At 47.2% G+C, this 110,383-nt stretch overlaps 2 protein-coding genes across 2 annotated transcripts; one reads left to right on the forward strand and one right to left on the reverse strand.

Moving 5' to 3' along the window:
• Window positions 1–2,586: 2,586 nt before the first annotated feature.
• Window positions 2,587–106,804, reverse strand: SLC5A10 (solute carrier family 5 member 10). Its single transcript, XM_073558465.1, has 17 exons — window positions 106,468–106,804; window positions 102,370–102,441; window positions 99,188–99,292; window positions 98,156–98,215; window positions 96,968–97,072; window positions 91,707–91,812; window positions 91,292–91,372; window positions 81,792–81,997; window positions 78,773–78,926; window positions 71,545–71,555; window positions 66,905–66,926; window positions 35,550–35,657; window positions 35,281–35,431; window positions 9,233–9,401; window positions 4,675–4,890; window positions 3,230–3,335; window positions 2,587–3,117 (listed from the first exon to the last, which is right to left on the reverse strand). The coding sequence occupies exons 1-17, from the start codon at window positions 106,681–106,683 to the stop codon at window positions 2,924–2,926; spliced, it is 2,082 nt and encodes a 693-aa protein (XP_073414566.1). The 5' UTR covers window positions 106,684–106,804; the 3' UTR covers window positions 2,587–2,923.
• On the forward strand, window positions 49,181–82,801 carry FAM83G (family with sequence similarity 83 member G). The gene is made up of 5 exons (XM_073558464.1): window positions 49,181–50,085; window positions 60,717–60,884; window positions 72,247–72,371; window positions 72,538–74,050; window positions 79,096–82,801. Exons 1-5 carry the CDS (start codon window positions 49,597–49,599, stop codon window positions 79,465–79,467), a joined length of 2,667 nt encoding a protein of 888 aa, XP_073414565.1. The 5' UTR covers window positions 49,181–49,596; the 3' UTR covers window positions 79,468–82,801.
• Window positions 106,805–110,383: the final 3,579 nt, after the last annotated feature.

Genomic DNA, 110,383 nt, shown 5'->3' on the forward strand with positions numbered 1-110,383 from the left:
TAGGGGTTACCTGCGTAACACAGAGTCCTGCCTCCGCCTGCACTGTGTATAGGGGGTTACCTGCGTAATACAGAGTCCTGCCTCCGCCTGCACTGTGTATAGGGGGTTACCTGCGTAATACAGAGTCCCGCCTCCGCCTGCACTGTGTATAGGGGGTTACCTGCGTAATACAGAGTCCCGCCTCCGCCTGCACTGTGTATAGGGGGTTACCTGCGTAATACAGAGTCCCGCCTCCGCCTGCACTGTGTATAGGGGGTTACCTGCGTAATACAGAGTCCTGCCTCCGCCTGCACTGTATATAGGGGGGTTACCTGCGTAACACAAAGTCCTGCCTCCGCCTGCACTGTATTTAGGGGGGTTACCTGCGTAACACAAAGTCCTGCCTCCGCCTGCACTGTATTTAGGGGGGTTACCTGCGTAATACAGAGTCCTGCCTCCGCCTGCACTGTGTATAGAGGGTTACCTGCGTAATACAGAGTCCTGCCTCCGCCTGCACAGTGTATAGAGGGTTACCTGCGTATTACAGAGTCCTGCCTCCGCCTGCACTTTGTATAGGGGGTTACCTGCGTAATACAGAGTCCTGCCTCCGCCTGCACTGTGTATAGGGGGTTACCTACGTAATACAGAGTCCTGCCTCCGCCTGCACTGTGTATAGGGGGTTACCTGCGTATTACAGAGTCCTGCCTCCGCCTGCACTGTGTATAGGGGGTTACCTGCATAATACAGAGTCCTGCCTCCGCCTGCACTGTATATAGGGGGTTACCTGCGTAATACAGAGTCCTGCCTCCGCCTGCACTGTGTATAGGGGGTTACCTACGTAATACAGAGTCCTGCCTCCGCCTGCACTGTGTATAGAGGGTTACCTGCATATTACAGAGTCCTGCCTCCGCCTGCACTTTGTATAGGGGGGTTACCTGCATAATACAGAGTCCTGCCTCCGCCTGCACTGTATATAGGGGGTTACCTGCGTAATACAGAGTCCTGCCTCCGCCTGCACTGTGTATAGGGGGTTACCTACGTAATACAGAGTCCTGCCTCCACCTGCACTGTGTATAGGGGGGTTACCTGCATAATACAGAGTCCTGCCTCTGCCTGCACTGTATATAGGGGTTACCTGCATAATACAGAGTCCTGCCTCCGCCTGCACTGTATATAGGGGGTTACCTGCATAATACAGGGTCCTGCCTCCGCCTGCACTGTATTTAGGGGACAAACTGTGTAATACGGAGTCTTGCCTTCTCCTCCACTGTATATAGGCGGTTACCTGCAGAACACAGCGTATTGCCTCCACCTGTACTGTATATAGGGGGTTACCTGCATTATACAAAGTCCTGCCTTCACTTGTACTGTATAGAGGGTGATTACTTCCCCAATCGCCATATGCCTCCTTATGAAATCTGTCAATAGTTGTACAATATGGCTCCATAGATTTCTGACTATTCCTGAGAAACGGGTTACCAAGTCCCCACAGTCAGAGCCCCCACAATATCTAACTAATATATCACCGATCACGTCTGTCATGGAGAAATTAGGGAATGTGTCCTGATCTGCTACTACAGGAAATCGCAGTAACAGCCACCTGTAAAAACCACCGTAGTGCAACACTGACCACATCTGCTACAGTGCGACACTGACCGCATCTGCTACAGTGCGACACTGACCGCAACTGCTACAGTGCGACACTGACCGCAACTGCTACAGTGCGACACTGACCGCAACAGCTACAGTTCGACACTGACCGCAACAGCTACACAGTGCGACACTGACCGCAACAGCTACAGTGCGACACTGACCGCAACAGCTACAGTGCGACACTGGCCGCAACAGCTACAGTGCACTATGGGGGGAAGCTGTGGTTATCACTTATGGGGGGACCCTGCGGTTATCGTTGTTATGGGGGATGCTGTGGTTATCTCTGTTACGGGAGACGCTGTGGCCATCACTGTTATGGAGGGGAAACCATGGTTGTTGCTGTCATGGGTGAATGGTGCGGTCTGTTATGGGGGGGAACACTGCAGTCATCACTATTATGGGGGGGTCACTGTGGTCATTGTTATGGGGGGACACCGCAGTCCTTTTCTATTATGGCGGAAGCTGCAACTATTGCTGATGCAGGGGGACACTGTGGTCATTGCTGTTATCAGGAGGCACAAAGGTTATCCCTGTTATGTGGGGATGCTACGGTTTTTCTCACTGTTACGGGGGGGACGCCGTGGTCATCACTGTTATGGGGGATGCCGGGTCATCGCTGTTATGGGGGGATGCAGAGCCATCATAGTTATGGGGGGACACCATGGTAATCACAGTTATGGGGGCAAGCTTCGGTCATCTCTATTTCAGGGGGACGCTTCGGTCATCGCTGTTACAGGCAGCACTGGCCTGTTCCCCTCCCCCGGGTCAGACATCTTTGTAGACTAATAGGATCTGATGACTTTTCCCTTTAATTGTCCGTCTTTGCGGCTTTCGGTCAGTGATTCATTATTTGGAGAGTGGGAATTATTTGTGACTGTCATGATTTTCTGAGAGTCATCGCAGTAAAAAGCCGTCAGTATGAGCCCCCGCTGTCAGTGACGGGCAGGCGGCAGCTCCACTAATAACACCTTTTATTCGATAATTGTACTTTACGAGGGCACATTGTCAGGAATGTCACGTGCCGCTGGTGGGCCGCCATCTTGGCTCCTGTATAAAAAGCATGCGTCATGTGAGGTTAAAAGGGCAGGAAACTCAATCTGCTGACTTCTACACATGTGTGCGGTGCCGTCCTTCATTGGGCATGTGATTCACCCTGGCACACGCTGGCAATGGAGGCCGCTCTGTGACCTTATGTACTGATGGCTGGCAATGAAGTGGTTAATATAAAGGGCACTCGTGGGTAATGCTTTTGCAGTGTTTTTGGTTTTTTTTTCCCTGTTCCTCTTGGTCTTCAAGCAAAATAGGCATAGAAGAAAACGTTGACGCACATGAGAATGATGGCATTAATGCAGCACACCCGCGCCCAGAATGGTTCCTCCTGAATGCTTCTTTGTTGAATGGGGGAGGAAGATTCCACTGGTTCTGTGGGGGGTTTACACAACATTGTGCTCCAGGTCCGGCCGCGGGGGGGACAGTTGGCTGGGCCTGTACAAATAAATGAAAAAAAATATATATATCGAATGGTATCCAGAATGCCCTACCAACCCACCCATACACAAATTACCCTACGGTACCAAATGGGCACAACTGAACCCACCATCAATTTCTCCAGGGGCTGAGTGGCTACGAGTGGACACTTTCCTGAGTGTGATCTCGGGTGGGCTTCTTCCGCGGGGTATTGTCCACCAGGTGAGGTTTTTTACCTGTGGAGCAGAGATATATACAGATCATTGCTCTTCTTTAAGGGGTTATATAATGATGACCCTTTCTTGAGATGAGTGGGGGTCCGACCCCCATCCGTCCTCAGTGCACAGTGTAGAGGACATTCTGGGGTACTGCGACTCCGCTCCTATTAAAGTGAATGTGATCTGAGCTGCAGTACCGAGTACGGCCACTACACGGTGTATGCAGCTGTGCTTTCTCGCCTCTATATGTCCGGTCGCAGCTGACCGTGGGGTGCTGGGTGTTGGACCACCACCGACACTAATGCCCTAAGGATAGCCCATTAATATCTAAGTCCTGTACAACCCCTTTAAATGACCCTTACAGTTCTTAGACCCGAGATGCTGGGTGGCAGCCATGATGGTAGATTGAGGACTTCCTTTATACCTTTACCCCTTGAGCGCCAGGTGATCATAAAGAAATTGGTTAGTTGTGCAGCAGGGCACATCTGCTTACCCACTGAGCCAGGACAAACAGAAAAACTGGCTAAAAACAGAAAATATTTCTGTCGCACAAAACAAGATTAGCGTTTGGCTTTGGCACCGTTTTTCGGCATTAAATATTGCGCTGTTTTCCCTGGCGCCAGCTCTTGTACACTTGGCATCAGATCAGGCAGCAATAAATAAAAAAAAAAAAAGAAAAGAAAGGCAGCTTTCAACTTGTCTCACTGGAGAAATAAAGCAAAACACAATACAACCCCCTTAAAAATACAGATTGTAGGGTGAGCAAAAGATGCAATGGCCCCACCAGCTGCAGGAGATGGATAAGCCGAGGGGAGCTGGATTGTACTTTTATTATTGAGCATTGTATGGCGGTATTATGTCGGCAATGGATGATAAGGTGGAGGAGAGAGAGGGCGCTATTTGTGATCACATCCTCTGCTCTAATCTGAGAGCAGAAGAAAACCCATCGTGTCCACGAGGACTGATATATTCCAAACACTTGGGTCAGTCAGCAAAACTATGTGAACCCATACATTGGAGGAGGAGGAGAGTTCTTAGTGGTAGAGTGTCAGATTCTGCAACTATACGCAAAGAGCCAACGCTGCCGCGTCATTACACCCCCATCCTAACCCGGAAACACGCTAATTTCCTCTGCACATGGTGTCACCGCTGGTGCAGGATATGGCGACACATTCTGTATCTCACCAGCGATGGTGGAGACTGATGCATGCCCAATATGTCTTCTTACTTATTTTTTCCCCCTTAAAATAGCTGTAAGACATCTGTAACGCAGGCGCGGTACGGTTTTTACAGGACGCCATCCCCCCCCCCCCGATCTCTTGGTGTCTTGTATAATGTCACGCGGCTTTACACCTACCTGAGCGTGCAGCGGCGGCTCCGATAATAGGCTTATCCCGACCACTACTCCCACTGTCAATGCACATAAAATGATGGCGAAGTGCAGGTAATGAATGTCCTTCAGGATGGACGGACGCTCGTCGGGAACGCCGCAGCGGGGGATGGGATACACAAACTCCATAGTCATCCGTACCAGTCCGACCACCAGGCCGACCATAAGACCCCAGAACGCTCCCTGTGAGGAGAGAGGAGACGAGACGTGACGTGTGCAGGAGCTAGTAGACTTCATGCTGATTATACCACCATCAGGTCGTAGTATTATACCGTATATTGTACCGTTACGTTATCCATCATCATACGTCTGTACAGAATAAGTTGCTTCTGGATTCCGAGACACAAAGTAACTGCCTGTCTGGTGGGCATGGGAAGTTCTATGTGCTATACAGTGGACTGCCTCTCTCTGCCGCACAGACTTGTTTCATGCTCCTCCTACTAAGGGAGCAGAAACAAAGGAGGAGCCTCATTTATTCACTCAGTGACCCACCACAGATCTGTTCTTATTTGTTCTACACATTATAGCGAAAAGGATCAAAGGATGATGAGAAGTTCGCTGCTTCCACCCTCACTTTTGTCACCAGTGGAGGACACGTCCCAGCATTCCTTGTTTCCAATGTGTCTTAAAGACCCCTAGGAGATTATATATGAAGCCTCTGGTCTGATGGACGTATACAGTGGGGAAAAAAGTATTTAGTCAGTCAGCAATAGTGCAAGTTCCACCACTTAAAAAGATGAGAGGCGTCTGTAATTTACATCATAGGTAGACCTCAACTATGGGAGACAAACTGAGAAAAAAAAATCCAGAAAATCACATTGTCTGTTTTTTTTTCATTTTATTTGCATATTATGGTGGAAAATAAGTATTTGGTCAGAAACAAGCAATCAAGATTTCTGGCTCTCACAGACCTGTAACTTCTTCTTTAAGAGTCTCCTCTTTCCTCCACTCATTACCTGTAGTAATGGCACCTGTTTAAACTTGTTATCAGTATAAAAAGACACCTGTGCACACCCTCAAACAGTCTGACTCCAAACTCCACTATGGTGAAGACCAAAGAGCTGTCAAAGGACACCAGAAACAAAATTGTAGCCCTGCACCAGGCTGGGAAGACTGAATCTGCAATAGCAAACCAGCTTGGAGTGAAGAAATCAACTGTGGGAGCAATAATTAGAAAATGGAAGACATACAAGACCACTGATAATCTCCCTCGATCTGGTGCTCCACGCAAAATCCCACCCCGTGGGGTCAGAATGATCACAAGAACGGTGAGCAAAAATCCCAGAACCACGCGGGGGGACCTAGTGAATGAACTGCAGAGAGCTGGGACCAATGTAACAAGGCCTACCATAAGTAACACACTACGCCACCATGGACTCAGATCCTGCAGTGCCAGACGTGTCCCACTGCTTAAGCCTGTACATGTCCGGGCCCGTCTGAAGTTTGCTAGAGAGCATTTGGATGATCCAGAGGAGTTTTGGGAGAACGTCCTATGGTCTGATGAAACCAAACTGGAACTGTTTGGTAGAAACACAACTTGTCGTGTTTGGAGGAAAAAGAATACTGAGTTGCATCCATCAAACACCATACCTACTGTAAAGCATGGTGGTGGAAACATCATGCTTTGGGGCTGTTTCTCTGCAAAGGGGCCAGGACGACTGATCCGGGTACATGAAAGAATGAATGGGGCCATGTATCGTGAGATTTTGAGTGCAAACCTCCTTCCATCAGCAAGGGCATTGAAGATGAAACGTGGCTGGGTCTTTCAACATGACAATGATCCAAAGCACACCGCCAGGGCAACGAAGGAGTGGCTTCGTAAGAAGCATTTCAAGGTCCTGGAGTGGCCTAGCCAGTCTCCAGATCTCAACCCTATAGAAAACCTTTGGAGGGAGTTGAAAGTCCGTGTTGCCAAGCGAAAAGCCAAAAACATCACTGCTCTAGAGGAGATCTGCATGGAGGAATGGGCCAACATACCAACAACAGTGTGTGGCAACCTTGTGAAGACTTACAGAAAACGTTTGACCTCTGTCATTGCCAACAAAGGATATATCACAAAGTATTGAGATGAAATTTTGTTTCTGACCAAATACTTATTTTCCACCATAATATGCAAATAAAATGAAAAAAAAAAACAGACAATGTGATTTTCTGGATTTTTTTTTCTCAGTTTGTCTCCCATAGTTGAGGTCTACCTATGATGTAAATTACAGACGCCTCTCATCTTTTTAAGTGGTGGAACTTGCACTATTGCTGACTGACTAAATACTTTTTTTCCCCACTGTACATATTCGGCTGCTGAATCTGATCCTGTATGTCCCTTTCAACATCAGCATTTTTTTTTGCAGGAACTGATGCACAAAGGCAAAAATGTTGAACTTTCTCGGAAGTTTTATGGCCAGGGTCCTAGAAATTAGGCTTGAACATGTTGAAAAGTATCTGTCATATTCTACAGGTAAAGAGCCAATCAAGCATGTATTGGCAAAGGGAGGGGGATGGGAAAAAGAGGAATCTCTTACATGATAGATTGCCTGGAAGAACAGAACGAGAGAGAACTGTCTCAGTTACCAGTATATAGAGAAATAGTTTACATGGTTGATGATAAAAAAAAAAGTTGCTCCCCCTCTGTAGGCTCAGACTACGCAGGGTTTGTTTGTAGTCTGTTACCATGGAGACAATTGTTGCAGGAATGTGAAGGTTTACAAACATTAACACTGATACTCAGTGCCTCAGAACAGCAGAACAAGCCGGAATGAATTTTACCAGATACGACTCCCCCCCCCCCACAAGACGCGGTTATAAATGGGTTTTTATCAGGGGAGGGGGGATTAATAGGAGGATTGGGATTTATTTTGAACCCAGGAATCTGCACACACCTGTTTTCACAATGCAGCAATTATCCCAAATGAAGATGACGACTCTCTCTCACTCCACACTCCTGGATCCTGCCTGTCGCATTAACGCCGGATTATTGAGCTTTTTGCCTCTGGCTTTTAACGCCTGTTAAATGCCGACAATCTGCAGGACAGACACATCCCGGGAAGCTACGTATGATATAGCATGCACTGAACTGCTGACTAAACTATCCTTTGTAGTCACTCTCTGCTCCATAAGGAAACTAAAAGGGGCGAACCACCTGTATTAGGGTTGAAGCGCCCAATACGGTATTCAAATGTGGGTTTTCTAAACTAGGAGTCAACATATGGTCCTCATGGAACCAAGTAAGTCCTAAAGGACCAGCTGTTTTCTCCATCATCATCAGAAATGGAAGGACCATAGGGTTCTCCATAAAGGACCAGTGGTCAGAATGGGGACTCTAGAAGCCTTTTTCGGTTTAGCAGTGGCTAGATCGGAGTCAGGGAGGGGTTCCTTGTTTTTCCACTTGTAACCCAGTGGAAAAGGGTATGGACGTTGCGGAAGAAGGATTCTTCTAAAAAAGTCAAAATATTAGTGATGGTGGAAGCAGAACCTAGGTCAATAATGGAGCCGGGATTTCTTACCATGTGATCAGACAGGATTCGACAAGCCAATGGAAGTCAGGAACATAGTCAGAAACATCTAGGAGTGGCACTACAAGTGCCAGATGTAGTAGCCAAGGGGCTTGGCTGAAGTGTAGTCAAGAAACAAGGATTAGGTTAGGAATGGATTAGGAGACCTGCTGATCACTTGATACTGAAAAAAGGCTTTCTTCATCAGATAACCTCCTCTAATCAGTGATACCAATCTGTTAGTGCCACCACTGACTTGAGGATTCCCATTAAACAACATGGCTGTCCTCCAGTTGAGCCACCACAGTTGTCCTGTCATCTGAACTTTGGTGAACCCCTTAGGCTTCATATAGACGAAAGGTATCCAACGTGCCATCCGTAATGTGTAAATCAGTGTTTTCCAACTCCGGTCCTCAAGAGCCACCAACAGGTCAGGTTTTAAGGATTTCCTTAGTATCGCCCAGGTGGTAGAATTATTGCCTGTGCAGGTGAGCAGATCTCACCTGTGCAATTTTAAGGGAAATCCTGAAAACATGACCTGTTGGTGGCTCTTGAGGTCTGGAGTTGGGGAACACTGGTGTAAACCCTTCTCAGCCGGTGCAAACACAAGCTCAATATGAAGCAAGTGGAATGAGAAGTTCCATGACTTCATTGCTTAGTAAGCCGTCTGACTTGTCGTACTGCGCTATTTTGTCTACTTATTCTTAAATCCTGTGTTTTTAGGGTAATTAAGCATTGCTAATATATGACAAATGACATCCACGTCCAGAAAACAGAGAAAACTCTCGACTAAAAGCGAAGAACAATGACACAACCGTGATCCACTCCCCAATCATCCCCATTTAAGTCATTAGAGTGATTTTTCTGACAGGAGACTCCACGTTCTCGTTCATTGTGATCAGTGACCTTATTTACTTTACAGAAAGTGACTCCATACATTGTGTGAGGAGGATACATTGTGTTGGTTGGGTGCGCCCTATTGTGGTATGACTATTGTTCAGTATGGTGTGTACGGGATCGGCACAGATGGGGTTTACCTGCTCGTTGGCTCTCTTCCAGAAGACTGCCAAGCCAAACACGGCTGTGACCGGGGGAGCCAGGTAGCTGGTGACGGACTGGATGTAGACGTAGAGCTGTCCGCTGTTGGCGTTCTGCAGGATGGGAATCCAGACCACGCTGATTATCACAAGGACCACGGTCACAATCCTGCAAATAATGACAAAAAAAACATGTAAACTTGTGAAAGAAAATCTCAGCAGTTCAACGCTAGATTTCTGCTGAAGAAATATTATTTTATTCTGACTGATAAAACCATGGGTTTTCTTGTTCTTCCATTGGCTTTGTCTATCATTGTCTATTCTCAGGCTTTGTCCTATCATTGGCTATGCTCAGTCTTTGGCTTTGTCTTGCCATTGGCTATGTTTAGTGTTTGAATTTGTCCTGCCATTAGCTATGCTCACACTTTGGCTTTATCCTACCACTGGTTATGTTCATTTTTTGGCTTTATCCTATCATTGGTTATGTTCACTCTGCGGCTTTGTCCTACCATTGGCTATGCTCAGTCTTTGGCTTTGTCCTATCATTGGCTATAATCAGTCTATGGCTTTCTTCTGCCATTGGCTATGTTTAGTCTTTGGTTTTATCCTGCCATTTCCCCCGGCAACATGTTTTAACCGTCTTCAATAAAAATATGGATAACTGAGACCGGTGAGTGCCATCTCTTTTTTCTCAAGAATCATTCATTTCACTGCTATATCTGATTGACCACCCGAGAGTCCAGGTTGAATGCCCAGATTTCCATGCAGATGGCTGTCGTGACATTGCATACTATATTCCTGGCAGGGCCGCATTGGTTTGTGTGGTGCGGATCGTCTTGTTTCTTTATTTGGATCATTAACTTCCATTGGTTAAGTTCACTCTTTGGCTTTATCCTTCCATTGGCCACACTCAGTCTTTGGCTTTGTCTTATAATTGGTTATGATCAGTCTATGGCTTTGTCCTGCCATTGGCTATGTTCTACAATTGGCTATGTTCGGTCTTTGGCTTTCTTCTGCCATTGGCTATGTTCGGTCTTTGGTTTTGTCCTGCCATTGGCTATGTTCGGTCTTTGGCTATGTTCAGTCTTTGGTTTTGTCCTGCCATTGGCTATGTTCTACAATTGGCTATGATCGGTCTTTGGCTTTCTTCTGCCATTGGCTATGTTCGGTCTTTGGTTTTGTCCTGCCATTGGCTATGTTCGGTCTTTGGCTATGTTCAGTCTTTGGTTTTGTCCTGCCATTGGCCATGTTCGGTCTTTGGCTATGTTCAGTCTTTGGTTTTGTCCTGACATTGGCTATGTTCGGTCTTTGGCTATGTTCAGTCTTTGGTTTTGTCCTGCCATTGGCTATGCTCAGTCTTTGGCTATGTTCAGTCTTTGGTTTTGTCCTGCCATTGGCTATGCTCGGTCTTTGGCTATGTTCAGTCTTTGGTTTTGTCCTGCCATTGGCTATGCTCGGTCTTTGGCTATGTTCAGTCTTTGGTTTTGTCCTGCCATTGGCTATGTTCGGTCTTTGGCTATGTTCAGTCTTTGGTTTTGTCCTGCCATTGGCTATGTTCGGTCTTTGGCTATGTTCAGTCTTTGGTTTTGTCCTGCCATTGGCCATGTTCGGTCTTTGGCTATGTTCAGTCTTTGGTTTTGTCCTGCCATTGGCTATGTTCAGTCTTTGGTTTTGTCCTGCCATCGGCTATGCTCAGTCTTTGGTTTTGTCCTGCCATTGGCTATGCTCAGTCTTTGGTTTTGTCCTGCCATTGGCTATGCTCGGTCTTTGGCTATGTTCAGTCTTTGGTTTTGTCCTGCTATTGGCTATGTTCGGTCTTTGGCTATGTTCAGTCTTTGGTTTTGTCCTGACATTGGCTATGTTTGGTTTTTGGCTATGTTCAGTCTTTGGTTTTGTCCTGCCATTGGATTTGCTCGGTCTTTGGCTATGTTCAGTCTTTGGTTTTGTCCTGCCGTTGGATTTGCTCGGTCTTTGGCTATGTTCAGTCTTTCGTTTTGTCCTGCCATTGGCTATGTTCGGTATTTGGCTATGTTCAGTCTTTGGTTTTGTTCAGCCGTTGGCTATGTTCTATCTTTGGCATTGAGTCAGATCCTTTCTTTGGCTGTGCCATTTTTTTGGTCAGGTTCACTTTCTACCAGTCTTTGAGTTTTTACTTCATCCTATCATTCCTTCAATGGCTAGGCTCCATCTTCAGCTACTTCTTTGTAGAGATTCTTCCCATTCTTCAGCTAAATTCCATCTTTAGAGGTCCCACTCACGACAGCTCAATTTGACAGATGAGGATAGTTGTCTGTTATAATCACAATGCCACATATTTCAGCGGTGATGTACCTATGTCACATTCTTTGTGTCGGGTGACTTAATATTTTGACTATTATTCCTTTCGTTGCAGCGCCGGCAGGCTCCGCATATCATTCATTCCAAAGATAGATATTCCTAGTGGAGTTCTTACGCAATGCTCCAAAAGGAAAACGGCAAGAGTGAGCCGCATACCCATCTTATCATGCCTTCCAAGGGTTTCGCCGGACTTCATTTTCTACTACTTGTTCAATATTTGAGCCCTTCATCAGAAGAATAAGTTAGGAAAGGAAGAGGAAGACTGATGTAGAATGCCACTGTATATGCATATGATATCATCCAACCTCCACTGGTTAACATGTTACAAACCCTCATACCACGTGGCACACTTAGTTCGGTGACGAGACCTGTTGGTACACCAAGATGGATGAAAAAAATATCGCTGCTACCTGTTCCCCAAAAAAAGGACGTTATGTATGCGTTTGTCCTTTTTTCTATGCACCTTCCAATCGTAGGGCTCAAATGAAGTCATCTTCATACGTGATGAAACTTCTATGGATTTCCAGAACGGATTCTTTACCAGTACAATAATACAATGTTACATCGATGATGTGACCTCGGGGTGGATGGAGAGACACTTGGTTCTCAAACCACAGAATGGAAAAAACAGCCATTAATTACAACGGTCTGAGCAAGAGGTTGAAGGACCTGTCATGTTGTAATCGCGTCCCATCCCCGAGACAAGAGCCCTTGATCCAGACAAGCTTGGCTCTAGGCATTTTATATCTCAATAGTAACCTGACGCCTATACATTAACACTATGTCTATACATGAAAATCAGAACTCCGAGCGCCACAGATTTGGAAGTAATTTTGAAAAAGGCATTTTTTTTTTACTAGCTCCATAGACAAAGGATCTATATGGTTTATGCCAGGGAACAAAGGAGATGTATCAAGGAACGCTTCCAAAAAAAAAAAAAAAGCGTTAAGCCTTCGTTTTTTGTTTTTTTTTGCGAGTTCTGACGGCTTTCGAGTTTTCAGTTGAGGATGTGGCTTCATTTATGGATCACGCGCCACATTATTTCCTAGCTGAAGCCATTATTGCATATCCAGCAAAAAAAGTAAGACTGATAACAATGCCAACTCCATCATCACGTGACTTATTTTTTTTTTCTATTAAATCCGACTAAAGCTTTGCGCAACATATGCAGCTGCTGGCAGAATTCGGAGGGTACGACGGGAGATACAGAAGTGAAATCCTCATTGTACGCTTCCCGAATCCGATGAGATAAGGAACCCTGCAGCCATCAGGAGTCTTCAGCCGCTTCTTGTATCTCGCCTTTGTGCCGGCGCCAAGATTCCTTCATTTACAGCTGGGTCGTCCTGGGTCTGCTCCCTCACGGGGGAAGTTTAATTGAAAGCTCTGCGCGTGAGACAAAAGCTGAAAACAATTACCGAGGTGTGGCATTTTAGTGGCTTCCTTGGCGTTGGGTGGAATTAAAACGCTGTTGCTTGCCGGGGTGTGCCGGTGCTGACGATGCTTGGTGGGGAGTCTGAGTGATATGATCGTCTGCAGGATCTAGAGGTGTTTTTTTTTTCAGAGCCAAGATCCAGTCTACATGACAGTGAAGAGGAAAGAAAGCCACGTTGAGCGGCCGAACCGCAGCATCAGATTGCCATATCTATCAAGTCTTCTGATCCCCGTCCACTTTTTCTGCAAAAGTCTGGAAATGGGGCACGGCTTAGACCAAAACAATGGAGCGGAGTCATTGGGATCGTTCTTTCCTCATCCTAAACCAACTCTCCCAGGATGTCCAGGAGGCCAGCAGAAAAACTGAAGACCTTCCAGACTCCTGACATGGGCGGCAAATCTTCTGGACATGGTAGACGTCTTCCATGGAGCAGTTCAAACCCTTTGCATTGCCATGAAGACAAACCCTGACAATCAGAAGCAGATTTAGGAGGCAGAAATAAGGCTTGCACGGGAAGCAGCTTATCCCTGATTCCCGGTAGACAAATTTTGAAAATTTGGCATGCATACCCCAAAAAAGAGGCACGGACCAAAACAATGGGAAAGTTAAGGTCCTACCCTCAAAACAGAAAAAAAATGAAAATCATAACCGTAAAAATAATATCACATCAAAGTTGGAGCGGCACAGGATAATGTAATGTTAGGAAGGGTCTTAATAAAACCTGGCGCAACAGAGCTAAAGTTAGAATGCACTGGCCCTTTAAGAGGCCAAGCAAAACACATGTAGACGCCGCTCTCGTGTTCCTTGAACTGCTGATTGGGCAAGAGGGATCATGTGATTCCACACGACCAGGAAGTCTTTTCTTTGCCCCTCCCACAGCTTAGTGCAATTACCCTCTCTAATTACTCTGAGTGAGCCCCATAGACAAAGACATTTAAAGGGACTCGCTTTACTCTCCATCTTAGTTGTTCTCAGTCATCTATGCAACATTTTGCGATGACAGAAACTTTCCTTTAAATAAATGCTTATCATTATAAGTAATGAATCTGTTACTTCCACTTTAAGATAATATATAGCCACTTGTATCCCCGCCCTCCTCGCCACTCGCCATGAGTCATCATATTGTTTTTTCCCAACCTCAACAACACTCATTAAATTCAATAAAAAAATAATCCAGGTCACTTGGTACAATTGTCGTTCTCCGTCACCTGAATGCACGATAAGCGGGCGTCACTGGGCTGCTCAATCCAGACAGACTGCGAACAATCGCGACAGGTAAGGATTGTGGGTGATGACACACGGAGATAAGTGCAGACTACTCCCCACTTATGCCTCTTCCAATCTACCATCATAGAGAGTCTCTACAGTCACAGGATGTGTCCTCACAAATCACTGACTCTCTACGAGAAAGCAAGATGGCGAGGTGAACAGAGGAAGGACATCTGACGACCCTGGTGCAGTGTAAGAGTTCACACGTGATGAACAACAATGTTTTCACTGCGTTACATCATGGTACATTTTCCCACCAAATTTGTCCGAGTCTGTCATGGGGTAAAATCAAACATGGCCAAACCGATCTGTGATGGGCCATGTCAAATATGGATGAACCGATCTGTGATGGGCCAAGTCAAATATGGATGAACCGATCTGTGATGGGCCAAGTCAAATATGGATGAACCGATCTGTGATGGTGTAGGGTCGGTGCTGGGGGGGTGGTCCCACTTCTTACCGCGCAGAGACGAAACAGAGACAAGATGGAGGCAGGTTCTGGGTGCAACAAGTCCAAGTTTATTTCTCACTTGCCGTCCGCCTGACGGCCTCAGAGCACACCGCACTTCCTTCACCTCACGGCCCTCCGTTTCCAGGGCCGCTTTCCACACACCGTACGTTACACTAGGGACGTGTATGCATACACCGTCCCCTCTTTGCTTGTCGACGCTCCTGACAGGTCCATCACTGTGGCCCCCTTAGGCCCGTAAACCAACAGCGCTTCCACTGATCAGTCGTCGTGTCAAATACGGTGTCTCACACCCAGTGCCTCGTCCCTTCTGCGGTTCTTCCTGTCAGGACCACCCCCCTGACGTTCTCTCTCCTCAGTCCCCCTGGTTTAGATTCTCCTCACAGCGCACAGACTGTCACAGTCCTCCTGTCACTGGAGCTCCCCCTAGGGACTGGAACCTTTTGGAACCCTCCCTCAGTATTTATAGCTCTCCCAGTCCCCTGTCACTGTAACCCTGCCCCCCATGACCTACGGTTTCTAAAGCCCTAAGCTGATGTCAAGTCCTTTGCTCACACTCCTCCGTGCCATCTAATGGTCAACCCAAGGTACTGCACGTCCACTACACTTTCCTAGCTGTTTCCCCACTGTAATAACTGACACCTACCTACACTGTGCAAACCTTTCCTTCTTCACTCTGACTAGTCCGTCCGTCAGGTCACCTTCCCTACACTCGCCCTTCCTTTGTCCATTGTCGTCCTCGACAATCGTCATCCCTGCCTTCGTCGTTCTGAAGCTACACCTACATTCTGTTGTCGGACCAGCTGTTGAGCCAAACCCACTATCTGCGGGGGCCAAACCATACTGGGAGCACCTACTGCTACTCACCAGAGCGCACGCCACATGACAACGTCTTTCAAATTGGGCTAGGTACACCCATATTCTCTCTATGGCGTGTACCTTCCCCTACTCTCCCCTACTGTCACCTTCCACTATTCGGTACGCCATGATCAAGGTCTCTTACCTTCCAGATCATTACCAGCGCCCGCCTTCCTCCTTCAGGGGTGTCCGTGGTGTTGGGGACCTGACCTAGGACGGCTGTCTCTCACGTCTTCCAACTCATCTACCCTTCTTTCAATTACATGTCATGGTCGGCGTCCCGGTCTCCCAGACCTCCTCAACTCTTAGACCCCTACCGGATCTCACACTTTCCTTTGGTCCCGCAGACCTTCCCTTACCCGGACCTGTTGCATTTTACTTTGGCATATTATACATTAAACAACTTTATAATAGCACAAGTACCCATTTTTATATATTTTTTTTCATTTTCTTTTGCTCATTTTAAAACCAACATATAACAACATAAACATCACATGTTTTTTTCTTCTCCCCCCCTTCCATGGACATATGCACTCCCTCGCTTCTTAACACCCCGCTTTGCCAGGCTTACTACAACCAACAACTTTAACTTCTTATATCAAATTTTCATTAACATATACATCAACTGTCCTTATGCTTTGGCACAACGGTGCAACGAAATTTCGAGAGTTCAAACCACTCCCAGATGGCTGGCAGCGAGGGGCCCCACAGCCGTGGAGCACCCGGGGTATAGGGAGTGTCCTAAGAGTTCTTACTACGTGGGTTCACGGCCCTCTGGCTCAGCAACCACAGCTATCGCGTAGTAGCCACGGGGGCAGTACTCCTTGTAGTACGACACCCAGTTCCCCTCATGTAGAGCCCGGCCGTGACGAATAGAGGCCACATTAAGATAGACCTTTTGTCCAGTCTCATCCCGGATAAAACCGTATCCTCTATCGATGTTGGTGTATACCAGCCGTCCCCGTGATCTCTTTACCACCATGCCAGCCTCCCCCTTTTCATGCAGCTGTTTCCAAATCGTTTGCTCCCGAGCCTTCTTCCCCTTAATAACCTCCGCAACTCAAACGGAGGGTGTCGCGCCAGTCTCAGAGTCCGGTGGGCGGGACTTTGCCAAAAGAGCGCGTGGGGCAGAGGCGGCCGATGATACCTGCGGCCCAGCAGCCGCTGGAGCCGGATGATGAACGGGGGTAGCCGTGCTTTCAGGGGTCTGCTTATCCAGGCCGGTTACATAGGTCGCTACCGATTCTAGCACCGGCATTCCCACGGCCACAGAACAGGCCTCTTTCAGAACTTTTAACGGGGCCGGAGTGACTGCCAGTTCCACTGAAACCGCTGTTGCCGGTAAGGAGAGCACAGCAGCGTCGTCTGTAATCGAGCTCCGCACTGGTGGCTCCGGGCAGGGTAGCTCGGGAACGTGGGCGGGGGCCTCGCTCAACTTCGCGTACGACACAGGGCCCGGTGTAGTTAGGCCTTCCGGGGCGCAGAGGACGGCGCGCTGTGGCAGAAAAGTGGGGGCCGCTTGTGAGGTCGCTGGTGGGGCTGGAGGTACTCTCACCTTCCCCGGCACCGTGACCTCCACCATGTCCTCATGCGGCTCCTTCCGTGGTCTACGCTCCGCGATCCGCTGCTCAGCGTAGTCAGCCTCCAGGATCAGGGACTCCACAGAGAGGCCTTCCGTTGGTATTGGCGGCCGTTCTCGCTGGCTCCGCACAGGCTCCGCTTCCCAGCTCAGCACCCCGCTGCCTGTCCGGGGCCCTGGGGGTGACATTTTCTGGCGCAACTCAGTCTCCCGCCGCCACTGCCACTCTAGGTGGCCGATGCCCCGACACCCGCAGCGTCTCATACCGTCCGTTGGGCAGCAATCGAATGGCGCCAGACAGCCGCAGCCAAGCTTTTCTTCTGTGCCACTCCTCCTGCTGGGTGGGGCATTGGCAGACCTTTCCACCCATCTGCCAGGGTCCAGTACATGGGAGCGTCGGCCTCCGGGCACATACTGCTGTCCACGGGGGTACCTTGGAGGGGGCCCCAGTCCATTCAACACGACTGGAAACACTCGGACCTCTCCCCTGCGTTGTAGCAATGCCGCCATCTTGCGCAGCAGCTGGTACCGCCCCGGATCTTCTGTCAGCACCACTGAGTCACCACAGCGCTCCCAATTTGTAATCCACAGGTAAGCCAATTGTAATCCACAGATGATTAAAATCCAAAATAGAGCAGCCCAAGTTTTTCTCAGTCCTTCAGACGCAGGCCTGCCGCGGAAGATAGCGTATTAGCGGCGGCAATCCTGCCGACTACGCCAAATGTAGGGTCGGTGCTGGGGGGGTGGTCCCAATTCTTACCGCGCAGAGAAGAAACAGAGACAAGATGAAGGCAGGTTCTGGGTGCAACAAGTCCAAGTTTATTTCTCACTTGCCGTCCGTCTGACGGCCTCAGAGCACACCGCTCTTTCTTTACCTCACGGCCCTCCGTTTCCAGGGCCGCTTCTTACACACCGTACGTTACACTGGGGACGTGTATGCATACACCGTCCCCTCTTCGATCATCGACGCTCCTGACAGGTCAGGAGTCCTCCTGTCACTGGAGCTCCCCCTAGGGACTGGAACCTTCTGGAACCCTCCCTCAGTATTTATAGCTCTCCCGGTCCCCTGTCACTGTGACCCTGCCCCCCATGACCTACGGTTTCTAAAGCCCTAAGCTGATGTCAAGTCCTTTGCTCACACTCCTCCCTGCCATCTAATGGTCAACCCAAGGTACTGCACGTCCACTACACTTTCCTAGCTGTTTCCCCACTGTAATAACTGACACCTACCTACACTGTGCAAACCTTTCCTTCTTCACTCTGACTAGTCCGTCCGTCCGGTCACCTTCCCTACAATGGGACCAAGTCAAATATGGCCGAATCGATCTGTAATGGGCCAAATAAATATGGCAGAACTGATCTGTGATGAGGCCAAGTCAAATATGGCCAAATCGATTTGTGATGGGGCCAAGTCAAATATATCCGAATCGATCTGTGATGGGGCCAAGTCAAATATGGATGAACCGATCTGTGATGGGGCCAAGTCAAATATGACCAAATCGATCTGTGATGGGACCAAGTCAAATATGGCTGAACCGATCTGTGATGGGGCCAAGTCAAATATGACCAAATCGATCTGTGATGGGACCAAGTCAAATATGGCCGAATTGATCTGTAATGGGCCAAATAAATATGGCAGAACTGATCTGTGATGATGAGGCCAAGTCAAATATGGCCGAATCGATCTGTGATTGGACCAAGTCAAATATGGCCGAAGCGATCTGTGATGCGGTCAAGTCAAACATGGCAAAATTGATCTGTGATGGGACCAAGTCAAATATGGATGAACCGATCTGTGATGGGGCCAAGTCAAATATGACCAAATCAATCTGTGATGGGACCAAGTCAAATATGGCCGAAGCGATCTGTGATGGGACCAAGTCAAATATGGCCGAATTGATCTGTAATGGGCCAAATAAATATGGCAGAACTGATCTGTGATGATGAGGCCAAGTCAAATATGGCCGAATCGATCTGTGATGGGACCAAGTCAAATATGGCCGAATTGATCTGTGATGGGGTCAAGTCAAATATGGCCGAATAGATCTGTGATGGGACCAAGTCAAATATGGCCGAAGCGATCTGTGATGCGGTCAAGTCAAACATGGCAAAATTGATCTGTGATGGGACCAAGTCAAATATGGATGAACCGATCTGTGATGGGACCAAGTCAAATATGGCCGAAGCGATCTGTGATGCGGTCAAGTCAAACATGGCAAAATTGATCTGTGATGGGGTAAAGTCAAATTTGTCCGAATCGATCTGTGATGAGACCAAGTCAAGTTTGGCCACCTCATTATCCTTAACCCAGACAAGAAGGGCTGGAAGTAGTGACCGTGGCAGCAAAACTATTGAGTGAAACTAGGATTTCCTTGTGTTTTTCCTTGAACCCTCACAACTCAAATGTGACAAATGTGAATTATGAACATAGCCAAGACGGGAACCAAGTTTGAACCAGTTACAGAAAGAAGCCAGAAATTAAGCCAGGAAAGAACCATACCAAAGTGCCGACCAACAGCTATATTTAACAAAACTCCATTGCAGGAATTTGAACACATCTTTGTAATCCGGTTTTGATGAGAAAGTAAATAATTATTGACACCTCCCATAATTAGAGCCGTTAATGAGACAGATATGTTAATTGTTAATTAATATCCATTGTCCCAGCCTTTAGAATGTAAAATTGGTCACATCCGATAATGATCTGCTGAATTCAAAGAAAGATTTTATACTTTGGTGCAATTTCTCTATTTCTAAGTATTAGAGGGTTATTCCGGTCCTCCTAAATGGCCATTATCAGATGGAGCTTGTAAATAGCAGCATTATTGCAATTTACTGCTTATTACAATTTGCAGCCGTTTTTTGAGATATTAACACTTTTCTTTTGTTTACTTTTCTGCTTGTTGTTTAGGAGACCGACCACCGCTGCTGTCTACCTTGTAACGCTGAGCTATAGCTGTCCAGGATTAGGAGGTAACAGTGCATTCAAGCTTCAAAACAGCGCTTACAAACTCTATAGAAATTATCTTGTAAGCTCTGTGATTGTTCTGTTGTCTAGGTGTGGTGGTCGGTCTCCAAGGCAACCAGCTGTAAACAAAAGTAATGTGTTAATATCTCAAGGACGGCTGAAAATGTTAATAAGCACTAAATTGCAAAATAGCTTGCATTTACAAGCACAATCCGACAATATCCCAATTGTGAAGAAGGTATATAACCCTTTAAGTAAACATTCAGCGCTGGGAACTTGGTGAGCAACGTAAGCACACATCTGTGCTGACATTATAAAATCCATACTAAAAAAAAACTGCGCTCTGATAACAGAGTACTACTGACTGCAATCTGTTGTGATCTGTAGGGAAAGTGTTCAAATCCATAACAGTGCCCCCACAGGAGAACTGAAGCATTACACAGCACACATTGAACTCCTGGACGATCGATTGACATCAGGGTCCTCCAGACCAAGAGAAGACCTTAGTGGACTCCCTGCTCCACGTCTCTGACCCCAGATCATCTCCCATAGTCCTGGGGTGATAGACGGTGCAGTTCCTCCTGACAGTAATTTTTAGGCTGAAGGTGAACAATGCACTTTCAGGTAGCAGACTCCGTCATGCAGCGACTTGTCTGCATTTTTACCGTGTCTCACGTCTTGATAGATATCTCACGCAGGTTCGGCACTTACGGTATAATCGCTGACCTAGATGTGTGATCTCCAGACAGATGGAATCAACTTTACATCTCTTCATTAATCCTGAATAACGAGCTTAAGAGAAAATGTCTTTTTAATAATGAAAGTAGTCACCATCATCTTCTCTTATGAGGGCTGATGATTTTATATAGCGCAAAACAAATACCGCCAGGGGTGGAACGACGGCCATTACTGTCATGGGTAACTGGAAGCTGAGGATCGGTCATGGCAATGTGCAAAGACGAAGCTTGTGAGGCCCCGGAGGGAAGTGAAATCAGAGAACTTTATACCCAAAGTTATGTCTCCAGCCCCCAAAAATTCTAGTAGGAGTCTCCCTTCTGTGTAAGCTGCTGTCTACAGGAAGTGGGGGCAGGGCTCTCTCTCGCTACAGGAAGTGGGCTAGGGCTCTCTCTCGCTACAGGAAGTGGGGGCAGGGCTCTCTCTCGCTACAGGAAGTGGGGGCAGGGCTCTCTCTCGCTACAGGAAGTGGGGGCAGGGCTCTCTCTCGCTACAGGAAGTGGGGGCAGGGCTCTCTCTCGCTACAGGAAGTGGGGGCAGGGCTCTCTCTCGCTACAGGAAGTGGGGCAGGGCTCTCTCTCGCTACAGGAAGTGGGGGCGGGGCTCTCTCTCGCTACAGGAAGTGGGGCAGGGCTCTCTCTCGCTACAGGAAGTGGGGCAGGGCTCTCTCTCGCTACAGGAAGTGGGGCAGGGCTCTCTCTCGCTACAGGAAGTGGGGGTGGGGCTCTCTCTCGCTACAGGAAGTGGGGCAGGGCTCTCTCTCGCTACAGGAAGTGGGGGCAGGGCTCTCTCTCGCTACAGGAAGTGGGGGCGGGGCTCTCTCTCGCTACAGGAAGTGGGGCAGGGCTCTCTCTCGCTACAGGAAGTGGGGCAGGGCTCTCTCTCACTACAGGAAGTGGGGGCGGGGCTCTCTCTCGCTACAGGAAGTGGGGGCAGGGCTCTCTCTCGCTACAGGAAGTGGGGCAGGGCTCTCTCTCGCTACAGGAAGTGGGGGCGGGGCTCTCTCTCGCTACAGGAAGTGGGGCAGGGCTCTCTCTCACTACAGGAAGTGGGGGCGGGGCTCTCTCTCGCTACAGGAAGTGGGGGCAGGGCTCTCTCTCGCTACAGGAAGTGGGGCAGGGCTCTCTCTCGCTACAGGAAGTGGGGGCGGGGCTCTCTCTCGCTACAGGAAGTGGGGCAGGGCTCTCTCTCGCTACAGGAAGTGGGGCAGGGCTCTCTCTCGCTACAGGAAGTGGGGGCGGGGCTCTCTCTCGCTACAGGAAGTGGGGGCGGGGCTTTATCTCTCTACAGGAAGTGGGAGCGAGGCGTTATCTCTCTGCAGGAAATGGGGGTGGGGCTTTATAGCTCTACAGGAAGTGGGGTGGGTATTTACATTTTTACATTAAGTGGGGGCGGGGCTTTATATCTCTACAGGAAATGAGGGCGGGCTTTTATCTCTCTACAGGAAGTGAGGGCGGGCCTTTATCGCTCTACAAGAAGTAGGGGCGGGCCTCTCTCTCTCTACAGGAAGTGGGGGCGAGCCTTTATCTCTACAGGAAGTGGGGGCGGGCCTTATTCGCTACAGGAAGTGGGGATGGGCCTTTATCTCTACAGGAAGAGAGGGCAGGTCTTTATCTCTACAGGAAGTGGGGCGAGGTTATCTCGACAGGAAATGGGGGTGGGGCTTCCTCTCTACAGGAAGTGGGGTGGGCTGTCTACTTTAAGTGGGGCAGGGATTTCTCTCTCCACAGGAAGTGAGGGCATGGCTTTGTGTACAGGAAGTGGTGGCGCTTTGTCTCTCTACAGCGAGTGGGGGGCGGGGATTTACCTCTCTACAGGAAGCCATGTTGGGTCTTTGTCTCTCTAAAGAAGTAGAAGCAGGCCAGTATCTCTCTATAGGAAGTGGGGATAGATTTTTGTGGTGATGAGTATTGCTCTACAGAAAGTGTGTGTGGGGGGGTGTCTTGGACTCTCTACAGGAAGTGGGGCAGGTCTTTCTTTCTGCAGGAAGTGGGGGGCAGGTATCTCTCTACAAGAGATAGAAGTGGGGGCGGCTGTCTCCCTAGAGGAAGTCGAAGTGGGCCTTTATCTTTCTGCTTCTGCCCTACTATCTGTCAAACTGCATACAGGCGCAACAAAGTCTCTCAGTTTAGGGTAAGCAAGTCATTGAAAACTGGCAGAAGCAATGCATGAAGTGATGGAAAAAAAAAGTTCCAGCTCCTATAGTGCTGGCAGAATGGAGAGAAAATATAAACCTAAAAAGAGTGGGTGGCAAGTTAGAAAACATAATAATTAGTACATTGACTGGACAAATTAGCCTGCCATGTGCACTAAGGCTGGTTTCACATTTGCATTTTTTTGCGCTGGAAAAAAACACATATGTGCGCATGCGTTTTTTCCCCTATATTTAACATGGGTGCGCATACCTGCGCGCTGGCAAGCGCACGTATGCGATTTTCATGCGCTGCGTTTTTTTGGGGTGTGCGTTTGTATTTTACAGACGCAGCATGTTGCATTTTTTGGCCCTGCAAAAAAGCGCATGCGCACGTATGCGCACGTTTTGCGCTAAAAATGGCCATTATAGCCTATGGATGCGCATACGTGCGCACTGGCATGCTCATGTATGCGTTTTTTTAGCGCTGCGTTTTTTTGGTGGTGTCCACTTGTTGTACTAGTTATAATCTTCTAAAGTCAAAAAAAAAAAGTCTATATAAAAGGAGGTGCCTGCCAAAACTCTGCCACTACTACACTGACAGATTGGAGAGCAGACAGTCAACCAAGAACCCATTATATCAGCGAAGAATGTGAGTATATTACATTATATGCCTGTCCTTTTAAATTATGTACAGTGCCTACAAGTAGTATTCAACCCCCTGCAGGTTTACACATTCGGAATTAACTTGGCATTGTGACATTTGGACTGTAGATCAGCCTGGAAGTGTGAAATGCACTGCAGCAAAAAAGAATGTTATTTCTTTGTTTAATTTTTTTTTTAAATTGTGAAAAGTTTATTCAGAGGGTCATTTATTATTCAACCCCTCAAACCACCAGAATTCTGTTTGGTTCCCCTAAAGTATTAAGAAGTATTTCAGGCACAAAGAACAATGAGCTTCACATGTTTGGATTAATTATCTCTTTTTCCAGCCTTTTCTGACTATTTAAGACCCTCCCCAAACTTGTGAACAGCACTCATACATGGTCAACATGGGAAAGACAAAGGAGCATTCCAAGGCCATCAGAGACAAGATCGTGGAGGGTCACAAGGCTGGCAAGGGGTACAAAACCCTTTCCAAGGAGTTGGGCCTACCTGTCTCCACTGTTGGGAGCATTATCCGGAAGTGGAAGGCTTATAGAACTACTGTTAGCCTTCCACGGCCTGGACAGCCTTTGAAAGTTTCCTCCCATGCCAAGGCCAGGCTTGTCCGAAGAGTCAAGGCTAACCCAAGGACAACAAGGAAGGAGCTCCGGGAAGATCTCATGGCAGTGGGGACATTGGTTTCAGTCAATACCATAAGTAACGTACTCCACCGCAATGGTCTCCGTTCCAGACGAGCCCGTAAGGTACCTTTACTTTCAAAGCGTCATGTCAAGGCTCGTCTACAGTTTGCTCATGATCACTTGGAGGACTCTGAGACAGACTGGTTCAAGGTTCTCTGGTCTGATGAGACCAAGATCGAGATCTTTGGTGCCAACCACACACGTGACGTTTGGATACTGGATGGCACTGCATACGACCCCAAGAATACCATCCCTACAGTCAAGCATGGTGGTGGCAGCATCATGCTGTGGGGCTGTTTCTCAGCCAAGGGGCCTGGCCATCTGGTCCGCATCCATGGGAAGATGGATAGCACGGCCTACCTGGAGATTTTGGACAAGAACCTCCGCTCCTCCATCAAGGATCTTAAGATGGGTCGTCATTTCATCTTCCAACAAGACAATGACCCAAAGCACACAGCCAAGAAAACCAAGGCCTGGTTCAAGAGGCAAAAAATCAAGGTGTTGGAGTGGCCTAGTCAGTCTCCTGACCTTAACCCAATTGAAAACTTGTGGAAGGAGCTCAAGATTAAAGTCCACATGAGACACCCAAAGAACCTAGATAACTTGGAGAAGATCTGCATGGAGGAGTGGGCCAAGATAACTCCAGAGACCTGTGCCGGCCTGATCAGGTCTTATAAAAGACGATTATTAGCTGTAATTGCAAACAAGGGTTATTCCACAAAATATTAAACCTAGGGGTTGAATAATAATTGACCCACACTTGTATGTTTAAAATTTATTAAAATTTAACTGAGCAACATAACTTTTTGGTTTGTAAGATTTATGCATCTGTAAATAAATCCTGCTCTTGTGTGAAGTTTGAAGGCTCTAACTTATTTGCATCTTATCAAACCTGCTAAATCTGCAGGGGGTTGAATACTACTTGTAGGCACTGTATGTACTAATGATTTTTATTATTTTTACATGCAGTATGTCTTCAGAATCCGAGTATTCCCCATCGCGGCAGGAATTGGCGCAAGCAGACCGTGAGGTGATTATTTTCGTGCATCTGGTAAGTATATCTGCTGCTTCTCCAAATCTCTTACGTTTTTTTCAACTTTTTTAAGACATCGTCATCATCATCTTCTTCTGCGGACGGGACTAGTGAGGGCGAAGAGCAGGAGCAGCGAAGCCAAGTCCCGGTGGTGATACGGAATGTATGTATCAAATGATTTGTAATGTTCTTTATTTTTTATCTTCTATTTTTACTCTTTTTTATGTTTCTTTTTTTGTAACTTTTTATTCAATTTAAATTTGATTATTCTAATGAATGTGTTTTGTCTAGGTTCCACAACGGGATGAAGACGTCTACCTGGATAATGAGCAGCTCATCAGCCTGGTCCAGGAGCGTTCGCCGTTGTGGGACAGCCGTGACCGGCTGCACAAGGACATTGTGGTGACCCGGCGGCTATGGAATGAGGTGGCCGCAGCGTTGATGGATGGCTGGGACAGCGCCACAGCATCCTCCAAAAAGGCGTTTAGTGAGTATTTCCCTGCTCTGTATTGTGCCGCAGTGACTGTTGTCCTTGACGGCACTGTTGGGTTTCGTGCTAGGCATATTCTAGCAGGAAACCCAACAGTGTCATCGGGGTCTACAGTGACTGCTTTGAGTATTGTATTGCTACATTGTGCCGCAGTGACTGTTGTCCTTGACGGCACTGTTGGGTTTCGTGCTAGGTGTATTCTAGCAGGAAACCCAACAGTGTCATCGGGGTCTACAGTGACTGCTTTGAGTATTGTATTGCTACATTGTGCCGCAGTGACTGTTGTCCTTGACGGCACTGTTGGGTTTCGTGCTAGGTGTATTCTAGCAGGAAACCCAACAGTGTCATCGGGGTCTACAGTGACTGCTTTGAGTATTGTATTGCTACATTGTGCCGCAGTGACTGTTGTCCTTGACGGCACTGTTGGGTTTCGTGCTAGGTGTATTCTAGCAGGAAACCCAACAGTGTCATCGGGGTCTACAGTGACTGCTTTGAGTATTGTATTGCTACATTGTGCCGCAGTGACTGTTGTCCTTGACGGCACTGTTGGGTTTCGTGCTAGGTGTATTCTAGCAGGAAACCCAACAGTGTCATCGGGGTCTACAGTGACTGCTTTGAGTATTGTATTGCTATATTGTGCCGCAGTGACTGTTGTCCTTGACGGCACTGTTTTTTTTTTAACAACAGTGGACAAAGTCCGAACACGTTGGCGTTCGATCAAGGACCGCTTCAACAGTGATGTTCGTGCTGAGGGCCAGGTTCGCAGTGGATCTGCGTCAAGGACCAGAACTAGATACCGTCACTATCACGCGTTGCAGTTCCTAAGACCGGTCCTTGCCACGAGATCGTAAGTATTATAAATTTTTGGTTTTTATTTTTATTAATCTGTGTTTTTCTAATCCACAGTTGATGCTTCTTGTAAAGGCATGGTAGTAATGATTTTCCTTTCTTCCACAGCACCTGGAGCAGCACCCTGCAACCTGGCCCTGGAGCGGTCCTTCCTCGGACGTCCTCTGACCCGTCCCAGCCATCCGACAGCCAGGAAGCACCTTGCAGGTCAGCCACACACACAGCTGGTGACCAGGAAGCTGGGCCATCAGGTGTTCCCCTGTCCCAGGTCTCTGCCACTGGTTATGCGGGCACTACCCGCCAGCGGCAGAGGGCCTTGGACAGGAATGTCTTGCCCGAGTTTATGCATTTGAGCGAGGCCTTTAATTCCAGCCTCAAGTCACTGTCCGACAGAGTTGAAAGCGGTTTTGCACTCATGGAACGTGGTTTTAACCACTTTGAACACCGCTTCAATTCTGTAGAACAGCGCCTTGACCGTCTGGAGGCCGACCTCAACAGACCAGCACACCATTTTTTTAGTAAGATTGAAAAGGGCATGGCGGAACACCTTAGTCCTGAGCAACAGCTGAATGTGCTGCAGGCCTGCAACAATGCTTTCTTGCAGGCTATGCAGCATAATCGGTACGGTCAGCAGTCAGTGGTGTCATTTCCACCTGTGCCACCATTGACTCGCTTCACCTCACTACCGACTTGTGCTGCATACCACTGCACGGACACCTCTATTCAAAGCCAGGACACCCACTGTTACACCACCACAAGTCTGAGTGCAGCTGGTCACTTCACCGACACCACCATGGCAAGCGCTGCTCCTGTCTGGAGCACCACCGCCACTCCCATGCATGCGTGGAGCTCAGCCACCACTAGGCAAACATGGAACAGCCCTGCCGCTACAACAACATGTAGTAGCCCTGCCACCACCACTCTGCAAACCTGGACCATCACTGCCGCCACCAGTCCTCCTGCAAGGACGAGCACTGCCAACGAAGAGCAGCAGCAGCAGCCACCTCAGCAGCAGCAGCCACCTCAGCAGCAGCCACCTCAGCAGCAGCAGCAGCCACCTCAGCAGCAGCAGCAGCCACCTCAGCAGCAGCAGCAACCACCTCAGCAGCAGCAGCAGCCACCTCAGCAGCAGCAGCAGCCACCTCAGCAGCAGCCGCCACCTCAGCAGCAGCAGCCACCTCAGCAGCAGCAGCAGCCACACCAGCAGACGGGGGACCTACACTCAATATTTGCCCCTAGTTCAAGGCGAAATCTATCAAGGCGGGCATTGGGCCAAAGTCGGTCCAGGCACACAAGCCTACGGCGACATGCCATTACAACTAATGTACCTGAACAGATTTCCTCTCCTCCAAGTGTTCCTAGTTTAATTCCCTTAACTGGACTACCTTCCCCCACAAGTTTTGTTGCCCCTTCCCCTCAAACACCGTCTTCAACTGCAAGTGTTGCATATTCCCTGCACACCCCCAAATTGAAACCATCTGCCCCCAAACGCCGGAAAAAATAATTTTTTGGTTTATTTTTGTGATTAAAAATAAATTTACATTTGTGGTTCACCATTACAAAGTTTCATTAATGTTGTTTGCGCCGCTCACACACACTGATGGGTAAATACATGTTAAAAACCAACCCAAGGCCTAGTATAGTCATATGTGAAATAACACGGACTAGTATAGTCATACCAAGGCCTAGTGTAATAACTCGAGTTTTACCAACTTGGATCTGGTTTCATGAAAAACAAACTGTTGAAACTTGTCTAAAAAATAAGTTTCTTTCTAGTTTCACCAGTTTGTTTTTTGTGAAACAAGATGCTAGTTGTTAAAAATCGAGTTATTACAGTAGGCCTTGGTATGACTATACTAGGCCGTGGTATTTCACATATTACTATACTACTAGCCCCAAGGCCTACTATACTCATATTTGAAATACCACGGCCTAGTGTAGTCATTACAAGGCCTAGTGTAATAACTCTAGTTTTACCAACTAGAATCTGGTTTCATGAAAAACAAACTGGTGAAACTTGTCAAGTTTCACCAGTTTGTTTTTTGTGAAACAAGATCGTAGTTGGCAAAAATCGAGTAGGCCTTGGTATGACTATACTAGGCCGTGGTATTTCACATATGACTATAATAGTAGGCACAAGGCGTAATATATACTCATATTTGAAATACCACGGCCTAGTATAGTCATTCCAAGGCCTAGTGTAATAACTTGTAAGTTGGAATGGAGCAGATTACATTCATCCACTCAATGCTGACTTGTATTCCCCATGGACTTTCATTGGGGTTGGGTTTTGAGGGTTGTGTTTTGAGAAAATCACATACTTTTTTTTCAACTAGTTGCACAATTTTCTCTTGAAAAAAATTGGTTTCCTGATTCATGGCCTGCAGCTTTGCTCGTTCCAATATATTTCACGCAGACTAGCAATGCTGCATTTTAACTCATATGTGTATTTACCTGCCCAGGTGTGTGAACATCAAAAAATTAAGTTATACATGGGAAGTTTTTTATTTAATTGGAGTTTAAAAAATATAGTGCACTCAGTAATGGTATCAAATAAGGTTTTTTATTACCATAAACAAACAAAAACATTACACCATTTCATCTTGCCAGTGCACCCGTCCTACATCAGAAATAAAGTAGGCCGCAAATTGGTCCCTCATTTGGCCAACTTCAACGGATGACCTGAGAGTGTGCTGAGTGAATTCAGGCAATGGGTTAGGAGCATCATCGTCCAGTTCAAAGGTCGGGTGCTCTTTAGCCATCACAAAGTTATGTAGAACCACACAGGCCTTCACCACCTCATCGACTGTTTCAAGTTTAAGATTAATGGCCGTGCCCAGAATTCGCCATCTGGAGACAAGAATCCCAAAAGCACACTCGACAGTTCTTCTGGCCCTGGTCAGCCTGTAATTAAATATTTTTTTGGTGTGGTCCAAGTCCCAGCTGGAGTAGGGTTTCAGTAAGTTTCCGCACATTTGAAAAGCCTCATCGCCAACCATTACAAAGGGCAGTGGCGGAGCTTCGGTGTGAGGAAGAGGCCATGGCATAGGGAAATTAAATTGGTTGCCATACAACCTCCGGCCCATGTCTGAGTTTTTAAAAGCCTGTGAGTCATTACCACGGCCAAATGCTCCAATGTCCACTGCTACAAACATACATCCGGCATCCGCAATCGCCATGAGTACTATTGAAAAGTACTTTTTGTAATTATAGTACTCAGATCCCGTTCTTTGGGGTTTGATGATCCGTATGTGTTTACCATCAACAGCTCCCAAACAGTTGGGAAAATTGCATACTGTCCAGAATTTGTCAGCAATTTCCATCCACTTTTCAGCGGTGGGCAGGGGCATAAATTCTGGACAAAGAACATTCCAGAGAGCCCGGCAGGTGTCAGCAACAATTCCAGACAAGGTAGAGATTCCAATACGGTACTGGAAGTGTAGTGAAGATAGGGTTTCTCCAGTCGCCAGGAATCTGTGAACAGACAAAGAAGTAAAATTAATATTTATGTATATTATTTTAAAAAACTATAAAAAAAAATATTAGTACATTCACGAAAACTAATTACCCAAGGTTTTGAATACTAAATTTAAAAAAAAAACATCAGACCGCACCCCTTGGTTTTTAAAACATACCGTAATGTCACCAGTAGCCGTTCCTCAGGAGGAATCGCACGACGGAGCTGTGTGTCCTGTCTCCGGATGGATTGTTGGACACAAGCAAGCAAATCCATGAAACTTTCGTGGGACATCCGGATATAATCTGTAAATTTCTCCGGGTTTGCCTGTAGCTCGCTGTAGAGGGTGTGGTATGCCCCACGGCTCTCCCGGAGTTCAACAATCGGATGTATCCACATACGCCGCCGTCTTCGCTGCCTCTCTCTCTTCCTTTGTTCATGGCAAGCAACTGCATACGCCTGAGCCATCGCGATGTCCAAATCCAAGTTGAAGTGAAAACTCTTCCAGCGCAGATCCATGGTCACGAGAAGAATCAAGCAAATGTGAAGAATACTGTAGACAGGGTCTATATATTAACATACCACACCCACAATGAAGTCCCATTGGTCTTGTGTGTTGTTGAATGGTTGTTTTTTCTTTTTTGTGGGGTTTTTCCAAAATCTGTAAAAAAACGCAAACGCACAAAAAACGCATACAAACGCGCAAAAACGCTGCGTTTTTTTCCTGCATGCGCATAAAAATGCTTGAAAAAAACGCAGCGTTTGTATGCATTTGTATGCGTTTTTTCAATGCGTTTTTTTGCGGGAAAAACGCGCTGCAAAAAAAAGCAAGTGTGAAACTAGCCTAAGAGCAGTTTTACCTTGTTGTGTGGAATCAGGTCCAGGTCTGTCTCTCTATGGAAGGCCTCTAGTTCCCCACACAAACTGCGGATGCAGGTAGGGGCACTGAGACACCCCGCTACATAGGGATTAATGCACACAATGGCAGCAGGTGCAGCTTAGTGGAATAACACTGGAAGACTGGAATAATTACAGTATGTCTACAGCCGGGATCCCGGGCTCAGGTTTATCAGGAAGTTTTGGATAAGTGATGTACTATCGGATTTAAGGAAAACACGGCACAAGTGCCAGTCCCCATAGGAAATATGTAGTGGATGAAGTAAAAAAAGCTAAAAAAAAAACTTCTTCCCTAGTGCACCCACCAGGCAGTACGGCCAAAGCAAGGAACCCAAAGTTTAGGAGGGAGAATGGGGACCGTCTCGTCCAGAATTAGAAGGTTTTGGTTTTGCTATGAGACCCTCTGGAGGTCCCAGACAAGAAGCAACGTGTGGTTTGTCATTGATGGATATGGGAAATGCTCTAGGAAGTCGATGATGCCCGACAGGTCACTCAATGCCACTGATTATGTCAGGATGGAGCACGTGTGACTAATCACAAGGAATAATACGAGTCCTTCCATTACATCTCACTTTTTATGGTACCGTCCAAAAATATTGACATGAACGATATGGAGACAATGCAGCTATTATCAGGGGGCACTATGGCGGCCCTCCTTATCGGTGCATTATTTAAGGGGTCTCTGTGTAGGTGCATTGTGGTGAACATTAGGGGGCGCTAGTTATAGATATATTGGGGTAGGCACTGGTATTGTACACAATGGCTATGATTAGGGGGAGCGTGGCAGGCACTGTACTGGGGTCTGTCCACTATGTGTGGATGTCATTATGGGGACCGCACACTGATGCTTACAATCTTAAATACAGGAAATAAATCCAGTCTGTGGTTTTCCTGAGACGCGGTGACTTATCAGACAATGTGTAATTAACCTAATTAAAATATCTCGAAATAGAGAAGATACGAGGAAACAAACCTCCGTCCCAGACTGACCGGACCGGCTCCGGATGGAGAACTCACTGCCGCTGCCCTCAGGGTTTAATACACAGAACGGCAGCAAACGTCACAGATCGTCCTGATACCAAGAAGTGGGAGACATAATACGCGGCCACATCTGTGGCCGGATCATAGGGTGGCCCTACTGTATCTAAGGAAAGGTGGCACCACTGTATCTGAGGAAAGGTGGCACCACTGTATCTGGGGAAAGGTGGCCCTACTGTATCTAAGGAAAGGTGGCACTAATGTATCTAAGGAAAGGTGGCCCTACTGTATCTAAGGAAAGGTGGCCCTACTGTATCTAAGGAAAGGTGGCACCACTGTATCTAAGGAAAGGTGGCACCACTGTATCTGGGGAAAGGTGGCCCTACTGTATCTAAGGAAAGGTGGCACTAATGTATCTAAGGAAAGGTGGCCCTACTGTATCTAAGGAAAGGTGGCCCTACTGTATCTAAGGAAAGGTGGCACCACTGTATCTAAGGAAAGGTGGCACCACTGTATCTGGGGAAAGGTGGCCCTACTGTATCTAAGGAAAGGTGGCACCACTGTATCTGAGGAAAGGTGGCCTTACTGTATCTAAGGAAAGGTGGCACCACTGTATCTGAGGAAAGGTGGCCTTACTGTATCTAAGGAAAGGTGGCACCACTGTATCTGGGGAAAGGTGGCACTACTGTATCTGGGGAAAGGTGGCCCTCCTGTATCTAAGGAAAGGTGGCACTACTGTATCTAAGGAAAGGTGGCACCACTGTATCTAAGGAAAGGTGGCCCTACTGTATCTAAGGAAAGGTGGCACCACTGTATCTGGGGAAAGGTGGCACTACTGTATCTGAGGAAAGGTGGCAGTACTGTAACTGAGGAAAGGTGGCCCTACTGTATATGAGGAAAGGTGGCAGTACTGTATCTGAGGAAAGGTGGCCCTACTGTATCTAAGGAAAGGTGGCCCTACTGTATCTAAGGAAAGGTGGCACTACTGTATCTAAGGAAAGGTGGCACTACTGTATAGAAGGAAAGGTGTCACTACTGTATCTGAGGAAAGGTGGCACTTTGCTCAGTCTCGGATAAAGAAAGTGAAGCTGGAAATAATAGAAGATGTCTTTCTAGCTTCTTCTCTAGAGCGCTCCCCAGGCTGTGCATCAAATCTAGTTTCATCGCTGTGTGGGAAGTTTTAGTTCCAGTGGTTTGGTCTTTTCCTGCCATTCTTTTGAACTCTTACACCTCTGTGATATTGTGGGGATGAGACCCCAATAAAGCTGCCGTACACATTAAATACCCGTCCTCTCCGTGTACACACGGATGCTTGGCTCAGCATGTCTGTGTTTTCATTAGGGAGAACGCCGATGCCAGACCACCATGGAGGAGGCTTATTCCTAGGAGAATGAAAAGATGGGGCAGTTAAAAATCTTTATCTCCCCAGTAGTAGGTGATTGGTGACTCCCACCAAAAATCCGCAGGTTCAGCCATCATCAATCTAATGTGTTTGGGCAGTGTAAAGACCATAATACACATTAAAGTCGGAGAAACCGAACAATTTCATCAGCACCGGTAGAGCATCTAATGTGTATAGAGACCTCCCAATCCACAGGACAGATGATATCTTGTCGATTAGTGGGGTTATCACTGCCGGAATCGGCACCAGTTGACAGAACGGGGCACTTTTTAACCCAGTCACAAAATTAAATGGCCGTGCCACCAAACTGGTTGCCCCATAGAGAATGAATGTTGGAATGGGGATAAAAATGCCCCATTAGGAATAAAAATTTCTTCTTCTACTGATCAGTGCGGGGCACTGGTGGTCGAACCCCCACGATCAGTAAGTTACCACCTACTCAGCCGAGTTAGATAGTAGATCACATCTGACACCAGTCTACACCCGATAGGAAAACAGACAATGAAAACATCAACTATTCTTCTCTTTCCTTTAAAAAAAAAAAATCCTCATCCCATCCCCCTCATAATAACTAGATATAAATCTTCCTTTTATCTGCAGAGAACTCGTAAAACCGAGAACGCTAATAAGGGTGGATGTAAACTAATCTACACCTCACGTCAGGAGCCGCCAGTAATAGGAGAATGGAAGGGCTGCCCGAAAAAGATAAAGAGCCAAAAGGCAACGAATCGCCAGTAAATATGAGGAGCCCCATACACAATAGGCTAAGGGTGGGACAAACCCACCAATATAGAGGGGTTCAACGGACAGGTCTTCTGTACAAGAGGACCTCCCGACTGTCACCTGGGCAGTTTGGATTGACCTCTCTCACAGAGAAGACAGGAACGATCGGCTGAGCTAACCGTTCTTGTGTATCGGGGAGTCGGGCGAATGATAGTTTGGTCTACAGCTACCTAACATGTATGGGGCCCTGAGACGTCCTCGGAAGTCAGGGATATCGGTTACTGCAGCTTAGCTCCTATTTAATTGAATGGGAGCTAAGCTACAGAAGAAAATCACTACACAGTGTATAAAGCTGTGCTGTTCCAGCTCTGTACACTGTTAACTCACATGGCCGTCGCCGATGCAGGTGCTGGATGTCTGACTTCCATTGATGTGATATTGATGTCCTATCATAAATCTTGGACAACCCTCTTAGATTGTATCTAATCTAAGTAATCTGGGTGATAACTAATGTACAATTTAAAAGCAGTTTTCCCCCTCTTGTCCAATATAGCTTACTGCTCCATGCTAGAGTGGAAAGGATCCTACCGGCTATACAGACGATGATCCAAGGTCCAATAATGATCTACAGGAACGCTAGATAACATGATCTCTCTTTATTCTCCAATAATTTGCAAACATGATGCAAACACGGTAGGAGAGCATACCGCTTCACCAACACGTTTCAGACACCCCGATTCTGGATTTCCATTGCAATTCAATGATTTGAAGCCACTTCTTTCCAGATATACAATGGACGATCTCTCCGCTTCAGCTAAAGGAGGTGGCTCCTGAACAAATATATGAGCTGTCCACCACAGATTGCTGTGGGCTTAATGGCCATAATGAAGGCGGCTTATGGCTTAATCCACCAGGGGTAAGTGCCGTGTCCCACCGGTAATGTTTGAGTTTTAGCTATATGTATTTATTTCCAAAAGGGACAGGATTTGCTTGTAGGAACCCAAATCAGTACAAATCGTGTTAAAGGTGGAGGCTGCCATTAGATCCTATAAAGTCTATGGGTCCTAACATTGATGGTCTATAGGGTAACCTCACCTTCCCACCAGAAGAAGCTCCTTCTCGTTGGCGTTCTTCCTGATCTTCCTCCAGATGTCCATAGTGAATAGAGTGCTGCTGCTGTTAAATATGGAGGTCAAGGAAGACATGAGAGCTGCCATCATGACTGCAATCATCAGACCACGAAGACCTTTCAGAATAATGGAAACAAGAATGAGAAAAAAAGAAGGGCACATAAAGGAGGTGCTGTCTTCTGTGGGATATTACTACAGACAGTCCGTTATCACGTCTGTCTGGTGTTCTCTTACCACTTGGCATCAGTTCGATCACCAGCTTTGGGTATGCAATGTTGGAGCAACCAACTTCAGCCCCACAAACTTTCACACACTCTTCCGGGACGACACATCCAACAGCATCTGAAGGACATAAAGTATCAGATATAAGATGAAGATCACACAATCAAGTGGTCACTGTTGGAGACAAATGCTTGATTTTAGAGTTTTAGTACAAACTGCAACATCACAACTGATTCAAGCAGTTGGACTGATATTTTAGCACATATGGAAAATTAGTCATTGAGGAGGGATTATGCAATGAAAATTGGGATGTAACGGTAATGTCCAAAAAGATGGTCTTATGTAAACTGAGCATCATAAAGCTCTATCTATCATCTACACTGGGCAGAAGGCCTCCTCAGATGTCAGACCCTCCAAGAAAGCAATGGTCCCATCTCCACGAGCAGGATCATGTCTACGAAAACGGATTAGCACTGATCAGAATTGGAGCAGATCTTTCTCCTCTATGAAGCCTCTTGAAGTGCTAGATTTCCCTTTCCTTAGAGCATAATAAGTGTCCTGTTTGGATTGGACACTAATGTCCAGCAATCAGGGTCAGGATGAAAGTGATCTTTGCTCATCAATGAGTTCTTCGCAGAACCCATGCCTTCCAACTAGTCAGCCCTCAGCTCCCTAGGTGCATGATGGTGTCCTAACTGGATTGAAGATTGACATCCATCAATCAGGATCAGATGAGTAGACAATCTTTTCTCCTCAATGAGGCCTTTTCAGATGCCAGACCCGCCAGCTAGTCAGACCTCAGCTTCCTAAGATCGTGATGGTGTCCTCATTGTTTTGAAGACTGACACCCATCCCTCTCAATCAGGAAAATAGCAAATCAACTCAGGATCTCCTTGAGGCCTCTTCAGATGCAGGCCCTCCAACTAGCCAATCGGGACCATCCTAAGAGCATCATTTTGTACTCTTTGGATTGAAGACGGATATCCATGATCAGGATCTGGAGCGTAGCAAATCTATCCTACTCGATTCAAATCAACTCAGGATTCCCTTGAGGCCTCCTCAAATGCCAGACCCTCCAACTAGCCAGTCCTGCCCTTCCTTTGAGCATAATCGGGTCATTTTAAATTCAAGACTGACTTCCACTAATCAAGATGAAGAGGAATGCAGGTTGTTGCTCCTATGAGATCACCTCAAATGTCCCTCCCTTCAATCAGTCAGTCCTTCCTATGAGTATGGTCATGTCCTATTTGGATTACAGACTGATAGCCACCGATCAGGATCAAATTGAAAGCAGATTGTTCCTCCTCTAGTAGGCCACCTTAGATGCCAGGTCCTCCCACTATCCAACTAGCCCTTGCCAAGAACATGATCCTCTTTGGACCTCCTCTTTGGACTGAAGACCGACGTCCACTGATCAGGATCAAGTGAAAAGCAGATATTTCCTCAATCACCAATTCTTCGGTCTACGGGCCACTTGGCAGGGGCAATGGGCATCATGTAGTTATTACCTTCACACTTGTAGCATTGATAACTTTCTAATGAAGACCCCTAGTTGATGTCCAAGCACTGGGTCTGGTCCTTGGTTTGCTTATTACTTACCGTAGTTACATCTTTTGCACATTATGTTAATGTGTCATAGAAATTCTCCAGAACTTCCCCCTCCGGCTGATGGTAGACACGGTGCAGTACCCTCGTCAAAACCTTTCCGCCAAGTGCAATCCTGGCCATTAATCTCTCCGGCTCAGAACTTGAGAAAGAATTTGTGGATTTGAAATGTTCTGGCAACATTGTATGAAATCTTTGTTCCAGATAACAAATCCCAGACGACAGACTCGGTACAAAATATTCTCTGGCAGATCATTGTGTATGTGCTGGGCGGCTGCGGTTAACTCTTAAGTTGGCCGTACCCCTTAGGTAAATGCACCGGACGCTACCTACAGGGCACCAGGTCATCTGAGATTTAGGGACAAGGCATCGAGTTACTAGAGACTGGAGCTCTGACCTAACCAACGCATCCCAGAACATACGGTGCTAAACCTTTAGGGTGACGGAAACAAAATTATTGGTCGCCCCACAAAACAGCACTGCATACGCAGGAGGTGGGTACTGGTAATGGGCACCAAACCTCTGTTATAGGCACTGTTACAGGGGCACTGTGGATTTTTTTTTTATTATGGGGGCACTGTGGATTAATCTTTTAGGATCCTATTATTGGGTCCCTATGACTTGTTCTTTTTTAAGGGGGGATTCGGGCAGCTGCTCCACAAGGTGTAAATCCCATCATCTCCGCGGGTCTCTCTGGATTTTCTTCTCCCCACATACTGCTGCCAAGTGTGTCACACAGGAGGACGGCCCCAGTAAAAGTCCCCGTGGTCGTGCTGAGTGCTCGCTAATAGGGCTCACTCAGATGTATAACTGAGATGTTGTGGTGGGTGTGTGAGGTGCTGACCACGGGAAGGCGAGGTGCGGAGCTGCAACGGCTGCTTACAGATTATACAAGAAAGTCATGTGACACAGGAACAGTGCAGTGCAATATACACACAGGGAGCATCACCAGGCACAGTGGTTATCTTCACTCAATATAGTGAGTAAGGGCACAAGATTCAGTGTAGTGGGTCAGGGCACAAGATTCAGTGTAGTGGGTAAGGGTGCAGGATTCAGTGTAGTGGGTAAGGGCGCAGGATTCAGTGTAGTGGGTAAGGGCGCAGGATTCAGTGTAGTGGGTAAGGGCGCAGGATTCAGTGTAGTGGGTAAGGGCACAAGATTCAGTGTAGTGGGTAAGGGCACAGGTTTCAGCGTAGTGAGTAAGGGCACAAGATTCAGTGTAGTGGGTAAGGGCACAAGATTCAGCGTAGTGGGTAAGGGCGCAGGATTCAGTGTAGTGGGTAAGGGTGCAGGATTCAGTGTAGTGAGTAAGGGTGCAGGATTCAGTGTAGTGGGTAAGGGCGCAGGATTCAGTGTAGTGGGTAAGGGCGCAAGATTCAGTGTAGTGGGTAAGGGCGCAGGATTCAGTGTAGTGGGTAAGGGCACAAGATTCAGTGTAGTGGGTAAGGGCACAGGTTTCAGCGTAGTGAGTAAGGGCACAAGATTCAGTGTAGTGGGTAAGGGCACAGGTTTCAGCGTAGTGAGTAAGGGCACAAGATTCAGTGTAGTGGGTAAGGGCACAAGATTCAGCGTAGTGGGTAAGGGCGCAGGATTCAGTGTAGTGAGTAAGTGCGCATGTTTCAGCATAGTCGGTAACGATGCATGTTTCAGTGTAGTGGGTAAGGGTGCAGGATTCAGTGTAGTGAGTAAGGGTGCAGGATTCAGCGTAGTGAGTCAGGGCGCAGTATTCAGCATAGTGAGTGCGCATGTTTCAGTGTAGTGGGTAAAGGCACAGGATTCAGTGTAGCAGGTAAGGGCGCAGTATTCAGTGCAGTGGGTAAGGGCGCAGGATTCAGTGTAGTGAGTAAAGGTGCAGAATTTAGCATAGTAAGGGCGCAAGATTCAGTATAGTGGGTAAGGGTGCAGGATTCAGTGTAGTGGGTCAGGGCACAAGATTCAGTGTAGTGGGTAAAGGCACAAGATTCAGTGTAGTGGGTAAGGGCACAAGATTCAGTGTAGTGGGTAAGGGCACAGGTTTCAGCGTAGTGAGTAAGTGCGCATGTTTCAGCATAGTCGGTAACGATGCATGATTCAGTGTAGTGAGTAAGGGTGCAGGATTTAGTGTAGTGGGTAAGGGCACAGGATTCATCATAGTAAGTGTGCATGTTTCAGTGTAGTGGGTAAGGGCGCAGGATTCAGTGTAGTGAGTAAAGGTGCAGGATTCAGTGTAGTGAGTTAAGGGTGCAGGATTCAGTGTAGTGGGTAAGGGTGCAGGATTCAGTGTAGTGAGTAAGGGTGCAGGATTCAGCATAGTAAGGGAGCAAGATTCAGTGTAGTGGGTAGGGGTACAGGATTCAGTGCAGCAGGACAGGGCACAGGATTCAGTGTAGTGGGTAAGGGTGCAGGATTCAGTGTAGCGGGTCAGGGCAAAGGATTCAGTGTAGTGAGTAAGGGTGCAGGATTCAGTGTAGTGGGTAAGGGTGCAGGATTCAGTGTAGTGGGTAAGGGTGCAGGATTCAGTGTAGTGAGTAAGGGTGCAGAATTCAGCATAGTAAGGGCGCAAGATTCAGTGTAGTGGGTAAGGGTGCAGGCATCAGTGTAGTGAGTAAGAGTGCAGGAATCAGTGTAGTGGGTCAGGGCACAAGATTCAGTGTAGTGGGTAAGGGCACAAGATTCAGCGTAGTGGGTAAGGGCACAAGATTCAGTGTAGTGGGTAAGGGCACATGATTCAGTGTAGTGGGTAAGGGCACAGGTTTCAGTGTAGAGAGTAAGTGCGCATGTTTCAGCATAAATGTTTTTACATGGATGTTGTCTTTTTGTTACCAATAAAATTTGTAATTTTGCAGTGATCCCTGCATTTTGGTCAGTAGCTTTTTCTCCATTTTCTCAGTTTGTGTTTATACTGACTGCTGGTTGATCCGCATATCTTATTCAGTAGTGCCCTCCTGAGTTTTTACATATATACTTGTTTCAGTATAGTCGGTAACGATGCATGATTCAGTGTAGTGAGTAAGGGTGCAGTATTCAGTGTAGTGGGTAAGGGCGCAGGATTCAGTGTAGTGAGTTAAGGGTGCAGGATTCAGTGTAATGGGTAAGGGTGCAGGATTCAGCATAGTAAGGGCGCAAGATTCAGTGTAGTGGGTAAGGGTGCAGGATTAAGTGTAGCAGGTCAGGGCACAGGATTCAGTGTAGTGAGTAAGGGCACAGGATTCATCATAGTAAGTGCGCATGTTTCAGTGTACAGTAGTGAGTAAGGGTGCAGGATTCAGTGTAGTGAGTAAGGGTGCAGGATTCAGTGTACTGAGTAAGGGTGCAGGATTCAGCGTAGTGAGTCAGGGCGCAGTATTCAGCATAGTGAGTGCGCATGTTTCAGTGTAGTAGGTAAAGGCGCAGGATTCAGTGTAGTGAGTCAGGGCGCAGTATTCAGCATAGTGAGTGCGCATGTTTCAGTGTACAGTAGTGGGTAAGGGTGCAGGATTCAGTGTAGTGAGTAAGGGTGCAGGATTCAGTGTACTGAGTAAGAGTGCAGGATTCAGCGTAGTGAGTCAGGGCGCAGTATTCAGCATAGTGAGTGCGCATGTTTCGGTGTAGTAGGTAAGGGAGCAGGATTCAGTGTAGTGAGTTACGGGTGCAGGATTCAGCGTAGTGAGTAAGGGTGCAGAATTCAGCATAGTAAGGGCGCAAGATTCAGTGTAGTGGGTAATAGTGCAGGATTCAGTGTAGCGGGTCAGGGCACAGGATTCAGTGTTGTGAGTAAGGGTGCAGGATTCAGTGTAGTGAGTAAGGGGGCAGGATTCAGTATAGTGAGTAAGGGTGCAAGATTCAGTGTAGTGGGTAAGGGTGCAGGATTCAGTGTAGCGGGTCAGGGCACAGGATTCAGTGTAGTCAGTAAGGGTGCGGGATTCAGTGTAGTGAGTAAGGGTGCAGGATTCAGTGTAGTGGGTAAGGGCGCAGGATTCAGCATAATGAGTAAAGGCGCAGGATTCAGTGTAGTGAGTTACGGGTGCAGGATTCAGCATAGTGGGAAAGGGTGCAGGATTCAGCGTAGTGAGTAAGGGTGCAGGATTCAGTGTAGTGGGTAAGGGTGCAGGATTCAGTGTAGTGGGTAAGGGCGCAGGATTCAGCATAATGAGTAAAGGCGCAGGATTCAGTGTAGTGAGTTACGGGTGCAGGATTCAGCGTAGTGGGAAAGGGTGCAGGATTCAGCGTAGTGAGTAAGAGTGCAGGATTCAGCGTAGTGAGTAAGAGTGCAGGATTCAGTGTAGTGAGTAAGGGTACAGGATTCAGTGTAGTGAGTAAGGGCGCAGTATTCAGTGTAGTGGGTAAGGGCGCAGGATTCAGTGTAGTGAGTAAAGGTGCAGGATTCAGTGTAGTGAGTTACGGGTGCAGGATTCAGCGTAGTGGGAAAGGGTGCAGGATTCAGTGTCGTGGGTAAGGGTGCAGAATTCAGCATAGTAAGGGAGCAAGATTCAGTGTAGTGGGTAAGGGTACAGGATTCAGCGTAGTGAGTAAGGGTACAGGATTCAGCGTAGTGGGAAAGGGCGCAGTATTCAGTGTAGTGGGTAAGGGTGCAGGATTCAGTGTAGTGAGTAAGGGTGCAGGATTCAGTGTAGTGAGTAAGGGTACAGGATTCAGTGTAGTGAGTAAGGGCGCAGTATTCAGTGTAGTGGGTAAGGGCGCAGGATTCAGTGTAGTGAGTAAAGGTGCAGGATTCAATGTAGTGAGTTACGGGTGCAGGATTCAGCGTAGTGGGAAAGGGTGCAGGATTCAGTGTCGTGGGTAAGGGTGCAGAATTCAGCATAGTAAGGGAGCAAGATTCAGTGTAGTGGGTAAGGGTACAGGATTCAGCGTAGTGAGTAAGGGTACAGGATTCAGCGTAGTGGGAAAGGGCGCAGTATTCAGTGTAGTGGGTAAGGGTGCAGGATTCAGTGTAGTGAGTAAGGGTGCAGGATTCAGTGTAGTGGGTAAAGACGCAGGAATAATCATAGTGAGCAGGATTCGGTGAGTGCTTTCCTGCATATGTCTTTTATGGCGATCCCTCCTGTGTGAGCGGGAGATGACGATAGGCCTCATCCACCTACTATAATAGGAATGACCTTGTCACACTCACGAGTTACTATGCCGCTATCTGGCATTCGGCCATATTGTCGGTCACAGATAAGGAGCCATTATCACTGTGTACATATCTCAGGTGTCTCATACTCCGGAGATCAGCTCTGTATTCCTCAGGACAGGAGATATCATGCAAACCTACTGCAGCCACACGTGGCTTCTCCATAGGATTCCTGCCCGAGAGCCTCCACGTCTGAGACCTCCATCTACCGGGAACATGGGGGTCTACTACTGACCGCAATTCTGCCATGTGGAGGCTGGAGGGGGGACTGCTGGCTGAAGTGTGATGTGTAACACCACTGCTTGTTGCACTTACTGTGTACTGTCCCTTTAAGGGCGTGTTACCTGCATGTTACCTGGAGGGACTGGTTTTTTACCGTTATCAGTGGTCTTATCTAGATGAAGTCATGTCTGCTACACACAAAGTAATGAGGCCGGAGGCCACGAAAATAAGGAATCTTTAGTGAATCCGCAGACGCTTCAGACAATAGGAACTGAAGAAGAAAAGCCCCTGGGACGTATATAGTCCATACAGTGTATAATACCGCCTGATACACAGGGGAACAGTCCATACAGTGTATAATACCGTCTGATACACAGGGGAACAGTCCATACAGTGTATAATACCGTCTGATACACAGGGGAACAGTCCATACAGTGTATAATACCGCCTGAAACACAGGGGAACAGTCCATACAGTGTATAATACTGCCTGTTACACAGGGTATAGTCCATACAGTGTGTAATACTGCCTGTTACACAGGGTATAGTCCATACAGTGTGTAATACCGCCTGATACACAGGGGAATAGTCCATACAGTGTGTAATACTGCCTGTTACGCAGGGGAATAGTCCATACAGTGTGTAATACTGCCTGTTACGCAGGGGAATAGTCCATACAGTGTGTAATACTGCCTGTTACACAGGGTATAGTCCATACAGTGTATAATACCGCCTGATACACAGGGGAACAGTCCATACAGTGTATAATACTGCCTGTTACGCAGGGGAATAGTCCATACAGTGTGTAATACTGCCTGTTACACAGGGTATAGTCCATACAGTGTATAATACCGCCTGATACACAGGGGAACAGTCCATACAGTGTATAATACTGCCTGTTACACAGGGGAATAGTCCATACAGTGTGTAATACTGCCTGTTACACAGGGTATAGTCCATACAGTGTGTAATACTGCCTGTTACACAGGGTATAGTCCATACAGTGTGTAATACCGCCAGATACACAGGGGAATAGTCCATACAGTGTATAATACCGCCTGATACACAGGGGAATAGTCCATACAGTGTGTAATACTGCCTGTTACACAGGGTATAGTCCATACAGTGTGTAATACTGCCTGTTCCACAGGGTATAGTCCATACAGTGTATAATACCGCCTGATACACAGGGGAACAGTCCATACAGTGTATAATACCGCCTGAGAAACGGGAATAGTCCATACAGTGTGTAATACCGCCTGTTACACAGGGTATAGTCCATACAGTGTGTAATACCGCCTGAGAAACGGGAATAGTCCATACAGTGTGTAATACCGCCTGTTACACAGGGTATAGTCCATACAGTGTATAACACCGCCTGATTCACAGGGGAATAGTCCATACAGTGTGTAATACCGCCTGATACACAGGGGAATAGTCCATACAGTGAATAATACCGCCTGATACACAGGGTATAGTCCATACAGTGTATAACACCGCCTGATACACAGGGGAATAGTCCATACAGAGTGTAATACCGCCTGTTACACAGGGGAATAGTCCATACAGAGTGTAATACCGCCTGATACACAGGGGAATAGTCCATACAGTGTGTAATACCGCCTGATACACAGGGGAATAGTCCATACAGTGTGTAATACCGCCTGAGAAACGGGAATAGTCCATACAGTGTGTAATACCGCCTGTTACACAGGGTATAGTCCATACAGTGTATAACACCGCCTGATTCACAGGGGAATAGTCCATACAGTGTGTAATACCGCCTGATACACAGGGGAATAGTCCATACAGTGTATAATACCGCCTGATACACAGGGTATAGTCCATACAGTGTATAACACAGCCTGATACACAGGGGAATAGTCCATACAGAGTGTAATACCGCCTGTTACACAGGGGAATAGTCCATACAGTGTATAACACCGCCTGATACACAGGGAATAGTCCATACAGTGTGTAATACCACGTGATACACAGGGGAATAGTCCATACAGTGTGTAATATCGCCTGATACACAGGGTAATAGTACATACAGTGTGTAATACCATCTGATACACAGGGGAATAGTCCATACAGTGTGTAATACCGCCTGATACACAGGGAATAGCCCATACAGTGTGTAATACCGCCTGATACACAGGGAATAGTCCATACAGTGTGTAATACCACCTGTTACACAGGGGAATAGTCCATACAGTGTGTAATACCGCCTGATACACAGGGGAAAAGTCCAGTGTGTAATACCGCCTGATACACAGGGAATAGTCCATACAGTGTGTAATACCGCGTGATACACAGGGGAATAGTCCATACAGGGTGTAATACCGCCTGATACACAGGGGAATAGTCCATACAGTGTGTAATACCGCGTGATACACAGGGGAATAGTCCATACAGTGTGTAATACCGCCTGATACACAGGGGAATAGTCCAAACTGTGTAATACCGCCTGATACACAGGTAATAGTCCATACAGTGTGTAATACTGCCTGTTACACAGGGGAATAGTCCATACAGTGTATAATACCGCCTGATACACAGGGGAACAGTCCATACAGTGTATAATACCGCCTGATACACAGGGGAATAGTCCATACAGTATGTAATACCGCCTGAGAAACGGGAATAGTCCATACAGTGTGTAATACCGCCTGTTACACAGGGTATAGTCCATACAGTGTATAACACCGCCTGATTCACAGGGGAATAGTCCATACAGTATGTAATACCGCCTGATACACAGAGGAATAGTCCATACAGTGTATAATACCGCCTGATACACAGGGTATAGTCCATACAGTGTATAACACCGCCTGATACACAGGGGAATAGTCCATACAGTGTGTAATACCGCCTGTTACACAGGGGAATAGTCCATACAGTGTATAACACCGCCTGATACACAGGGAATAGTCCATACAGTGTGTAATACCGCGTGATACACAGGGGAATAGTCCATACAGTGTGTAATATCGCCTGATACACAGGGGAATAGTACATACAGTGTGTAATACCATCTGATACACAGGGGAAGAGTCCATACAGTGTGTAATACCGCCTGATACACAGGGAATAGTCCATACAGTGTGTAATACCGCCTGATACACAGGGAATAGTCCATACATTGTGTAATACCACCTGTTACACAGGGGAATAGTCCATACAGTGTGTAATACCGCCTGATACACAGGGGAATAGTCCAGTGTGTAATACCGCCTGATACACAGGGAAAAGTCCATACAGTGTGTAATACCGCGTGATACACAGGGGAATAGTCCATACAGGGTGTAATACCGCCTGATACACAGGGGAATAGTCCATACAGTGTGTAATACCGCGTGATACACAGGGGAATAGTCCATACAGTGTGTAATACCGCCTGATACACAGGGGAATAGTCCAAACTGTGTAATACCGCCTGATACACAGGGAATAGTCCATACAGTGTGTAATACCGCGTGATACACAGGGGAATAGTCCATACAGTGTATAATACCATCTGATACACAGGGGAATAGTCCAGTGTGTAATACCGCCTGATACACAGGGGAATAGTCCAGTGTGTAATACCGCCTGATACACAGGGGAATAGTCCAGTGTGTAATACCGCCTGATACACAGGGGAATAGTCCAGTGTGTAATACCGCCTGATACACAGGGAATAGTCCATACAGTGTGTAATACCGCGTGATACACAGGGAATAGTCCATACAGTGTATAATACCGCCTGATACACAGGGGAATAGTCCATACAGTGTATAATACCGCCTGATACACAGGGGAATAGTCCAGTGTGTAATACCGCCTGATACACAGGGAATAGTCCATACAGTGTGTAATACCGTGTGATACACAGGGGAATAGTCCATACAGTGTGTAATACCGCGTGATACACAGGGAATAGTCCATACAGTGTGTAATACCGCCTGATACACAGGGAATAGTCCATACAGTGTGTAATACCGCGTGATACACAGGGGAATAGTCCATACAGTGTGTAATACCGCGTGATACACAGGGAATAGTCCATACAGTGTGTAATACCGCGTGATACACAGGGAATAGTCCATACAGTGTGTAATGCCGCCTGATACACAGGGAATAGTCCATACAGTGTGTAATACCGCCTGATACACAGGGAATAGTCCATACAGTGTGTAATACCGCCTGATACACAGGGAATAGTCCATACAGTGTGTAATACCGCGTGATACACAGGGAATAGTCCATACAGTGTGTAATACCGCGTGATACACAGGGAATAGTCTATACAGTGTGTAATACCGCGTGATACACAGGGAATAGTCCATACAGTGTGTAATACCGCCTGATACACAGGGGAATAGTCCATACAGTGTATAATACTGCCTGTTACACAGGGTATAGTCCATACAGTGTATAATACCGCCTGATACACAGGGGAATAGTCCATACAGTGTGTAATACCGCCTGATACACAGGGAATAGTCCATACAGTGTGTAATACCGCGTGATACACAGGGAATAGTCCATACAGTGTGTAATACTGCCTGATACACAGGGGAATAGTCCATACAGTGTGTAATACCGCCTGATACACAGGGGAATAGTCCATACAGTGTGTAATACCGCCTGATACACAGGGAATAGTCCATACAGTGTGTAATACCGCGTGATACACAGGGAATAGTCCATACAGTGTGTAATACTGCCTGTTACACAGGGTATAGTCCATACAGTGTATAATACCGCCTGATACACAGGGAATAGTCCATACAGTGTGTAATACCGCGTGATACACAGGGAATAGTCCATACAGTGTGTAATACTGCCTGATACACAGGGTATAGTCCATACAGTGTGTAATACCGCGTGATACACAGGGAATAGTCCATACAGTGTGTAATACTGCCTGTTACACAGGGTATAGTCCATACAGTGTATAATACCGCCTGATACACAGGGGAATAGTCCATACAGTGTATAATACCGCCTGATACACAGGGGAATAGTCCAGTGGGTAATACCGCCTGATACACAGGGAATAGTCCATACAGTGTGTAATACCGCGTGATACACAGGGGAATAGTCCATACAGTGTGTAATACCGCGTGATACACAGGGAATAGTCCATACAGTGTGTAATACCGCCTGATACACAGGGAATAGTCCATACAGTGTGTAATACCGCGTGATACACAGGGGAATAGTCCATACAGTGTGTAATACCGCGTGATACACAGGGAATAGTCCATACAGTGTGTAATACCGCCTGATACACAGGGAATAGTCCATACAGTGTGTAATACCGCGTGATACACAGGGGAATAGTCCATACAGTGTGTAATACCGCGTGATACACAGGGAATAGTCCATACAGTGTGTAATACCGCGTGATACACAGGGAATAGTCCATACAGTGTGTAATACCGCGTGATACACAGGGAATAGTCCATACAGTGTGTAATACCGCGTGATACACAGGGGAATAGTCCATACAGTGTGTAATACCGCGTGATACACAGGGAATAGTCCATACAGTGTGTAATACCGCGTGATACACAGGGAATAGTCCATACAGTGTGTAATACCGCCTGATACACAGGGAATAGTCCATACAGTGTGTAATACCGCGTGATACACAGGGGAATAGTCCATACAGTGTGTAATACCGCGTGATACACAGGGAATAGTCCATACAGTGTGTAATACCGCGTGATACACAGGGAATAGTCCATACAGTGTGTAATGCCGCCTGATACACAGGGAATAGTCCATACAGTGTGTAATACCGCCTGATACACAGGGAATAGTCCAGTGTGTAATACCGCGTGATACACAGGGAATAGTCCATACAGTGTGTAATACCGCCTGATACACAGGGGAATAGTCCATACAGTGTGTAATACCGCGTGATACACAGGGAATAGTCCATACAGTGTGTAATACCGCGTGATACACAGGGAATAGTCCATACAGTGTGTAATACCGCCTGATACACAGGGAATAGTCCAGTGTGTAATATCGCGTGATACACAGGGAATAGTCCATACAGTGTGTAATGCCGCCTGATACACAGGGGAATAGTCCATACAGTGTGTAATACCGCGTGATACACAGGGAATAGTCCATACAGTGTGTAATACCGCGTGATACACAGGGAATAGTCCATACAGTGTATAAGGGTGTGTGCACACGCTGCGGATTTGGCCGCTGCGGATCCGCAGCAGTTTTTGCTGCGGTGTACAGTACAATGATTCCCTATGGGAATAAAAAACCGCAGTGCAGACGGTGCGGATTTTTCTGCGCGGTTTTCAAGCTGCAGAAAGAATTGACATGTCGCTGTGGTTTGCCATCTCCTCCATTGTGGAGATAATAAAACGCAGAGCAATCCGCAGGTAAAACCGCAGGTCTTTTGACCTGCAGATTTTACAAAATCCGCAGCGTGTGCACGTAGCCTATACCATGTGATACACAGGGGAATAGTCCACACTGTGTGATGAGAAGTTTCTATGAGCGCAGTCTGTGTACATATTGCTAGTGGTGTCCTGGGGGCACGTTGGTCTTTACTCTGGGGGCACTCCTATGGGGCATGTCCTGGGTTGGAGGCGTGGCTTGCTCGGTCTGTGCTCTTGGCCGCAGAGCTCACACTCCGGGCGCAGCCGGAGGCGCCGTGCAAAGATCACATGACGTCCTGAGTGTTGGAGGGGGCGTGTCTGATCACGTGTGGCTGCGGGGCGGGGCTGAGCGGAGCCACCGCCTCTTACCTGTCCAGTCCGGGAGCGGCTGCCGCACACACTGCACACAGATCCGGGAGCGACACCGGCTGCGGGACGGCGGGGACCCGGACACTGGGGGGGCATCACAGGCACCATGGCAGGGAGAGACCAGAGCACCGGACTCCACTAGATCCCGCTCTATCCACCCGGGGAGCAGGATCAACTTCTGTACACAGGATTATAGATCTCTCCCAGCAGGAATCAGATCTCATAGGGATCTCTCCTGATTGGGGTGTCTCTCAGTAGGGACCTCTCCCAGTTGGGGTCTCCTCCAGCAAGAATCAGATCTAAGAGGATCTTCCCTAGTTGGGAGGTCTCTCCCAGTTTGGGTCTCCTCCAGCAGGTCCTGAGGATCCCTCACCATGGCTCTCTCCCAGATCCAGTGCTTGGACAATAATAATGTGAACTGGAGATCCAGTGAGACCAAGCCTGAGTTCTTCTACAGCGAGGAGCAGAGGCTGGCGCTGGAAGCCTTGGTGTCCACAGGGCAAGATGCCTTCTGCGAGGTGGTCAAGAAGGAGAACATCAGAGACTTCCTGTCCGAGCTGGAGCTGGCCAAGATCGTGAGCCGGGTGGAAGCGTTTGACCCTGACTCTAGTCACCTCAGGAAAAGTGGGGACAAGTGTGAGCAGGATGGAGAAGGGGACCCCCAGGAAGGTGTGGAACTCGAACATTCTTTGGAATATTGGCCGGATAAGTCGGACTGCCCCATTCCGGAGTTGGATTTGGGGTGGCCGGACACAGTGGCCTACAGAGGGGTGACCCGGGCTACTGTATACATGCAGCCACCCATCGATGGCCAGCCACATATCAAAGAGGTGGTCAGGAAGATGATCACACAAGCCCAGAGGGTGAGTCCAGTTGGTTGATCGCTCTAGGTGTCTGTGCCAGGTGTTGGTCAAACTTTGTGAATGATGTGGTGCCAATAGATGGCACATGCCCCAGTGTGGGGTAACCCTGGGGCCCTTAGCGGTACTTGGCGTCTTATCCAAACTTAACGATAGGTGTCAACCAATACAGCCCAGCACCAAGAAGGTGTATCTACATCTTTATTTAGGGTATGCTCATGGTTCCACCCCATAGTTTAGAGCACAGGCCACCTTGTGGATTATTGTTGTTCTTATAGGGGTTGTCTGGTTTACCCCTTCCTATGTTGGGGGCATCCCTCCACTGGTTGAAAGCCAGGTTGGACACCCATTCATCTCAACAGGTGTGCAACATTTTTCTTATTATTTTAGCATGACTGTGGAGGGGGCAGTATATTGGAACCCCCTATTAGCCCTGTGCAAATTTAAAATATAGCAATGGGCCATGTCTTAATATGTGTCCGAAGACCCAGTAGGAGACCTATAAAGACAATCGGCTCTATTCATTGTCAAGATATTTCCACACCTGGACTATGGATGGTGCTACAATCCCACCCCTGTAGGATTATTTCAGATTTCTGGTGCCAACCCAGAGTAATGGTCATGCCCATTGGGTTAGTGGATGTGCCCGGTCTTAGCACTAATGCCTAACTATATATTTTGGGATTTTTTTTGGCCAGGGTGTGTAGTGTTCTTTGTGTAGATTAGCTTGTATATGGTCCTGATCCGCCGTGTTTGGTACCATTGGTATTAGGACTTGTTGGATAATATTAGTGCCCTATGCGCAAAGTTTTAATAAAGTCTTGTCCCTCTAATGCCCGCCGGAAGTGTTTTCTTCATCCCTGTGGTAACGTACACTTCATAGATGTGCCTGACATGCTGGATCACGACCTGTGACGCGTTTAGGCACGGCCCGTGACCTCACGGGATGACTCACTATGTGCATGTTCTCAGAGTAAGGCTACTTTCACACATCAGGTTTTCGGCGTCAGGCGCGATCCGGCGTCGTGCCGGAATGCCGGATCCGGCAAATGTTTTGTAAAACCTGATGTGCCGGATCCGGTTTTCTGCCGGATCCGTCTTGTTCTTGACAGACAAAACCGGATCCGTCTCATCCGGTTCATCCGTTTTTCTATCCGTTTTTCGACGGATTACGCCGGATCTGGTTTTTAAAATTGACCCTTGTGGCCTTCCGAACGGGATTGGCTACTGTAAAACTATATATAGCATGTTCCTACAGCCCTTCTTTGACAGGTTGTAGTGGGCAGAGCTACTGAGCATGCTCAGACCAAAAAAAACGGATCCGGCTTTCGCCGGATCAGGCGCATTGCGGCGCTCATAGGCTTTCATTGTGTGAAAAAGACGGACGCGCCGGATCCGGCGTGTCCGGCTTTTTCGCCGGAGACAAAAAACGTTACAGTAGCCGTTTTTTCCAGACGCCGGATCGCAACACATTGCCGGATCCAGCGAAAACCGGATGAAATGCATGGCCATCCGGCGCGATCCGGCGCAAATGCAAGTCAATGGGGGGAAACCGGATCCGGCATTGCATTTCGCCGGATCCGGTTTCTGTCAAAAGCGCCGGATCGCGCCTGACGGCGAAAACCTGATGTGTGAAAGAGGCCTAAGCGTCAACGTACGAGAGTGCTGGCAGCCCAGTATTTGTGTGGGTGATGTAAGGGGAGAATAGGTGGCTCGATTTGCCTGTAGAGGTGACCTTTCACTAGTTGGCAGTCCTACGTCATCTTGAGTCCAGAATTGGTTTATTGGCTCTGGTGTAGTCCCAGGCAAAGGTCTTTACTATGGAATCATTATTAGCAAAGCAGTTGTATGAGTTTAATGGCCGATTCTAGCCTGGGATTAGTTGTACTTCTTCCCCTACACCTAATTTAAAGAGATTTGTCTGGTTTAAACAAGCGCTTCATATTGTAACAGACTGTCTACCCTTATCTTGTCCCTGAAATCTTTAGCACTGCTGCTACATGAAATGTATTTACTTACATGTCCTTGAGGAGTTCTGCTTAGTATAAAAATTTGTCACAGACTCCCTAGTAGAGTTGAACCACTGCCCATGTAACTAAAGTACCTGTGATTTTATTTCAAAGACCAAATTTTGGAAAATTAAATCTGGAATATAAAAAGGATTTAGAAATGGAGTCCAGTAATTATGAAATTAGTTGCCTTGGCCTATGTAGGAGTTAGGCTCGTACCCATTGCGGTACCCAAAAAGTTATAATTCCCTGCAGCATTGGGAAAATCTTGTCTATGCAGATTTACAACCTGCTCCGTAGGGTTATTGTATCTGCCCTCTTGAGCAAAGTGTGTGGGGGGGGGGGGGGTTTGACCCAAGGATGGATGACTGTTGTAATAGCATTGTGCACGTGACATGAAAATGACAGTGACATTCTTCAGCTATGCTGTCTCTTATTACCCATCTGTGAAATCAGGGGAAAGGGGATCGAACTGGTGTACAGAATAAGAAATATACAGAATAGGTGGACATTGGGATTGGGCTCAAGTGGCAGATAATAGAGCTGCTGGGACTGGATGGCGACTTTTGATGCTGTAGGATTACTGCAGCTGAAATCTTTCATTACAGAGGATAAGATCCTTGGTAACTGTCCCCCATTCAGGAGCCCCCCAGAACTCTGAACTGATTGATAAAATGGAACAACAGATTGCATTTAACTGGACTGCAAGTTGCATGTCCCTATCACACATAGCATAGCTGAGGATAGATCTGTAGTTCTTTCCCCGGGTAACTATGCCATTGCCTTATATATTCGTGTGGGCGCAGCTATGGTTCAGTTTATGGCGAGGCTTCTCCCTGGATACGTATAATCCTTTATACAAATATACACTTGCTGTAATAGGGACACGTCATTACAGAAAACTGCCCCTTTGGAGGCAGACTGCGGCTCGCCAGTTCTATGGACTAGCAGATTTTCTTACAGGGCCCTTGCATGTCTATCAGTTTCCCCCTCCCTCAAAACAAAAAATCCCTCATACGACATATGTTATGCAGGAATGCACCTCCGGCTCCTATATTGCTGCATGACCAGTCAGATTTGCCGTTGGGGACTGAAGGAAAATATTTAGACTCTGCCCTGTTCTAAGGAGAAAATTGCTCAAATTGCTATTCCCTCACATGCCACGTGCGCTGGAGCTTTGCTCTGGGGTAGATGTGTGCGCCTGATAAGATGATATCACCAATCCCCTGTGAACTTTCTCCTTACGCGCAGGATCTGAGTCTATTCCCAGAAAGTTCTGTGCCAGGAAATCCGGACATAATGTGACCCACCGATCGGTGATTAACCCTTATGAATCAGCATGAGTAGTCGCTCCATCTCTAATGGCCGCCGTCTGCTCCGCGTAGTCTGAGCGCGTAGCAGCGGCTATTCCTGCAATGTGGGTTGGGGAGATATTTTGAGATATTTTGAGATTTGGTTCACTTGCAATTTGTTTGCGGATTTTTTTTCCTTAAAGGGATTGTCCACTATTATCCGAATCATCGTATAATGAAAAGCTCTTCTACTACATTTTCACCATTTTAAAGATCACATCTTGGGGTCAATTAATGGGGACATTCTCGTTTAGGGCCAAAAAAACAGATGGGGGTTTGGTACCATGTTACCCAATTTAGTCAGTTCTCGGACTTGCCCTACTTGTGCGATTCACAGTCGAAACTCACTAGGAGAAGCTTGGTCCTCTGCCTCTTGATTAGCTTTATTTAAGAAAAAAAAAAAAAACCATGGAAAACCAAAGGATGAAAAAAGCCTAGAGTTTGTTACACACTGTATCAGTAAATTGTATTGATCCCCAGTGCAGACTGTGCAGTCACAGAGGATTGCAGACTGGATACAATTGTAGCAAAGCCTCAGCTATGATAAGTATTTTATAGGGCAGCCATAGCTGCAGATCTCTCTCCCTCGCTGACTGGTGGTTGTGCCACTGCTGGAGCCCCCTTGTTCCTGAGAATGACGGGCAGAGACCCCTTTTTTGCCGAGTCTAGATTGTGCTTCAAGATGACACAGCCCCTGGACACAAGTGGTGGTCGTAGCGGTCAGACCCCCTGCTGCCCCCAAACAAGTGTCAGCCTTCCCTACTACTACGGCCATCACTTTTGTATCAGCGCCATGATCAAAAAATGGATGTTTTGAGTTTTTCTTTATAGTTCCTGTATTCTGTCTACTTTACATCTGTTGTTGTCACCTATTTTTTTTTTGCTACTTTGTTTTGCTTTATTCTAGATTTTTCATACGTCTCAAACATAAATCACACAGCCCTGAACAAGCGTGCTTCGCAGATTTTCATGGCCTCTTTTCGCAGCGGCCTTGTTTGCAGTAGATGCGTTTTTTGGCCATTTTTGGCATTTTCTTACAGTTGTGTCATACTACTTCTCCGGGTTAATAATTGTACCCGTATGGATCCGCAGGAACATGTGCGGCATGTTTGAAAACAAAAAAAACGCAGAAAAAAAAACGCAGAAAAAAAAACAACGGAAATTTGAATACAAGTGATCACCTGTCCAAAGGATAGCAGCAGGGACCCCCAGCAGTCCTGAGAAACGTGCCCCTCCGCTCTGCTCATTGTCTATAGGACTGCCAGGCCAGGCGGAGCGCTGTACTCTATGGCCAGCAGTACAGAGGGGAGCGTGCGTGTGAATGAGCCCTTTAAGGGGTAGAAAGTGGTGGTCATATTGCTAGGGAAGGCAGTCACTTCTTGTTTGGGGGGTAGTAGGGGGGGGGTCTCACTGCTTGGAAAGGAGCTGTCCCATCCTGGAGCTAAACTCTGAGCAAAGAAAAGGCAAAAAGGGGTCTCCACTCTTCAGTCTTATGACCCAGGGGGCTCCAGCGGTAACAGGACCACCAGTCAGCGAGGGCGAGAGACCTGTTATCTCCTGCTGTAGCTGAAATGTAACACTTCTCACAGCTGAGTGTTTGCTACAATTGTATCCAGTCTTGGAAATACTCGCCCGATACATTGTAACAAATTCCCATAATGAGGCTTTATGTACATCTTTTTTTTCTGTTTGCTCTTAGTTTTTTTTTTTACCATAAATTGTCATTTTGTGTTTTACATAGCCTAAAAAACAAAAATGGACCAAGACGTAGCTTCTAGCAACTTATAGCCCTCTCGCAATAATAAATACATGCACCTCCGGACGTCCTGAGCATGCATGTGCGTGGGGAGTCAGCCACCTTTAGGCGTCTTCGGATTATCGGTATTTTCCCGTGGGTGTATATACGGATATTTGCAGGGTTTCCGCCGCCCCGGCTGTCGCACTGTGTACTATGGGTGTATTACCGTCTAATCGAGATGCATTAACCATGTAAGTGCTGCAGCCTGACCCTGGCTCCTATGTGCACGCTGTTACCAGGAGACCTGCTCTATAGCCCTGGCAGCAATGACGTCCGCAGAACCAGAAAGGAAGAGGCGACCGCCCCGTCAAGGAATGTAAAGCTCGGGATTAGGATGGGCCGAGGCAGCTGAGACTTTGTCCGGAGATTCCATAGTAATGGAGCCGGCTCATGCCGCACAATATTGCCTGGTGCCGGATCATTGAATGTTCCGGATTATTAGACTCGAGTCTTGTAGACCGTCTGATTACCCAAGTGAACTCATTTGTTGATCCCAACCACCATTTTTGCTGGAAATCACATGATTGGGTGTAGGCCCTTACCTGAAACTGAGCTAGGCGGTGCTGTAAGGGGGGGCTACATATGTGGCGGATGATATCACCGACATTCCTGGATGATGGCGAGGGGGCTCACATCTGGCTTTGCTGACCACAGTCTTGGTGGGTGGTGAAGTCACACCTGCCTGCCAGTGAGCGGCGATTCTCTCGCCTGTCAAGATGGGGGGGAAGGGGTGCGGCAAAAGTTTCTTTTAAAGTTGTTGACAGTTTAAAAAAAAAAAAAAAAAAGTTATACGATTGCCGACGTCACTGGGCTCATCTGCTCCAGGGCTGTGATATTTAATAAACTTAATTATCCCTCCTGATGGATGTGGCCCGTACCGGATAATAATAAATACCTGTCACCCAGTTCACTCTGATATGACTAGAAAGGTCTGGAGGTTTCGAAATGACTTAAAGGGGTTGATCTCATCTTCATAGATAGATATCACCAGGATAGAGCTTGTAAAAACGAGCACATTTGCAATTTACTGCTCATTAATATTTGCAGTCGTTCTTGAGATATTAACACTTATTTACAGCTCGTTGCCTAGGAGACCGACCACCGCTGCTGTATAGTTTTTAAGCGCTGCAATGAAGCTGGTGGGAATTAAGAGGTAGAGGTGCGCTCCGGCATAAAAATGGCGCTTCTAAGCTCAATAGAAAAGCGCCTGTAAGAACTACTCATTTTGTTGTCTAGCAGCGGTGGTCGGTCTCCAGGGCAACGAGCTGTAAAAGTGTTAATATCTCAAGAACAGCTGGAAATTTTAATAAACAGTAAAATGCAAAAGTGCTTATAATTACAAGCTCTATCTAAAGATATACCCATTTAGGAAAATAGGAAGAGCCCTTTCAAAAGGGAGGCTTTATTTTATTAAACTTCTTTACAAAAATTTGCTTGTATCTGCATGCCGCCATCCAAACACCTGGGGACCTCACATCCACGTTGTCATGTGATGAAGTCGCAATACTTATAAATAAGGGAGATAATTAGATGAAGGGTTAGTCTAAAGGGAAAGAAAACATGTCTGCCATCTTCATATCGGAGCTGGGCTGCAACCCATGTAGCAATGTCCAAAATGTATGTGAATGATCCACCAGATCCAGAGTCCAGGGTTACGGAGACCCCCACAAGTTGCTAAAATGCTGCCCCTCCATTTATGATCAGCTTAAGTGTTTTCCAGGGTTAGATTATGAAAGACTACCTTTTTTTAAAAAAAAAACAAAAAAAACAGTGCCACTCTGACTACAGCTTGCATCTGGAATTACAGTTCTGCATTATTCACTTCAATGAAGCTAAACTGTAATACCGCACACCGCCTGTAGGCAGCGGTATTGCTTGCCGTTTTAGGACGAATGCAGACATATTTTCTAATCCTGGAAAACCCCTTAAAGCCCTTCCCGAAATCCACCGTGGTATGGCAGTAAATAGAACAAGTGATCACTGGTTCAAGGCCCCTCAGGGGGGCTAAAAAAGTAAAAAAAAACTTCCAAATTGTAATAGAACTCCCCAAAACTGTAAAAACAAAATTTTCCCTCTTTGGGAAGGGTGAAAGAGCTCTCGCGCCGCTGCTTTGCAGACTGCGTTTTGGACACCTGACTCCTTTAACCGTGTGACAACTTCTTTTCTGAGACAGAGATAAGCCCAGTGCAGATGTCAGTTCCCTCCTTCCTCCTGATAGAAATTTTCTGGATTCTGAATGATTTTTTTTTTTCTGTCCATTGACGTCAGTAATGAAAAACATTTCAGTATGAAGGAGGTTGGTTGGAAGCCAGCGAGATCCAAAATCAACAGTGAGAACGTGAACAGAGTCCAAAAGTGCTGGGATCTGTTTTTAGTAAATCTGTCACTCGCTTATTATCCGGCCCAGACAGAGAACAGGAGCTGACTAGTCACGATAGGAGCAGTAAGATCAAGGCCACCATCTGCTGACTGGGAATAACAGGCAGTGTTTGTGTGCTGGGCCCCGGGCCGGCTAATCCTCTGGTACACAGAGATTATTTTCTTTCTTTTTGTTGTTATTTCCTTTGTGTGCAAACAGGGAAATGCAGGCTCAGCGGCCTGGAGAAAGAAGTCTCACAAACAGTTATGAGATTTCGAGGGGATTTCTACCCGAAACAAAATGATATTATAACGTTAGCAAATGAGAAGTTAGAGCAGTAGCCAAAATTTCATAATCCTAGCTGTTTTACTTTCAGAGATATTGGCATTTTTCTGTTCATTCGCGGCGGCCATTTTAACAAACGTGCAAACAGGAAGTGCAGTTTTATTAGTCGTCTCTTTTGAATCAACCTCTCATAAATTGAAAGTAGTTCATCATTTTATCTCTGTGTACCCTCAGTAATAAAGTGACAGTTTTCAGAGCAGTGAAATCATTGATAATGACCAACATGGCTGCACTTCCTGTTTTTATTCTTAATAAAATGGCTGCTACCACAGAGTAGAAAAAAATGCCAGTATCTCTGAAAGTACAACAGATATCATTGCCAGACTTTGGCTAGCGCTTTAACTTATGATGTACTAATAAGTAGTCTTGCTTTACTTTTTGGGCGGAGATCGCCTTTAAGAAACTTATTTAAAGGGGTGTTCCCAAAATTACATCTTATCACCTATCCAAGATTCCGTGGAACTGAACAGTTTGAAGGTTTGGAATATCTGATTGGCTTCAAGGGCAGCACAGTTAATATAATTGTTAATAATTGGGCATATCTGTATTTTAGGTAATGATTGCAAAATCCTATGTACTGCAGCCAAGTAAAGTAGGAAGATAACTCCCATTATTCTTATCTTATGCTTTCTAGTCTGATATCAAATGAAAACTTTATTGACATGTAATATTGGTAGTACCCCCCAGTGTGCACAGCCCGGCCTAAAAAATGTACAAAACAGCCCTAACAATGAGTGGTTGGCACCTAGGCTGGTATAGGCGGCTGAAATAGAGGCGTCTTAAGAGCATTTCCTCCCTCCGATGCAATAAATCTCCTGTAAATATCAATTAATATGGACCTGGCAAGACCCCACGGGACCATCTTTGGCAGGGAGTTTTTAAAACTCTGCTGCAATACCTGAGATGACCAGAGCGGCGCTGTTTCTGGAGAGGAAAAACAAAGACCTTTTTCATCTCCTTTAAAAGGGGCTATAACAATCTGACCTCCACAAACCCAAAAATGGAGGGACGGGATCCCTTTGTCAATTATCCTGCACATGAACTCTGCAGGGAACTACTCCATTCATTATGTGGCTCAGTGGGCAAGGGGGTCATGGCAGCCGAACACCCCCCCCATTCATTAGGAAGTGATGACTTGTCCTAGCCATATACTTTCCATCACCTTAAAGGTGTAGTCCCATAAACGACGGATAGGTAATTAATGTACAATTGCCGAGACCCCACCTCGCCCATACCACAAATCAAGGGGTCCGAAGTCCCGCTTAAATGGAGAGGGCGTGGACATGTACGACCAGAGTTAATAGGGTGGTCAGGTCATGCATGTGCAGCACTGCTTCATGTATACTGGGGAGTCTTTGACCCTGGTCTCTTGATCGGCCGTGGTCTTAAGTTGAATCCCCCTTTGTAAGGAGGAGCAGTCATCCACACGCACGACCAATGCGTTACTCACCACATGCTCAACATTTAGACCCCAATCTTAGGATTTAAGCAAAAAAAAAAAAAAATGCAAAAAAATGCCCATAATTTTTTTTTTTTTTACTTTTCTGATGACCACTTCCCTTTAAATAAAACAGCAGGGGATCTTTCTTTCTTGTCAGCAGCTCAGGGTGACGTCTCCTTACATAAAATAATTATAGGCCGGGCGGGGATGCTGCTTCCCGTTCTCATCCCGGCTGAGCATTAATTAAACGTTGGCGGATTGTTCTGGGTTCTGCGCAGGGCGTGTGAGAAAATGACACCGATGAAAGATATGGTGTGAAGTAGGCTAGGAGAGAAACCCGAAACCGCCCCCTCCGTGCGGCAGCCCGGCCCGCCGTACTGTCTACGGCCGATGTTTTCTTCTAGAGTAGAGCGTTCCGCTGCTTTATTCTAACTGTGCATTGTGGGAGGTCACATGTCTGACGACAAGCGAAGACAAACTGTTGTCTGTTTCCAAGGGCGACCAGTAGAATTTTGAACGTATCTCTGGATGTGACTGGAGATGATGTCAAACGACATAACACAATAGGGTTAATGCCGCGGAGCGTCTCCTGGTGAGCCATCGTCAAGGCCAATGGTAACGCACAGTGTCAATGCACACTGTCAAAACACACAACTTAAAATAATGGCGGGACACAAGGACGCTCTGGTTCTTCACGATAGACAGAACGTCAGATTGTCCCATTAACAGCACAAAGGAGTGGGTCTGACCACCAGGACATAGGTCCAAAGTCCCCTGTGTGAACAGAGCATACTGAGCATGTGCAGCCTTGGTTCATTTTACTGTCTGTTGCACATGCTCAATACTGCTCTGTTTACATACGAGGCTTTGAAACCCCCCATTTTCGGGATCAGTGTGAGGGTCTCAGTAGTCAGCGATCACATGGTTATCATCCACTTCAAGATAGCCGATAAAGGTTTCTTACAGAACGACAACTTTGCTGCTAAAGGAAAACTTGGGGATTTTTTTTTTAAAACTTTGAAATGACTTAAAATGGTAATTGGGCCTTCTCTTACACTGCTTTTAATAACACTTTTTATTGCATGATCCATTAAGATTTTGGCGATACCATATCAGGGTATGTAATAATTGAAATGGTGCCCATATTTCTTGTCCAGGACTAATGCAAGGGTCAAACCATCTAGAAGGACATGATCTGACCCCAGGTAGGGCCCCACTGTCCTCTTTACGTCTTTTTTATACCCAACATGCAATAACCATGAATGAGAGGATTCTGCTGTTATACTGAATGTAGTTTAATCCTTTGTTTGTTTGTTTTTTACCCCTCCAGGTTATTGCGGTGGTCATGGACCTCTTCACTGATCTGGACATATTTAAGGATCTGCTTGAGTCGGGATTCAAGAGGAAGGTCTCGGTGTACATCATTCTCAATGAGTCAGAAGTAAAATATTTCCTACAGATGTGTGAGAAGGCTCAAATGCACAGAGGTCACCTCAAGGTAAGACTAGAAGGCTATCGCATTTTGGGTCTGTTTTATTTGTGTTATTTAGAGGGTACCCTAAAGGGTCCACATACCTTCACAATAGTGGTTTGCTTCCCTCCCCATCACCCCAACATCGCACGCACACGCTCGATTGATGGACGCGCATCTCGCTTGATAATAAAAGGACCAGTTGTTGAAATTCATCCTTCCCCTGATATCTTCTGTTGTGAGTTAGGACCCCATGGCGGTCCCCTCATGTCTGAATCTGTATGGGGGGCCCTTAAACAGTTATATGATGTATGGAGAGGTAGTGTACTGTAAAGCAATCCCTGTAAATATTACTTTGTTACTACCTTCCCTAAATTGATACATTGCAACTAACCATCAGCACAGATGAGTTTTCTCCTGATGTGTTTATCTGAGATGACTAGATATCATTTTATCAAACCCTCATCTGGTAGAAGGATTTTCATTTGATGATAATAGGAAGAGATCTTGAAACAAAGGGAGAAATTGATGCACAAATTATATTGTAAAGTTGTAGCACTTGGCACAGACCTCGAGCCTCTGAAGTTTATATTGTACAGTGCCCACGTCTGCACGGATGTGGGTGGTAATAGCAGTTTAGACCACCCTACTCAGGAGAAGGGAAGGGGCCCTATTGTCCCAGAATTGAGGACTATGATGTCTTGGTTTCTGCCCTCACGGTGCAGGTCATGTTTTATAAGGTAAGGACGTGCAGCATGTTCGGATCTGCGCAATATATCACCAGGCGATATATAACACGTAAAAAATTGAAACTTTATTGAAATATGACCAAGGTACAGGGAAAGTGAAAACAAGCCAAACATGACCATGGTAGCACAAGGGCGACAAAGTGGGGCATACAGGGGTTTCTGGACAGTGTATGGGAAAGCAAATTGCTAAGGCATTGTTATGTTGGCAACATTGAAAATATAGCACCCATCCCCAGAATACACGTATTATAAATACCACCCAACAGGATATATTAATATAACAACACTGAGTCAAGGTATACACATCTTTACCTGTTGGAATGGGAAATGAAAGTCCACCCAAGTATGACCCCCCCCAACGCACGTTTCGGCAACTGGCCTTTCTCAAGGGGTGATGGGAAATGAGGGAAGTGAGGGATATTTAAAATAGAGTCCACCAATAGGATGATGAGTCACACACATGTAAGGAATCAGGCCGATCATATGGTTAATAGGAATCACTCACAAGGGTGGCGCTTGTAACCATGGTTGCATCACACAAACCACATAGCTCCATATGACAACAACCCATGTAGCGATATCCAGCAGGAAGGGGGCAGACAAATACTACAACCAATGTACAATTATAAGAACCATCACTGTCCCATATAGGGTATCATAAAGGATCTCCAATATATAAACATGGCAGAGCTGCGCCCCGTCCTATGTTTATGACAACAGCGGGCACACTAATAATGGGCGGTAGTAACGTCAGGACGGCCACTCCCCCTACTGAGTCACATGAGAAAGCACGTCCTATCATAACGACGCGGTCCCAGAAGAGACCACGTCATAAGCTCCTCCCCTTAAGGACTCAGAGGTGGCGACACGTCTAACCTTAGTGACGCACTCCGTCACCTTGGCAACCCTGGCGGCGGACAACGTCAGCATCGCCCGAAATGGGGTCCGTCTGAAGGATGGGCCACGCCCTTTGTAAACAGCTTCTCATTTTAGAAAATTGAGCGTGATAATTGGTGATAAAGCGAATTTTATTACAAGATCTATTATCTCTCTGCTTGTATAGCAGGGATTGGCGCGTAGACCATCTAGCACGATTGTAAGCTCTCTTAATTGCTCGCCTGCTATAACCCCTCTCCAAGAACCTATCCGAAAGATCCTGGGCTTGAGATTCAAAATCTTTATCACTGGAACAGATCCTGCGTAAACGCAGGAACTGTCCAATTGGAATCGAATTTATCAGTGATTTGGGGTGAGCTGAGGAGGCATGAAGAAGCATATTGGAAGAAGTTTCCTTCCTAAAAATGCTAGTCTGGAGTATATTATCATTATCTCTCCACACTTTGACATCAAGAAAGCTTACCTTGGTCATGTCATACTGATATGTTAAATGAATGTTTCTGTCGTTTGAGTTAATCCTCTCCATAAAGTTGGATAATTGTACCTCATTTCCCTGCCAGACCAGAAAAATATCGTCGATGTACCGCACCCAAAGGGGGATGCGGTCCATCGACTGATACTGGTCAGACAGGGGGAGGTCCCTCTCCCACAGCCCCAGGAACAGGTTGGCATACGATGGTGCAAACGATGCCCCCATCGCTGTCCCCTGGAGCTGCAGGTAGAAGGACCCCATGAAGGTAAAGAAGTTATGTGTTAGGGAGAACTCGAGCAATTCCAGAACCAAGGAAACAATCTCAAGAGGTAAGTTGGACATATTAAGAAAATATTTTGTAGCTGAGAGTCCATCTTTATGCCGAATACTGGTGTATAAGGATTCTACATCCCCCGTCACCAGCATGGTACCGATGCCAATGTGAAGCCCATCAATTCTCTTTAGAAACTCACCCGTATCCAATAAAAAAGAGGGCAGGCTCTCCACAAGGGGTTGTAGCTTAGAGTCAATCCAACGATTGACTCTTTCCAGGTAGTTACCAGAACCAGAAATAATCGGACGTCCTGGTGGGGCCTCCAGACTCTTGTGTACCTTGGGCAACAGGTAGAATGTTGCTATGGTTGGTTCCTGTACCTTGAGGGAGCCAGCCAATTCCTTAGTAATAACCCCATTGGAGACAGCTAAGTCAAGGATTTTATTTAATTGAGTTACAAATGACGAAAGAGGGTTAAACGTTAGGCGTTTATAGCAGATGTTATTGTTTAGTTGTCGAAGGGCCTCCTTCTCATAGAGGAGTTTGGGCCAGATAACCACATTTCCCCCTTTGTCAGCTGGTTTTAACACAACATCTGGAAGCCCCCTCAGGACGTCCAATCTACTGCGTTCATCGCGACTAAGGTTGTCTCTACCAATACCTCTTGGGATATTCATAAAGTCTCTGGTAACTACCTGGACAAAGAGATCGACAGCTGAACAAGATGTAAGAGGGGGGAATTTTTTGGACTTGATTTTAAGAGATTGAGGAATCTTACCTCCTTCGCCAAATTCGTGTTCGGTGGAAAGATCCTCAAGGTCTTGTAAGGCTAGTTGTTCCGTTTCTGTGGGAAAAAGGCTTTGCAAATCAGGGTCAAAGAAATGTTTTTTAAAAATCAGGGATCTAGCAAATAAATGTAGATCCTTTATGGCCATAAAGGTGTTGAAATGAGATTTGGGAGAAAAGGTGAGTCCTCTACTTAATAGTGACAAGTCAGAGTCGGTCAGAACGTGAGAACTAAGATTAATTACCTTATTACTTTTCTTGCGTTCAGGAGACTTGAATTGCATCCGCTTATAGGGATGGAAATTGACATCTCTCACTCTCTTTGGCCTTGAACCAGACCGTGTTGTTATAGAAGATGTAGACCACTCTGAAGAGTCACTCATAGAGGATAGAGAACCCACTGAGGAGACTCCACGTAGGCCTGGAGCTCTGCTGTTAGGTTTCCTCCAAAAATAAACACCCTTATTTGCAAAGTCTTTAATATCACGTTGAAATTTAGAGGCCTGAGTTTCGTTGATTTTTTTAACACATAAGTCCAAATTCTTCTCAATTCTAGATTCAAAAGCAGCAATCTTCTCAGATGCACATACTGCCTTAAAATTTCGTTCAATATCATCTATTGTTTTATCAAGGTCTACAATGATCTTAGAATTACGCTCAATTAGCAACTTCATAAAAATTAACGAGCAGGTGCCACAGGCTTCCTCCCAACGTTTGATGAAGTCATCATCCTCAATTGGAAAAGAAGGAGTGACCCTAACCCGAAGACCCCTCGGGATCATATTAGAGGAAACATATTTCTCCAAAAAAGCCCTATTCCACCATATTTTGGTGCGTTTTAATAACAGCTTTTCAATCTCAAGGGCTTGACTATCAAGTGATTGATCCTCAGACAGCTGTGACTCGATCCCACTGGATCCGAATACCTGGTCAATTTGTCCAAGCCAGGCCTTGTCTTTAGCCCGGAAATCCATATCCGAAAGAACAAAAAAACCTGTGCATAACACAGAAATATTAGAACATAACCACATTAAGGATAAACAACCCATAAACATTAATGTATATAATGGAGTGACGGGTTTAGGAAGCATATGGACAATCGCAAAAATATGACAATAAACACAGAAAAGAGAAGCGATCAAAAAAGGTCCAAAAAAACTAAATAATTCAAAGGGTAAAAAATTGAAACTTTATTGAAATATGACCAAGGTACAGGGAAAGTGAAAACAAGCCAAACATGACCATGGTAGCACAAGGGCGACAAAGTGGGGCATACAAGGGTTTCTGGACAGTGTATGGGAAAGCAAATTGCTAAGGCATTGTTATGTTGGCAACATTGAAAATATAGCACCCATCCCCAGAATACACGTATTATAAATACCACCCAACAGGATATATTAATATAACAACACTGAGTCAAGGTATACACATCTTTACCTGTTGGAATGGGAAATGAAAGTCCACCCAAGTATGACCCCCCCCAACGCACGTTTCGGCAACTGGCCTTTCTCAAGGGGTGATGGGAAATGAGGGAAGTGAGGGATATTTAAAATAGAGTCCACCAATAGGATGATGAGTCACACACATGTAAGGAATCAGGCCGATCATATGGTTAATAGGAATCACTCACAAGGGTGGCGCTTGTAACCATGGTTGCATCACACAAACCACATAGCTCCATATGACAACAACCCATGTAGCGATATCCAGCAGGAAGGGGTTGGACGCCGCGTCACATATGACTCATAGGGGGGAGGAGTTGGTGACATGGCCATGATCGGGCGATGCTGACGTTGTCCGCCGCCAGGGTTGCCAAGGTGACGGAGTGCGTCACTAAGGTTAGACGTGTCGCCACCTCTGAGTCCTTAAGGGGAGGAGCTTATGACGTGGTCTCTTCTGGGACCGCGTCGTTATGATAGGACGTGCTTTCTCATGTGACTCAGTAGGGGGAGTGGCCGTCCTGACGTTACTACCGCCCATTATTAGTGTGCCCGCTGTTGTCATAAACATAGGACGGGGCGCAGCTCTGCCATGTTTATATATTGGAGATCCTTTATGATACCCTATATGGGACAGTGATGGTTCTTATAATTGTACATTGGTTGTAGTATTTGTCTGCCCCCTTCCTGCTGGATATCGCTACATGGGTTGTTGTCATATGGAGCTATGTGGTTTGTGTGATGCAACCATGGTTACAAGCGCCACCCTTGTGAGTGATTCCTATTAACCATATGATCGGCCTGATTCCTTACATGTGTGTGACTCATCATCCTATTGGTGGACTCTATTTTAAATATCCCTCACTTCCCTCATTTCCCATCACCCCTTGAGAAAGGCCAGTTGCCGAAACGTGCGTTGGGGGGGGTCATACTTGGGTGGACTTTCATTTCCCATTCCAACAGGTAAAGATGTGTATACCTTGACTCAGTGTTGTTATATTAATATATCCTGTTGGGTGGTATTTATAATACGTGTATTCTGGGGATGGGTGCTATATTTTCAATGTTGCCAACATAACAATGCCTTAGCAATTTGCTTTCCCATACACTGTCCAGAAACCCTTGTATGCCCCACTTTGTCGCCCTTGTGCTACCATGGTCATGTTTGGCTTGTTTTCACTTTCCCTGTACCTTGGTCATATTTCAATAAAGTTTCAATTTTTTATCCTTTGAATTATTTAGTTTTTTTGGACCTTTTTTGATCGCTTCTCTTTTCTGTGTTTATTGTCATATTTTTGCGATTGTCCATATGCTTCCTAAACCCGTCACTCCATTATATACATTAATGTTTATGGGTTGTTTATCCTTAATGTGGTTATGATATATAACACGTGTCTACATGCTGCCAGATTACTAGTTTAGGGGGCCACCTGTCCGGTACATTGACGTCTGCTGCTCCTACGCGTGAGGTGTCTCCTGAGCACCCATGGGTGCCTCCCTGCCTGCGAGGCGTGCTTGTGAGGACATGATAGAAATAACACTTGGCCTATCTCTGTAGATCAAATGGAAGTCAGGCAGTTTGCGGTGGGGGTCCATGCTCTCCTCTGTGGCTGGGGGGGATTTGCAGTGGTGGAGAGCACTGACAGACACAGATGGTAATAAGTGACACTTCAATGGGATGAAACAATTGAGTGATTGTACAATGATGGGGGTGATGTCAGACGCTGGAGATGAACTTGAGAAGGGTGGGGAAAGGGCTAAACGCACTTGAATGGAGCCTCAGGAGTCCCCCACGCCTGTAGTGTCATGGCCGCTTTGTTTTGCATGTCAGCGGGGGTCAGATTGGCTAAAGGTGGTGACACCCCAGTCAATATCTATTCCCCAGGACCCTCCACACACTTGCATGGTGGGCTTGTTCGAATGTAGTGAAGCTGTTTGAAAACGATCAGTCATGCTGAAAGCGAACATGCCCAGTCCTTTGGACCAGCTGAACAAGGAAGAAAAATGGCCTCTTTTGTAGTCATTGCACCTCTCCCTTATCAAGGACGATGTGAAAGCAAACAGCCAGATGGCGGCTCCTCCTTCGTGTGCGGTTTGATATGATAGGAATGAAGGTGTCCACGTATTCACCTGCGCACCCTGCAGCAAGAGAACGGATTGTATTCGTCCCTGGGGCTGATCGCGAGACGAAATAGTAAATCTCTCTTAGTTTTGGTTTGATGGCTCGGAGTGTGGGATCGCGGGGGGGGGGACACACACACACCCTATGTAGGAGCGGCGTGGTCACCCCCAAGGACTGTCACCCAGCTTTCCCACCCTTCGGAATGGCCCCTAGTAGTACCTGCTCTGCAGATTGTATGCAGAAATGTCTATGTCCAGGAGGCAGGGAGCGGGCTGTGCAATGCATACAATGCAGGTTGGAGGTGAGAGTATTTCGTCATTGGAGGGGGGGGCACATTCCCACACACCGGTCCACAATGCGGTTTTGTTGTCTGTCTGGGAAGCTATTATCAGGTGATACGTAAGCGTGCCGTCTTATGAGGAACGTTCCCACCCGCGGCTGCGGAGAACCAGGATCCAGCCCCGCTATTGCTATAGGGCAGAGGATGCTTCATGTCACCCCATATGCTGCACCTTCACCCCTTAAAGACTCGTTATTTTCTCCTCTAATTGCAAAACAAGAAGTTTTTTAATTTTTGGTCCCCATAGTCATATGAGGGATTGTTTTTTTTGTGGGATGAGCTGTAAACAATTTTTAGGTTTTGATCAGACTTTTACAGACACAACAAGGCCAAGTAGATTTTTTTTTTTTTTTTTTGATGAGGAAGAGTTGGGTGATGTGATTAAATGTTTTAAAACTTTTTTTAAACTTTCCATTTTTTTTTTAGTGGCCATTGGGCGCCCGATCCCTTGCTTGTAATACATAGTGCAATAGTTCAGTATTCAGTACTTCAATATCGCCGGCAAGTGATGTCACATGATTACGGCAGCCAATCACAGAGCTGCAGTTTGGTAATCCTCCAGCACATGATTTTAGCAGCCAATCACAACACTTGATATTTTTTCAACACAGTCATGCCTTGATTGGTTGCTATAATCATGTGACATGATATCACAGGCGATGTACCGGCGGTGGAAATCATTGTATTGAAGACTGTAGATAGATATATTTTTTTATAAATTAGTTATTTCATTCATCCTGCACATTATAACAAATTACCAGAAATTCAGCTGTACTGTGGAAATTCCCTTTAATTCAGTGTGATATCCCCCAGGACATGACTATAGGGATATTTCCCTTCTTTAAAAGGGACATTCCAGTGTTATAATGAAAGTTTAATCATTGTATAATAATAATAAAAAAAAAATTCCGCTTTTCTTATAGACTCTGTTCAATTCTTCACTGTTTCAGGATCTCTGCTTGGTGTCAGTGAATGGATGTATACTTGTTATCGCCAGAGACTATAAAACCTGTCCTGATCAGGTCCTGTTCACACAGCTGAAGGTTTGCTGCAGTTGTATCGGGTCCTGAAGAACACTTGGCAGGGACCAGACTATATAGGACCTCCCTGTGAGATACTAGTGACCATGCTCTCGGCACACAGCCATGGTGGCAGTTCTAGATCCTTTTGTGTATAGAAAGTCTGATGTAGGATGGCATGTGCGTGTTGTTGGGAGCGACATTGGAGTGCAAATATAATTGCAGCCGGTGTATGTGAGACGACACTAGGAACGTTTTGTAATGGGGCTCCCCGTATATGGGAATTTCTGCTCTGAAACTTATGATCACTTCCCAGGCACGACAGTAGATGGCAGATGCAAAGATCCTGGGATCACTTCTAAGGCACGGCAGTAGATGGCAGGTGCATCAATCCTTGGATCACTTCTTTAGGCACGGCAGTAGATGGCAGGTGCATCCATCCTGGAATCTCTTCTAAGGCACGGCAGTACGTAGCAGATGCATCGATCGTGGGATTACTTCTAAAGCTGGAGTCACACATAGCAACTTACCAGCGATCCCGACAACGATATCAACGTGTCAGGATCGCTGGTAAGTCGCTATGTGATCGCTGGTGAGCTGTCACACAGACAGCTTCACCAGCGATTAGCACAGCGATGCCGAGCGCACGGCATCGCTGTGTTCGTTAGCGCTGATGCCATCCCTGTAAAAAAAAAAAAAAAAAAAAAAAAATAGAATTAAAATAAAAAATATTGTTATTCTCACCTTCTGACGTCCCGTGCAGCCATCCCGCCTCTCTCCACGCTCCCGGTCACAGTGATCCTTTGCGAGAATGACCGCGAGAATGTCACGGTCTCGCGGTCATTCGTGCAAAGGATTACTGGGACCGGGAGCGTGGAGAGAGGCGGGAATGCTGCGCGGGACGTCGGAAGGTGAGAATAACAATATTTTTATTTTTTTTATTTTTTACAGCTGATCGCTGGTCTCCCGCCTGTCACACGCAGTGATGCGTGCTGGCCAGCGGGAGACCAGCGACGAAAGAAATGTCCAGAGGTTTCTTGCAGCGATCAGCGATACCGGCAGGGGGGCCGCTCGCTGATCGCTGTCACACACAGCGATCTCGCTGGTGAGATCGCTGTTGTGTCACAAAAGTTGTGACTCGGCAGCGATCTCGCTAGCGAGATTGCTATGTGTGACTCCAGCTTAAGACACGACAGTGGATGACGGACGCATCGATCCTGGGATCACTTCCCCAGCTTGACAGTAGATGGTAGATATTAACCCTTACATCACTTCCCTGGAATGACAGTACATGGCAGATGCCCTTAATTTCCTGATTTATTGTCGGTCACACCCTTTGTTTACTCTGGCGACCTGATCAATATACCCATAAATTCCTGTCTTCCTAGATAAGATATCTTTGACCATACAATCTATTGCAGCTTGTCATGCTATCGTCTCCTACAATCCAGATGCTACGGATGACAATTCTTTGGGATTAGTTTCCTTTAACCCTCTTGATCTACTTCAATTTCCAATATTATCCTTAAAGGGAATCTTCCCATTTTGATGTGCAAAATTCTATTTGATTGCTTAACTTTTTAACATATTGTTATAGAATTCAAAACTTCAAATCCCCACTCCACCCCTCCATTCACGCAAGGGACTTTGAGACTCTCAATCTCAGGACCGTGGTGGGGGGAGTCTCAGAAATACTACATTAATCACTGAAATTAATGGGGTTGTCCCACGATTAATCTTAACCTATCCACAGTGTCTGATCGTTGGGGGTCCTGATCACAAGAACAAGGGGCTTGTGTGTCACTTAATTGAAGCAGCAGTCGCCCGCCACTGTCGGCTGAGACGCCCTTTATTGTTTTTTTGGGATTGTCAGAGATAGGGTAGCCCTGTAATGGAGCCGCCGTTATAGATACCTAGAATTAAAGGATCAAGCCTGTTGAAATCCACATATGGTGTTATGGGAGGGTGTCACATTGTAGAAACCATACTGTAACTACACATTCATACCCCCTTATTAGTTGAGTCGTGCCTCTGTTTTGGTTGGAGGGTGAGGAGTCCATGACACCTTGTACAAAAACAAAAAATTGACACCCCATAGCTGGGGGGGGGGGGACACCTATTCACGCAGGGACACTCCGGTTTCAGGTCTGGTTACATTGTTCTGACGCCATATTTTTCATCTATTAACCCTTCGGCTGCTGTCATAGCACTTGTTACAAAGCGTCGGACTGCACGGAGCAGTCACACGGCGGGTTATGGCATCCTCCCTTGTAAACAGATCTACCAGTGTCTCATTACAACACCTGGTGGTATCGTGGCGGTTTTCTCATGGGACATTATAGTGACTCATCCCTCCTATCTGGAATGGACGGGAGCGGATGTGCCGAGTATATTTAGAACGTTTAATTAAAAGTCTTGCTCAAGTGCGGATGCAACCACGGGACCTGATTGTATCGGCCGATGGTCATTCCCAAACTTTTGCAACAAAATGATCATCTGGGATCTGTCACGGTGGAATATTTGAAACTAGACATCTGATTTTGAGCTATTAGGGACAATCATCCGCCACTTTGTGCAAGCGCGTTTCACATGTTTTTTTTCTTATGTGTTTGTCAGATCAGTCGTCCGCAGGATCATTCTCATTCCAGACTGATCACACTCCTATGGGTATAATTGGCTTTAGAGATAAAACTGAGGTACGACATTAAATACCCCTGACGGAAACGAGGCATCAGCACCTGGCGAACCGGAGCAAGTGCCAGATAGCTCTTGGTTCAGAGATTTACTTGTACGGGAGAAGACGCCATTGGAAATCTAGCCTGAGTATGCACTGCATGCATTTAATAAGTTGGGGCAAAGAAACACCTCTTCCAACGTCCATCAGCCACCCAAATAATGCAATTATGTGTTTCCACTGGCCTCCTCAAAGCTCTGTGTGTCTGCCATGTTTGTACACCAGGCTTTATAGGAGATCGGTAAAAAGTGGAGCCGACACTGTAATAAATCCATCTGGTAGTAACGCTACAGTGCAGTACCACTTAGGAGCTGGCCTTCACGTGTGTATATCAGGAAGGTTTCCCGCAACCTCGACGCATGCTCCTCCTGTTCGGAAAAGGGTGGTGGCGGCGGCTGCTCGTGCACTTGCGGAAAGATCTACTACTATTTATTAGCGACGTGACGTGCCTTCTGGTTTCTTACTCGCCTGGAATCATCTTTTGCTGTTTTGAAACTTGTGCAACATTATGTTTAGACGCCCCTGATTAATCTATTCTTCTTTTGATTATTTTGCAGAACCTCCGGATCCGTAGCATTGGGGGAACAGAGTTTTACACCAGATTCTCCACCAAGTTTAAGGGATCGCTAGGACAGAAGTTCATGTTTGTGGATGGAGACAAAACGATGTGTGGGTCTTACAGGTGAGCAGCAACAAATGCAGGGTGACGGGTGGGTATTGTGCATGTTACTGAGGACATGGTCTAGGTTAACTATCCATCCACCCTGATCATTACTCAAGTCAATAGGGGGGTATTAAATATAGTAATTGAAGTCAACTTTATTTAATAGTGTACCCTTTTCTTTTAGCTTCACGTGGTCTGCAGCGAGGATAGACCGAAATCTTATCACTGTTCTTTCTGGCCAAGTCGTGGAGTCCTTTGATCGCCAGTTCCAGGAACTTTATCTCCTGTCCAAAGGAATCAGTCTAAAAAATGTCCCAATGGATAACGAACCAGAACCGGAGCCGGTGATACAGCCTGCATCCATTCCCACAGGTTCCACAGAATCCATTGCCAAAAAGTTAATCAACCCAAAATATGGTTTAGTTAACATCAAGAGTGCCAGTGAGACCGACAAAGACTCTAAGAAAGAAGCTGAAATTGCCAAGAAGTTGCCCACTAAACCACGAGTATCTGCATTTGAGCATCAGGTGGAAGAGCACCAGATCCACCCGGCGCTACAAGACATGGAAAGAGCCGATATGTTTGAGTATCTTCCCACATGGGTGGAGCCGGACCCTGAGCCGGGAAGTGATATTTTAGGGTACATTAATATTATTGACCCCAACATCAAGAATGCGCAGCCCTCTCAGATGAACCGGATTAAGATTTGTGACACTGTCCAAGCAACAGCTCAGTTCCTGCAACAGACCAGGGAGATCGAGATGATGAAGCAACAGCAGCAAGAGAGTCCATCTTCCAACACGAATGCCTCTGGACCACCTGGTCACACACAGAAACCATGTCCAAACAAGAGCGCTCCACCTGAGGAGTCCAGCAAAGGTCAAGAGAAGAGCAGAGAAAATGGACCTTCAGAAGGTCGTACAGAAAATAGAGCATCACAACAGGATAGCCAAGATGGACCTCTCTCGAATACAAGACAAACAGTATCATCAGAGTTGGAAGGTGGCACTTCAAAGCAGCATAACGGTGAGGCCACCTCTGAGGTCCAAGAAATGCCTACTCAAAAAAGGCCACTAGAAGGCATTGCATCTTTAGCCGCAAATAATCATTTAGTGTCCCGTAACACAGGTTCCGGGCCAACAGGTGGAAATCCTCCTCCGGTGCCAAAGCCTCGAACAGTACAAGTGACAGACTTTATTACCATGAAGAACACATTAAACACCAAATCCAGCACGTTAATGGAGGAAAACACGGTGCCGTCAGTCAATGGGGTAGACGGCGAAGGAAGAGAATCCGAAGAGATTGACATCTTCATTGAAAACGGACCAAATGACGATCAAGATGAAGATGACACCGGTATATTTGGGCCGTGCCCAGGAGAATATTCATCCAGTGGTTCTGGTTCTCTACCTCCATCTAACGCCTCCTCCATGTCCGAGGAATATTACCCATCTGCGTCTATGCACAGGAGGAGTTCAGAGCGAATCTCCAATGGAGAACGTCCTCCGCCTCGCCGGAAGCTTAGCGACGGTCACATTAGTAGAGGAAGCTTCTTGAGTCCACTCAACATCTCTCAAACCTTGTTAGAAGTGAATCCTACAGAAAATGGGAAGAGGAGAAGTATGCTGGAGGACTACGTTCTGTCTAACAGCCCCTTGCAAAGGAAAGAGCGGATTTATGCTTTAGATCATTCTCAGGTGTGTATCGATGTCCACGAAGGTGACCTCCCATTGTCCAATATGTGATTTGTAGAATGCACGTTATTTAATATTGGTGGGTTTTAATAACCCCCTCAAAAATGGTTAATTGAACACCAACTTGTATATGGACGTACATGTTGACGGACGTTGTACTGAGTATCTACTTGTTGTTGTAGACATTTTCTTGTCTTTATTTTACTTTTTCGAAAGACTGAATCCAATAAGTGCTCTGACCTTAGTCATGAGATTTTATGGGGAACCCATCACCATTCCCTCCATCATGCATCCAAACTGTTAGCCATTACTTCCCAGTAACACCGATTACCTAATAAGAAGTGAACATGACACCCACGCCATATACAACCTGGGTGCCTGGGGTGGTAGGAGGCCATCCAGGTAACCTGTTGAGTGAAGACCTGGTCAATCAACTCATGTTGGATGATGCTTCTCTGCTTTGAATATTGTCAAGGGAACGAGGCGCGTACGCAGCAGACTGTTGATAACATAGGATGTTCCTCGCGCAGCCGGACACTTGAAAGGTGCAGTAACGCCCAGCGGACACTTGAGACTCAATTTACATATGGCGCAGCAAATTTGATAATTTTTGTAAGAGATGCAGTAGAATTGAACAAAAAGATCCGCTAGACACTGATCCAGTGATCGTGTCAGTAACCTGTGGCCGCCAGACCAGAGCACCGCGATCTTCCAACCACCTGTAACATTCCCGGCACCACTTCTGATTAGTAGGTCGTGGCGACACAAGGCGTGCTTTGCGCCATGACATCATTGTGGTCTACTATTCAGAAGAGCCGCCAGGGATGTCAGTAGGACGTCTGCAGGGCCTGGTCCGGCGGCCATGGACTTCCGATGTGGCCGCTACAACAAGTACCTGCAAATCGTTTTTTTTTTTCTTTTGCTAGACTCTAGTGTGTTCCTGTGAGTAATAGCTATTGGTTTAAAACATATATCGTGTCAGCAGGTTACTTTTTAGTAAAAACATGATATTAAGCTGAATTTCAGTACAGTAGCACCAGGGCGCTTGGTTTGCTTGATATGTCTTTAAACTTCAGTATTATATCAGACTGTAAAAGAAAAAGTGATGGCGTCACGCATACTATTATTTCAAGGTATTTTCTTATACAGAATTCTGATCGTTTCCCTTGGAAACAGACAACAGCTTATCTTCTGTCTGTAGACAGACGTGACTTTCAAGGGAATCTGCTGCTAGGACTGACTGATAGCAGCGGTCACCAACCTGGAGCTCGTCAGCTGGTGCAAAACTACAACTCCCAGTGTGGACATGCTGGGAATTGTAGTTTTACAAGAGCCCCAAGTGGAGACCATTGCTGTATAGGATCTCTGACAACAAGAACAGGGTAGAATTCTGAATGGAGAAGAGATCTGCATTTAGCTCTGAACTGATAGGAGAAGGAGTTGCTCAAAATTTTCTGTAGATTTTTATCTGTGGGTTGATGTAAATTTAATATTTAAAATTGGAATTTTCTTCTTACAGTATTACCGATGCTGCCCGACAGGTTCACTCTGTTTACACACAACCAATAAAATGACCGCCCTCTGGACCCTTTGGTGTTTCCGAGCCTCTCTTTAACATGAAGTTGCCTGCAGGCAAAGTCCCTGAACAATACATAAGAGAATATTTATCTAACTACACGGCAGCCGGAGGCGAATGCCTGCATTGTATAGCGAGAGAATGCAATGCTCAGGACGTCCGGCTAAGCTACCCTATAAATCTACTAGTGGAGACAGGGACATTGGGATTCATGGAAGCCAATCAAGTTGCTGCTGTTTCTCCCAGCCCATCTGTCCACAAGCCTGCTCAATTTGCTGAGCGTGCATGTATTTTCAATGGGCAGAGGGGTAGTCTGTGGCTGTCCGACACCAGAGAACAAAAGGATCAGATGAGAGTTGTGCAAAAAGATTTGCTGGACCCTGGTCTTGGTAGTCCATTGCCCCCCGGCATCCACAATGTCTCTTCTGATTAGCAGACCCCTCTCGATGTCATCGTTGTGGACCCACAGGATGCCATCAAGTAGAAGATTCGTAATGATCTGGTCCGGCAGTCAACGCGCGGCTGATGTGGCCGCTAGAATAAAGTCTTGTGAATCTTTTTGGACACCTCTAGATCGGATGATTAAAGTAGGTGTCCGGTGCCTCACACTTCGGCATTGGTGCCAGTGATGTTACAACCCCACATAACTGGTGAGATGTGTGCTCTTTATTGGCCAATTGTGCCCGCGTCTCGGCAGGGATATGGGCTCATCTCATCGGCAACTACTGCTACAGTTGCGGATTTGAGTGGCACCGGACAACTCCTTTACAATAAACCATGCCCGTTCCTTCTTTACCCTAACATTGTCCCCCAAATCAGGAGACCCCACATAGATAGCCAGCCCCTATAAAATATGACTTATCTGTATATGGCAGCCTTAAAAAAAAAAATCTAAATGCCGCCTACTTTATTAAAAAAGCCCCAGTGTGGCGGGGATGTTATGGGTGAGGGTGTTCCGAAGATTGGTACGTTATGAAATCTGCCCTCCATGTCTGCGGTACACAGTGTTCCTGTTTACCGTGGCACCTAATTTCTCTTAATTCTGTGGATTGTTTTTTTCTTTAATATGAGGGCTTGTATACACCTGCTCCTGCACGTCGCAGGGATGGTGGTTGTCTTGGCACCGTCCTGTGCCAGTTTAGGTTTTTTCAGTCTAATGCAGTTGCAGATCTTGGAATGGCGTTTTCTTATGTGTTAGATGGTCCTCTGCCCCCTCTGACTCCACGAGGCAGGTGAGACTGCTTCCTCTACACCCCAGGGGCTGGTAATAGAAAAATGTTAAAAATACCCCTATAATGATACCCTATAAAGAACTGTAATGAAATCTGAAAAATATGGCTGCCACTCTGATCGCTTCTGTTGTGACTTCAAGCCCCTTGATTGTCGGCTAAACTGTGGCAACGTCTTTGGCGCCCAGTGAGACAAGTTGGTTGGGTAGTCCTTAGCCATGGTGAAGCTCTGTACACAGCAGCATCAAAGTGGCAGAAAACCTGATGAAACCTGAAGGCCCCCCATTATAAGTTGGGAACAACATTCTTCGGACTGACCATTCATTAGGGCTTTCTCCTTGTCCTGCCTTTGCTGCCCAAGAGGATTAGGGTGAATGTTTAATACGATCATTCTGGGCTCAAAGAACATAATGTTCTCGGCAGCACGTCCTGTTTACACTGGGTAATGTGCTGTCGAGAATGATGTTTAAAAACTTGCCCAACAAATGAGACTTTTGCGCGTTCATCAGATTATCGCCAACCACTTCAGATGGTCCAATAATTGGTAACGGGTAGAGTTGAGCGACTTTGGTCGGATCGGGTTTCGTGAAACCCGAATGAAACAAAATAAGTTTCAGATGAAACTCGTCCGACTAGAGCAAAAAAAGTCGGAGTTTCGTCCGACTTTTATTTCCCATTGACTTGCATTGGGGTCGGGTTTTGGACGAAACTCCGACTTTGTTTTGCTCTAGTCGGACGAGTTTCATCTGAAACTTATTTTGTTTCATTCGGGTTTCACGAAACCCGATCCGACCAAAGTCGCTCAACTCTAGTAACGGGCATTCCTGATATTTGTGCATTCTTAAATTATCTTCCTATTAAATTGGGCCCTTACTTGGGGGACTATCAAGTATTCTAGTGCATTTCTGGACTTCAGAATTATGTGTCCCTTTCCAGATTTGCAGGGATTTGGGAGCTAAATGATAGGCGTATTAGTAGTTTAGCTGTACAGTGTGATTCTCACACAAAAGGATGTATCAACACTTCTGCTTTATTACTTGGCGCGATGATTGTTTGATGATTTCCTTCCGACGTTTATAAGGAACACTTGCCCATCACACACCCTTCCTGAAGATTTAAGGCTTCACACGTCCCCCTCCGAGTGTAATAGTCTATAGAGTCACACAGATTTTCTGAGTCAGGACTTTGTATATTAACGACTTGTAATTGGGTTTTTCCACTTTTATGTAAGTGACAATCATGGTGCAACAAAAAGTTCTGCAGCTTTTGTAATAGAATGTGGGGCTTCCATTCAATATCTCTGCTTGCTGTGAAACCTGTATGGACCTAGAATGTCTCACTGCTGAGGGTTTGATACAGTTATCAGTCTGGACTGTCCATTTTGACCTCAGTAAATGAGATCCACTTGTTGCGTGATGTATCCGAGAATGAGATATCTCGTTCTACGCGGGGAAAAAAAAGTGGTCGGGGCTGTGCTGTGCCGTTTCTGCAACTCCCATTCACTTCTACGGGAATTGAGGAGACAGCGTAGCTCAGCCCGCTTGGCTTTTTCGGAGTCCTTTCCTCCCATGGTCACCGCGTAGAGACAGATATTTCTGTCTCCAACATGAATGGTTGAAATAAGCCCTTGAGGTCTTTATACATAGCCAAATGCAAACTGGATGGGGGACGTATCGTTACATGGCCTTTTGGTCTCCAGACAGTTTGCATATTGTCGGCGGCACATCCCTGTTTACTTTGGGTGATGTGCTGCCAAAAGCAATGATTTCTGGGCACACAAACAATCCAATTAGCTGACGAGGAAGCGTTTTACTCCAGAGCGGGTTTATGGACCAATAATCGGGAATGAGGAAGGCGAGATTGAGTATCTCTCACACATGGCAAAAAAAAAAAAAATCATGGGCTACAATGGCAAAAAACCATAGGTGCCCTTCCTACCTGGGTAAAGAGCGCGGCTGATCATTCCTGGCATGATGATAAAGATCATGGGTAGCATCTTCAGGTAACTGGCGAGGATAGACCCAGCTTTAGCATGGCTTAGGTTCTTGGCTGAGAGCGACCTCTGCACGATGACCTGTTGTGTGAGAAAGTGGACATGACATTATACCATAATAAATGTCTCGTCTTATCCTTCTTTGCATAAAGAGCGGGGGTTGCAAAGACTAATATTTGCCTTGCTAGCTATGCAGAATTGGCACCCGCACTCATACTAACACCCAATCCTTCTCTTCTTGCTCTTAAAGGCAAAACCACATTTCCATTACAGCACAAACGGCCCCACCGGAGGATTCGACAGGTTCCACTCCCACCCGGCCACCAGGAGCGTAGGCAGGGGCAGAGCCAAGAAGGAGAGCTTGGAGGGTCCCGGAGCATACCGTCAGCTTAGTAGGAAGTCTGACAACCCGAGACCAGGATACTGGAGCGGAAAGGACTATGGAAGCAGCTATACCGGCCCCCAATCCCAGAGTGCCGTACCCCCCGACAACGTGACCACGCCGTTTGGGATTCCATATTCTAAGCTGTCCCAAGCGAAACATCTAAAGAGCAAGCTAGGAGCCAGCAGTCTGGACTCTCGGAGGAGAGGGCATGGTCCCCCTGGCCACAAGGACCTTTAAATAAGCTCCCGGTGTTACTCGCTTGTGGGCACAGGTCCCTGCTGGCATATGCTGCTTTACACTGTGTACTATGCCCAGAGGATGGATAACGCCAACTGTGGTGTAATAAGGCTGCTGGAATAAGCCACCGGTGTGCTGCTCGGCCTTACCGCCATAGAGGTGCTAGCAGGCCCCAGATATGTTCGTGCTTGGTGAGGCTTGCAGGCGGGTTTATATTGGGTGGATACTGAACTGTTTTTATGATGTCCATCGCTGCTGGGGCTGCAGGGTCTGCATTTACTGCACTTTTTGCTCTACCTGTTTACATAACTATTCCAACCAGGTCTTTTTTTATGGAGTGATATTAAAAAGGTTCCTATCCAAGTGGCTCTAATTATCCATAGTGGGCCAAAACCGGTTCCCACCATTTTAATATGCGGCAGCCATTTTTTTTTTTGGGTGGAGAGGGGCAGGTTAATAGATGGAAAGTTAAAGTGTGTTGAGAATGTTTAAGAAAGTTACTTAAAAAGGGTTTATACATTGGTTTCAAGTGGGGCTTCCGAAAACAGAAGGCTGGAGGCAGCCATGTTTTGGGTCAGGGCCACTGGTCTGTAGAGTTGGTGCAAATTGATTATCAGTACGCTGGTCCATTGGCCACATCAGTAATCCATGGCTGCTGGACGGGAGCCCTGAGAACCGCCGCTTACCACCTAGCAGCTCTGATTAGTCGATGTGGCCGCTGATCACGTCAGGCACAAAGCAGTGGCTACAGGCCGACGGACCGGGTCCTGGGAATCCATTCGCCCCATCGCTACACGTTTCCATATCTCCGATAGATAGCACATTAATGGAGCATACCTTACTTTTATTTATTTTTTTCTGAAAAGGGAACATGTCAGGAGTAAACTAGTAGTATGGCTGTATAGGTCTTAGTATAACAATAAATATGATACCTGCCTTGTAGGAATCCAATGTTCCAATGTTGAAAAAGGCCAAATTAGCCTTGAGGTGCATTGGGGGTGTGTCAATGCACTTGGTCTATATCGGCACACCACCAGTGCACTGCTAGGGTAGTTTTCATAAGCTTTAAGTACTTGATTTCTTAGCGCTGGCCCACTGGATTACTTTGAGACCAGTATCAAGGCCTATACAATCACCACTAGTTTCAGTAGCCTTGACAGGTTAAGCCAACACATATCCATAGGTATAGGGCCCCGCTGATCCAACAGAGGCAAAAATAGTGGTTTTTGGTATATTACCCTGACATATACCGACATTAAAAGGCTGAGTGCAATGTGCACACGGCTAAAGTCTGTCGGACCCAATATTTATGCTGCGGTTACAAAATGGCTGCCGCCACTGTTTGTAGCATCACCTCCTTGTCTTATGGTAATGGTTGTAAGCATGTGAGCGTTTTCTCTATTTTAGACATGCGAGTCCTCCAGAGAGAGGGTGCAATGACCATCTAAAATGGCGACTTCGGCATAGTGTCCCGTTCTCTCCCTGCCTGGTTATTTTCCGCTGTATGTATGTGAATATGTAACTTTATGTATATATGTGTGTATGTATGTATATATCAGACGGGGGTGTGAGAACATTTGCAATTTAAAGGGTGCAATTCATTTGTACCCACCGTTCTATTCATTCCTTTCGGTGCAATCTTCCTATTGATAGGCCAGATCTTATGGCTACATTTACCCGTGTTTTGGTCGCTCATCAGACGCTGTGATATTTTACTGTATGGGGACGGCTGTTACATTGTAGACAGGAGGATTATAAGCAAAATAACAAAGGCTTGCCTCAGATTTTAGGGCAATAGCAGCGCTGATAGGGTTAATGTTCATCCACTGCCGTGCTAGTAACGTCACTATGCCTTCGCCTTGTGAACAAAAAACATTCCTGGCAAATAAGGAAATTGATGCCCACAGCAACCAATCAGGTTCCAGCTTTCATTTTTCCACAGCAGGTTGTAGAATGAAAGAAGAGATTTGATTGGTTGCTATGGGCAACTCCTCTACCCTGTACCTGCTGACTGTGGAGGCATTGTACACAGCAGCCAATCGGATCTCCTCTTTCACGTTATAACTTGCACTAGATGAATGAAAGCTGGATTCTGATTGGTTGCTATGGACAACGGGTTTACTGCATGGGGCAGATGAATACTTGTGCTAGGCCCTAGTAAACAAAATGGCGCTTTGAACAGATGCCTACATTTTGCCTTCTTCCTCACCCTATATGAGGCCTTTTGCTGTCACAGTTCCATGCAAATGGATCGGTTGTCCTCTTGTTTTGTGTACACAACATTTACAGTAAAAAAAAAAATAAAATAAAATGGTCATAATTACCTGATCGGTGCACCAATACCAGGCGGCGAGGATGGTTAACCCGAAAGTCATCCCCGTCCACGGAAGGTCACCACTGACAGGATCACGGAAAAGATGCATGGCGTCAGAGCGGGGGAGGTGGCAGGTGGTATTCGGGACCACCAGGGCTGGTATGGCCGATGCGTAGGCTTTTTCTAGATTTTGGTAGCCTCCAATTTCATTGAAAGCTAGGTTAAAAACAGACAAAAATGTGAACTGGTAGAGCACAAAAAATGTAGTTGTATCGGTCACCGAGGCGGGGGTGGCCATTTTGTGAAAATTGTACTTTTTTTTTCGGGGGGGGGGGGGGTGGCAAGTAAAAGATATGGTGGTCCATAGCATCCAATAACGGCTCAGCTTTCATTCTTGCAGAGCCATATTAGAAATGTAAGCTGAGCTCTGATAGGTTGCTATGGGCAACAATGGCCGCTTTTCTGATTTTCTGTTTACAAAATGGCGGTTAGTTGAAAACATTCACAGTTAATGCTTGGCACACAGTTTTTGTGGATAAAACATCCCTTGTCACTGTAACCCATGACGTCCCTCAGTAAATACACAGCGTCCATTATGTTCTGTCTGAGAGGATTAAATCCACTTATGTCAGGTGAACGCTTGGCGGGCGGCCATGTTCTCTGGATCCGTGTCTGGGGACAGTTCAGTGATAAGTCTGAGGTGCGATGGATAAAGCCCCAGGGCTGCATTCTGAGAGAGCGAAAAGCTTCTAACATGGCGGCTGATGAGTGCGACTGACAGAGCAAAATAAAATGGCTGCTCGTCCTGCGATTTACATTCCATATGTTGCAATGGATGGGAACACTGAAGCTTATTTTACTTGATAGTTTATTGTTATTTTTTCTCAAGCACCAAAGATCAGCAGAGGAGGTTTTCTTTCTCGCAGTGGGAGCCTGAGAGACCATTTGCGGAGTCCTCAGACTATTTTCGTATGTTGTAAAATGGTTTCTAAGCTGTTTTAAATAAATGCTGTATTTAAAGCTGCGTCTTATGTGACTTCATTGCTGGATATTGTGCTTCTGTTATATAGGCGTAATGCACAGAGTAATACGGACAGCGGCGTCACAGTGCAGGCATACGGTCAGCGATGTCACAGTGCAGGGATAATGCACATAGTAATACGGACAGCGATGTCACAGTGCAGGGATAATGCACACAGTAATACGGACAGCGATGTCACAGTGCAGGGATAATGCACATAGTAATACGGACAGCGATGTCACAGTGCAGGGATAATGCACACAGTAATACGGACAGCGATGTCACAGTGCAGGGATAATGCACACAGTAATACGGACAGCGATGTCACAGTGCAGGGATAATGCACACAGTAATAAGGACCGTAATGTCACAGTGCAGGGATAATGCACACAGTAATACGGACAGTAATGTCACAGTGCAGGGATAATGCACACAGTAATACAGACAGTAATGTCACAGTGGAGGGATAATGCACACAGTAATAAGGACAGTAATGTCACAGTGGAATAATACAGACTGCGATGTCACAGTGCAGTAATACGGACAGCAATGTCACAGTACAGTAATACGGACAGCAATATCACAGTGCAGGGATAATGCACACAGTAATACGGAGAGCAATGTCACAGTGCAGGGATAATGCACACAGTAATACGGACTGCAATGTCACAGTGGAATAATACAGACTGCGATGTCACAGTGCAGTAATACGGACAGCAATGTCACAGTGCAGGGATAATGCACACAGTAATACGGAGAGCAATGTCACAGTGCAGGGATAATGCACACAGTAATACGGACTGCAATGTCACAGTGGAATAATACAGACTGCGATGTCACAGTGCAGTAATACGGACAGCAATGTCACAGTGCAGGGATAATGCACACAGTAATGCGGAGAGCAATGTCACAGTGCAGGGATAATGCACACAGTAATGTCACATTACAGAAAAAATAAACTGATGTTACAGTACAGGGATAATACAGTAATACGGACGGTGTTGTTACAGTGCATGGATAATGCACACAGTAAGGGTATGTGCACTTGTTGGGGATTTGGCTGCGGATTCGCAGCAGTTTTCCATGTGGTGTACAGTACAATGTTATCCTATGGAAAACAAAAACCGCTGTGCACATGCTGTGGAAAATTCTGCGCAGAAACGCAACGGTTTATTTTCCGCAGTATGTCAATTCTTTGGGCGGATTCTGCAGCGTTTTTATACCCATTCCATTATAGGAATATGCAGGTGTAAAAACGCAGGTCATTTTACCTGCAGATTCTGCGCGGAAAAATCCGCCCAGGAAACCGCAACGTGCACATACCCTAATACGCACAGTGATGTCACAGTGCAGGGAAAACGCACACAGTAATACTGTCTGCAATGTCACATCTTGAGCTGTCCTCCCACCTCTCCTCCTGCTCCCTTTTTCACCACTTACAATCTGGCTTCCGACTGCATCACTCAACTGAAGCTGCCCTAACTAAAGTCACTAACGACCTACTAACCGCCAAGAGCAAGCGACACTACTCTGTCCTCCTCCTCCTGGACCTGTCCTCTGCCTTCGACACAGTGGACCATTCCCTCCTGCTACAGATTCTCTCATCTCTTGGCATCACAGACATGGCCCTATCCTGGATCTCATCATACCTAACAGACCGAACATTCAGTGTCTCCCACTCACACACCACCTCCTCACCGCGCCCCCTGTCTGTTGGTGTTCCTCAAGGCTCAGTCCTCGGACCCCTACTCTTCTCCATCTACACCTTCAGCCTGGGACAGCTCATAGAATCTCATGGTTTGCAGTATCACCTCTACTACCTATCTGGACCTGACCTCACCTCCTTACTGACCAAAATCCCACAATGTCTGTCTGCTATCTCAGCTTTCTTCTCTGATCGCTTTCTAAAACTGAACATGGACAAAACAGAATATCATCTTTCCCCCCCATCTCACTCTACCCCTCCTCCAGACATATCCATCAATGTCAATGGCTGCCCACTTTCCCCAGTCCCGCACGCTCAGTGCCTTGGGGTGATCCTCGACTCTGCACTCTCTTTCAAACCACATATCCAAGCCCTCGCCTCCTCCTGCCGCCTCAGACACAAAAATATTTCCCGGATCCGTGCATTCCTTGACCATGACACCATAAAAACACTAGTGCATGCCATTATCATCTCCCGCCTCGACTACTGTAACCTCCTACTCTCTGGCCTCCCCTCCAGCACTCTGGCACCACTCCAATCCAACCTACATTCTGCTGCCCGACTAATCCACCTGTCTCCTCGTTATTCCCCAGCCTCTCTGTCAAGCCTTTCATTGGCTTCCTATCGTCCAGCGGCTCCAGTTCAAAACCCTAACTATGACATACAAAGCCATCCACGACCCGTCTCCTCCATACATCTGTGACATGGTCTCTAGGTACCTACCCACATGCAACCGTCGATCCTCTCAAGATCTCCTTCTCTACCCTCCTCCCCACAACCACATACAAGACTTCTCCCGTGCTTCCCCAAAACTCTGGAATTCTCTACCCCAACACATCAGACGCTCGCCTACCATAGAAACCTTCAAAAAGAACCTGAAGACCCACCTCTTCCAACAAGCCTACAGCCTGCAATGAGCCTCAGTCTAATGATCCGCCGCACGACCAGCTCTACCCTCTCCTAGTGTATCCTCACCCATCCCCTGTAGACTGAGCCCGGGCAGGGTCCTCTCTCCTTCTGTACATGTGTGTCTTGTATTGCTCATTTATTTTACTTGTCTATATTTCTCCTTTTCACATGTAAAGCTCCATGGAATAAATAGCGCTATAAAAATGTATAATAATAAAGCACACAGTAATACGGACAACAATGTCAGTGCAGTAATACGGACAGCGATGTCACAGTGTAGGGATAATGCACACAGTAATACAGACAGCCATGTCACAGTGCAGGGATAATGTACACAGTAATACCGACAGCAATGTCACAGTGCAGGGATAATGCACACAGTAACGTCACATTATAGAGTTAATAAACTGATGTCACAGTACAGGGATAATGCACAGTAATACGGTCAGCAGCGTCACAGTACAGTAATACAGACAGTAATGTCACAGTGCATGGATAATGCACACAGTAATACAGACAGCGATGTCACGGTGCAGTGATAATGCACACAGTGACATCACAGTACCCGGATAATATACATAGTGATCATACAGACCATGTCGTCATCACACGGGGATCATACAGAATTGGGATAGGGTTAGTGCGCCATCGCCTGCATCTGTCCTCATATGACACCTCGTCCCCCTGTACAGTCAGGTCACTTTGTCAGGGATGTTATAGGTCGATGACGATGTTTTGCATTTTCCCATGTGGCGGTGATGGTCAGCCATGACTGTCCTCATCTAATCCGAATACTGCAGCCAATCCCATCTCCAGCCATGTCACTGTGCACACACGCTGCGGGTCTCGAAATGCAAATGCTGCCTGTCTATGCTAAAATGGAACAGGTGCAACGAGCAAATATTCATTTATGTGTTTTTTCCCAATGCAAAACATTCTCAGTGTGCACACCGGCAGGATATGGGAAGCCAGACAGGAGAGGGACGCCATATCTGCTGCATTAAATCATAGGTCCAAAGATAAGATAGGGGGGCCTTGTGAAAATGGGGTGACTTCTTTAATTCCTCTTTCTCCCTAACAAGCAGCTTTTCCCTTGCCATCACACACCCCATAAATGTCTGGACTGATCTCTCGTTGGCTAATATTGGGGGGCTGTGTGCCCAGAACACAAGAGATGGGGTCACCCATAACCTGAAGCCAATCTCTCCATGCCTCCATGGTACTACATACATTATCTCTCAGTTGTCCCGGATCCAGCAGGACAGTCCTTTCTTTGGGAAGCTTTCCCAGGAGGTCGAGCTACGAATACAGTTTATGAAAATGGTGGAGGAGGGAACCTTCAGATCCCTACTCCACCGTTAGGTCTAGGCAGAGACTGAAAGACCATGAAAGCACCTTCAGTTCACATGACATTCGCAGGCCATGGCTCTGGCTGCAGAGACCAGCTCAGGAGAGGAGCAGGACACATAAGCAAGTGGGATGCTTGTGTAGACGTGTGTGGGAATCTACTGTGGGAACGTCATACTGTGCTGGCGGGGGCATCATACTGTGTGTGGGGGCTTTATCTTGTATCGAAGGTTGTATGATCATACTATGTGAGGACATGACACTGTTTTGGGAGATGTGGGGGCATCATACTGTGTGAGGACATGTTAGGGCGTCATACTGTGTGTGTGTTGGGGGGCGTCATACTGTGTGTGTGTTGGGGGGCGTCATACTGTGTGTGTGTTGGGGGGCGTCATACTGTGTGTGTGTTGGGGGGCGTCATACTGTGTGTGTGTTGGGGGGCGTCATACTGTGTGTGTGTTGGGGGGCGTCATACTGTGTGTGTGTTGGGGGGCGTCATACTGTGTGTGTGTTGGGGGGCGTCATACTGTGTGTGTGTTGGGGGGCGTCATACCGTGTGTGTGTTGGGGGGCGTCATACCGTGTGTGTGTTGGGGGGCGTCATACCGTGTGTGTGTTGGGGGGCGTCATACCGTGTGTGTGTTGGGGGGGCGTCATACCGTGTGTGTGTTGGGGGGGCGTCATACCGTGTGTGTGTTGGGGAGGCGTCATACCGTGTGTGTGTTGGGGGGCGTCATACCGTGTGTGTGTTGGGGGGCGTCATACCGTGTGTGTGTTGGGGGGCGTCATACCGTGTGTGTGTTGGGGGGCGTCATACCGTGTGTGTGTTGGGGGGCGTCATACCGTGTGTGTGTTGGGGGGCGTCATACCGTGTGTGTGTTGGGGGGCGTCATACCGTGTGTGTGTTGGGGGGCGTCATACCGTGTGTGTGTTGGGGGGCGTCATACCGTGTGTGTGTTGGGGGGCGTCATACCGTGTGTGTGTTGGGGGGCGTCATACCGTGTGTGTGTTGGGGGGCGTCATACCGTGTGTGTGTTGGGGGGCGTCATACCGTGTGTGTGTTGGGGGGCGTCATACCGTGTGTGTGTTGGGGGCGTCATACCGTGTGTGTGTTGGGGGGCGTCATACTGTGTGTGTGTGTTGGGGGGCGTCATACTGTGTGTGTGTGTTGGGGGGCGTCATACTGTGTGTGTGTGTTGGGGGGCGTCATACTGTGTGTGTTGGGGGGCGTCATACTGTGTGTGTGTGTTGGGGGCGTCATACTGTGTGTTGGGGGCGTCATACTGTGTGTTGGGCGTCATACTGTGTGTGTTGGGGGCGTCATACTGTGTGTGTGTGTGTGTTGGTGGGCGTCATACTGTGTGTTGGTGGGCGTCATACTGTGTGTGTGTTGGGGGGCGTCATACTGTGTGTGTGTTGGGGGGCGTCATACTGTGTGCGTTGGGGGGCGTCATACTGTGTGCGTTGGGGGGCGTCATACTGTGTGCGTTGGGGGGCGTCATACTGTGTGCGTTGGGGGGCGTCATACTGTGTGTTGGGGGCGTCATGCTGTGTGTTGGGGGCGTCATGCTGTGTGTTGGGGGGCGTCATACTGTGTGTGTTGGGGGGCGTCATACTGTGTGCGTTGGGGGGCGTCATACTGTGTGCGTTGGGGGGCGTCATACTGTGTGCGTTGGGGGGCGTCATACTGTGTGCGTTGGGGGGCGTCATACTGTGTGTTGGGGGCGTCATGCTGTGTGTTGGGGGCGTCATGCTGTGTGTTGGGGGGCGTCATGCTGTGTGTTGGGGGGCGTCATGCTGTGTGTTGGGGGGCGTCATGCTGTGTGTTGGGGGGCGTCATGCTGTGTGTTGGGGGGCGTCATGCTGTGTGTTGGGGGGCGTCATGCTGTGTGTTGGGGGGCGTCATGCTGTGTGGGGACATGTTGGGGCGTCACACTGTGTTGGGGGGCATCATGCTGTGTGTGTTGGGGGGCGTCATGCTGTGTGTTGGGGGGCGTCATGCTGTGTGTTGGGGGGCGTCATGCTGTGTGTTGGGGGGCGTCATGCTGTGTGTTGGGGGGCGTCATACTGTGTGGGGACATGTTAGGGCGTCACGCTGTGTGTGTTGGGGGGCGTCACGCTGTGTGTGTTGGGGGGCGTCACGCTGTGTGTGTTGGGGGGCGTCACGCTGTGTGTGTTGGGGGGCGTCATGCTGTGTGTGTTGGGGGGCATCATACTGTGTGTGTTGGGGGGCATCATACTGTGTGTGCTGGGGGGCATCATACTGTGTGTGCTGGGGGGCATCATACTGTGTGGGGACATGTTAGGGTGTCATACTGTGTTTTGGGGGCGTCATACTGTGTGTGTGTTTTGGGGGGGGTCATACTGTGTGTTGGGGGGCGTCATACTGTGTGTTGGGGGGCGTCATACTGTGTGTGTTGGGGGGCGTCATACTGTGTGTGTGTTGGGGGGCGTCATACTGTGTGTGTGTTGGGGGGCGTCATACTGTGCGTGTTGGGAGGCGTCATACTGTGCGTGTTGGGGGGCGTCATACTGTGTGTGTTGGGGGGCGTCATACTTTATCAAAGGCTGAGTGAACATCATACTATGTGGCAGTACTGTGAGGGCATCACACTGTATGGGGAGATGTGAGGGCATCACACTGTGTATGGGGAGATGTGAGGGCATCACACTGTGTATGGGGAGATGTGAGGGCATCACACTGTGTATGGGGAGATGTGGGGGCATCACACTGTGTATGGGGAGATGTGGGGGCATCACACTGTGTATGGGGAGATGTGAGGGCATCACACTGTGTATGGGGAGATGTGAGGGCATCACACTGTGTATGGGGAGATGTGAGGGCATCACACTGTGTATGGGGAGATGTGAGGGCATCACACTGTGCATGGGGAGATGTGGGGGCATCACACTGTGCATGGGGAGATGTGGGGGCATCACACTGTGCATGGGGAGATGTGGGGGCATCACACTGTGTATGGGGAGATGTGAGGGCATCACACTGTGTATGGGGAGATGTGAGGGCATCACACTGTGTATGGGGAGATGTGAGGGCATCACACTGTGTATGGGGAGATGTGAGGGCATCACACTGTGTATGGGGAGATGTGAGGGCATCACACTGTGTATGGGGAGATGTGAGGGCATCACACTGTGTATGGGGAGATGTGAGGGCATCACACTGTGTATGGGGAGATGTGGGGGCATCACACTGTGTATGGGGAGATGTGGGGGCATCACACTGTGTATGGGGAGATGTGAGGGCATCACACTGTGTATGGGGAGATGTGAGGGCATCACACTGTGTATGGGGAGATGTGAGGGCATCACACTGTGTATGGGGAGATGTGAGGGCATCACACTGTGTATGGGGAGATGTGGGGGCATCACACTGTGTATGGGGAGATGTGGGGGCATCACACTGTGTATGGGGAGATGTGAGGGCATCACACTGTGTATGGGGAGATGTGGGGGCATCACACTGTGTATGGGGAGATGTGAGGGCATCACACTGTGTATGGGGAGATGTGGGGGCATCACACTGTGTATGGGGAGATGTGAGGGCATCACACTGTGTATGGGGAGATGTGGGGGCATCACACTGTGTATGGGGAGATGTGAGGGCATCACACTGTGTATGGGGAGATGTGGGGGCATCACACTGTGTATGGGGAGATGTGAGGGCATCACACTGTGTATGGGGAGATGTGAGGGCATCACACTGTGTATGGGGAGATGTGAGGGCATCACACTGTGTATGGGGAGATGTGAGGGCATCACACTGTGTATGGGGAGATGTGAGGGCATCACACTGTGTATGGGGAGATGTGAGGGCATCACACTGTGTATGGGGAGATGTGGGGGCATCACACTGTGTATGGGGAGATGTGGGGGCATCACACTGTGTATGGGGAGATGTGAGGGCATCACACTGTGTATGGGGAGATGTGGGGGCATCACACTGTGTATGGGGAGATGTGGGGGCATCACACTGTGTATGGGGAGATGTGGGGGCATCACACTGTGTATGGGGAGATGTGGGGGCATCACACTGTGTATGGGGAGATGTGGGGGCATCACACTGTGTATGGGGAGATGTGGGGGCATCACACTGTGTATGGGGAGATGTGGGGGCATCACACTGTGTATGGGGAGATGTGGGGGCATCACACTGTGTATGGGGAGATGTGGGGGCATCACACTGTGTATGGGGAGATGTGGGGGCATCACACTGTGTATGGGGAGATGTGGGGGCATCACACTGTGTATGGGGAGATGTGGGGGCATCACACTGTGTATGGGGAGATGTGGGGGCATCACACTGTCGGAGGCTGTGAGGACATTATATTAAGTGGGGGGGTCAACATAAGAGTGTCATACCTGTGGGAACACAAGTTAGTTTTACTAGAAGCCATATTCTTTTGTGGGCACATTTAAAGGACTGGGTGAGGTTTGGACACTGGTAAAGCGGAAAAACTATATTACCGCCACGCAGTGTCCTTTTTTCCGGAAGGTCACATTGAGATTACCTGTGATTGTCAGGACGATGGCGCCTACAATCATGATCACCGTCTGAAGGGCATCTGTATAGATAACGGCAGCCAGACCTCCTAAAAAAAAAAATTAAGACAGACGGTGGAGTAGCATCAATACTCACCGATGCAACGGACATAAAAAGTGTGTGGCTCCTTTAAAAATCAGAGAGGGGAGTAAAAACGTATAAAATACTATACGGGGAAAGAGCAGAGGAGGACATGATGTATCCTCCGTCTTCTATGAGGCCATGCCCCATATCAAAATCCACTCAGATGGTTTTTTTTTTAGGAAATTCCACGCCACGTGATCAGTACTGTCCCCGGGAGACTGACGCTGGAGGTCAGGGAGAAACGCACATCGAGGCCCGACGACACGTGGCGATATGAATAGTGGCGCCCCCTGTCTCACCTGCGATGGTGTACATTGCGGTCACCACCAGCATCAGCACCGTGGACAGGTAGAGGTTCCAGCCCAGACACACCTGCACAAAGAGCGCCCCAGAATACAGGTCCGTCTGCAAGAAAACACATGGAACGAATTAGCACACATCATCCAGAGCTGAACTCACAATTCTAGAAGCTGTTCGAGTAACCAGGTCGTCAGACTCCGATGCAGGGGTTTTCCATATTCACAAACATGGTCCCCAAACAATAGTATCCACGGAACGTAAAATCAGATAATGGCTCCTCGCCATTGCTCCTGCCGTCACTGTGTTTTGGATGCAGACGAGAATTCACATTGTCAGCACACATCACCGCTGCAGCCAATCACTGACCTCAGCATGTCTGCTTAGCTCCAGGATTGCAGAGAACAGTTAGAGGACTGTAAAGACCACACTTCCCAGAAGTCACGACAGCAAGGTATGGCAGACACTGAACAAGCAGGAACGCTAGGAGATTATAACTCAAAAGCTTGGAAAATAGTGAGTGCAGCTCTGGAGTATAATACTGGAGGTAACTCAGGATCAGTAATGTAATGTATGTACACAGTGACTGCACCAGCAGAATAGTGAGTGCAGCTCTGGGGTATAATACAGGATGTAACCCAGGATCAGTAATGCAATGTATGTACACAGTGACTGCACCAGCAGAATAGTGAGTGCAGCTCTGGAGTATAATACAGGATGTAACTCAGGATCAGTAATGCAATGTATGTACACAGTGACTGCACCAGCAGAATAGTGAGTGCAGCTCTGGGGTATAATACAGGATGTAACTCAGGATCAGTAATGCAATGTATGTACACAGTGACTGCACCAGCAGAATAGTGAGTGCAGCTCTGGGGTATAATACAGGATGTAACCCAGGATCAGTAATGCAATGTATGTACACAGTGACTGCACCAGCAGAATAGTGAGTGCAGCTCTGGGGTATAATACAGGATGTAACTCAGGATCAGTAATGTAATGTATGTACACAGTGACTGCACCAGCAGAATAGTGAGTGCAGCTCTGGAGTATAATACAGGATGTAACTCAGGATCAGTAATGCAATGTATGTACACAGTGACTGCACCAGCAGAATAGTGAGTGCAGCTCTGGGGTATAATACAGGAGGTAACTCAGGATCAGTAATGCAATGTATGTACACAGTGACTGCACCAGCAGAATAGTGAGTGCAGCTCTGGGGTATAATACAGGATGTAACCCAGGATCAGTAATGCAATGTATGTACACAGTGACTGCACCAGCAGAATAGTGAGTGCAGCTCTGGAGTATAATACAGGATGTAACTCAGGATCAGTAATGCAATGTATGTACACAGTGACTGCACCAGCAGAATAGTGAGTGCAGCTCTGGGGTATAATACAGGATGTAACTCAGGATCAGTAAAGTAATGTATGTACAAAGTGACTGCACCAGCAGAATAGTGAGTGTAGCTCTGGGGTATAATACAGGATGTAACTCAGGATCAGTAATGTAATGTATGTACACAGTGACTGCACCAGCAGAATAGTGAGTGCAGCACTGGAGTATAATACAGGAGGTAACTCAGGATCAGTAATCTAATGTATGTACACAGTGACTGCACCAGCAGAATAGCGAGTGCAGCTCTGGAGTATAATACAGGATGTAACTCAGGATCAGTAATGTAATGTATGTACACAGTGACTGCACCAGCAGAATAGTGAGTGCAGCTCTGGGGTATAATACAGGATGTAACTCAGGATCAGTACGTTATATGCATGCATTAAATATTGTGTATATTGGTGCACATCCCCTTTAATCATGCATGATGTAATGTCACACGTGCAAACATACAGATAACATGGCCCTTGTAGTCTTTATAACCTGTAGAAGAAATGCACCTTTCCTTCCTTTATCTTCCTTCCTTGTGTCAGTCTGATCTCATGATTAATATGTTGTCTGAGCAAAGTCCAAAGTCTCAGTGAGCGGCAGGTAGAGGCGTTACCGATAAGTGACTGCTCTGCACAATCACAGCTGCAGATGTGAAACCATTGTGAATTATTTCCCCGTGGGCAGGATCATCCTAATCCAAGGTTTCCTGCCTCCTGCTGACCACACCTGGCATATGCCACCATAGTGCGGCTCCCTCTCCCCTCTCACAGCACACAATCACAGAATAAAGGAGAGCCGCTGCAGCTGCATCCCCCTCTCTCCCCTCCGTGCTTACTATGTTCTCTATTGCTGCAGGTGCGTTTCTTGCTGACATGTCTCCAGCCTTCTGTGATGAGAATTTTAGTAAATGACCTTAGATAAAGGAGAAGTATTAGTGAATGTCACCTGATCCGGGAGATAAAGTGACACATGGTAATGGATATGGGCCATGAATTCTGTCTACGGCAGTGAATAATGCAGACAATGGATCCTGCGCTTATATGCGACGGGTGTGTCCGGCCCTCGGGAATAAAAGGCATCCAAATGCCACAGCAGGGCGTGAGACGGCGCCCCGAAAACAGCACAACGGGACGACCTGTGTGAAAGAGCAGAGCTGTTCCACGGTGTCATCCGCAGGTCAGGAGTTTGTTCAGCAAAAACATGGTGGAACTACAGATCCCAGCAAACCATCTACAGCGGAATTTAAAGGGACATTAAATAGGTTTTGGAAAATGCTATTGTTCTTTGTTATCAGCCACTTTACTGTCTACTTTAGGAAAGGCCTAGAACATTGCTCACATATAGGAGCGGAGACAGACGAGGCCCCCATCCAAGAACAGTCCAGTCCAGTAATGCGCCTGTGACTGAAGCGGTGTACTGCTTAGGAGGTGGATGGAAGTGGCGCCTTATCTCACGGGCCCCAGCACCAATGGTATGTCAACCTATACTAATCCGCCACTGATATATAAGCCCGGGAGCATCCCCCCCCATCAGCCGCAGGAGGGACGGCAGCCCTGATTGGTCCTGTGCTCCGATACGGGATTTCATGTGGTTGTAAACCGCAATTTAATTTGTGTTTTGAAGAAACATCATTAGTGTTTTATGAGACTTAGAAGTGAAGTCTGGACAGCAGGAAACTGAGCGAGCGGCACCGCCATCATGCGATCTATATACTGTATGTGTATACACCTTCATACTGCGCCCACTGCTGGCAGCACCCAGTATTACAGGCTGGAACATGGAACAGGCAGGAGTCACAGCAATGATATACTGCAGGGGGGCATCATATACTGTGTATCTAATCCTCTCCTGTGAGATACAGTCTGCTGAGCCGTGTATCTAATCCTCTCCTGTGTGATACTGACTGCTGAGCTGTGTATCTAATCCTCTCCTGTGTGATACTGACTGCTGAGCCGTGTATCTAATCCTCTCCTGTGTGATACTGACTGCTGAGCCGTGTATCTAATCCTCTCCTGTGTGATACAGTCTGCTGAGCCGTGTATCTAATCCTCTCCTGTGTGATACTGACTGCTGAGCTGTGTATCTAATCCTCTCCTGTGTGATACTGACTGCTGAGCTGGTGTATCTAATCCTCTCCTGTGTGATTCCGGCTGCTGAGCCTTGTATCTATTCCTATCCTGTGTGATACTGACTGCTGAGCCGTGTACCTAATCCACTCCTGTGTGATACTGACTGATGAGCCGTGTACCTAATCCTTTCCTGTGTAATACTGACTGCTGAGCCGTGTATCTATTCCTATCCTGTGTGATACTGTCTGCTGAGCCGTGTACCTAATCCTATCCTGTGTAATACTGACTGCTGAGTCGTGTATCTAATCCACTCCTGTGTGATACTGACTGATGAGCCGTGTACCTAATCCTTTCCTGTGTAATACTGACTGCTGAGCTGTGTATCTAATCCTATCCTGTGAGATACTGACTGCTGAGCCGTGTATCTAATCCTATCCTGTGTAATACTGACTGTTGAGTCGTGTATCTAATCCTCTCCTGTGTGATACTGACTGCTGAGCCGTGTATCTAATCCTCTCCTGTGTGATACTGACTGCTGAGCTGGTGTATCTAATCCTCTCCTGTGTGATTCCGGCTGCAGAACCTTGTATCTAATCCTATCCTGTGTGATACTGTCTGATGAGCCGTGTACCTAATCCTATCCTGTGTGATACTGTCTGCTGAGCCGTGTATCTAATCCTATCCTGTGTGATACTGACTGCTGAGCCGTGTATCTAATCCTCTCCTGTGTGATACTGACTGCTGAGCTGGTGTATCTAATCCTCTCCTGTGTGATTCCGGCTGCAGAACCTTGTATCTAATCCTATCCTGTGTGATACTGTCTGATGAGCCGTGTACCTAATCCTATCCTGTGTGATACTGACTGCTGAGCCGTGTATCTAATCCTATCCTGTGTGATACTGTCTGATGAGCCGTGTACCTAATCCTATCCTGCGTGATACTGGCTGCTGAGCCGTGTATCTAATCCTCTCCTGTGTGATACTGTCTGATGAGCCGTGTATCTAATCCTATCCTGCGTGATACTGGCTGCTGAGCCGTATATCTAATCTTATCCTGTGTGATACCGACTGCTGAGCTGTGTATCTAATCCTATCCTGTGTGATACTGACTGCTGAGCTGTGTACCTAATCACACTGTATCTAAGACTCAGTCCAGATACATGTGATTACACATTACATTATTTGGAAAAGATTCTCTGAATTTCCCGAAACATTTTTCAGAGCTGCGGCCCAAGGACAGGAAATCTTCTGACCTATATGTGATGGGGCCAGGCGGGCGAGTCAGGACTCAGGACCCAGGACCCCGGACAGGCGGGCGAGTCAGGACTCAGGACCCGGTACAGGTGGGTATAAAGTACTGTACCTACACTTATAGTTGCCTTCCTTCCAAAACAGCTCCACCCCTGTCTATAGGTTGTGTCCGGTATTACATCTCAGCCCCATACACGTCAATAGAGCTCAGCTGTAATACCAGACGCATCCTACCTGAAAGAAAGCAGAGACTTGGTTCCCAATCCTTGGCAACCCCCTTTAACATCATATATAGATACGACAAAGTAAATCTAGGATTATACTCCAAACACATCCAAAGCTACAGTTGGATGTCGGACAGCTTTGGATGTGACTAGAAAACAAATCTTTCACATAGAAAAAGAAAAAAGTCACAAAATGAAAATTTTTGTGTTAAAAAGTGTGAAAAATTTAGATTTCAATCAATGATCCTAAACCTGTGACTCACCCGATGTCAGAGAACTACAACTCCCATCATAGCCTGATAAGTCTGCAGCCATGGGAAATACTCACGGAAATCTTGGTGAAGACTGACAGGAGCAGGGAGAGTCCGGACAGGTACATCTGGATCCGCTCACCCCCAAACCTTCTCTGCAGATACTCCGGCATGGTGACAATCTGACGGAGAGAAGACGGTCGGCCGATATTCACACACGAGATGCAGCCGTCATATTAAATCCATTTTACCATTGTCATTTTTTTCTGCTTGTTTCATTATTCACTTTTTTTTTTTTTTGCTTTTTAAGATTCATGTATATATAATTTTTGTCATTGAATTTTAGTAAAAAAAATAAATAAATTAAAAAAAAAAATGTTGCCAAGTTGGCCTTCTACAGCCTGTGCTGCAGAATGAGTTGACCGAGGATTGGTCAGTGAGCTCATCGTGACAGTCTAAAGAGGAGCACCTTTTCTTTTAGCTGATTTATGCCCACATCAAAGTTGGAACCAAATGGGACAAAATGTTTAAACAAAAAAAATAAAATAATGGATAATAATAATAATATGGAATCATAGAATCGTAGAGTTGGAAGGGACCTCCTGGGCCATGTGGTCCAACCCCCTGCTCAAAGCAGGATTCGCTAAATCATCCCAGTCAAATAACAATAATATAATAATATAAATAATATATTATGAGAAGAATAAAAATGTGAATTGTTTCTATCTTGTAGTACCCACTGTTTGCCAGGAGATGGCAGTGCAGCACCATTAATATAATACAGGTAATGCGATACCTACAGAACATTAGACAGGGGGTACACATATATACATATAAGTACCGGATCTATGGAAATTGTCCGTGTTGCTAGGTTACAGAATTGCGTAACGCATCCAGCGTGTATAAATGTAAAGTAGGCGCTAACACATTAATTTTGTAGGGATCTTATTGTAGTTCTAGATGTGACCACCAGGTGGTGATATAATTGCAAAAATAAAATACAGTATATATTTTAATTCACTTACAGCAAGCAGAGATCTAAGTGATGGTGAGAAATCAGAACACACAGAAGCAGGACTTTCAGTAAACAGCAAATATTGTTTTTTTCATACTCCAGTCACATCCAGAGCTGCTTTCATACTTCCCAATGACAGCATACTACAGACGAAAAACCCGCAGAAGTCGGAATGCAGCTCTGGATGTGACTGGAGTATAATATATGATGGAACTGGAACATACGGATTATTTGCTGGTGACGTACTTACCCCGGAGGAGATGTAAACTGGGACAAAGATCCAAGCCAGGGCGAGTAGGATGTACGTGGCCTGTAAGATAATAAATCACACATGTAATATATCCTGTATTCCGGCAGGAGTGAGACAATAAAGACTGAACAAGTTGTGCAGGATTAGAATATGGCAGCCATCTTCTAAAATAAATAAAATAAAACAGCGCCACCCCTGTTCACAGGTTGTGTCTGGTATTGCAGCTCGGTCCAATTCATTTCAATGGGGTTGTATTGCAATACCAGAGACAAGCTGTAAACATGGATGGCGCCGTTTGTGGAGTAAAGCAGACATGTTTTCCTAATTCTGGACAATCCCATTAAGCTATACGAGAATTTTACATTGGAGGCTCCAAAGTCATCACATCCTTCAGAAGAGCGAGGCACCAGACCTCTGCGGCCCCTTAATGGGGGATTCCAGGTCCAAAAAAAGTAATTTGCCCCAAACAGACTTGTTACCTTTAGTTTCCTTTTTTAACTCTCCTTCGGCCCCCTGCAATCATCCTGCAGCTGTTTCCATCCTATAGGCGTTTTCCTCCCACCTCCACCTACAAAGCACCTTCCTGAGACTTATAGTCTCACGATGGATAAGTCCCTGCACATACAGTTTCCCCTTCCTAGCTTTCCTCTTTTTTCCACCTAGTACATGACAGACCGTCTGCTGCAGTCTGGATATTGGAAGCCCAGCACCATCCCTTGTGTCCAAAGCTGATGACTCGTGCGTTGGGCCTGCAATGTGCGCTTCCTGCGCACATCCCCAGTCACTGTAAACTTGCAGCTGATCTCAGGACACGCCTCCCATGACATCATCACTCTGAGCCCACTGCAGAGCCAATCAAAGCACAGACAGGGAATCGCTTTGCTTTGTGCTGTGAAGTGAGCAGCTGGAGGTCTCAGCCACAAGTTTCTTATTTTCTGAATGGCACAAACGGATTTGAAAAGCTAAACTTTGCCCAGTTTATTTTGCTCGTCCGGGATGGAATAGAAAGCAGAATTAAATCTAATCTCTTACATTCCACTCAAATCCAGCCACGGCGATGCCACCTGCCGCCCCAGTGCCCGCCAGCCCGATAAACAGCCCGGAGCCTTCACTGCTGGCAAAGAGAGAGGCGCCAATCTAAAAGACAGAGGAGAGAGGGTTAATAACAAAACGCCCATTGGGCCGGGCACAGAACGGAAGTGTCATCCCGAGTCCCATAAGCTTGTGGGCAATATCTGCAACAGCGCCCCCCATCTGCCAGGTCTCATTTATTATACTGTGGCCTAGAGTTGAGCGAAACAGGTCGGTCAGATTCAAAAGTCGCCGACTTTCGCCAAAGTCGGGTTTCATGAAACGAAACCCAACCACAGTGTGAAGTCAGCCATGCGGTCGGCGACCCAAGCGCCAAAGTCGGGATTCGCCGAATGCTTGCACGTGACTTTTTTCAGCCAATGAGAGAAGCGTAGCGGGAGAGAGAAGGGAGAGAGAGAGCGCGCGCGAAAGAGAGAGAGAGCGCGCGAAAGAGAGAGAGCGAGCGAAAGAGAGAGAGAGAGCGCGCGAAAGAGAGAGAGAGCGAGCGAAAGAGAGAGAGAGAGCGAGCGAAAGAGAGAGAGAGAGCGAGCGAAAGAGAGAGAGAGAGCGAGCGAAAGAGAGAGAGAGAGCGAGCGAAAGAGAGAGAGAGCGCGAGCGAAAGAGAGAGAGAGCGCGCGAAAGAGAGAGAGAGCGCGCGAAAGAGAGAGAGAGAGAGCGCGCGAAAGAGAGAGAGAGAGCGCGCGAAAGAGAGAGAGAGAGCGCGCGAAAGAGAGAGAGAGAGCGCGCGAAAGAGAGAGAGCGCGCGCGAAAGAGAGAGAGAGCGCGCGCGAAAGAGAGAGAGCGCGCGAAAGAGAGAGCGCGCGCGAAAGAGAGAGAGAGAGCGCGCGAAAGAGAGAGAGAGAGCGCGCGAAAGAGAGAGAGAGAGCGCGCGAAAGAGAGAGAGAGAGCGCGCGAAAGAGAGAGAGCGCGCGCGAAAGAGAGAGAGCGCGCGCGAAAGAGAGAGAGCGCGCGAAAGAGAGAGCGCGCGCGAAAGAGAGCGCGCGCGAAAGAGAGCGCGAGAGAGAGAGAGCCGCGAAAGCAAGAGAGAGCGCGAAAAAGAGCGCGAAAAAGAGCGCGAAAAAGAGCGCGAAAAAGAGCGCGAAAGAGAGAGCGAAAGAGAGAGAGAGCGCGCGAAAGAGAGAGAGAGAGCGCGCGAAAGAGAGAGAGAGCGCGCGAAAGAGAGAGAGAGCGCGCGAAAGAGAGAGAGAGCGCGCGAAAGAGAGAGAGAGAGCGCGCGAAAGAGAGAGAGAGAGAGCGCGCGAAAGAGAGAGAGAGAGAGCGCGCGAAAGAGAGAGAGAGAGCGCGCGAAAGAGAGAGAGAGAGCGCGCGAAAGAGAGAGAGCGCGCGAAAGAGAGAGAGAGAGCGCGCGAAAGAGAGAGAGAGAGCGCGCGAAAGAGAGAGAGAGAGCGCGCGAAAGAGAGAGAGAGAGCGCGCGCGAAAGAGAGAGAGAGAGCGCGCGAAAGAGAGAGAGAGAGCGCGCGAAAGAGAGAGAGAGAGCGCGCGAAAGAGAGAGAGCGCGCGCGCGAAAGAGAGCGCGCGCGCGAAAGAGAGAGAGAGCGCGCGAAAGAGAGAGAGAGAGCGCGCGAAAGAGAGAGAGAGCGCGCGAAAGAGAGAGAGAGAGCGCGCGAAAGAGAGAGAGAGAGCGCGCGAAAGAGAGAGAGCGCGCGAAAGAGAGAGAGAGAGCGCGCGAAAGAGAGAGAGAGAGCGCGCGAAAGAGAGAGAGAGAGCGCGCGAAAGAGAGAGAGAGAGCGCGCGAAAGAGAGAGAGAGAGCGCGCGAAAGAGAGAGAGAGAGCGCGCGAAAGAGAGAGAGAGAGCGCGCGAAAGAGAGAGAGAGAGCGCGCGAAAGAGAGAGAGCGCGCGAAAGAGAGAGAGCGCGCGAAAGAGAGAGAGCGCGCGAAAGAGAGAGAGCGCGCGAAAGAGAGCGCGCGCGCGAAAGAGAGCGCGCGCGCGAAAGAGAGCGCGCGCGCGAAAGAGAGCGCGCGCGAAAGAGAGCGCGCGCGAAAGAGAGCGCGCGCGAGAGAGCGCGCGAGAGAGAGCGCGAGAGAGAGAGCGCGAGAGAGAGAGCGCGCGAGAGAGCGCGAGAGAGAGAGCGCGAGAGAGAGAGCGCGAGAGAGAGAGCGCGAGAGAGAGAGCGCGAGAGAGAGAGCGCGAGAGAGAGAGCGCGAGAGAGAGAGAGAGCCGCGAAAGCGCGAGAGAGCCGCGAAAGCGCGAGAGAGCGCGAAAGCAAGAGAGCGAAAAAGAGAGCGAAAAAGAGAGCGAAAAAGAGAAGGAGCGAAAGAGAGAGCGAAAGAGAGAGAGAGCGAAAGAGAGAGAGCGAAAGAGAGAGAGCGAAAGAGAGAGAGAGCGAAAGAGAGAGCGAGCGAAAGAGAGAGCGAGCGAAAGAGAGCGAGCGAAAGAGAGCGAGCGAAAAAGAGAGCGAGCGAAAAAGAGAGCGAGCGAAAAAGAGAGCGAGCGAAAAAGAGAGCGAGCGAAAAAGAGAGCGAGCGAAAAAGAGAGCGAGCGAAAAAGAGAGCGAGCGAAAAAGAGAGCGAGCGAAAAAGAGAGCGAGCGAAAAAGAGAGCGAGCGAAAAAGAGAGAGAGCGAAAAAGAGAGAGAAAGAAAAAGAGGGTTAAAATTCATGCCAGGTGTGTTTACAGTCCTCCACTCACTGCAGACTTTTCTCCCCATTGACTTGCTTTGGGTTTCGGGTTTCACGGCCTTTCCCTATAATCGGCCGATTTCGTTCGACTCGACTTTTGAGAAAGTCGGGTTTTATGAAACACGACTCGACCCTAAAAAAGGCAAAGTCGCTCATCTCTACTGGTGCCCTCTTATGTGGCAAAGGGTCAGGAGCGAGTGCCACCACTGCGCCTACTACACCCCTGGGTGCAGATTATTGTGCCCGGAGTGGATGCAGCATGTGCAATGCTTTCCTGTCACCAGCAGGGGCAGCAGATACGCACATTTGACATTATGGCATATCTCAGGCATTAGTGGGCGCCTTGTGCCAAGGAGCAGAGGAGGTTGAAAAGGCAAGAAGCTCCAACTAATCCATCATACAAATCCCAGCAACTCTGTGCCCATGTAATTCCCAGGAGTGGGATGTTAACCCCTTCCATTTACACACGGAGGTGATAAAACGTTCTGTATTTCACGTACTCACCGGCCACCAGGCCATATTCCGCCCGGCCAGGAAATATCCGCTCAGCGTATTCCTGCTAACACGACAAGACGACTAGAAAAGAAAGGAAGCGATGAGCAGAGCGGCCGAGAGGGTCCGCGCCATATTCTCTAGAGGATTAGATTATATCTCAGGCCAACGTGTCAGGATAACGGGTCACAGGGACTGGGGTCATAAATTACTGCCAGAACGCCAAGGATTCGGATAGAAAACCGCTAGACAGCAGGGACTGAGAGGCTAAACCCCTAGACAGCAGGGACTGGGAGGCTAAACCCCTAGACAGCAGGGACTGGGAGGCTAAACCCCTAGCCCCCAGGGACTGGGAGGCTAAACCCCTAGCCCCCAGGGACTGGGAGGCTAAACCCCTAGCCCCCAGAGACTTGGAGGCTAAACCCCTAGACACCAGGGACTGGGAGGCTAAACCCCTAGACACCAGGGACTGGGAGGCTAAACCCCTAGACACCAGAGACTGGGAGGCTAAACCCCTAGCCCCCAGGGACTGGGAGGCTAAACCCCTAGCCCCCAGAGACTGGGAGGCTAAACCCCTAGCCCCCAGAGACTGGGAGGCTAAACCCCTAGCCCCCAGAGACTGGGAGGCTAAACCCCTAGACACCAGGGACTGGGAGGCTAAACCCCTAGACACCAGGGACTGGGAGGCTAAACCCCTAGACACCAGGGACTGGGAGGCTAAACCCCTAGCCCCCAGAGACTGGGAGGCTAAACCCCTAGACACCAGGGACTGGGAGGCTAAACCCCTAGACACCAGGGACTGGGAGGCTAAACCCCTAGACACCAGGGACTGGGAGGCTAAACCCCTAGACACCAGGGACTGGGAGGCTAAACCCCTAGACACCAGGGACTGGGAGGCTAAACCCCTAGACACCAGGGACTGGGAGGCTAAACCCATAGACACCAGGGACTGGGAGGCTAAACCCATAGAAACCAGGGACTGAGAGGCTAAACCCATAGTCACCAGGGACTGAAAGGCTAAACCCTTAGGCTGTGTGCAGACGCTGCGGAATCCGCTGCGGATTCATCCGCACGGATTTTGCATAAACCGCAGATAAAACCGCAGGTCAAAAGACCTGCGGTTTATCTGCGGTTTAGCCTGCGGTTTGGCCCTGTGGTTTCACCATCTCCACAATGGTGGAGATGGGAAACCGCTGTGGATTCCGCAGAAAGAATTGACATATGAATTCTTTCTGCGGTTTCAAAACCGCAGGAAAACCGCGCAGATAACTCCGCACCGTCTGCACAGCGTTTTTTTGTTACCATTCATTTGAATGGTACTGTACACCGCAGCTAAAACTGCTGCCGGTCCGCAGTGGCCAAAACCGCTGCGGAACCGCAGCAGATTCCGCAGCATGTGCACACAGCCTTAGACACCAGGGACTGGGATAGTAAACCACAAGACACCAGGGACTGGGATATAAAAGCCGTAGACACCGGGCACTGGGATATAAAAGTCATAGACATCAAGGACTGGTACATTAAACCCATATACAGTTGTGGCCAAAAGTATTGACACCCCTGCAATTCTGTCAGATAATACTCAGTTTCTTCCTGAAAATGATTGCAAACACAAATTCTTTGGTATTATTATCTTCATTTAATTTGTCTTAAATGAAAAAACACAAAAAGAATTGTCCTAAAGCCAAATTGCATATAATTCCACACCAAACATAAAAAAGAGAGTGGACAAAAGTATTGGCACTGTTCGAAAAATCATGTGATGCTTCTCTAATTTGTGTAATTAGCAGCACCTGTAACTTACCTGTGGCACCTAACAGGTGTTGGCAATAACTAAATCACACTTGCAGCCAGTTGACATGGATTAAAGTTGACTCAACCTCTGTCCTGTGTCCTTGTGTGTACCACATTGAGCATGGAGAAAAGAAAGAAGACCAAAGAACTGTCTGAGGACTTGAGAAACCAAATTGTGAGGAAGCATGAGCAATCTCAAGGCTACAAGTCCATCTCCTAAGACCTGAATGTTCCTGTGTCTACCGTGCGCAGTGTCATCAAGAAGTGTAAAGCCCATGGCCCTGTGGCTAACCTCCCTAGATGTGGACGGAAAAGAAAAATTGACAAGAGATTTCAACGCAAGATTGTGCGGATGTTGGATAAAGAACCTCGACTAACATTCAAACAAGTTCAAGCTGCCCTGCAGTCCGAGGGTACGACAGTGTCAACCCGTACTATCCGTCGGCGTCTGAATGAAAAGGGACTGTATGGTAGGAGACCCAGGAAGACCCCACTTCTTACCCCGAGACATAAAAAAAGCCAGGCTGGAGTTTGCCAAAACTTTCCTGAAAAAGCCTAAAACGTTTTGGAAGAATGTTCTCTGGTCAGATGAGACAAAAGTAGAGCTTTTTGGGCAAAGGCATCAACATAGAGTTTACAGGAGAAAAAAAGAGGCATTCAAAGAAAAGAACACGGTCCCTACAGTCAAACATGGCGGAGGTTCCCTGATGTTTTGGGGTTGCTTTGCTGCCTCTGGAACTGGACTGCTTGACCGTGTGCATGGCATTATGGAGTCTGAAGACTACCAACAAATTTTGCAGCATAATGTAGGGCCCAGTGTGAGAAAGCTGGGTCTACCTCAGAGGTCATGGGTCTTCCAGCAGGACAATGACCCAAAACACACTTCAAAAAGCACTAGAAAATGGTTTGAGAGAAAGCACTGGAGACTTCTAAGGTGGCCAGCAATGAGTCCAGACCTGAATCCCATAGAACACCTGTGGAGAGATCTAAAAATGGCAGTTTGGAGAAGGCACCCTTCAAATATCAGGGACCTGGAGCAGTTTGCCAAAGAAGAATGGTCTAAAATTCCAGCAGAGCATTGTAAGAAACTCATTGATGGTTACCGGAAGCGGTTGGTCGCAGTTATTTTGGCTAAAGGTTGTGCAACCAAGTATTAGGCTGAGGGTGCCAATACTTTCGTCTGGCCCATTTTTGGAGTTTTGTGTGAAATGATCAATGTTTTGCTTCATACTCTTTTGTGTTTTTTCATTTAAGACAAATTAAATGAAGATAATAATACCAAAGAACTTGTGTTTGCAATCATTTTCAGGAAGAAACTGAGTATTATCTGACAGAATTGCAGGGGTGTCAATACTTTTGGCCACAACTGTACACCAGAGACTAGAATACTAAACCACTAGATACCAGGAACTAAGAGAATAAAGACACAAGGGCATGAGATATTAAACCAAAGGACATCAGGGACCAGAATACAAAGTCTCGACACCAGGGACTGAGATATTAAAGAGTAGGGACTGAGTAATATTCACAATCTATTGTTCGCTGTTATCAGCCAGTTTAGTCTCTGATGTTCTTCCCATGATCACTACTTTGTGGCTTCCAGGGACAATTCCATCCGTAAATTCTGATGTCACCTCCTCTAATGCTGCTGCACGGTTATAAGCCCGAGACTTAAAGGTATTTGCCACTGCCAGGAGCCTGAAGAATTATTGCAAATGATTATTAATTTTTACAGCGCCATTTATTCCATGGCGCAAATATAGACAACCACGATAAACATGAGCAATACAAGGCACACACAAGTACAGCGAGCAGGGCACCTGGTGCCAGTGATCACGTGATTGCCAGCTGCCCAATTTACTGCAATTTTTTTTTTTTTTAAACTTTTTGCCTATTTTAGCTCTAAATGAACCTAGAAGTTAAAAAAAAATAAAAAAAAAAAATAATTCAGGTGAAACTAAAGGAAAAAAAAAAAAAAAAAAAGCCAAATTATTTTGGTAGCCCAATAAATCAAAAAAAGTTGGGTCATTTGGGTCCGGGACCGGTTCTGGTCTTTAAAGGGTTAAAGGTCGCAAAAATTCTGCAATATTGCTGCGAACTTTTAAAGTGTTAATATTCCAGACTGGAGTTTATAACGGTACCGTAGCATTATAACAGGAGTGGATGGAGATGCGAGACATCCAGTAGTGATCACGGAGGGCAGTGAGCTTCTCCCCAGCCTAATATGGCGGATAACAGAAAGCAGCAGATTGGATTCGACTGCACAGCGAGGTTTTAGGATTAGTGACCCTTTACGTTAGAAAAGTGATTTCTTACCCAGATGCCCACGGCCACGTTGAGCACGAAATAAGCCACGATCACTATAATATCGGAGATGTTGAAGTGCGCCGAGAGGCTCCGCGTTATCGTGGCGTTTCTCTCCATGGTTTGCGTCCTGCTGCCTCCCAGTACTGAGTGGAGAAAGCAGCAAGGTGTGAAGCGGCAGAAGTGCTGACTCCAACGACTCGTTAGCAGGTTGGGGTGATTGATCATTAATCCGGATGGTCGGTCCCTGGTGTTGGAGGCTCTCAAGCAGATATAAAAGGGACACAAAGTGCAAGTCACCAATTATAACCGCCGGACCCACAACTCAACCGAAACAACTCAGGAGCCGGGGGCCCCGCACCATCCAGCTCTGGCCATTCCTTGGCCACTCAATGGTGAGTGTAGGCACAGACTGGACCCCGAGGGTGGAGGCACACATGCAAGACTGGTCCCCGAGGGTGGAGGCACACACGCAAGACTGGTCCCCGAGGGTCGAGATACATACACACAGAACTGGTCCCCGAGGGTGGAGACCCATACACACAGAACTGGTCCCCGAGGGTGGAGACCCATACACACAAGACTGGTCCCCGAGGGTGGGGGCACACACGCAAGACTGGTCCCCGAGGGTGGGGGCACACACGCAAGACTGGTCCCCGAGGGTGGGGGCACACACACAAGACTGGTCCCCGAGGGTGGAGATACATACACACAGAACTGGTCCCCGAGGGTGGAGGCACACACGCAAGACTGGTCCCCGAGGGTGAAGATACACGCAAGACTGGTCCCCGAGGATGGGGGCACACACGCAAGACTGGTCCCCGAGGGTGGGGGCACACACGCAAGACTGGTCCCCGAGGGTGGGGGCACACACGCAAGACTGGTCCCCGAGGGTGGGGGCACACACGCAAGACTGGTCCCCGAGGGTGGGGGCACACACGCAAGACTGGTCCCCGAGGGTGGGGGCACACACAGAAGACTGGTCCCCAAGGGTGGAGATACATACACGCACACGACTGGTCCCCGAGGGTGGAGACACACACACGCACACGACTGGTCCCCGAGGGTGGAGACACATACACACACGACTGGTCCCCGAGGGTGGGGGCACACACGCAAGACTGGTCCCCGAGGGTGGGGGCACATACGCAAGACTGGTCCCCAAGGGTGGAGATACATACACGCACACGACTGGTCCCCGAGGGTGGAGACACACACACGCACACGACTGGTCCCCGAGGGTGGAGACACATACACACACGACTGGTCCCCGAGGGTGGGGGCACACACGCAAGACTGGTCCCCGAGGGTGGAGACACATACACACACGACTGGTCCCCGAGGGTGGAGACACATACACACACGACTGGTCCCCGAGGGTGGAGACACATACACACACGACTGGTCCCCGAGGGTGGAGACACATACACACACGACTGGTCCCCGAGGGTGGAGACACATACACACACGACTGGTCCCCGAGGGTGGAGACACATACACACACGACTGGTCCCTGAGGGTGGAGACACACACGCACACAAGGCTGGTCCCCGAGGGTGGAGACACACACGCACACAAGGCTGGTCCCCGAGGGTGGAGGCACACACACACACACACACAAGACTGGTCCCCGAGGGTGGAGGCACACACACACACACAAGACTGGTCCCCAAGGGTGGAGGCAGGGCTGTGGAGTCGGTAAGGCCTGTTTCACACTTCCGTTTTTGACCATCAGTCAAAATCCGCCATTTTTTTGGGCGGATCAGTTTTTTCCCCATTGACTTACATTACTGGTGGATCTTGACGGATGGCCATCCGTTGGATCCGTTTTTTTTGCAGATCCATCTTTTTTTTGCGTCCGCCGAGATGCCTGGACGGACCATGTAATGTTTTTTGTAGTGAAGGAACCGCATTTTTATACAGCGCATGCCCGGAGGAATGAAGTCAGGAGGAAATTTAACCCTGAAATCATTTCTGGCGGCCAGAGAAGAAAAAAAAAAAATATATATATACACAGTATATATTCTCTCTCTCCTTCCTTCCCGGGCTGCGGTTCCTTTAAAATTCTTCATTCGGCGGATCCGTCAAAAAACGGTTCCGGTGGCATCCGTTCACATCAGTTACGAACGGATCCGCTTTCCGCCTTTTTGGCGGATTTTAACTGACACAAAAAACTGAAGTGTGAAACAGGCCTAAGCCAAACCTGCGACTCAGACTCCTCAATTTCCCTTACACCGACTCCATGACGCCGACTCCCACGTATATTGCTTATATTTAAGTGAAAAATTTATTCTAGTACAATGTGAACATCAGACATTTAATCATTTCTATGATCCAATAATCAAGATATTTAGATAGAACATAATATTTATTGGAATTCAACTTTAGAACACAAAAAACTGTAATAAATTGTGAACATGTAATACACTATGTAATATCGATTACATATATATAACACTATGTAATAAACTATAAGTGGCAAAAAACAGTTTTCAACAAAACATACTAAATAACATTTGTGCAGTCTATGAATTTGTTCTAAGAAATAGAATTGCCTCCATCAGATCCTTTTCATAGATGACCTCACATCTGACCTAATAATTTTAAGGCGAGAGAACCTCTCTACACTAACTTGGGTTGGAGGCAAAGCCGTAACCACATGGGCAACATCTGTAACAATTTCCGGGTATAAAGGAATTGCCTTGTGCAGTCAGTTTTGATGAACGGTTGAATTTTTCTTTTTCTTTGAGAACAAGTGAAACATTTTGCTGACATATGGTCAATCTGCTGCTATAGGAGACGGAGTGAAATCTATTTCCTTGCAGCAACGCTTTGCCTGCTCCATGTCATCCAAATACTTGTCAAAGTCAAACTCCTCATCTGATGAGGATGAAGATATGGCAGCAATAGCACTGTCAGGACCTGAGTCCTCTTGCGCCTGGCAGTCCTCCTGTAGGCCACTCATCCTAACTGCTACCTCAGTCAGAGCTTCTTTTCCTTTAGTAAGCTGTTGATCATCAAGCAGTATACGATGACTCGGGTCCACATAAACAGCTGCCAGAAAAATTTTATTTTCCAATAGCTGTGTCTCTCTCCGTTTCATTGAAGCAGAAATGCCATCTGCGATTAAACAGCAAAATAGCAAGTTTTTCCGCTCCCTCATGAAAATGCCAGGAGTTAAATCCTCAGCTTGTAATTTTTTAGTCACAGTAAATGGGTGATTAAGCAATTCCTTCAATTCAGCCACCTGTATCCATTGATCTTCATTTAGGGTTACCTGAGGGTTCGCCATATCTATAAGAAACGGTTTTAGTTGATCAACATTTGCCCTTTTCCAGCACGTCTCTTCAAGATGGAATGAATTTTAGGGGTTCTGGCGGCAATAACCAATTTCCTGACTTTTCCAATCAGATTTCCAGCATGTCCCTCTTGCAGACTATCTTATTGCCAGCTGCAGCGTGTGCACAACACAGCGCATGTGATGAATAGGAAAGTGTTTTGAAGCAGCTTCAACAAGATCATCTATTTCTACAGTATAATTTTGCTGTTCTTCTGTTGTAATATCTGTTTGTTCCTCAGTTACATGAACAGCACTGTGGCCTTCCATCTCAAACATACTGAATCCTAAATGTTCCTCTAGCTGTTGTTCATTCCTCTCATTCATCAGTGCAATTGTACTTATGTGTGAAGCAATGTCCGTTACAATAGCAAGAACCTGTTTTTGAGTTCGTAATCTTGCAGAACTTTTTCCACTAAGGCCTGGAGAAACTGGCTGCTGTGATGAGCTTTAGGATCTTTTACTGCCAGCGTGTCTCGGTAACAATTTTTGTTGTCACAAACCTATCAAATATTGATGGCAAAATAGTTCACTCTGTGACGTGTGCAGGCATCCATTGTAAGAAACATGAAGCGTCTTTTGAGAGTCTTT

The sequence above is a fragment of the Dendrobates tinctorius genome, unplaced genomic scaffold, assembly GCF_039654945.1.
Source record: "Dendrobates tinctorius isolate UK_male_01 unplaced genomic scaffold, ASM3965494v1 ptg000257l, whole genome shotgun sequence".
NCBI lineage: Eukaryota > Metazoa > Chordata > Amphibia > Anura > Dendrobatidae > Dendrobates > Dendrobates tinctorius.

Excerpts from the sequence above, each read along its gene's own strand:
- FAM83G (XM_073558464.1), top strand. The coding sequence starts at position 49,597 with ATGGCTCTCTCCCAGATCCAGTGCTTGGACAATAATAATGTGAACTGG. Across the intron at positions 60,885-72,246 it reads TGCACAGAGGTCACCTCAAG|AACCTCCGGATCCGTAGCAT; the intron begins GTAAGACTAGAA and ends ATTATTTTGCAG. Across the intron at positions 72,372-72,537 it reads ACGATGTGTGGGTCTTACAG|CTTCACGTGGTCTGCAGCGA; the intron begins GTGAGCAGCAAC and ends CTTTTCTTTTAG.
- SLC5A10 (XM_073558465.1), bottom strand. The coding sequence starts at position 106,683 with ATGATCAATCACCCCAACCTGCTAACGAGTCGTTGGAGTCAGCACTTC. Across the intron at positions 4,891-9,232 it reads GGAAGAGAGCCAACGAGCAG|GGAGCGTTCTGGGGTCTTAT; the intron begins GTAAACCCCATC and ends CTCTCCTCACAG. Across the intron at positions 3,118-3,229 it reads AGCCCCTGGAGAAATTGATG|GCCCAGCCAACTGTCCCCCC; the intron begins GTGGGTTCAGTT and ends TTATTTGTACAG.